At 33.4% G+C, this 128,761-nt stretch overlaps 5 protein-coding genes and 1 long non-coding RNA gene across 6 annotated transcripts; 5 read left to right on the top strand and 1 right to left on the bottom strand.

Moving 5' to 3' along the window:
- Window positions 1-3,186: 3,186 nt before the first annotated feature.
- Window positions 3,187-4,033, bottom strand: LOC128988625 (cuticle protein 5-like). Its single transcript, XM_054410130.1, has 2 exons — window positions 4,004-4,033; window positions 3,187-3,786 (listed from the first exon to the last, which is right to left on the bottom strand). Exons 1-2 carry the CDS (start codon window positions 4,013-4,015, stop codon window positions 3,226-3,228), a joined length of 573 nt encoding a protein of 190 aa, XP_054266105.1. The 5' UTR covers window positions 4,016-4,033; the 3' UTR covers window positions 3,187-3,225.
- An 18,056-nt stretch (window positions 4,034-22,089) lies between these two features.
- On the top strand, window positions 22,090-23,436 carry LOC128990715 (cuticle protein 5-like). Its single transcript, XM_054413286.1, has 2 exons — window positions 22,090-22,109; window positions 22,789-23,436. Exons 1-2 carry the CDS (start codon window positions 22,098-22,100, stop codon window positions 23,347-23,349), a joined length of 573 nt encoding a protein of 190 aa, XP_054269261.1. The 5' UTR covers window positions 22,090-22,097; the 3' UTR covers window positions 23,350-23,436.
- A 9,174-nt stretch (window positions 23,437-32,610) lies between these two features.
- Window positions 32,611-90,253, top strand: LOC129002315 (protein kinase C-binding protein NELL2-like). The gene is made up of 6 exons (XM_054430023.1): window positions 32,611-32,736; window positions 34,347-34,526; window positions 37,934-38,119; window positions 87,885-88,073; window positions 88,876-88,949; window positions 90,137-90,253. Exons 1-6 carry the CDS (start codon window positions 32,634-32,636, stop codon window positions 90,251-90,253), a joined length of 849 nt encoding a protein of 282 aa, XP_054285998.1. The 5' UTR covers window positions 32,611-32,633.
- On the top strand, window positions 50,718-57,335 carry LOC128983114 (uncharacterized). The gene is made up of 3 exons (XR_008489796.1): window positions 50,718-50,791; window positions 53,391-53,493; window positions 56,941-57,335. It is a non-coding gene; the product is annotated as an uncharacterized LOC128983114 (long non-coding RNA).
- Window positions 90,254-97,802: 7,549 nt separating the features above from the next.
- LOC129002309 (uncharacterized) lies at window positions 97,803-103,256 on the top strand. The gene has a single exon (XM_054430011.1). The coding sequence runs from the start codon at window positions 97,803-97,805 to the stop codon at window positions 103,254-103,256; it is 5,454 nt and encodes a 1,817-aa protein (XP_054285986.1).
- Window positions 103,257-109,947: 6,691 nt separating this feature from the next.
- On the top strand, window positions 109,948-111,436 carry LOC129002302 (cuticle protein 5-like). The gene is made up of 2 exons (XM_054430001.1): window positions 109,948-109,968; window positions 110,876-111,436. Exons 1-2 carry the CDS (start codon window positions 109,957-109,959, stop codon window positions 111,434-111,436), a joined length of 573 nt encoding a protein of 190 aa, XP_054285976.1. The 5' UTR covers window positions 109,948-109,956.
- The last annotated feature ends 17,325 nt before the right edge of the window (window positions 111,437-128,761 follow it).

Raw genomic sequence — 128,761 nt, 5'->3', positions numbered from 1 at the left:
GATATCCCCTCTATATGGAACAGCTGTAGCCAATTTTTGTTTTACAATAAAGTAGTTGTGTGAGGAAGTCACAGAATGCACTAGTGACTAAAACCCTATTTTCTACCTTACCTTTTGTTGCTAGCCAAGTTGGTGGCTAAAGAGTTCATCATAAAGAGTTGCTATAATTCACAATAAATCATTCCATTAGTTTGAAATGGTAAAACAAATTGTGTATTCGACAGAAATCAGTAATTTAGATCAGCACAATCTGTCGGTGGCTCACATAAACTACAATTTTGGTTAAAAAAACTGGCTACAAATTTAACATAGGGGATGGAATGATGTACTTAAAAATAGCAACTTAACTTTCCACAAAAGAGTTGATCAACAAACCCTTAATTTAAACTGTCACGAACCCTTCCCTAGCTATACATGGACTGATGGGGCAATGTTGGAGCGTATTTGGCCAAGGGCTAAGGGCAGTTTCCCAACCATTCAGCTGCGTATTATACATACTGAGTGACGTCCATTATACTACGGATCCAAGTAGATTGGCTGAAAAGGTTCAAATTGCAACATGGAGGCAGAGGGTCAAGTTGCGAAATGTAAACTTCTCCGGGGGAAGGGAACGTGTCCTTTGAATAGTTTAAAGATAAATCTGGTCACATCTAACGACCTGATTTTACGGGCCTCACTGACAACCTTCACTTTAACATTTCCTATGAGGTGTTCGTAGAAAACTTAAATATTTAACACATACATGATTTGGCCCCTGAACTGAATTGATGACTATAACATAATAATACAGTTACCTCGTCACAAACTTCAGAGCTGTGACGAGGTAATTGTATTACTATACCATAAATATTTAACATTAAAAGCGAGGGGTTTTACTGTCAGGTAATACAGATTAATACAATTTTTAGATTACAGTTTTATGTTGAAATAATATACTACGGATGTAATTTCTCAATGATAGCTGCAATTCTCAACTCGACACTTGGCAGACATTCTCAACGCACATGTTCGTTGAACATTTGTACGCTAAACTAGAATGAAATGTTCGCTAAAAGCTGTTAGACAAACAATGTGATGTTCCATGTACGCTCTCAACTCAATATTTAGGTTTTTAAATGAATATGGATGCGCGTAGGCTTCGGAATTTACTTGCGTGTACTGGTTTTTTTTTACGGCATCGTAGGTAATGGCACAGACTGTTTTAAACATTACGATACGAATATAGTGAGCAGCACTTCAGAACGGACTTGCTGGTTGCCTGTTTTCCAACTTTACTCAGATGTCGAACACTCATTTTGAATTGCTGGTAACATTAGGTCCTGAAAATTTCAAAACAGAATACGTTTGTTCGTGTTACAGTAGTATGGAAGATAGATTAACAGTTACCTTGAGGTGGGACCCAGAAGTGGTATTTATTCATTTTAAAACCACACAGAATCACTACGGTACACAAACACTAACACCACACACACTTTTACTTTTAACGCAAAGAAATACGAACACGCTGCTAGGGGCTACAACACAAAGGGCTGCTCTCTCCGAACTGGACAAAAGTTCGCTCGTAGAGCGAACATTTTGGATGAAAAAATTGCGACGCACTACCCCCACCGTCGCTCCCCGAACGTTCGCCGGCGAACAGCCATTCAAGCGAACATTGTTCGTAAAGTTTTTAAGAATAGATTTCTGATCATGACAAAAAAATTTAAATACCCCCGTAAAAACAATACTATAAACTTCTAACTGCCCTAATGTTTTTTTTTATCATTCAAACTATTCAAACTGGTTGCTTTAAGTACAAAGCGTCTGCTTTGGCCAAATTTTGAAAGACCGCAATAAATAAACAGAAATGTAAAATATATCCAGAAACCAGGAAACCAGCAAATTAGTTTATCATTCAAGAGGGCAACAAGCACACTTTGTAAAATGGTAATACTAATTATTAAATTTATTTTTTCATATTTAAAACTAATTTCTTTTACTCACCTTAAAAACTGCGGGATATGAAATAGCCCTAAGGGTATTGGGTAGATTTCCAAAATGTATTTGTAATCAACAATGTGTACAGATGTCAGAGTATTGCGTATAAAGAAATTCAGATTTTTACTATTCGAAATACAGATTTATTGAATTTAATAAACTAATTCAGGCTTTAACCAAATTAATCTTAACCTTGCTTACCTAAATGAACTCCAAGTACTGTATTTTATCCCATTATTTAGTGTAGTATTATAAGTAAACTAGAAGTTTCAAACCATGATATTATAATGTGTCTATTATGATAATATTAATAACATTACCTATTAGCTATGGCAAATATGTCATTCAATGTCCCTCAATACAATACGAGGTCATTTTATTGTTTGCTGTCACAGTGTTTATACTCGATTTTCTGGACTGAACTATTCCGAAAATAACTCTTTTGAAAGTTTTAAATCGATTGTTCAATTCCTAAAAAAAAATGTAAATCGTAATATCAGATCACTTTTCCAAGCATTCTTAAACAAGCCCTAAATTTGATAATTTTTAATATAACTGTGCAGTATGTAATTCAATAGGCTTGTTTAAATATTTTTCTAAATATTTATTACTGTAATTAAGTATGACAATGCCTTATTTTCATTCTAGACCTTCGTTACCCTGTTCATTTGTGTTAGCTAATGTAAAGTACAAGATTTTAAACTGTAAATGTTATACTTTGTACGCATTTTTAATTACATTTAAACATTTTTAGTGATAGGCCAGAATTTGTTGTATTTAGTTTCAAATTTATACTTAATTTTTTAATCCACTGAAATTGGATCTAGATGATGTAGTATTTAAATATAACATAGGCCTATTGTATTTGTGTTGTCCATCAATGATCAAATTGATATAATGGCCAGTATTCATTTTGAACAGGACACATAGAGGAAACGTCATAGAAAGGCAATTTTTACTAGCAATACAAAAAAAACCCGTTACAGAGGATTCTATGGAAAATGTTCAGATGTAGCAAACATTAATGCAATCAAATAATCTAATAATATTAATCATTTGTGTCATCATTTAAGAATGTGTATTCATAATTTATGAAGTAAAAACGCGAATAGATCTCAAATTGTCGGTACAGAATGTTTTTGTGTATATTTATTTTTTTTTAATTATATTTTTACAAGGTAGTTAGTATACATAAAACATTTATTTGGTGAGGTTGATAATTTATTTCAGTTGACATTAATATTTAATTCAGTTATAGTGTCCATGTTGGTGCAAAGTCTGCAGATGATGTTCCCTGGCAGCAGCGACCTCGTGAGTGTCTGCCAGGTATCCGGACTTGAGCACCACGGGCTTGGCTAGGGATCCGTGGTAAGGCGCCACATGATGGGAGTGTCCATGGTCGGCACCGTAGTCTGAGGCGTATCTGCCACTGTAGTGGTCACCATAGCCTCCGTGAGCCTTGGCCTTGGCTACGGCGGCGAAATGCTCAGCCTTAGCAGCGGCCACCTCGTGAGTGTCTGCGATGTGTCCGTCATGCAGGACGTGTGGGATGGCGGTGGGTCCGTGGTACCTGATGTCTCCATGATGATTGTCATAAGAACCACTGTATTCCTGGCCGTGACTGTATCCGTAGTCTCCTCCGTAGTGAGATTCCTTGGCTAGAGCGGCGAGATGAGCGTTCTTGGCTGCTGCTACCTCATGGGTGTCTGCCAGGTAGCCGTTGTGGAGGACGACCGGCTTGGCGGTGGGTCCTTTGTAGTAGCTGCAGTATACACTCTGAGTGTACAGTACAGAGAGCAGGGCAAACCTCTTTAATAAAAAAAAACAATTATTATGGTACTTGGATTGGAGAAGATTAAACGATTATATAATATTCTGAACGCCTTATAAATTACAGTAGCCTAAACTTATTTTATAAGTTCAATCAATATATAACTTTAATTAATTAATTTATTGATAAGTCACTAATAAATTCATACAGTTTTGTACGCTTTATGTATGTAAATATACAGCTATTCAGACTCACCAGAGCGGCCATGTTGTCTGATGTGATGAGTTGATGCTTGTGACTGTGAACAGCTTGGCACGCATCTTATATACACTGGCCAATGTGAGGAAACATCCTGTGATCCTGCACTAAGGAAAGAGGAATTCAGGTCAATTACGTTATGTTGATTTGGTCAGTAACTCTGTCATAATCTTTTCCAATCAGAAAAGAACTTGTGTATTTTTTTCAAAAAGATGTTTAAATAATTCCGTTTTAAATCCAGCACCTGTTATCATTATTAGTCAAAGCTTTTATTTAGCATTGTAGTTGTAAAATAAACTATGTAGATATCTTGGTGAATTTTTATGCATGATGTACTTTAGCATATTATATGTGTTTGTATTACAATATGGTATAAAGACAACTTTGAAAGATAATTAAAAAAATATTACCCTACCCATCAGATGAAAGTCATATGAAGTGATAATCAATTTATTGTTGTTCGCATTATTAAAGTAAATTGAAATAAAAACAATTTTATCTTTAATCAAAGAAATTATTAGGGCTCAATAATATGACACGTTTTTAGAAGAATATTTAAGATAATTACAGTGTGAATATTATGTACTGATATTTATAAAGCGTAAAAAATTATTCTACAAGTTTTGGTAATTTTTGACGAAAACTGTTTACTACTTTTTAAATTCGAATAGCAAAATAAATAGCATCACTATTTACTACTACAGGTAAACTGCCAACCATATTCTAGGATTGTAGATAAATAACGCACTCTACTCACATTGTTATACTATCGATTTGGTAAAACGGAATAAACTATAAATAAAGAGTTATTCTGTACTAAAGACAGTCGTAAATTAGGATTAATAGAAGAAAAATAACTAATATTTCACTCTGATGTGTGTCTTCCTCAGACAGGATATATTAAATGTTATTACGAATCGCCCAACATCTGGCCTGAGCCGAACAGCTGGCGTGTGTGTTTGTAATATAGTATGCATCTATATAAACTCATCAGAGGCACTCGTCTTGCAAACTGACCGCTATCCACTGTCTGGGCAGTTGGGAAACACTGTGTAGCTACACAAGACCCCACAAACGAAAATTACTGATATTCAGTAGGTATTTGTAGCTATGCTGATGTCACTACACGTGGTAACGTTGTTTGTACCTCAAGTGATGCAGTTAGGACCAGGTCTCGGGACTTGACTCTCCTAACACACTTACACACACTCACTGACTTGTCTAATACTGCTGATATTCAGTAGTCGTAGCTATGCTGACGTCACTACACGTGGTAACGATGTTTGTACCTCAAGTGATGCAGTTAGGACCAGGTCTCGGGACTTGACTCTCCTAACACACTTACACACACTCACTGACTTGTCTAATACTGCTGATATTCAGTAGTCGTAGCTATGCTGATGTCACTACACGTGGTAACGATGTTTGTACCTCAAGTGATGCAGTTAGGACCAGGTCTCGGGACTTGACTCTCCTAACACACTTACACACACTCACTGACTTGTCTAATACTGCTGATATTCAGTAGTCGTAGCTATGCTGATGTCACTACACGTGGTAACGATGTTTGTACCTCAAGTGATGCAGTTAGGACCAGGTCTCGGGACTTGACTCTCCTAACACACTTACACACACTCACTGACTTGTCTAATACTGCTGATATTCAGTAGTCGTAGCTATGCTGATGTCACTACACGTGGTAACGATGTTTGTACCTCAAGTGATGCAGTTAGGACCAGGTCTCGGGACTTGACTCTCCTAACACACTTACACACACTCACTGACTTGTCTACCAGTTTTAAAGTTACAGTTCTTTAACCACAGTTCCTCTTTTATGAAATGGAAATTGTTATATCGTTTGATATTTTTATTAGCTAATTTATTCTATAAGAAAATCTTATTAAAAAAATTGTTTAATAATTACGTAGCTACATAATCCTGGTAGCAAAGATCTAATAAACAGTGGCATTTCTATCCCTGCTTATATAAAATATAAGAAAAGGTTTTATAACTAATATTTAAATTCATTCTTTTATATATTACGTTCGGAGAGATTTTGCAACTTTCTTTATTTTAAAGGTATGTTTGCAAAGTTAAAGTTATGTTTACAAAGTTCAAGCCTTGAATGTAATTTTTGTATATGATTGAATATGAAATATTATCCTTTTTCTACACAAATTATGATACTAGACCTCAAAACTGGTATGTTATTTCAGATTGCTTTGTATTAAAATTAATAAACAAAAGTTAAGTTACAAATTGAATTTAAAACCATGTTTATAATTCACAACCAAGCTTTAAAGAATTTTTGTTATTATTTGTTTGTGATTTACTGAATGGAAACTAGGTACGTAGTAAAAATAATTTATGTTCTAGGCTCATAAAATAAGAGTAACTAACGCTGTTACGCATTATTTGCACCTCTCTTTATTAGAAAGACTTTTCATAAATTAATCGATAAATAACCACTCTAAAAACTGTTTGATTAGTTTAGCTTTCAACGTACATTTCAGATGATCCTATTAAAAGCTGTGTAAATGATTCCCTTAATATTTAGAAATAACGGATTCCTTATCCGAAATTCAGAGGATTATCCAGCTTTGGAACAATATGGCGGAGGTAATGGACTTTCAAAAGTGGATTTCTTTTTCTCTTCCAATAAGCCGAAATCCTGCTGAAAGAAATCAGATTTTCTCAGCCCTGAATAATACGGCAACAGTATTAAGGTTGTTTTAGGCTGGAATAAAAAAGTAAAATGTAGCACATTATAAGAGGGTAATTATTAGTATACCATTTATTATATGCAGTACTATGTTTAGTTGCCTACTATTATAGGCTAAAGCAAGCTTTTACGTGCTGTGTTACCCATATAAATTGGTTTTGGATGTATATTAACAAAAAATATACAGTACTCATAATACTTCTTACAAAAATATAGCATCTGAAGTGAACTTTTTGTATGTTAAGCATATAAATACTACTCTAACCCACTTTAGTAAGAATCGATTGAAATATCGTCAGTTGGATAAATCTATATCACAATTGTTACACTTGAACGATCTGCGCCTGGTAAAGTGCCGTATGCAATACCTGCAGCACGCCGTTGTACCTATATTGCCGGTAGCGCCGCACCGCGTTGTAGACGCTACACTAACAATACCACACACGCCTGGCTGCAGCCACGAGACGCGCTCACAGATATTAAAACTGAGTAATATCCTACACGGCAAGTCGAGCGAAGCAAATATAAACGAGACACGTGAAAGTGGTTTTCTTATAACAGTGATCTGAGGTTAAGTAATGGTTTTCATATAAAAATATTGTCTTTTTAAGATTGTATAGAGTTTACTCACTGTGCCAATATATTTTATAGCTTCGTTATTGTCTACGGATAGGAAGGACCTGTGGATTTTGATTGAAGAACGACTCATCAAGGACATGTTTTGAAATACCTTAGAAATTGCTAAGTATGTTTTTAAACTAGTAAAAAGAAACATATCCAGGATCCGAAGAATTCTGATTTGATCATGGATTATGTTACATGGTAAACTTTATTACACTCAAAATAAATCGAACAGAACAGAAAATATAACTTATCGGTCAAGAAAAAACGCTAAATTATACGGTGGAAATGCTGGAACACCAGAGTTGGAAGATCTATAGATAGATGTTTCATATGTTTATAGTCAGTTTTAGAGCAATTAATTTTGCAACAAGCTTCAGCAATGGTCACTTTTGTTCACTCTAATAGGGGATTTATTTTTTCAACCTTGAAATTAATTTGTAGCGTATCTAAAAACCTATCTACGAATTATTTAGCCTTCTTACCATTCAAACCGGGAACTCTCGTACCAATTACGATGATTCCGTTACTGACATTGTAAAAAGTACAAATTACAGTACACACAGTTGCGATTGAATATGTCCTTGATGGGCGGATATTTTAAAGATACAGTGTTGAATAAACAGATATAATTTGTACAAAGTACAGTAATGTTTTAAACTGTATACAAACAAGCTTTTAAAAGGCGTCGAAGCGGAGGTGGAAATGTGGTGGATGTGATGGGAGGGTGGGTGTTGGAAATTATGCGTGAGATTGTCAGTGCCGTCACAGCCACCGGCCAGATAGGCTGCAAACGCCACTCTTAACACAAATAAAATCACGAAAATCCCCCTTATCAATAAAAAAGTAAAATCATTGAATTTAGATGATAAATAGATATCCATAAACTATTTTTGAACGGAACACTGTTGAATAAAACAGACTTATATATAGTGTCATCCTTTTAGAGTTTCATCGGTATACGGTATACAGTATATAACACAAAATGAAGTTGTTAACACTTTTTCAGCTTTGGATAGTGAAAAACTCAAAAGCCATACAAAAGGGGCTAAATACACTTCTTGCATATAAATAGATGTGGCATAATCAATCTTACAGGGTGTCCCAGGTTTACACGTTTTATTTTATACGGTATAATTTATTCAACGAAGATTTAAAAATTCACGCTATTGATAAAATTTGTAAAATATGCTGTGAAATTTCCAGCTTCAGCACATTTTTAGTGGAAACAAAATGTTGGCAATTCACCAGATTTGCTAACTACACTACAGCTTTTACACTTGTTGAACAACTGTTGAAATGTGAAAATATTCAGAGAATTGCAAAAAGTAATGTTGTTAGTATAATGGTAACAACATTATAAATATTTTTATAAATATTTGTTAATAGTATCACAATTTTGACTCACGTAGTTATTTTACTCAATTACGTTTAGTTTTACATAAATGATACATCCTCTAAGTAAATCGAATCTTTACATTTTAACTCACACTTTTGATCGAGTATATTTAATTTTAATGAGGTATAGTAAAGTATAGAGTTTGTTAAAGACGCCTTTTGTTAATGTACCTGATGTTTTTCAGATTCAGCACTTTCCTTACTTATATAATCAGAAGGTAAGTGCGCTGGAAGCCAGGCCTAGGTAATCGATGGCCCTTGAGAAGGAATATTTTGTGCAGGAAACGTAATGGAAATGCGCCAATCAGGTCCAGGCTGTGGTACTGGAGTGGATCAGAGCGAGTGGTGGAGTGGAGTAGAGCGAGTGGTGGTTTCAACCTGCTTAGTTATCATACAAATTGTGCTTTCGGCCCAGTAAGCCTGGATCTTATTTCAATAGCAATATCGGATATAAGTAACCAAATAATAGAGAGAACTTGAGTTTTCCCCAGACCAGGATAGATAGGGTGCATTAGGTAATAAGAAAAAAATAAATATTTCGCATGATAGTGAATTGTAAGTATAAAACATTAATGTCGGCAGTAGACCAGTTGGGTATTGGTGAGAGTAAGTGTTTTAAAATAACGTGATATTTTTTAAATCTCTAAGTTGTATTAGGAATTTATTATATACATAATAAATAATAGTCCCTATTTGATCCGTTACCGCTTTAGTCTCAATCCTTTTGATAATATTCCCATACACTTACCGCTTACATGTGTTCTATCTATTATTTCACATTGGCAATGAACATTGAAATTGCCGATATAAAATAAAATTAAAAGACAACACGTATTTTACTTGAGTTTAAAAGCCATGATATCTTTCATTTTATGCCTTGAATCTTTTTTTTTTGGGGGGGGGGGCGAGCTTGTTTAGTGGATGGAGCTTGTGACTTCGGTGCCCGAGGTCCCGGGTTCAAATCCCGCCAAATCACCAATGGATTTTATCTAAGTGATAATGCCACAACCCCTATACTCCGCGCCAAAGCTGGTGGCGGCTGAAGGATTAGGACCGCCAGGTAGGACTACATAGGTCGGACCTGCTCACCGACCTGGCCGTCCTAATCCCTCAGCCGCCACCAGCTTTGGCGCGGGGTATAGGTCTAGCCTGAAGCAATGTGAAAAACAATCCCGGACTAGTGCCTAGCGTGTTAGGAAAAAAGTTGAATGTTTTTGGTATTACAAAGAGACTTCTAATAATTAGACATACACAAAAAAAATATACAAATGGTCTAAAACTCCTAGGCCTAAATGCTTGAGGGTCACTGATTTTCCATGAAGCAGCTTAAGCCAAATTATTAAGTTAAACCATAATCAGAAATGTCAAACCTGTATTTCGTAATCAAAACTACTTAATATATCACAGTTTTACGTTAAATTTAAAGTATAATTATTCGTCATCGTTTTACTTTTTGTTTTATCCTAATGTTGTTCAATCCTTGGAAAATGTCTGGGACGATTTTTCAATAACATTGACCAATATCCACCCAAAACCAAACCTTTGTTAGAGTGTACAGTATAACGCCTACTCTTATTTGAAGCTAACATTAATATTTTTGAACTAAAAATCATTTTAAAAGTCTTAGAGTATTTGTGTTGTTTTAATAATTAAGTACAACGAAAGGGGTCCTAACCTACAATGGTATCCAAAGTAAATATTAGTTGAAAAAGGTTTTCTCATTGGTTTCAATCAACTAATTGAGGAATTATTGTCAACATACAGAAATAGGTTTACGTCATATCAGTACAAGTTTGTTGAGCCTTATGACGTCATATTTGCTACGAGTTTCTTCAGTCTTGAGTCAGCATCAGTCACCTGTGTCGCAGTGCGTCTCATCTGTCAAACTTGACTTCCCCCCCCCCCCAACAATCTTGACTGTCTGTCTGTCTGTCTGTCTGTGTGTCTGTTTGTCTGAGGCTTGGTGATAGCATCGTGTTGTATTGTGTATAAGTATTGCCGTGTCTAAGTCCATGGTTTTACCTAGACAATGCGAGTTATTTTCCATTATTCTAATATTATGACGTTTTGTCAACCTTCGCAGCAATATCGAGATAACCAAAATTTGCTTAAATTTAAGACAGGGTTAATTTGATATTTGGAGTGAATGCTTGTTGAAAATACACATTTTTTTTCAAATTGTCTAGCAAAATTAATTTTCAATATATGCAGCCATAATAAACAGCCATTAGTATATAATCTTTCCAAAATGTGAAGCAGTCCATAGAGAAGGTGTTCTGTTTAAGCCCGAGAAAGTTCTTAGCTTTTTGATAGCTCGAAACGAAACCATTTATGTTAGGCTTTTATAATAGACGATCCTGGCCAAAAACCTAGTTTAAAGACAAAACTAGGCATATAAATTAATTTTAAATTCCATACATTATTTTTTCAGAATAAAATACACAATAGTGGCGATGTATCAATTTAATTGGGCTTTGCTGTTTGATGTAACGTATCAATATGCAGCGTATTGTTTTCTGTTTGATCAAATATTTGTCAATGTATTTCTGTTCATTTCTGTTCTGATGTCATTTTTTATGTCAGCATCTTAGCAATCAATTTTATTGCCAAACAAGATGAATCTGATTAGTTATGTTTGTACTCTAACAGTAGAAAAGTGTTTTCATCTCTTTGTTCATGTTAACATTCCAGTATTTATTATTTAAATCTACACTCATATATTTAATGTAAAAATGGTCTTTACCGTGTAAAAAAATAAATAAAACACAACTGTAATACATTACACAGTGTAATAAATTCCACCGTACAAACTTTCGGGAAAGAATTGTTTTGGAAATGCATTTCAATCGGTGTTGAATTGCACAAAGCGGCCGTGCGCTTCACCGAGTCAAGAGCTGTACTTCATGTTGCACGGTTTGATTCAAACGAACATTGTAATTCAATAAGCAATGTTATTGCAGTCTGTACAATCATCTGACCATATACGAGAGTGTACTGTGGCCAAAGTGTAATTGTACATTGATGTCAAGAGAAATAGGCAATAAAACGAAAATATTGTTTACAGTAGTAAGTTTAAGCTATGCATGTTTCTATTTGTATGATCAATAAGTTTTATTAGTTCTTTTGACAAAAAGTGAGACGATCAGACACTCAAAGAAAAATAATACCCCCGCCGCAGCAAACCTGCCGATTCAGCGAATTTCCATTTGTCTTAATTGATGTTCAATAAAATCTATTGAAAAGACCTTAGGTTTAACGAGTAACTAGTTTTTTCTGCTACAAGGAAGCTAAGAAGTCTGTGTTTTTTGTAACGTGTTAATAGCTTAGTATAAAATAAATAAATATGCCAAGTTTTATAAAAATATATCCATAAACAAGCAAGCTATGACAGTTAACTGATTCTCCATAGCAATAACATAGGAATTTTAAATTTACAATTTATTGAATTTTCTCCGTAACCAATAACCGTAAAAAATACTTCATACAAGATATTTTGAAGCTCTCTGTTTTGAGGTTCAAATTTGAGAAAACCCAATTTTTATCCCATAAAACCCCGTTCTCATAGTCCGATCATGCTGCTTCGCGAATTCAAGTCTATCCCAGCAAACACCTTCAAGCAAAATTTCATCAAAATCGGTCAAAAATTGCGCAAAAAACTCATTGAAATAAAAGAAAACAAATATATATTTTGGTTATTTATCCTAGGTTGGATTTTATATCACTATGGCCAAGATATTTTGGTCACACTAAAAGAAGGTAAGTACAGTAAACAATTACCAAATATGTGTGCGCACGTGTAACGACAGTTTTTAATTTAATTATTAAGCTATTTACGCTAAAATGTTATTTTAAAAGTCATAACTCCTAGGGTTTCTCAACTACCAGTACTTGATCTATTTATACAGAACACATAATAATTGTGAAACAGACTAAAATCCTTCCCATGTTGTCATCAGAACGGTGACTCGCTAAGAGGAGATTTAAGCGCCAATAAATAATGACGTGACATGTCAACAGTGACGTGAGACGTGACGTCACAAAATGGCGTCGTCACGCGTCGGATTGTAACTGACAGAGCGTAAATGTTACAAACACTTTCTCCTGTAATAAAAGCTGTCTTCGTTCCGGCTTTTAAGGACTTCTGTGTAGTTATGAATATTCTCTACCGGTAACAAAGGATTACAGTGAGAAAGAGCAAATTGGGTAAATAAAGTCGTGGCCGAGTGATAAACTTAAAAAAGAATATAATTAATATTTATAAGTACAATTGACTTTGGCTATTTCAACTCTTGATTATCCAACTCTCTTGGTAATTTAACACTGTGATAAATAAGTCATCGGACGATATCCATGCAATTGTAGAATTCGATTCGTTTTGTGATATGAGTTCCGCATTTAAATCCAATTCCTAAGTTCTTAACTGTAAATAGTAGTACTACTAATTGGATAGACAAAGTATATCTTGGTTGTTCGATTATTATTTTTCAATTGAAAATGGGTACGTGACTGTTTTATTATTTAAAATTAGGTGATAAACAGGTCAAATTAATTTATAATAGTCTTCATTATGTATCATTGCTTTTGTCAATGGTTATACGCAGTGAGAGGTAGTGCTACTATTGTTATATTAAACAGTAGTTGTATGCTATTTAACACAAGGCCACGACGTGATGGTGTGGCAACGTCGCGCCGGCCTGTCTATTGGCATGGTAATAACTAACGTGTAAACATAAACATCGCACACAAGTCCCATAACGAATTAGTGCATCAGCTGTTTCGGTAGGCCGGTGCTGCGGCGTTGCCAATTTTGTCTCCCCCCCTTAAATTAGAGAAGGTTAATATTCAAAGGGTCTATAATACGGTTTTATCAGTTAACCTTTCTTATACAGGGTGTTCATTTGAAAACTTTCCATATCTGTAGTGTGCAAAGGTAAGGCTTTTTACACTTGTTTGTTCTCATTTCCCCCTAATTTGGACATGTCAAATCCAATAAAATTATTTTCAATTTCGAAAAATGCCCCAAAAGGGCCCAATTTGGGGGGTAGGGGTGCTTTTTGAGAAATTTTCAAATGTAAACATGGGTTGTGTGATACATCAATTTAAAGGTCTAATCACCCTGACTATTTTGGTGCAATAAAAATGTAATTATCTTTAACCGTATTTACAGGGTGGGTCAAAACGTTTTAAAAAAGGACTTTGAAGTTAAGTACCGTATTACCCAAACTACTCAACGGAACAGCGCCAAATTTCTTTCCAAGCTTATTCTTGATCTACTCTTTAAGATAACTTGTAATAAGGGCATTTTCCATGTTATTTTCTAATTTTTAAAAAATCTCAAATTTTAAGAATAAAAGAAAGCTGAAAACTCAAAATTTTTAAATAGCAAGGTATGACAAATTTCATTCCACGTGAAAGGTCCTTTTTTAACAAACATTTTACGTATTTAAGTTTTCTTTCTATCTCTTACCGTTTAAAAATCGCAGTAGAAAAACTGAATTTTCCATAGTAATATTGTAACTAGTTTTCTAATAAAACAGCCAAAATTCGTCTCTAGACGCACATTTAATGGTGCATTAACTGAAGGAAACAATTCATAATTATTGATACCCTGATTAACAAACAAGTCATTACGTTTTACTTTGTGAAAAACAGGTCTTATAGCTGATGAGGACAACCTACATGTGGCATTCTGTAGTACCATTGACTAGTCAATGGTAGTACTAATTTCAAAAAGTACTATTTTCTGTAGTATCTAATCGAATATGGTGTACACTTAAAAAATAGAATTTATTTTTACTTATTGGGCAGAACAAAAGTGTTTCAGGATAACTGCAAAGTGCTTATCAATAAATATCCAGGTAAGACCTTAAGTCATAAAGCTGTAAATGATTTAGTTAAGAAATTTCTGAAACTGGCTCAGTTACCAATGAGAAAAGAACAGGATGAAGGGTCCAAGATGAACTGACACAAGTAAAAGTAGTTGAACAATTTGTAATTAATCATAATACATCGTTGAGCAAAGTGCAATGTTTTATGTTAGAAAACTAGTTATAATTTTACCATAGAAAATTCAGTTTTTCTACTGCAATTTTTAAACGGTAAGAGATAGAAAGAAAACTTAAATACGTAAAATGTTTGTTAAAAAAGGACCTTTCACGTGGTATGAAATTTGTCATACCTTGCTATTTAAAAATTTTGAGTTTTCAGCTTTCTTTTATTCTTAAAATTTGAGATTTTTTAAAAATTAGAAAATAACATGGAAAATGCCCTTATTACAAGTTATTTTAAAGAGTAGATCAAGAATAAGCTTGGAAAGAAATTTGGCGCTGTTCCGTTGAGTAGTTTGGGTAATACGGTACTTAACTTCAAAGTCCTTTTTTAAAACGTTTTGACCCACCCTGTAAATACGGTTAAAGATAATTACATTTTTATTGCACCAAAATAGTCGGGGTGATTAGACCTTTAAATTGATGTATCACACAACCCATGTTTACATTTGAAAATTTCTCAAAAAGCACCCCTACCCCCCAAATTGGGCCCTTTTGGGGCATTTTTCGAAATTGAAAATAATTTTATTGGATTTAGCATGTCCAAATTAGGGGGAAATGAGAACAAACAAGTGTAAAAAGCCTTATCTTTCCACACTACAGATATGGAAAGTTTTCAAATGAACACCCTGTATTATAGGTTAAGGTATTATGACACCTTTTCAGTCGCATAGTGCCGTATTATTGAAAGTCCACTGTATATATTTGACACATCGCAGGTGATGATAATAGTGATAGTTGGAGGGGGGCGACAGCTGTGGCGATAGTTGGCGGTCAGCAGTGCTCCCCTAGACAAGGCATGGCAGTATCATACATCATTAATGATAGTTTGAAATTGCGTTCACTATATTAGAAGAGAATGGTCCACGGCCTGTGATCAGCCCTAAATCTTATAACCCATCACTGTGAAATTTATTAACCCGTGATTCCTATAATTAAATCCAGCCCTCTGCTAGCTTTCATTTGATATATTTGACATGTTTCCAACTTTTTTAATAACCCCTTTATAAAAATACTTACTGTACTTCACCAACCTAACTTATGAATTTAAACTCTAACTATGAGCGGAATCAGAAGAATCATTCGATGTCCATGTTTAAAGGGTTTTTTACAGTGATAGATTATTTTTTAATACATAACCGCTTATTAACGATGCCAAAATGATACGAAATGTTTTTGTAAACCATAACAAACATCAAGAAAACTGTTACAGGAAGCAAAAATAAAAGATAAAATTAGATTTTTTTTTTGTAAATTAGTGAGTCACGCATTTAACTAGATGTTTTCTATTTTAAATAAAAATTTCTACAGTCGGTCTATATAGGCTTAGTATCTACTTCAATATTTAAAAGATAATCAATCAAATTAAAAGTGCAATATAAAAGTGCATCTCAAAACATGCATAATATTCATTAAAATATATGAATCCAACTAAAAAAAGAAAAAAAACATGTTAACAACACACCCATATTTGGTAAACATAATTAAAATTGCATAACACTATTTTTAATTGTTGTTAAAAAAACTACACGATACGTAGTCTAAGTCGCGTGGTTAAGAAACCTCACACCCACTTTTTTCAGTTGAGTCCTTACAACTCGGAATTAGAAATGCTACTTAATGTTAAATGGCTTCCGGATTTGTCAAAGATACTTTGTCAGGGGCTTAGTTAAAATCGCTGAGTTGAATTTAATTTTACTCTCATTTAACTTTTTCTCTAAATGTCAAAGTCCAGAAGCCGTAAAATGATAAAGTATTTCAGACGTCCCCTTTTGATAAAATGGGGATGTCTTATACTTTAGGAATATCTTTGAATCATTTTCCAAATTGCAATACACTAGCTCTTGTATATTTGACCACAGGTTTTTAATTATTTATAAAAATGCTGTCTTGTTGATACGTGTCTGTATTCATTAATCTATATCTATAAAAGAGGAAGTATGTATATACATACCCTATGGACTCCAAAACAGCCCGACAGATTGTAATGAAACTTTCAGGCTTTATTGAGCTTTATTCAAGGATGGTTTTTGTGAAGTTTGGTGTGGATCCGTCCAAATGGCTCTGCCCCTGTGCCTCTGGAGTTTCCCATGTTAACCTTATTCGTATTCATATTGAAATGGAATTAAAGAATCTTAAGAGCTGTTTCAAACGATTATCACTACTAATATTAGCAGTCTAATCTCTGCACTTACTGGGTTGTATAAATGTTTAATATGTTCGTGTACCACCATGTTATGAGCATCTTATTGTAGAACAATGTCAACATTGTTTCGAATATGACAAAACATTTCTCTAACAACCTGAAGATGGCTCTAATGTATGGGCTTAAATGCTCTGTTGCCATTTTATTTGAACTACTAACAAACTAGTATGTTACTTCGAGTTCTTTGGAAACTGAATATTCTAACCTCTTTGAGTATATCACGAACAGCAACTATCATGACTGATATAAGATAAAACTTAGAAATTCTATTGTAGTCTAGGTCCCTTAAATTTCTGCTTACAATTCCACCACAGTAACTCAAAAATCACAACAAGCCTCTCCAGGGGAAGACCTTGTTACCAATCAGAGATTGATAGACGAGGGAGAGACAACTTCCAGACGTCACAGCCGTCACAGCTGATTGACCTCTCCATGCGTTGACTGTTAACTCTATCGAAATATCCAAAATTGTAAAAATAAAGAAAATCAACCTTCAATCAACGAAAGTTTACAGTGTCCATTTCGTAAAAACGGTTATCATCTGTCAATTTAATCGTATCAGCATTTGAAGCAATTATTCAAACAAAACTGAGTCTGTATAACGTTGGTATTGTTATAAAGTACTAAGTGGAAACTGATGTAATACTTAGTAGGATCAGAAAAATATTGTTTTTTTAACCGCTTTTTACTCCAAATAAATTTCTAGGCCACGATAGCTTGAATTGTCGAATATAATTTACATTAAATGTAGAAATAAAGACTATGATTATACATTTTAAAGTTTGCATTTCATTGTAAATGGAAAGGATATGAAAACAAGTTCAAAAAGCTCATGTTTATAATTTAATTCCCACATTTAACCAATCCTTTTGTTAAGTGAGCCTAAAATTAGTAAAAAGTAATTTGAAAATGTTTAAACTTTTTTCGCTATGAAATGTTAAAGGGTGTGTGACAATTTCGTCATCTACGTATGAAAATGCAAAAATTGAGGTAGAAAATCTAAACTTCTTACATGATCAGCTGTAGTGAGGTGTCAGCACGAACTTCCTTACTTCCCCTCACACAAAGACAGACACCTACACACACTCACACACACATACTTACAACTACGGAGTAACCCCCTCCCTGCATACAATGGACTTCTTTAAATTTAAATTTTGTATGGCGAAAGCTGCAACAAAATATTTTGTTAACACATACAGTATTTGAACTTCCATTAGGGTTTTTTTTTTACTAAGGGAATTAAAACAGAAACATACCTATACATAAACATAAATATACCTAATGATAAATTGACAATGTTTTTTTAGTAAATATTACAATCTATTATATCTTTAGTAGGCTACTGTATTATAAGACAATTAACTATTGATGATTAGTAATTAATATTGATAGAAATTAAGTATTGATTTTTCAAATAATATATAGCGTTCGTTTGAACCATGCTCCATTTAATGGCGGTAGAATAGTCATTCATCACGAGATTTCAATGCACAAAAACATAACATAAGAATTTGTTTTCCTACATGATAATTGACTTTGTATATTAAATGAAAAAGAAATCCATTGAGAACTCAGCCCTGACTAAGATGGCAAATTGCATTATTTTACAATCCTCTTAAGCTCTCACATTATTCGGGCTTAATTTCGAAGACGCCAGAGTCCTGATAAGTGCTTTAAGATCCCGCAACCGGATTAAACAGGGCTTAAAGTTTACGGGATTCAATTCCAATACGTTAGTTCTAATTATCTGGATTTTATTCGAATCTTGCTTATAAGGCAGCAAACTGTAGTAAAATATTATTTATCATCATTTAGTAGATGTTTACTATTTTAGTCATAATATTATTTAGAAGTCGGACCTTTTCCGTTAATTCACTACCACTAGTTTTTAGAGCAATAGATTTATAATATTTATAATATATCAATAGCAATAGAAGTGTTGGTAGATTTAAACTTTTGTTAGGTTAGGCTAGTATAAAGTTAATATTTTGAAGTTATCTTAAAACTGTAACAACAATTTAGGAATTTGATTAATTTTATCAACCTAAGAATTAGCTCATCAACTGAAACTTTTTTCACTATTTTGATTGTAAATAATGGAATGTATCAAGAGTGCTCCTCAATTGCTGTTGTCCATTTTAGTTCATCTGTGCACTGTTGTTTGTTTAGTTATAGTCAGTGTAATGAACGAAAAATGATCGTGATGGATAAATAGCAAGGGCTCTTGGCAACAACTCTTTATTTTTAATAGCAATACGGAACGAAATACACCTTTGAGCTAATCCAAAATGTAAGCAGAATACATAATTTTCATTTTGTGAATTAGTTAGTAGAAAAAAAACTAAGAAATCCAGTTTATAACAATAGTCCTTGCTCGGTCATAAAACTTTATCTCGCGTCAAAAAGAGTTACTTTATGCTTTTGTGAAGTAATAAACAGTTAAACTCTAAAAAACCACTAGGCTCTTATAGTTAAAAAGCATAGTGCTCTTTTAATGTGACAATGTGGTTTCCAGTTTCAGTTTTAACAATGTTGTTGCGTCTCTTTATGTAGATTCCTTCAAAAGCATTCGTATCACATACCTTTTAATATATACAGTAATAAGCTATAACATAATTTGTTAGTCTCAGTTTTAAACTTACCCTTGAGACAAAATATAAGATTACTGAAACCTCAGTCGTTACACGTTCTTACGACAACTAACAAAATGCACGAAGAACTCTTATATTATTCATGTTTCTTAAAAAGTGTAATATTAGTATTTGTAATATTTGATAATAGTCTAAATATTTGATTTACCTACGTAATGTCCTATCAGTGATTTAACTAGACCATAGACAAATATAATTAAATATATACCATCAGCAGTGCTGCGGTTAGCATAGCTTCTGGCATCCACCGTTGCGAGCGCCATGTAGTTAGGTATTTCGTGCGCCGCAACAACATAGCGCCCCAAGCGGTGGACGCCAGAACTTATGCTAACTGCAGTACTGCTGATGGTATATATTTAATTCTTTTTGTCTATGACTAGACATAAATATGAGGTATACTTAGTCATACTTTTTAATTCCAACTCATGTAAAAATAATTAAGAATATAATACAGTTCTGACAATTGTTTTGTAATGTTAAGTTAAAATCGCATATTAAGCATTTAGAGATCCAGTTATATACGCTATTTCCCCTTTTACCAAAGAAGCCAACAGTATTATTTTTAAATCCTCTTAATCCTCCACATTATTCGGTCTTAACTTGGGCAACTCCAGAGCCCTGATAAGTGCCTTGAGATTCCGCAGTCGGATTTAACAGAGCTTTGACTTTACGAGGTTCACTTCCGATACGTTTAAATTCCTTACAATGCTTCTTAGTTCATCCTAATTAGTTACATAGAATTTTAGGTCGGAACAGATAATATTGTGGAATATCAGGGGCATCAATTGGGGTGGCAGGGGGGGCATCTGCCCCCCCTGGTTCCTGGGCTAGAGAAAAAAATATGCTGTACTAGCTAATATATAAATATTTTCTCCTGTCAAATCCTTAAAAGCACGGCAGACAAAAATCTTGCCTATTCTTCTACAGCAATTTGAAACAAAAATATTATTTTTTAGTGTCTCAGTAGCACATTCAAATTAATTGTGTCAAATTATTTTATTGATAATAAAATTTGATTTGCTTTTATGTACTTAAATACATATGTTTTGTTTAAAAACCAAATTAAACTGTTATGAGCTATAGGCTATGAACACAACCGTATTCATTGCTATATAGGTCTTAGGTCTAAATGTTGTACAAGAGAATTTGGTCATAAATATAATATGTAACAAAAATAATATTAATACACCACGAAACTTTTGATCACGTTTTTAATACTAACTTACCAACATATTATTATGTTTCTGTCTGTTATCAATTGTTATTTTTATTAAGTTTCTGCCTAAATTCAAATAAATTTATCGACTCATAATTTTGTTTTTATTTGAAGTGCTTTTGACAAATTAAATAAGCTTAAACCCCTCTTTTTTTGTTTAAAAACTGCAAAATTTTCCATGGGAGGACCCCTGAACCCCCCCCCCTCGTTTGCTGGGGGGTATTCCGTACCCCACAGTGCTTGCCCCCCCCCCCCCCAAGGATTTGGGGAAATGACGCCACTGTGGAATATATTATTCTAATGATGCTGACTTGAAGATGTTTTTACAAATTTATCTTAATTCATATTAGTCTGGACTCTCTATGATGTATGTCGCTGCCGTAAGAATCCAATATAACTTGGAAGTCACACTTTTCTCTTGTATATACACTATAAAATATATTATTATAAACCAGTTATAAATTTTTAACGTCATCTTTTTAATGAGTGATCGATTTTCATTCACATTCCTTTAGCTATACACTCTGTTATGTCATAATCATTGTGTATCGCCTTATGAAAAAATTGTAAGACTAAATTACTTTCGTAATCCCGACACTGCTTAACAAATCTTGTCATATTAGTAGAACATTAATTAGTAGAACATATTATGTCAGTGTAAAAACACTATCGTCAGCTTCAGGTAACAGTAAATGTAGGGGGAAGAACGGAAACTAGCCAGTATGTAAAAAGCAAACGGATATAGTACTGTATCTATTGTATAAAACATGTTTGGTAGATGAAATATGAACAATGGACAGCGATGCTTAGTATGAAACCAATCCTGTTCACATGATTTAACCACTAACATAGCAAAGAGCAAAGGTTGCATATTCTTAAAAACTAGTTAAAACTTTCTAGAACCTAGTAACTTCTTGTCAACAGTTTTCTCAATCCAAAGAACACAGTTTTTTTACTCCTACAGCTAATTAGGTCTAAATGGTTAATAAAACTAATAAAATAGAAACACAACTGATGAGATAATTTACTATTCATAAAGGTTTTAGTCGTATAATATACAGCATGATAGTATATTTAATTAAAAGTACAGTTACAGCGAAGCATTCCAAAGCTGTTGCTGAATCTCGGGATATTGCGTTACACACAGAGACTACAGTCATTGACCAATGGTTTAGTATAAATACAGCAGCGTGCTCTCACCAACACAGAACATTCTTACACTCCAACATGGACACTTTGGTGAGTATGTTCACTCATTACTACTTCATTGAAGACAATGTCATATTTTGTGCTACTGCTGTGTTTAAGTTTTATTTGTTAATAATACAGTATAAATTAGTACCGTAACTACTGTTACAACAAGCATTTTTATAATTACTTATGAAATCAAAAATAAAACATAAACGTGTTAATTATAAAAAAGGTTTGTTAAATTATAAATTTTTTGCATATGCAAAGTCATTATTATATTACAAACTAGTTATATTATATTATATTATTATTATATTATAAACCTAATGCATTCAAGAATCTATAGACATATAGGTTACCAGCAAATAACATCTAATTTTTAAAGCTATTGGAACATATTAAATTTACTAGTAGTATGCATGCACCTATAACAGATAAATGTCTTTTAAATAACTTTTGATTTTCAAAGAAAATCAAGAAACGTGTTCCTATTATAAATTGGCCCTTTCCAACGTTTCTTGTGTTTAAAACTACACAACGTTTCTGGAGGTGAATCAACATCTCCCATTTTCAAGTTGAAATTATATTATACAATAATGGGACATGCCATTTAATAATATACACAGATTAAATTGATGTTGACTTTATTAATTTGTTCTGTATTGCTCTCATCTTATTTCTTATGTAAATTCTCAAATCTTGAATTAACACAATCCTTATTTTTCAGTATTTGGTACTTTTTGCTGCCTCGTACACCCAGAGTGTGTACTGCAGCTACTACCACGGACCCACCGCCAAGCCTGTCGTCCTCCACAACGGCTACCTGGCAGACACCCATGAGGTAGCAGCAGCCAAGAACGCTCATCTCGCCGCTCTAGCCAAGGAATCTCACTACGGAGGAGACTACGAATACGGTCACGGTCAGGAATACAGTGGCTCTTATGACGACCATCATGGAGACATCAGGTACCACGGACCCACCGCCATCCCACACGTCCTGCATGACGGACACATCGCAGACACTCACGAGGTGGCCGCTGCTAAGGCAGAGCATTTCGCCGCCGTAGCCAAGGCCAAGGGTCACGGAGGCTACGGTGACCACTACAGTGGCAGATACGCCTCAGGCTACGGCGCCGACCATGGACAGTCCCATCATGTGGCGCCTTACCACGGACCCCTCACCAAGCCCGTGGTGCTCAAGTCCGGATACCTTGCAGACACTCATGAGGTCGCCGCCGCCAAGAAACATCATCTGCAGGCTTTGCACCAAAATGATTACTATTACTAAGTTAAATGTTTACAATAAAATTACGTCTACCATACCAATACCTTGTTAGTAATATCTAAGTCTACCATTTTATATAAATAAAACTAAACCAATTAAAAATGATAAAGGCAGTCTGTGTCTGTATCTGCAATGCACGCAAGGTTAATAGTATTTATTGCTGCCTGGTAATTTTTTGCCTTGTTAGCAGTAACTTTAATTTCCTCATGCTAAATGAATATTATACAGGGTGGTTAACTTAAGGTGTCTCAAATTTATTTCAGACGAACCGTTGGTCCTACAATGATTAACTAAAACAATTTCCCACTAAATATTCCCCAAGGAATAAGGTAAATAATATATTTTTAATAGTTTTTGAATGCCGGGTGTTAAATCAATCAAAATATTTAACACATAATTACATTACATAATTATAAAGCCCTATTATAAAGAAGCATTTTGAAGGAAATAGAAATATGTGCTGTCTAACATATCAATCTTGTTGATGTTTTTTAGTTTTGGCTAATGGCTGTGTAAATATAAAAAAATGTTTTAATTTCTTTGTTCTAAAGATAATATTACAATATCGGATACCATAATAAAGATTAGCTCATAAGGAATGCGATATTTGAATCATCGTAAAGATATCTGCAATTTCAAGAAAAATGCAGGTTATTCCGTAAAAATCAAACTTTTCGAAAAAGTGGCCGCTATTTTGAAACGGCTTAAGATAATTTAATTAATTATAATAATTATGTGTTCACCAAAACTTTTCTTTTTAATAGGGATTTAAAATTATGTTCAATACAATGCATGTTTGTGTTTGATAATTCCGAGATTCGGACCAGTGACCCTCTAGTTTTTGAACACCCTGTATTCTGTAATTGTGGGACTAACGCTACATCTGAAATCAATTTGAGACTCCTTTTCTTACGTGAACCATTCTGTATAATCTTTTCTGGTAACTGAATAATATTTACCTACATAAAAAAGTTATAGTTTTGAATAAAATGAGCCCCCACGACGGATAATGACCATTCAGCATAGCACCATAATGGCAAATATGGTATAACTTAAGTCACTACGATTTGACTAAGCTATTGAATTACCATAATAGTTTTACACAGTTGTTGGTTTCAACATATCCGACGGATCTTACACTAGTGTTGGACACAGCGAGGGCCAGGTGTTGTGTAGTAGCGTCATCTGTCGCAAATAGTTTGTGGTGTAGCCGACAATGCACACTACACTATAACTATTTAATTACCATAATAAATTTATAGTTGGGGTCTTACAGCTAAGTACAGCTGTGTTGTCATATTTATGGGAACGATAATTGAGCGATAAATATCGTTGACCTCTTTGCTTAATTGTTAGCAGCTAACGTTTATTATTTCATATTTTATATAGCACTAGACACGAAAAGTGAATCCTATCATTAAAATCTCCATCTATTGGATTACTTTCATTATATGCATTGACTGCTGTCAATTTTTTTTAAATATTGTATTTATTAGATGATATAAATCCAATTTTCGGTTATGTCTGCCAATTTACTTTACTATTTTTAAAGTTTACATTCTTATAAAATATTTAGATACACAGTATTTCAATCATACAGAGTAAGAATTAAAATTGGAAGTAAAAGAAGTACAGAAACGTTTTCCTTTCTTTTAATTTCCACATAATGTTACAACTGTATCATTATGATAATTGTGCTTCAAGCTTTATTTAAAACTTGTATGGTAAAACCAATACAAAGTTTAAAAAATGTACAGTAGATGGTGACATGATAACGCATCAAAGTTCGCTTATGGCATTTTAACGCTATTAGATTGTTATCTGCGTTAGTTTTTTCTGTGTTGTTATTTTATACACAAATCAAATCAAATCAAATCAAATCAAAATCATTTTTATTTCAGTAAGTAATACATTGTTACAATACTTTGTCAGTATCAATTTTATAGTTATGCAATGGTTATAATAATATACTGATTTAGTAATTAAATATGAAATGCCTCTCACATAGGCTACTGCCCGTGCGTGAGAGATTTCCGCTATCAGGAAATAAATATTAGAAATTGAAAAAAATAGATATTTATGAAACATGACATGACAGTTAATTGGTAATAATTTAGTTGAAAGAAAAAGCCAATTCGAGAATAACTACAATAAAAAAATATATTTAAAAATGCTAAGCAACATTTGATTGACTGCGCAGTGATCGAAGATTTCGAACATGAACATTTAGTTTGGTCATAAGCATGATCTATAAGACGATCTGTCATTGCTGCTTAGTTGTACGTTTGGATTAATTAGTTGATGCTTAAACCTTCAAAACTGATTAAATCAAAGAGACGATTGACATATCTCATATCCCTTAATCTAAATATGATATAGGAATATTTATCTATACCTTTAAAATGATAATAAAAATATACCTTGGATACTGCAAGTGAACTTCTTATTTAGTTTTAAATCTTAAGTTTTGACTTTAGAGTCGGCTTCTTAGGGTAGGATTTAAATACTTTAGTTTAAATCGACAACGTAGCAAAAACTTGAAAAAAATCTAATCAAACATAATTTTTCGAATTGATGATCGATTAGGATAATAAACTGTTAAGGTTGTTCATGTTTGATGTGTTAAAAAAGACAAACTATTTTTTATTGACTATAAGTCTCTGTTTATTTAGTTACAGGTTATTTAGAGCTGTTGTGTTGTCTCTAAAACATCACTTTTATTTACCTGGTGTTAAAAATGAATTGTTATTTGATTTTTTTTAAGCTATACCTAATATTTGAATGTGTATGATATGCTTATAATGAAACGAAGCTAGAAATATATAGCTTACTTGATGTAGCCTTTTTCATGCAGTTCTTTTACCACCCAAGATTCCTGAATATCATAAATTTCTTATTTCAACTTACATTTATTTAAGATTAATTGTTTGCTATATAAGAGTACATTTAAAGTTTAAATACCAATATATGCTCTTCTAATTATAATAAAATCTTAACCATGTTCAATTATTTGTCAGATAACACTAAACTAACTTCAAATTGAAATAAACTAAAAACCATATACAACACACCGTAAACCATGTGAAATACTGTACTTACAGTTCAGATTTTCACAGAGGAGTGTGAAATATAAAACATGTTCCGATAAAGATTTGAGTTTATGCGTGATGCATCTAGGTGACGCCAGTTCGTGCTGACAACACATAGAGGCTTATATCGTCAACCTCGGTCTTTACACTTCAATCTTCGACATTCATATGTTAATGACAGGTTTGAAGGGGAGCTGAACACCTTCACGAAAATACATATTTTCTCCTTCTACATTGAATATTGAATAACATATTTTTCCAACCAGGTATGATGTAGTTACAATTTGATGCAGGGTTAAATATATGTATGTGCAGCATAATATATACAGATTCATTTTATACCAATACTGTTTAAACCATTAATCACATTAGCCACAATATGTGTTTAACCTACAAAATATGAGATCTTGTATATGCAATTGATGTACAGGATGGTCATACATTTTTGGACACATTTTAAGATTATATAAACAAATAACTAAGAAACTTATAAACATGTAATTTGTTTCTTTAAATAGAAAATTTTAAACTGTTTTATACAGTTACTGTAAAACAATAATTTTATAAATGTCAGTTATTATAAAAAGTTGTTAAATAAGTGTGCAAAAATTACTCAAACAGTTAGTGTAAGCTATGTTTTTTCCTCAATGACTTGTGTTGTGGCGTAGTCAGCTATCAGCATGGATAGCATGGCATAGTTAGCATGGCAAAACCAACAATGGACCTCTCTACACCAGCTGTGTATGACATTTGGTGAATCAAACTGACTTAAGTAAAAACATACTAGGGTGCAATAAAAAGCAAAGTCTTTGGTTTCATGAAAGCAAATCAGTAATAACTGTTTGAAGAAGGCTTCGTTTAGAGTATGGTCGTAATTTTCCGTGTGTTGATTAAATGGTGGTACAGACAATTTGAACAACATGTAGTCTAAAGGGTCTCACCTCAGAAGATAACAGAAGGTAAGTATAGGTATGTAGAAGGTAGTATCAGAAGATAACATACAATAACAGTTTAGGTGTTTTTACATAATTACATAATTTTCACAATTGCTGGCATTTTAATTTTTGTCAGTTACTGTATAAAACTGTTTTAAATTTGCAATTTAATGAAACAATTCCCATGTTTCTATGTTGCTTGATTAATTATCTACTTTATCATAAAATGTGTACACTAATTTATGACCACCCTATTGAATCTTAAAGTAGAGTATTTTAAATTTACATTTAGGCCTACATCAAATTATATGTACAAAAGTAACATGTATAAGGACAATAGATTCAACATTCATATATAAAATGCTGATTCTGATTATTGTACGAATGGTTGAATTAATCGGAACAACACACCAACAACTCGATTCAATAAGTTCGTTTAAGTGCACTGCAATACTATTTATTATGCAGAATAAAGGATATCAGTATAAAACATTTTATTAGTTCTTTCAGTGGCCCCGATGTAATTTAACGTAGAACCTGTCCACTGCCAAGTCTTATTGAGATTTAAGACTTAGATCAAAAAGAAAGAATGATTTTGAACTTTTTAAGAGTAAAATTTATAGCTATTCCAATTCACCTTGTGATTTTGCAAAAGCCGCATCATTAATTCTGGTTGAACGGGTGTCGGAGCCGTGGTGTTTAAGGTTGTGTCATTAATCATGATTGGAATCTGTTGGCGAACCTCTCCATTAGTTTTTATTTCCCTAGAGAACTGACCTATTGACTTCTCTCAATTCAGTTCAAATAAAGTTTTTCGTATTTTTCCAATAATAACTCTTAGCCAAACGGTATTCATATTTTTTTTTAATTTTACGTGGTTAAAAACCTATCTACTTATGATGAAAAGTCCTTAACATAGTTGCAAAAAATTTTTAATAACAATAATAAAAACAAATATTAGCTTTTCAATGTTTGAATTTGGATTCCATTCGAATTAACTATATAGATTTCAATTAATAATTCTAATTCAACAATCACATTTTCTTAGTAAAATAAAATCTATAATACAATCCACACCTTGGCGTACATTCTACTCAGTTCACAAAACTTAGGCTTCCTAGCTGAATAAATCCACCTTTCCACTTGACCCTACCTTTAAAGCAATAGCTCCACAGCTGAGGTTTGCCAGAACGTCAATCAGCTGCGAAATTATGTTTTAAGAAAAAAAAAAGTATGGGGACAACTTCTCCTCAAACCACCCAAATTCTTTAAACCTACTATAGTAATAGATACACACTTCAATTGGGCTGTTTTAAAACTTAATCCTAGCGATTTGCTAGTGCCATGTCACAGAGATTATTTCTCTAACAAACAAAATAAGAACACGACATTGAAACGAATTCTGCATATTTTTTACAAGGCTGTTATTGTCAATACATATGACTTTTATACTCAAAGATTGACCTCTAAAACAACGGCTTTACAGTCAAGTCAAGCCTGAGGGAGCCAACCAGCCGCAAGAAGCATCTACTGATTGTAACAGGGAACCTCTTTAGATGACGACAGATTCGAGACATCCAGGTACATCAGAAGTAACAAACAAAATCAACATCAGATCCTCCCCTACAACAAATACCGCACTGCATCTAGCATGACAAATCCTCATACACAATAACATGGGGAAAATAACCGACAGTATTTAAATACAGTGTGCGAATTAAGTGCTAAACAAATCTGTATTTTTAAAAACCAAATAGATAGAAATATTCTGTTTGTTGTATTGATTCATAACAAAGTTTCCGCTAAATTCTACACCAAAAAATATTTATAACCCCCCTAACAGGGTAGAGGGTAGGCGGTGACATTTTTTTCAAATAGCAACCCTTATTGAGTAACCCATGATTTTGAAGGGCTCGTCAAAAGAAATACAGTGATGCAAATCCGAGGTAAATATCTATCCCCTAGACAAAATGGCGGGTATTCCAAAATGGGTGCTTTTTCACATAAATAAAATTTTAGAATACCCGCCATTTAGGCTAGGGATGAAATATCTACCTCAGGTTTGCGTCATTGTATTTCTTTTGACAAACATGAGGGGTCACTCAATAGGGGTTATTATTAAAAAATAAATTACCCCAATCCTTTACCCTGTTAAGAAGGTTAAAAGATATTGTTGATTTACAAAATTGATGAGCATATGTTAACAATCAATTCCACAAACAGAATATTTCTAATTATTACGGGTTTAAAAATACAGATTTGTTTCCTTGCTGCTTTTCCACATACAGTAAATCAAATTTTGGAATACCTGTCGTTTTGTCTAGGGATGAGATATCCTTGGGTTTGAGTCTTGTTTTTATTTTGTTAAATCCTTCAAAAAAAGGAGTCACTCAATAGGGGTTGCTATTTGAAAAAAGCAAGTCACTCCCTACCCAGTACCCTGTTAGGGGGGTTGAAAATATTTTTGATGTAAAAATTATGGAACCTTTGTTAACAGTTAACGCTACAAAAAGAATATTTCTACCTATTTCGGTTTAAAAATAATATTTGTTTCAAGACTTAATTTACACACTGTATATCTTTTACACAATTAATAAAAATATAGAACTCATTAAAAATGAAATAAGTAATGATTCGCGGATTGATATGGCTTTTAAAATGTGCGTTATGAAATTTATGTGTTTTATGCATTTTACAGGATTTAAAACTCACTCTCACCACAGAAAACCTACAGACTAAATAAATTTTAAATTGCCAGATTGTATTTCCAAATATTTAAATACCATTAGTTTTAACGAGTTCTTAGGCCTTCTGCTACAGGGAGGGTATTAAAGTGAGTTTTTTGGCAAATTAATAAAAGTCTAGTAAAAAATAAATAAATTGGTTAAGTTTGATCAAAATATCCATTAACAAGCAAACTACAACAAATTAACTTATTCTCCTGAAGAATAACAAGGGAATTTCGAATTTACAATGTTTTGAATTTCGTCCGTGACCAATAAGCATACAAAACAATAACACTTCAATATAGTAAATTATTTGTTCTTTTAAGTTTATTTAAATGGCTAAATATATATTGAACATTTTTATTTTTTCACGATCAAAAATGAGAAAACCTAATTTTTACTCCATAAACCCCGTTCAATGGTCCGATCATTTGCGAACTCATTCAAGTTACGCCACCCTACACCTTCAAGTTTATATCATCAAAATCGGACAACAATTACTCAAGTTATCGTGTTTGCGGACACACTCATAAATATATACATAAATACAACTTTGAACGAATAGTGTTTTTAGCCTCTGGGGACATCAAAATGGTAAAGTAAACGTCGTGAATGGCCCCAGGTCTGTGTCTTACCGTGCACCCATGGTAATAGCTACTTAACTATAGGGATAATTGCTAAAATTAATGAGGTATGAAAGAACATTCACATTTTGTTATATTAAAAAAAAAAAATCAAAAATAGTAGTGCATATATAATTGTATAAAAAAATTACATTTTTTAATTTACCTAAGAACTAAAAATGGAGCCATATTATTTACATAGATTGCCTAAAATACAAAAGAACTTCGTTTCTAATTTTTTTACCAATACAGTAATTTTTCGGGTAGACAGAAAAATTAGTGGGGTTTTCCGGAATATGGGATTTAAAAAAAAGCCTAAACATAATTACTGGCATAAAATGTACCACTCAAAACACTTGTCATAGAAATAAGTTGAACATGAATTAATAAATAATGGGATAAATAAATATGCAAGTAAGTCTGGGAGGCCATGAGATCTTCGTCCCCGCAGTGCTACCGTATACATTTTGTTACAGCACTTTTGGGAGTAGCATCTCAAAAACTCATTCCGCGCTGACACAAACTGCAAATGCATTCAAACGATGACGATTTTCTGTTTTATAACGCTAACAAAATAGCTTCAGATTTCATTACTCTTGTATCTACGAAAATTATGTTTGTATTATTTTTAGTAACACAGTAAATTTAAAACGTGTTATAATATCGTATTAATCTACGCTTATATTGGACGTGTTATATTTCTGAAGAACTGTAGTAATGTATTATGCTAATGTTCAGAAATTATACTATAAGATATCTTACATAAAGCTAGCTAAACTGTTTCGTTAAATTTAAATCTGTCTGAAAATAAATACTCACTCAAAATTAAATTGTCTGTGTTGTAATGATAAAAATGCTGCCGGCGTGAAGCACCACCGTTAACAACGCTCATTTAATAACTAACTATACAAAAGAGTTTAACATAGAGAACTACAGATTCGAGTCATCCAGGTACATCAGAAGTAGCAAACAAAGGCTAGTTAAAGGATAATGTTAAAGTTAAGAAAAAATAGTGCTCAATAAGAACAATTAAATGGTACTGATTTGTGGGCGTGAGGTATCTCATTTAATAGGTAGGGTATCTTCACGTTTTGCCCCACCCACAACATTGAGAAATAAAATATTTTCACTACCAGAAAAAATAGTGCTAAATTAATGCTGTAAAACGGTATAAATATAAAATTTAATCTTCATCTTATGAGACTGAGAAATGGGTCTCTTTTTAGGTCAAGAGGTCAACCTGCCTCTCCCACATAAAATATTACCTTTAGAGTTTTGTAAAACATTAGTGCTGTCAAATGGTATGAATATAAATATAATTTGCTCATCATTACGTCAGTTTGATGTAATTAGGTGAGTAGATCAATCTTCTGTAAAATCCTGGAATGCAATAGCTTATGATCCTTCAAACAATAGCCCATTTTATGCTTAATAATAAAAAATTAACGGTATCAGCATTCTGACACATACTTTCTCCCATAAGTTTGTCAACAACCTTTATCATGTGTAAGCGGTGAGAGTAAACGAAAACGTGAGAGTATACGGAAATGGGATTTGTACAATTTTGTTCAGAATTTAAGGACTATTATCATACTACATTTTTATAAAAAATGTTCGGGCCATTTTTGGGAAAATCCGATTTTCCGTTATTTTATGGGGTTTTTATGGGGAAAACTAAAATTTTCAAGTTTTTTTTTTAAATCTTAAAACCCACTCCAACTACATTCACCACTTACAGTTGAGTTGAATGCTTTTCATTCTACAAACTCAGTACGATGTTTGGTATTAGTCTAAAACAAATCATCAGCAAAGGCTTTATCAGAAGGTCAATGTTATAAAATGCTATCTGGGTGACCAAGTACTATCAAAGTTTAACACAAATACTCTTCAGTTCATGAGGTATAGAAGAACACGATGGATTTGAGAATTTTGTGGTTGTGTCTCTTGATCTCATTTGTAGATAAGTCAAGGTCTGGACCGATGATTTTTTCGGATGAACAAGGAGACTTTTCTATAGGTAAGTATTTAAGTTGTTTTACCACTGTCAACATGTTACAGAAAAAGTCATACTAAGCCAAATATGAGCCAACAACAGAAAATGCTGATTTCAGTTACTTATATCTAAATGTTGAACTTGGGTCACATGTATATCTATACTACTTGAAACGGGGTTTTTAACCACTAATCCATTTGACTAATAATTTCAACATTTGAAGTGTCAAAAGTTCGTCTTATTTTGTAGTTTTGTAGATTTTAGAATATAAAAGTTCTTTCTCTTAAGGGCACGAGGCGCTATTAAAGTTAGATTTTCCCCATAAAACTACATAGAACAAATTTAAAAACAAAACTCGGCTGTAATTTTGCATAGTGGTTTTCATTTTTTGTAATTTTTATTTGTTTGGACAGGGTCTTCCGCCAAAGTCGGGGTTTCTCCCATATGGTTGGTTAATTTGGGGGGATAATGTTTTTTCTATTTTGTTTATTATTGATTCACAGTTTCAATACAGCAACTGATCAGATAGTCTGTTTTTATTTTAAGTAATTTCAAAGCTAAAACAATATATTAATATGTGATGGTTCCTATAATGCGCACGAACATGTTTGGTTTGCTAGTGAATGGACTTAATGGTTTTAATCTGATATAACTAGGGAATATTCACATCATATTACAGCATTAAATGACTGAAAAAGGTTATGTCGATTTCAGTACACTGCAAGAAGTCAAACTTGAAACAAAAGCCTGATATTTTACGAAGTATTGCTGATACTTAGTAAATGAGGTTATGATAAGCTGTGCTGTTTTTTATTTTACCCATCTGATAGAAAATAAAATATTATACACTTTTGAAGACAATAAACAAATTCACCATGGGAAAACGTATCCAAAGGTGTGCCTAATCAAAGCCCATTTTCTCTCTTATTTTCATTGTAGATATTCTAGCTAATAATAAAGAATTTATTGTTTTGCCAAAGATGCTTTGAAGAAACAAATTATAGTTCAACTGAGATGTTTTCTTATCTCAAAGGTTTGATAAACGTATAGAGCTTTAGTTTGAAAACACTTATTGTTACTTTATACACATATTGCCAAAACCTGTTGTTTATTTTTAATTACATATTTTATTTTATTTTATTAAAGCACATAAACTGTAAAAAAAGTTTAGAGTTTACGTAGTTTATGCTGTTAAATTTAAATTATAATATTCATACCAAAATTATGCCCGCTTTACATTCAACTTAAGAGTAAAAATGGATATTCGTACTTTTACTAAATCTAATCTGCACAGCTGTTGTACGAAATATATTATTGAAATTGGTTGTAATAAAGATCTTATTGTTTTTAGTAGACCTACTATTGCAATTAACTGCAATTAAACAATAAATTACTTATTATAAGCTAGAAGATGTTAATATTGGACATTAACAAGAATACCTAAATCGCAATAATTTAATTACAAACGATTTATCAAAAATCTATGTTTAATTTCTTAGTTTTTGTGTAAAATTTATATGTACTGTTTACAATCCAATATAAGTTTAATAATGCATTTAAATAATGTATTATGCATGCCAATATATTTACTAAACGTTATATGCTTTATATCATCTTCCATATTTATGTTTCAGAAAAAGAGTGTCTCACAAACGATGAGTGTATTTCAGGGAAGACATGCATAGCTAAGAAATGCACAGATCCTTGTGACAGCGTGTGTGGACTGAACACAATATGTGTGGTACACGAAGGAGCTCCTGTGTGTTCCTGTAAAACTGGCTACGAAGGAGACCCGTTTACGGAATGCAAACCACGTATGTAGGCCTAGATTCACAAGCTTAACCATTAAAATATATTTATTTTGGATAGTTTCTTTTGATAGCTTGATAACTCGATACAGCATTATCCAATTATGATTAAATTTGGTAAACATGTACACCTGAGTTTATTGAAATGAGTTCGCGAACCAGCATGATTGGACTATGGGAACGGGGGTTTATGGGAGGTTTTATGGGGTAAAATTTTTTCCCCGTTTTTGGCCCTAAAAGCATAACATTTGGCAATTTATTTCCAAACTATTTTGAAGAACTTAAAAAACAATTAAATTATTACTAGTGTACCTGTTGCTCGAATTCGAGCAATTGCGAAGCACTACAGGCGACTCAAAAATTATGGAAATACTCACGATCTACACAACAGTTAGATATAATCAAAATCTTTTGTAAATATCTTATCTTTTTTCAAAAGGGTGATCTTGATTTTTGAGCGTTTTTAGTGTAAAAAAAAAACATTATTTCTATTTCTTCTACTTAGTTGTGTTCTATGACTTTTTCTATGTTTCCATTGTTTGCAAATCGGTTATTTCAATGATTGCTCAAGAAATGTAGCACAGTGTTAATTGAGTTTAATTTTTAGCCTATATCAAATTGTCCAGGATTTCTAGCTCTTTTCCATTGTAATAATTACAAATCAAATCATCTTTATTTTTGCACAGAAAAAAAAACTGTATAATAGCGTCACAAGAATATATAATAAAACTAAATTATAAATGCTGTTAGAACTAAAACGTAACTGAACAGTATCTTAATTCGATCGGTAACTTAAAAAATCTTTCACAGTGTAGGGAGCTTGTTCCAAGAGTATGCGTTTGACCGCTCTCCCAAATTTGTCTTTGTCTTGCTCCACTTTCAGGGGTTCAGGCAACACATTGAAAAACCTGATACTATTATAAAATAGGTGTCTCTCAAAGAAACTTGTCCTGTGCTTAGGTAGCTTAATATTGTTTTTTTGTCTGAGAGTGTACTGCATTGAATGGAACTGCGGTTGATACAGATGATAATTTCTTTTTAAAAACGATAGACAACTGAGTATGTATATGGATGGAAATGTGAGAATATTGTATTCCTTGAAGAGAGGCTTGCAAGAAGTACGACGGGATATTCTGAAGGCTGCTCTTAGGGTTTTTTTCTGAAGACGGAAGACAAACTTTGTTCGTACGCTCTCACAGCCCCAAACTGCCACCAAATACAACAATAATGGGTAAATCAGTCCATAATAGGCACTCAAGGTTACACGAGAATCGGTAAACCTCGAAAGACCTCTGATCACAAAAATTCCTGTGCTAATTCTTCTGGATATGAGCTCTATATGGTCATGAAAGTTGAGCTGTCTGTCTAAAACCAAACCAAGAAACTTAGTATTGTTGCAAGAAGAGATCTCTTCGTCACCTATCAAAACAGTCAGTGGGACTTGCTTTTTTGAGCTGTTAATATGGTATTGGAGCATTTTTGTTTTCTTGCAGTTTAGAAGAAGTTTGTTGTTTAGGAACCATTGCAAAGCTCTATTGGAACTCTCAAATGCTGTTGTCTCTAGATGAGCCACGTCTTTAGCTGAGACGCAAAGTGAGGTGTCGTCGGCATATAAACAAACATCTACATTTGAACTTGGATTATTTGATACAAAAGAAGGCAGGTCATTAATGAAGAGCAAAAACAGGATTGGGCCGATGATAGAACCCTGGGACAACAGACGAAGCAGAGGTAGCATGATTACAAATTCCTTGGGAGTCAACAAAGGGTATCCGGACTGATTGAGTTCTTCCTTGAAGAAAGGATGACACCCATTCGTGAGCTAAGCCCCGTACTCCAAGACGGTAAAGCTTTTCCAGAAGAGTAGGGTGATCAACCATATCAAATGCTTTAGTCAGGTCAAAATTTATTCCCAGTGCAGCGTCTCCAGAATCTAGGGCTCCTGACAAGAATGATACAACATGATTGACTGCGTCGAGGGTCGATTTTCCCTTTATAAACCCAAACTGGTGGGAAGACAAGATATTATTTTCCTCCAAAAATGACAAAGGCTTCTGTGGCAGAGCCCCAAGGGAATTTACCTCTTTCCTCTTTTGATGGCTCATCTACAGACCAAGACATTTCTTTAGAGACCCCTACCAAGTTTCTAAGCCCAGTCGTTCTCTAAAATTAGCTGTGACAAAAACCCCGTTTCCCTCCATAAGAATAACATGGGATGGGAATTTAAAGGCCACGGGGGCAGAGCCCCAAGGGAATTCAACTTGTTTCTCTTTTGATGGCTCATCTACAGACCAAGACTTTTCTTTAGACACCTCTACCGAGTTTCTACGCCCAGCCGTTCTCTCAAAATAGCTGTGACAAAGAAAAACAGTTTCAAATTAATATATAGATATTAAAGCGTTATTATTCGTCTAATGGTTACGGATAAAATTCAGAAAAAATTTAAATTAAAAATGTCTATGTTATTATTATGTAAAATAACTATGCACGTATTTTGATTATTTTTGGAAAATGTATTTATTTAATAGTAAGCTATTAACATTTCCCACTAAAAAACTCTTTTTAAATTCCCTATTGCAGCAAACCTTAGTACTCGTTAAACCAAAGCCATTTTAATAGGGAATAAATGTATTATTTTTAAGGAGATATTATAGAGTAAATCCAATCAGGCAAATGGAAATTCGCTTACTGCAGGTTTTCTGTGGTGGGGGTTTTTTATATTACCCTTCTAAAGTATCACCATACGGACAAATAAAAAATATAAATAAAAAATTGGGTACTTGTGTTTAAACCATCGGGTGTGGCAGTGTAGCCACGCATTGGTGATTATTTGTGAATTGACTGGCAATCAGGACATAATCGTTGATGTTGGAAGTGTATACTGAACCCTTAAATTTAATCAGAGGAGACAACCAACCACGAAACACAGGCCCAATGAGCCAGCTTTGATGATTACTAATGTTAATTTAAGCATTTTTTACTACACATTAGAATGAACTTTGAACCAATAAAATAATTACAGATCAAATGATTCGACACAACGTGAACTATTAATGGAAGTAATAATATAAATATTGATATTAAATGGTGACACTGGAAATTACATTAAAGTTATTGATAGCTGAAAAGTGCAAGGAATAAGTTTATTGTAATTAAATTAATTAACCTCTAACACCATACCTACAAGGGGCCTTACCCCCATGACCCATTAGTCTACGAAGCCTTCTCGCTCGTTTCAAGGATGCGGCACACCAACCAGTGGTTCCATACACACTCCAATGATGTGGTCGCTGCGCATGCGTGACCATATTGTCCTGTGTTTAATCCTGGGGGTCACTGTGTTTAATATATTGTTTATGTAGTTGTATATATTGTTTATGTAGTTGTATATATTGTTTATGTTTGTGTTATAGAAAACGCAGAATGCACAGACGACTCCATGTGTACAACAGACAAGGCCTGTATTAGGCACAAGTGTGTAGACCCTTGTCTGGACTATTGTGGGCTCAATACTGTGTGTAGAGTGGTCAACAATCGACCAGTGTGTGCCTGCCTGAATGGATTCTTTTACAAACTAGACAAAGGCTGCCTTCCTGAGTGTAAGAACATTTTTGAACTGCTAAAATTGAACTTTAACTAATGTGCTGGATTTAAGATGTAGGATATTGGATATACTAGATTTTTGGGGGGAAGTGTTAAGAGTAAGCTTGATGAGTTGTAAAATAATTATTTAATATGCAAACTGCACAACGCATTTGCTTTAGTAGAGTAGACCTATGTTAGATGAGAGACATACTCAGTGGTATTGACAAGATAGGTTTGAGTATAGTGAGCTTTAGCTACGTTGAGCATCTCTTTTTGCTGTCATATACAGGATGCTGGTATATTTGTCCAACTTGTTAAATGGCTCCAATATATTATTGGATTCATCTTATGTTATTTATTTATTTATTTATTTTACCTTCCAACGGTCAAGAACCAATTTACAATGTGTTGTATAGATGACTTAATCTAACTTAAACATATACATACAAAATAACACAACCTACCAACGTACGTATGTTGTCACGTTGATAGGATGTCAGAGCAAAAAGTGTTGGAAGGCTTAACACCCCCCAACAGTTCTAGTAATGTATTTTTCTTTTGTCGTCACTAGGATCTAAAGGCGACCTAATGCATGCTGGATGGTTTCATATTTGTAATCTTCTTGTGTCACAGGGATTCCGGAATGCCAGACTCACTCTCATTGCCCGGAGGACCGCTCATGTCGTCTGCAGAGGTGTGTAGATCCTTGTGAGGACGGAGTGTGTGGCAATAACACAGAATGTCACGTCAATAACCACTATCCTGTGTGTTCATGTAAAGTTGGTTACATAGGAGATGCCTACAATGAATGTGTAACTTACTAAGTATAAAAGAATTGTTACGATAAAAGGATTGTTCATGTATTTCACGGGGAAAGCTCGTGAAATAGTTTTACTATGTCAGTGTTACAAGATCAGTTATTTTTTTGACCAGGTTACGGGGAAATGTAGCAAGCTACTAGCAATGAATGTCACCTGTATCTATAATCTAAACTTCCCCTCTACACTCACTGAACAGCTTATATACCAGCCTATGTTGATGGCATCACACCACCCAACCATCTATTTTTATAAAATTTCTAATAAGGCACTTACAACTATAATAAGTACTGTACAATTGTGGTACCGGTACTATGATGATGCCAGTGAAAATGATCTGTAATTGTGAGGCGAGTGCGTTTATTGCCTAAGGACCTTCTCAAAGGTTTGTATTCGTCATGAACATGTAAACATTGAAAACCATCATAAGAATAAAATATTCTGTCATTGGCTGTGTGCTGTGTGCACTTCATTCAAAATTCACTGTCATCTTAGCTGTCTCCTTCCAGGGTTAATTATTACCACATATGTACAATATATTTTAATGGTACAGTTTTAATATAATTGTCATTAAACTTTCTACAACTGGACTTTTGAGACAATTTAGTTGTGAATCCAATCATTGCAATTTTACAGACAGTTCAATTAATTATAGCAGTTTCAATGATCCAGAAGTCAGTGCAGTTTTCAAGGATCCATTCAAAGCAAGAGTTGCAGTCAATTTAGTAGTTTTAGATCAAAATTAATTAAATTTAAAATGGGTGACACTGTTGCAGGTTCAATTGACAATGAGGAAAACATCCAAAAGCCAATTCAAACGAAAAAAACCTTCGTACTTGTCAAAGAAATGGTCAGTATGATAAACCCTAAACATAAAAAGCCCTTTCTTAATGTTTTTGAGCTTTTTTCCCTAATACATTAACAATTTTGTACATTTTTAGACGGGTATTTCTTAGTTTGATTTCTTTTAAAAGCTTATAATTTCCACGCAATCATTAAAATATGTGGATTTAGCATAAATATTTTTCTTTGTACTGTATTACACAACACAATTTGAAATAAAGAAAGAAATATGTTGTAGATTTTTGATGGCACTGTAATTTTAAGACTTAGATATAGAACCTTTAAATCTGTATTAGGGCCTAAGTATATATTCACCCCTTTTCTGTGTAGACGGAAAAAGTTAAATTAAAAAAATACTTTATTTGATTTGCATTTTATGTATTTACAGAAATATAAGAATGATTTATGAAAATACTATATTTTGAAGCCAACAATCTGTAAATAGATTATTCACCATTTATGTGTTACAGAACACATGGTCGGACGCCCTGAGTGACTGCATTGATCGTGGAATGAATCTGGCGTCAATCGAAAATGATGAGGAGTGGAACACTTTTCTTGAAACCACCAGGGGTGAGTAGTTTTTTTCAAAATACAATGGTTTCACAATGGTTGACAGTATACCAGTATTAAATTATCCATGGAGTTGTTAAAATTTATTTTCTTAATTTAATGTAATTCATTCTGAACTAAGTTGACATAAATTATAACCAGTTTGAAACCCCTGTTATGGCCTTGTGAATGATCTATTCATAGATTGGACTACACGTTTATAGTAAGAACATCAGTGTGTGGACTTTTCTTCTACAAATACCTTAAGAAAATCCAATACCATTTACAAATCTGCACATTTAGCCGCCTCTTTTAATGTGTAATTTTATATATGTGGTAGTAAGTCTGAAAAAAATAAAAATTATTGATAACAATTTTTTATGTAGTAAGACAGAAAATAAAGGATGCATGGATAAGTCAAAACAAAGGAAAAAGTTCTATCAGCCGAATAGGATAACAAATCCACCCATCCCCCTTCTTCACCATCACTGGGGTCTTCAGTCGGCGTTAGGCATTCAAAACGTTTTCGTGAGAGAAGTAGGGTAACCTTGAAAACACCACACTATGACATAAGTGCAGCGAAATGTCGTAAACAGAGAATTTAAGTCTGTAATTTTATTTCAGTATTTTTAATTTTTTTTTATTTGTGTTTGTGTGTAAAATGGAGGAGTGGTGACAAGGACTACGTTCTCTCTATTGCAACGAGGTATTTAATGCCCAAAAATAATATCTAACAAAATAATGAACTAAAAATAATATCGTTTATGTTGTCCAGACAATCATGTATGGCTTGGTGGTCATGACTTGGGTAACTATCCGTATTTCCTATGGATATCCACTGGAAGACAACTTTCATATACCCATTGGACAGCTGGTGAGCCAAGATACAGTTCTTACCACTGCTTGTTGGCTAATCAACGGGGATTTTCAAACACAGTTTGCTCCAACACTTATTATTATTTATGTGAACAAAGAAAAAACTATAGCTGAGAAGCTTACTCCTATATTTAGATCATAGGCATACAATTTGATCGATAATTTTATGTATAGTTATTATTCCAAGCTGCATTTGCATTTCCTTAAGTTATGCTTCTATCTTCTTATTTATACAGCCATTGGAATTAATATTAATTTTCCAATCGAATAAAGAGAAATGTCAATCGTATAGTATAATGCATCTTTTTTAATTTCCCCCATATCCAGGATATATTTAGAAAGTCTTATTTTCAACATTTTTCAGTTTTAGTTTTGCTAAATATTAGTTTGGGACCCCCAAAATTACCCCCGCAGCAGCAAACCTCCAGGCTCAGAAAATTAGTAATAAAGAGTTTTTTTGGAATTTTCTCCATAACGTACTAAATTATACTAGTATTCTAAATTGCTTTGATGTACTAAATTATTTGTTTAATTAGGTTCTACATAATAGTTTGGAAAGAAACTGTATAAATAGAAATAATCACGAAAATAGTTGATTTATGTTCTTCCCACTGAATATGTAATTTATATTGGATAGAGAGAGTGTACAATCTCTGCTACGGGTAAAATACCGTCCCTTATCACTCTACCATCAGTGGTGACCCTCACAGCAGATGAACTAATGCCTAGTGTAATCTAAAAACCACATTTTACAACATGAAACACAGGTCTAGTATCAGTAAAGATGACTACTGTATTTCAAATTATGGTCTCTTACACAAGGACCTGGTTTATCTTTTTAATGCTTTTCGTTCTATATCATTATATAGAGTTAATCAGGTGTAATAAGTTGAGTAGATTCGTAAGGCATTTACTAGCATTGTCTATTTGATGCTTTGTGACAAAGGGACATAACCGTTTAGAAGGCGACTACGGTGGAGGTGTGAGCTCACCGTTATATCTCACCCTGTGTGACGCAGTGCGGTGGTTAATTTGTCAACATTTTCCCCGAGCGAATCTTCGCTCCACTTAACCAGTGCTAACTAACCACAGTTCACACCATGTGTGGTTAAAATATTACTGTTTTGTTTATTTGAAAATTTGGCAATACAATATTTATGATTAATTGCAATGTTTGATAAAATAAAATCAGTTCATGTGTTTTGAAAATAATTTTAGTTACTCACTATTCATGCTGTACTATAAATTTGATTTTTGAATCATATTTTTAATATACCGAACAAAATGCTTCACAAGATACTAGAAAACTAACATACAGATACTATAACAAGATACTATAACGTACATACATATAATTTAAAGTACTGAAGTATGTTTGCCTATAGACAAGTTTTGTATAACATTGTCTATTAAATAAAGTGTCAGATGAAGTTTTAACAAAATATGATTTTAAGGTAGTTAATTAGATTGTAACCTAACAATTGAGTATAAACTCTTATATTTTAAATGTGGCATCTAGTATGGTGATTTCGTTTTTTTTTACTTGGCCAAATAGCGCTGTAAGGCCTGTAATTATTTAAATTTTAATAACAGTAAAAATATAAATTTTTCGTTAATTAGTCTCCTCAATTCTCTTGGGGATATAATTTTGTTTCCAGCCAAGTTCGTACAAAAACTCAAACTATTTTCACCTTTACTCTATCATAAAAATGTAAGACACAAATTCTAGTTATATTTTAGGCCCTGACATACTATTTTTATAAATATATAAATTTGTCTACATTTATAACGTTAAATCATAGAAAGACTTGTAAAACACGTCTTCATGAACAGAAAATCTTGTTCAAGTAAGTCTAATGCAAAAAAGGTGTGTATCTATATAACACTAATCATCATATAATTTTAGTTATGTACATTAATAACAATTATTCAGTGGACTGGAATTCATCTAGTCTGGTAATTAAGTACTCTCACTACAAAGCCAAACGTGATATTTGTTTAGCTTTGATGAGCTTTGGACTGTGAAATTGTAATATAAACGCGTATGCATTTGATATTGCACGATGAGGAATTTTTTTACACCAACAACGAGTTTTGAGTTATTATGTTGGTGAACCGAAATACTGTGGTATACAAGTAATTGTGAAGTAGTCTTAAACTAGAGTACAGTTCAGGAGTACACCATCAAAATCAACATATAAAGTATAAACATTGCTATTTCAGATTTATAAAGTTGCATTAGATTCGGTTCTTCTTTACTGATCTATGGCTGTTTTAAATAATCCAACTATTTGTGTTTTAATACTGTATCTTAAATCACACACATATTTCAAACTTACACCCCAGTTTCAAGCTTTATTGAGAAAACTAAATCCCCTTTAACAATTTTATTTCACATTTCAGTGTAGGCTACTAAGAATTTATTCTTTAAAGTGTTACTTGTTTGTCACATAAAGGAACGCTATATTCATTGCCCAATGCCCCACCCCATTTGGAAGTGGACCAAGGACTGAAGGGGTTTGTCACAATAGGACGCAATAAGAACATTAGATTTAACGGCTAGGGCAGATATTGCAGGGTCGTTAATATCTGATGTGTAGGCAGTATTTGGCGAGTAGCAAACCTAGTAGCCTCACATTAGGGTGTGCTTCTTGTAAAAGGTGTTGTTTTGACGACCAAGGCAATGGTTTGCTGCATAACATAGATGTTACTATAGTAATACCAGAAACAAAAGAACCCTGGGCCGTTTCGAGCCGCGCAGGTTTGAATGGTACGCCACACCTACCGGCGCGAACCACGTGATCTTTTCGTTTCTGCGCAGGTTGTTTTGTTAGTGGTATGTCTATAGTGCACCTGTTGCTCGAATTCGAGCAATTGCAAAGTATTACAGGCGTGATTTCAGAACGAATAACAGTCCTTTTGTTTTTACGCTCTAAAAAATGGCTTGGAAAGAAATTGTGAAATTTTGTGTTTTTAGGGTTAAAATGGGAAACAACTATGAAATGAAATGAAATGAAATGAATGAAATGAAAAAGTGCTTTATTAACACAAAAATAAACTGCATAAATACATATGAACTTATAACTAAACATAATCTTCTGCATAACAACAACAAAATTACTAAAAACAGCACATTACAGCAATGGTCATAAGACCGTCTGCCGGGTTGACAACATTTTATTTTATACTAATTTCACATGTTTATTTTATAACTAAACATGTGAAATATTTGTAATAAGCTATAATATGTTTATTGTTTTGCTGCTTATCAGAGTAGACAATGAATAGGGAAACAACTATAAAACCCCCCATAAACCCCCGTTCCCATGGTCCGATTATGCTGGTTTGCGAACTCGTTCGAATAAACGTAGGATTATACCAAATTTTATCAAAATCTGATAACTTATGCTCGAGCTACCGCACTAACGGACATATATATGGATTTGAACGGATGGTGTTTTTAGCCTCTAGGGACCTCAAAACGAAAAATTAAATCGGCCAAGGGTGCAGGACTTACCACAAGTACTACGGTAATAGCTTATTCCCTATATGTTAAATTCGCTAAAAGAAATGTAAAATCCAATCCCCCCTCTGGACACCTCACCGATGACAAACTACAATCTGTCCAAGCATGTAAAGTTAAAAGTTTAACTAGAATTTTCAACAAGTGTTTTGTCTTGAAATTATTTAAACAAAAATCACAACCTACAGTTGAGGCGAATGCTTCTTACTCTACAAACTCAGTATGATGATTGGTTTTAGTCAATAACAAACAGTCCAATGTCTCTCAGTCTTACTTGTAAATAAGATGAGAACATACAAAGTTTTTATCATAAAGTCAATAATGTAATATAATTCTATCTTGGGGACGAAGTACCATCAAAGTTAAACACGAACACATTTCAGTTGATGAGGTACAGGGCAACATGATGGAATTGAGAATTGTGTGGTTGTGTTTCTTTATTTCATTTGTGGATAAGTCGAGGACTCAGCCTACTCCTGTAAACAACACTACTACAGGTAAGTGTTTAAATTATTTAAATAAATCAATGTATAACATAAAGTGCTATTTAGCCAAATATGAGCCACCAACGGATGATGCTAATTTTAGTTACTAATATCTGTCGAATACACAATTTTCTTTAGCCAAGCCAAACTGAAAGTACAATATATTGTAAACTAGGGTATATTTTGTGTAACATCAGCTATCTCCGTAACTGAAATCAAGGGAGGAAATATAATTTTTGTTACCTCAATTATGTTTCAACTATCCATAAAAGTAGCCAATTTGAACATTGATTTTCATAAAATTGTTTTTGCTATTGTAAGGGTTTACCTAAACAATCCTAAAATTGTTGATCCAATATTAATTTCGAACCCAAAGGTTTATCTTCAGTCTTCAGTCGGATTAAGTCAACTAAACTTCTATATTAGTATCCACCCGATGAGTACCCTATTAGTAGAAAATATAAAATTTATCACAATAAAGATCATACACGACACGAAAATGGTAACAAACTTAGGGATAACTACCATGGTCTTTTACAGTTGCCGGCACCGTGTTCACAAACTAAAGTGAGGTTAAAACCTAACCTTCAAAACCATGGTTTTTATCCCTAATTTTATCACTATTTTCGTGTCATCTGTGATCTGTACTACAAGGAGTCAAACTTGAAAACAAAAGCCTGGATTTTACAACGTATTGCAATGTACTTAGTAAATGTGGCTATTATGTTGTACGTCATACGTTGTTTTTCTATCTCACCTTTCTGAGATAAAATAAATAATTAAAAAAAATTAATAAAAAATGTGGACATTTAAAGTATAGGCCTATATTATAGAATATCTAATTTGCGATAATTTAGTTGTGTAGAAACTACCAGAAAAAATACATTTTAACAACAGGTACCGTACGCCATTGTATGTTGGCTGAGATTGTACATTGTACATTCATGCTACAAGTTATTGAGTGAAAATCGAGAAAAAAGCAACTTACTCGTTGACAAAGCATTTTATTTAGTTAAATATTTGCCAAAACTTGAATTTAGTATTAAATTCCTCTTATTGATTTACAATTGTTTATTTTTTTGTTTAGTTTCATAGTTTTTATGTGATTTTTTCACATCCCAATATGAGTTTAATAATACACATATTATTAATTAAATGTATTGAATGTTTTATGCAATAAATAATCTTCTATATCTATGTTTCAGAGGAGTGTCTCACGAACGATGAGTGTATTTCAGGGAAGATATGCAGAGCTAAGAAATGCACAGATCCTTGTGATGGCGTGTGTGGGCTTAACACAATATGTGTGGTAAAAGAAGGACTTCCGTTATGTTCCTGTAAAACTGGCTACAAAGGAGACCCGTTTACGGAATGCAAACCACGTATGTAGGCCTAGATTTACAAGGCTATTCTATTTGGGGATCAATATCAAGTGATTTATCTTATTGCTACACTTAGGTAGGTATGTTGTTAGTTTCGTTTGGATCTATTGCCATAAATAATATTAGTAGGGGCTTGAAAATAACTAGGCCTACCTTTTTAAATAAGTTCATGTTATAAAATTAAATCATAAAGATACAGTTTTTTAGACACACTTCAGCACCACTTATACACTATAACGGCTGCCTAGGAAATTTATAGCCCTTATCTAAAAATATAAAGATTATAATTTAACATCACTAGGTGGGAAACTTTAGTTATTTATTCTAAAATTAAATCAGACGTATAAATATCTTATTTAGCAGATCTAAAAAGATACGCCTGCCGCAGCAAATCTGCTGGTCATGCGAATTTCCATTTGCCTGATTAGATTTTCAAATTAAAAGTTATATGCAAATAACATTAGGTTTAACAAGTACCTAGGTTTGCTGCTACAGGGAGGGTACTAAAGTGTTTTTAGTAAAATATTAGTAATCTTAGTATAAAACAAATAAATTGTCCAAGTTTAATCAGATTATATCTATAAACAAGGAAACTGGAACGTTTTACTGTGTTCTCCATAACAATAACATGGGGATTTAAAATTTTATTTTTTTAACTTCCTCCGTAACCAATAACCATACAGAAACACTTTGATATAACAAATTTGTTTTGAATTTTTTATAAAATGTCTTAGAGATTTTTTGTACTTTTGAGGGTCAAAAATGAGAAAACGCAATTTTTGCCTCACAAGCCTTCCCGTAAAACCCCGTTCCCATGGTCCGATTATGCTGGTGCACGAACCCATTAAAATTTATCTCGCCTTACAAATTCAAACCAAATTTTATCAATATCGGACTCAGATTACTCAAGTTATCACTTTCACGGACACATACTTACATATATAACATTTAGAACGGATGGTGTTTTTGGTCTTTAGTGACGTCAAAATAAAAAAGTAAATCGGTCCCGGGCCTAGCTCTTACAATGAGAAGGTTTCATATAAAAGGGTAATAGCTATAGGTAAATTCGCTAACAGCATTATTACCTACTGCGTTCTCTTCCTGTTGTGAGACAAGAGTATTGCAGCTCGTAACATATTATATTTGATTAGTTTGTGTTGTTTTTGTGTAAATCATATTTTTTGAGAATTTTTAATAGTTGTATGTAAAAGCCATTATTAAAAATTAAAATTTACAAGGAGTCGAAAAAAATTGGAGGCAAAATGGATTAGTACAGTAGCCTACTCACATGCCAAATTTAATCAAAATCAGACCACAGTTTTAGTGGGTGGCTCTATAGGAATCCACATGCACACACATTACTTAAATAAACAAACGCTTATTTGAAACCTCAATCTCGTAATTTATTTGAAAATCAATACTTCCTCCTTATACTATGTATATAGGAGGACAAAGTGAAGGAATATGGGAGGTTTAAGATATAATGAGAATAACAAAAACTTTTTGTTATGTCGTGGCTGTTGTCTTTTAATGCATTTGGCAAAAGGTTTTGCTACAAACAACAATTCAACATTACAATTTAATAGTATATTTCGTACCTAGGGCCGAAAATGAGGTTTTGCCGGCTCGAGATAGTTTTTAAGTTCGAGACGAAGTCGAGAACTTAAATCGATCGAGAGCTGCAAAACCATTTCGGTCCATGGTACGAACGCTATTTTTCACCACACTATACCCTATTACCACTATTCACCACTATAATAATGTACACTGATAGTCAACACAACTACAACTTTAAGGTTATGTGAAGAAATAATTTGAGGAATCAGCAAAAATAAAATAAATAGTTGCTAGGAAACGGTGACAATAACACAATTCTATTGCAAAGCTATGGATTTTGATTGTGTATTTAAAATGCATTCATGTTTTAAGTAAGTAAGCGGACAGCTGATTTTGCGGCCCCGGCCTGTAAAAACCTGCTCGGTCCCCAAATTACGTTGACAGCTGGCATGGCCAGCAAAACGTAACTTTCAGCCACCAATTAACGTATGTAATACACCCAAAAACATCATAGTGTGGTGAAAAATACATACTGTGTTTAAAATATTGTTTATGTTTATAGAAAATGCAGAATGCACAGACGACTCCATGTGTACAACAGACAAGGCCTGTATTAGTCACAAGTGTGTAGATCCTTGTCTGGACAATAATTGTGGCCTCAACACTGAGTGTAGAGTGGTCAACCATCAACCAATGTGTGCTTGCCTCAAAGGATTCTTCTACACTCTAGAAAAAGGCTGCCTTCCTGAGTGTAAGAAAATATTTGAACTGCTAAAATTGAACTTTAACAATTGTGCTGGATCTAAGATGTAAGATATTGGATATACTAGATTGTAAGGGGAAAGTGTTAAGGAATGTTTATTGAGTAAGCTTAAGGAGAGTGGTACCAATAACTTAATATGCAAACTGCACAAAGCATTTGCTTTAGGTAGAGTAGACCTATGTTAGATGAGAGACATAATCAGCGGTAGTGATGAGATAGGCTTGAGTATAGTGAGCTTTAGCTACGTTGAGCATCTCTTTTTGCTGCCATATACAGGATGCTGGTATATTTGTGGCTCCAATATATTATTGGATTGAGCTTATGCTGACACGTTGATAGTAGTATGTCAGAACAGAAAGTGTTCGAAGGCTTCCATCCCCAATAGTTCTAGTAGCGTATTTTTCTTATGTCGTCACTGGGATCTAAAGACGACCTAATGCATGCTGGATGGTTTCAATAGTTATACAGTTTATTTGTAATGTTCTTGTGTTGCAGGGATTCCGGAATGTCAGACTAACTTTCATTGTCCAGAGGACCGCTCATGTCGTCTGCAGAAGTGTGTAGATCCTTGTGAGGACGGAGTGTGTGGCAATAACACAGAATGTCACGTCAAGAACCATTATCCTGTGTGTTCGTGTAAAGTTGGTTACATTGGAGATGCCTACAATGAATGTGTAACTTACTGTAAGTATAAAAGAATTGTTACGACTCATCACAATTCTCATTGAAGCTATACAGAGATTCATGTATTTCACAGGGGGTGAAATAGTTTTACTATGTCAGTGTTACAAGATCAGTTATTTTTTCGGACCAGGTTACGGGGTAATGTAGCAAGCTACTAATAATAAATATCACCTGTGTCTATAATCTAAACTTCCCCTCTACACTCACTGAACAGCTTATATACCAGCCTATGTTGATGGCATCACACCACCCAACCATCTATTTTTATAAAATTCCTAATAAGGCACTTAAAACTATAAAAAGTATTGTACAAGTGTGGTACCGGTACTATGTGAGTACTATACTATCATTATGTAATATTTTGTGAGAACTATGTATTAGAACAGAACCGATGGGGAAGTGGGTACCTTTTCTCTATTGTGGACTCATAATGTTTCCCTGAAATCCACGTGTAATGCCAGTGAAAAATATCTGTAATCGTAAGTTGAGTGTGTTTATGGCCTTAAGATTTTTACAAAAGTTTGTGTTCGCCACGAACATGTAAACATAGGATAACTATTTTAAGAATGAAATATCCTGTCATGGGCTGTGTGCACTTTGAATAACGAGTTGTTACCTATTTTTCATTATCAACTGCTTCATTTAAATTGAATAGAGTAAAATGCTCACAAAGGCAATACCCACAAAATCTTGCCTATGTGATATCATTACATCCCAGCTAAGGATACACTATATATGAGGCTGTAATGGACCTGGGAAAATAACATTCACCGTCAGTTAAGCTGTCAACTTCTAGGTTTAATAATGTTATAGATGTACAGATATATTTTATTTGCAAAGCTTTAATATTATTTTGAGAGTTACAATTGGTGCAGTTGTTGCTGGTTTAATTGACAATAAATTTCAGTTTCAGGTTCATGAAAGCCAATTAAGTCATAGCACTTCCTCAAACCGTAGACTTTTTAACAGTACGCTGTGGGTCCCATCATCACGATTTTACAGATGTGCAGTTATAGCAGTTTTAATGACCCCTGTGACAGTTCAGCTTTTGAGGATCCAATCAAAGCAATAGAAGCAGTTAATTTCAGATCAAAATAAATTAAATTTACAATGTTTAAAGTTGTTGCAGGTGCAAGTGACAATGAGGAAAACATACAAAACCCAATTCAAAGTGAAAAAACCTTCTTACTTGTTAAAGAACCGGTCAGTATGCTAAGTCTACATTGGATATCCTTACAAATTAAAAAGGCACTATGTTAATTTTATTTAACTTATAACTGTAATCTTATAGCATTAAAAATTTTGTTCATTTTAATCGGGTATTTCTTAGTTTAATTTCTTCAAAAACCTTATAACTGACACACAATTTTTCAAATATGTGGATTTAGCTAAATACTTTTATTTTTAATACATATGGCTACACGCAACAATTAGAAATATGGAATGTAATATGTTGTAGATTATTGATGGAACTGTAGTTTTAACTTAAGTCTTAGATTTAGAATCTTTAACCCTTAATTTGGCAAACAAATCTTTTTTTTGAAAACTACTTTTTCCTTGCAATATTTCGATCAAAAAGGTCCAAAGGAACTTCAAAAAAATAATTTTAAAATTCTTATAAGTATTTTTCACAATTTTTTCATGTGTGCCATTTTTGGCACTTTGCCAAAGATGCGGAGATTTCTCTAGGAATCTCATGTTGAATTAAATACAACAAGTTTATCTGTATAGCACTTAAAAATAAATTTTAGTGGTTGAATAAGTCGACATTATCACATATTGGATATCAAAATTGTATAACTATAATTATATGTAAGATATAAAAAATCAATTTCTCCACAAAAGCTATCAAACCAATATAAAATTTTATAAACGTCATTATAATAAATGAACTAAAATGTATACACATATAAAACCTCTACAAAACTATGTGATTACAATAAAAAAATACATTATTATATAATTTATTGATATTTCATTAGTCATGTCCATCAGGAAAATCGTTTGAAATTTCATTAGAGTATGTCCATCAAGAAACGCCATCTACTTTTGGTGAAACCCCACAAAACAATTGCTATTTTCATTCAGTTACAGCCTCGCATTGCACTTTGAACACTCTATCGACGATTTTTTATTGTTGCAAAATCTGGATCGACCTCTCTTGATGTATACAAAGAAAGGGTAGTGTCCAACACCATCAAAGTGTACATCTTCAAAATACATCAGAACAGCTGGTGTGAGAAGAAGTAAATCCTTGTCTTTTAGATCTTGTCTTTTACTCCTTTCTTTGGTTAGCGATTTAAAAATCCCATAACTAAAATTTTTTAGTGACATATTGTCTTGTTGGTTTTCAGTTTAATTATGTTCAACGTGGCAGCAATGCGTTATTCCACGTTATGTTGATACGGTGAGCAAATATTTGTAAATACCAAAGTCTTTATCGGAATGCACAATAAACTTTCATATAAGAAGATTCAATTTCAGGAAAACTCTTTTTGGTAGATGTTTGTTGCATGGATGGTCGGGATTTTTTGTAAAGCCAAAGTCTTTTCTAAACAGCCTAGTGCAAAATCTTTCCTCACAAAAACATTTTTATTTTACAATTTGTCGAAATAAGAGACATACATTTACAAATATAAATACCTTTCACTGTTTTATAAACAGTGTGCCACTTTAGGCGTGCTCGATAAACTAAAAAGAAAATAACTGCATCTTTGGTAATGTGCCATTTTTGGCACGCCCAAACATTTTCATTGTTCCCTGGTTCTTTGGCAATGTGCCATTTTTGTCACACTCAAATTGTTTGGTTTATAAAAAAATTAATATTCATATTTAAGCTAATTACTGACCTGGGTTATGTTTTCTCATCTTTAATCTGTGCAAATCACTTAGATATATAAGTAAACAGCCTAAAATATTGAAATAAGAAGTAATTTACTAACCTTCTACACTAAGCCTCCATACTTCCTTTTCTATATGTTGGTCTAAAGTGATAGTAATTTCCAAAACATCCACTTTAGTGCACTAAACCATAATAGCAATAGGCAAAGAACCTTTGGACGCCGTTTGTTGGAATTAAAAAGTTAACAGGCGGACGTGACATTTTTTTGAATTCTCATGTGCCAATAATGGCACGCTGTCAAATTAAGGGTTAAACTTGCTTTACGTAAATATTTACCCCTTTTCTTTGTAGACGGACAAAGTTAAATTAAAATAGCAGTTTACGCAACGATTGCGTAAAGATAGTGTTAATGACACGAGTAGAAAATGTAAGGTACGAACCTTAATAACTTCTACGAGCGTCATTAACACTATATACCCGAGTTGAGTACACTACTTTACCTACGACAGTGTTTTAATGACTAAAATTCACTAATCATAACTTCTAAGAGAGGTTATGTTTTCGATTATAACCTCTCATTGCCACTGACAGTGATGCAACTAAACATTGTACTAAAAACGTATTGCACCAATCAACAATTAAATTGGCCTGAACAGCTGATTAGTTGCAGTTCGAATCATTACAGTTTTACTTCTCTCTCAATCCTTGAACCGCATTGGTCCGTTACCCGTGTTGTTAAGTAAAACTATGCTGATATGTAAGCAAACAATGCTGTTATGAGAAAATGTTCAATTCCAAGAACTGAACTGAAACGGCTACTTTAAAAAACGGTCGTAGGTAAAATAACATTATTTGCTTTAATATGTAAGTATTTATAGAAATATGAGAATGATTGATGAAAATGCAATATTTTGAAGCCATCGACCTGTAAATAGACGATTGACCATTTATGTGTTACAGAAAAAATGGTCGGACGCTCTTTTTGACTGCATGGGTCGTGGAATGAATCTGGCGTCAATCGAAAATGATGATGAGTGGAACGCTTTTCTTGGAACCATAAGGCGTAAGTAGTTTTTTAACACATTACACTCAATTGTTGCACAAACCAGTATACCAGTTAAAATTATCCAAATATTTGATAAAACAATTTTTATATTAATTAAGTGTAGTTTTTCCAAACCCCGTTTACATAAATTGTACAAAGGTTAAAATACATTTTACATTCTTGTAATTCCTCTGTTCCGAGACTGGACTACACGTTTGGAAAAAAAGCCCAGGGTTTGGACCGTTCTTCTACACAATACATTAAAAAACTCTAATCTATCTATATAAATAAATAATTTATAAATAAAACACTTTTTTAAAACAAAACGTTTTTAAACACACTAAAAAGTAGAAAATGATTTATAAATATGTGGAGAGTATAAATACTTTTAAGATTTAAAACAAAAAACGTGGGGTGCATGCAATAGATAACTTACAATTGCCTTCACCTATTGAACTAATGTATTATTATCAATTGCATGCACCCCACGTTTTTTGTTTTAAATCTTAAAAGTATTTATACTCTCCATATATTTAAAAATTATTTTCTACATTTTAGTGCGTTTAAACACGTTTTGTTTTAAAAAAAGTGTTTTTTATTTATAAATTATTTTCTACTTTTTAGTTTTTAATGTGTGTGGATGTTAAATCTATTTCAAGCATCAATATCAGATGAAGACAGAGCATGTGGAAATCTAAGGTTTATTTGAGTTTCTTTTCGTATAATTATGTATGGGATTGAATGTATGGCCTACCTACTAACTATAAATATATCAATTTATTTAATTTATTATTTACTTTATACAATACTGAATAAATAACAATTGACATTGTAACAATTCAATATTTTCACTAATATTTTTTTAATAGAATAATTTAATTTCCACCATATGTTTTTCATTTTATCTAAATGTCAATTCCTTTTCAAACCATATATAGTAATTAATTGTCCATGCAGACCAATAGGTAATACAATATAATATAGAAATTTTCAAATAACATAATTTTATGTAAATATATAATAGCCTATAACTTTTGTAACAAAATTGCTTCAAATTCAATATAATTTTATTTAAATAACTTTTCAAAATTATAATATAGCTCTATAGCAAATGAAATTTGTTATAATATATATGTGTAAACAGTGGCCTACAATTTTATGTGATGAAGTCAGCATTGACATATGTGAGTGCAACAATGCATCAGACCTTCATCACTTCCAATAGAGCCAAGATAGTATGAAGATGTAAATTGGACACTACATATTTAATATCAAAATTTTATAAAAAAAAGTACATTATTCGGACAAAATTAGTGGAATTTGTTGAAAGAAGACCCATCCTTGTTACGAACATTAATCATTTATAACATCAAGAATTTTGCTGCAAAGAAGACATCAATTTTGGTGAGATCACTCCAATAGACATTTTCCCCTTTGGAAGCCATTAAATTTGTTTTTTAGGCCTAACCTGTAGACTCAAATTCAAAGTCAAGAACTAATAGAAGCTTAACTTATTCAGAACTATTATTAATTCAACCAATCTATAATTCGAACATACTTTATATTTTAAAACAAAATTTAATTAGGCTTATATCACAAGATTAAATTCAAATGCCGCTTGATCACCCCACCTGAGATAAAGATCCTTGCAGTAAGTTATAACACTTGAACCTAAATTAAAACCATTGTAATAGGCCTAGCCTAAAGATTTTAAAGTAAATTCATTTCCCACTGTTTGTACAATTTATTGTGAACCCTTTTCTTTTCTTTTACTATCAGTTTTGTATTAAATTAATAAACTTAAGTTTCGATACTATACATGGAGTTTCCATTGTAGACCTAAGTTAAAGGTTGATTACAACATTATTAACAAACACCTTTATATATGGAATCAGATTGTTTATCTTTATTTTTAAATTTTTGTTTGTATAAAGAATCTCTTGGGATCATAACCTGTACCTTTTAACCTCTGCTCTTCGAATTGTCAAATTTAAGTATTTACACCTTTAATTGATATATTTACATTCTTTCAAAATGTAAACATGGAAAACTTGGAAGCCCGTGGAGCGTAGCCAAAGGGTAATATTAAAATTAAATGATATAATATTGCATTGTCATCCACTTGTGAGCTATGTTTCAAATTTCAAGCCTCTAGCTCATCAGGAACTTCGTTTGAAATTAATATCAAAATTATAAGGAAAGTGAGCTAATAAAAACAAGCCCATGGGGTGTAGCCCAAGGGAAATATGAAAATTTAGCATTGTCATCCATTTGTGAGCTATGTTTCAAGTTTCAAGTCTCTAGCTCATTGGGAAGTTAGTATCAAATTGATTGCAAAATTTGTAACGGACAAGAAAGCGAGCTAATAAAAACGTTTTAAAATTAATCCATTTTTGATGGTATTCTATAACTCGGGAACGAGTGCACCGAATTGGACGATTCTTCTTTGTTGTGTTCCTTAGTGCCGATTTTAGGTTTTTTTTTTAAATATTTAAATCAAATTCTAAATAATGGTTGGATGGATTATAAATTTTCATACATAAAAACCTTGCCCTGGCACTAAGGAACACAACAAAAAAGAATACCATTGGAGGGAAATGTTTTCATTAAACTGTGGAATACAATAACACGTGTTTAAAAAACATGTGTTAATTTTTCACCTAAAGGTGAGTGAGTTTAGCTAACGAACTTCAACCTGAAAGTGAGTGAGCGTAGGGAACGAACTTCAACCAGGACGTGATTGAGCGATGCGAACGAGCTCATATTGAAAATCAACGAGCATTTGACAAAAAACCACATTAGGACAGGACGACGTTTGTTGGGCCAGCTAGTAGTGTATAAAAATAAAGAACATTCTAAGCCCGCTTTTCTGAATAAAAAAAAGTCAACCGAATACTTGATTCCCGTACGTAGGACGAGCTTACAGCTAGTTTGTTATAATTTTATTACAACCTAATTACAACCATAAGGCTAAGGCTCGTATTTTGAGTTTTATGACTGATTCGATAATCTAAAGCCAGCTTGGTAATCTGTATATTTGGCAAAGTTTTTTAATGTGTAATTTAATGTTAAATGTGTGGATGTAAGTCTGATAAACAAATTTTGAAGTTTGCATTAGCAATACAGAGATTAAGTGATGCATGCAGAAGTCAAAACAAAGGAAGATAGTGCTATCATCTAAACAGGCTAACAAATCCTACCTTCCCTCTTCTCCAACACCGGGGTCGTCAGTCGTCGTTAGGCTCTCACAACGGTTAAGTAAGGTTTGAAAATGCCACACGTTGGCGTTGGTGCGGCGAAACGTCAGAAACAGAAAACTTTAGTCTGTTATTTTATTTCTGTATTTATTTTTGTATTTTTAATGTGTGTTTGTGGGTGAAATGGAAGTTTGGTGGTTCTCCCTATTTCAACAAGTTGAGTTATGCCCAAATATATTCTCTAACTGAATGCCGTTTATGTTGACAGATGTAGAAGAATATGTATGGATTGGTGGTCATGATTTGGGTAACTATCCGAATTTTATATGGATATCCACTGGACAACGACTTTCATATACCCGCTGGGAAGTTGGTGAGCCAAATTCGTCTAATTGTCACTGCTTGTTAGCTACCAATGAGGGATTTATGAACCAAGATTGTTCCTTTGCTCGTAAATATGTATGTGAGCAAAGAAAAACTATAGCTGAGAAGCCAACTCCTAAATATAGATCATAGGCATACAATTTGATCGATAATTAAATATAAAGTTATTTTTTCAAGTTGCATTTGTATTTCCCGCAGTTTTGCGTCCACCTTTTTACATATACAGCCATTGTAATTAGTATTTAATTCCAATTCAAATAAAGAAAAATGTCAAATAAATATTGTTATACATCGTTTTGCTTTCTCCCCCTACCCAGAGTATATAAATAAAGTATTGTTTTCATCAAAACCTTTAAGATTGAGTATTGGGATATGTCCGTTTTGGGATCACCTGAATCCCAAAAACACTCCCACCACAGCAAACCTCCAGGCTAAGCTAATTTCCATTTAACTGGTTGGATTAAACACAAAAATATTCCCTTCATATTGTCAGATTTATTTTCTATCTAAATTACATTACTATTAATGATTACTTGGACTTTCTGCTACAGAGAAGGTAATAAAATGTGCCATGAATAAATAATTAGAAATATTTCCCTAAACAAGCAAACCACGACAACAATTATTTATACTCTGTAAAAAATAACATGGAATCAAATAATAAGAGTTTTTTATTGTTTTCTCCAAAAAAATTAGGCATACAACAATGCCTTAATATACCAAATATTTTGTATTTTAGGTTCTACAAAATTATTTGGAAAAAAACTGTAAAATTTTGTTTTGATAATATGAGGAATGATTTGATTATGCTGGTTCACGAGCTCATTTGAATTGACTTAGATTTACACGTTTGTACAAAATTCCATTAAGACCGTAAGCGTTTTCCTTGAGTTATAGATAAGGGACACTCTGCTTAAATACTCTCTTCGAATAAAAGAGTTAATGAGTTATAGTTATCATGTTAACGGATAAATATAGGGTGAATCACGTAAGGTGTCCACTATAGGAGTAGTGGTGAACCCACAATATGAAGGCACTTGGGGCGTTTTTCCCCATAAGAATAACATGGTGGGCATTTTTTAGCCACTTTTTTAAAAATCCAGCCCATGGTCTATACAAGCCTCTATTAATGTTCAATACCATTGTATAACTTCATTACTATTTCAAATCCACATCCATTCACATGTATATTCTCAAAATCATCAACTTGACAATGCGAGGTTTGTACGCGAACTCGGTCCAAAGTTAGTAGGGAGACTAACCTTTCTCTACTAACCTTGAACTCGGGCATGCTGCTGGCCTTGAGTGCGACCGGTCTTCTCACTATGAACAGCAACACTGACATCACATCAAGGCTACTTCGGGTACCTCCGCCAAGGTTCGGTGAACCCACACGAGCAAGTGAAGAAGCGTCCATACCACTGCAATTAATTATGCAAACAGACCAGTCTCGGGTGTTCTATTCAATGTCGAGAGGGGGGGTATTGCAAGAGAGAGAACGCGGCGCGGGAGAGAGTGGCGACACATGTCTAGACAGGTCCCTGGCGCCAGACACACTGACCTGATTGATGTGATGACAGGTGACAGGTGTCAAATTAAATTTGTACTTTCATATTTTAATTTTCTCCAGAAATTGTTAAAATAAATTTTACAAATACACTGCAATTGTTAAAAATTATTTTATGAATTGTAGAGAATTCACTCGCTGGGAATTATATAAAAAGGCGGGGAAAACCGGTTCCTTCAGTCAGTCCCCTTCCGTCGCAGCCAGCGCAGCCATCTTGATCTCTAGCTCCTCCTCCTCTGGTAAGTTTTTTTTGCACATGTGGGGCTGGGCTAGTGGAAGGCGTCGGCACCGTGGACCTGTCAAGACATCTGGCGCCACGCCCCTGTCCTGGCATCCAATAGAACACCTGAGACTGGTCTGTCTGTATAATTAATTTCAGTGGTATGGAAGCTTCTTCACTTGCTCGTGTGGAAATGACACTTAGTTAAGTGACTGCCTGTTTGTGTATTTATTATTTGAAACTTAGAGTTTTTCTCAATATAATTGTGACAGTCAAACTTAAACTTTTAAGTCCCAATTTTTGAACTTAGAAAAATTTTTACAAAGTTTTTTCTTTAACACTTAGATTATTTTTCTCCAATTACACTTAGTCGTTTTTTTATGTGACTTCTACTATACAAAAATTTACTAAGTCCTGATTTTTAAAACTTAGCCAAATCTCACTCTCAGAGTTAACATAGGTAGTCTTTCCTATTGTAAACACACTGTATAAATGTAAACTCAACATTCTGAGTTGCTAAAAAGTATTTTTTAATTAACAAATTTAACTTTTAAGATTTAGTTTTGACTTTGAAAATTGCAATTGTTAAATCTTATTGTATAAAATTGTTTTGAATATTAAAACATATATTTAAATTTAGAATTCTGATTTAAATTATTATTTCTCATTAATTGAAATTTTCAAAATGTATTTTCTTCTAAAGAGTTTTTCTCAATATAATTGTGACAGTCAAACTTAAACATTAAAGTCCCAATTTTTGAACTTAGAAAAATTTTACAAAGTTTTTTCTTTAACACTTAGATTATTTTTCTCCAATTACACTTAGTCGTTTTTCATGTGACTTCTACTAAACAAAAATGTACTAAGTCCTGATTTTTAAAACTTAGCCAAATCTCACTCTCAGAGTTAACATAGGTAGTCTTTCCTATAGTACACACACTGTATAAATGTAAACTCAACATTCTGAATTGCTAAAAAGTATTTTTTAATTAACAAATTTAACTTTTAAGATTTAGTTTTGATTTTGAAAATTACAATTGTTAAATCTTATTGTATAAAATTGTTTTGAATATTAAAACATATATTTAAATTTAGAATTCTGATTTAAATTATTATTTCTCATTAATTGAAATTTTCAAAATGTAATTTCTACTATATAGAAGATGCCAACCTAGGTTTTTAGTTACATATATAAAATGAAGACTACATGTCAACATTGCTCTGCGTCGCTCTCCAAGAGCACTTGATACGCCACTACAAGTTAAAACATCAAATGAAGGTAAAACTGTGTAAAGTTTGTAATTTAATCTGTGATAGTAACATAGCTCTAAAATCTCATATATTACAAACTCACAAGACTTGTAGTTTCTGTAAAAGAAATGTTGTTGGTCATTTTAAAAGACATGTAAATTCTTGCAACAAATGTCCATATACAATGATTCAATTTGTTGGTGAATCGATTAAAACTAAACTTAAAAATACTCTTCAGTCTTGTCCTCTGCCAATAAAATGGACTTTAATAAGGAGAATCAAATTTATTAAATATACAATAGATCAAAATGGAAAATTTATTAATGAAAAAGAATGTATTGCAGATTTTAGAAGCCTTACCATCCTAACCATTGAGAAGAGAGATTTAAAGTCTCAAATAGAAAATGTACTTTTAAAGATTGACGCGTCGATTCATAAATATCAAGTGCAAGGCAGTGGATGGATATATGACCATACTAAATATTGGCAGTTACATGTTTACAAATATAAGCCCCTAACTCCAAAGTCATATATTCCAACACCAAAAAGTATTCAATTGACAAAAGCAGTTCTAAATATAAGAAATTTTGACAATAAATGCTTCCTTTGGTCAATTTTTGCAGCTTTATATCCAAGGAATTGTATCAATGAAAGTGCTAACAGGGTCTCTAACTATACACCCTATGAAACACAGTTAAATATGACAAATATAAAATATCCCGTAAAAATATCTGATATAGATAAATTCGAAAGACAGAATAATATAAGTGTCAATGTATTTGGAGTTGAAGACCATAAATGTGTATATCCATTAAGAACAACCAAACTAAATAGTAATATTCATATAGATTTATTATTATTACAAGAAGGTCGTAAATCACATTATTGTTTGATTCGTGATTTTAATAGGTTAATGCTGCGGTCTACAAAAGATGACCATAAGAAGCATTTTTGCAAGTTTTGTTTACAACATTTTTACACTAATGATATATTAGAACGTCATACAACAATTGTAAGAACTTTGATGCTCAAAGAGTGGAAATGTCTAAACAAGATACATTACAATTTAAAAATTTTAAATATCAAATTAAAGCCCCATTTGTAATTTACGCTGATTTTGAATGCTTTATAAACTCTAACAACCATACTCTATCTGGATTTGCATTTGTCGTAGTAAAAGATTTAAAAATTATTTCTGAAGAGTTGTACAGTGGCACAAATGTTATAGATGTGTTTTTTCAAAGATTATTTCAGACTTATGATTATATTAAAAATCAAATGGTAATATATATTCCCTAGTAATGACTCCTGAGCAAGAGGTATCTTTCCAAAACTCAACACACTGTCACATTTGTGAAAAACCCCTATATTTTGATAGGGTACGTGATCACTGTCATTAATCTGGCCGATACCGTGGAGCTGCCTACAATGATTGTAATTTAAACTATAAAGTAACAAAGAAAATACCAGTATTCTTACATAACTTGAAAAATTATGACGGACATTTAATAATGCAACACTTGGGAAAGTTTAATAATTGTAAATTAAATTGCATAGCCAAGGATATGGAAAAGTACATTTCATTCTCAGTTGATGATTTAGTATTTTTAGATTCCTATAACTTTCTGTCCCTTCCATTATACAAATTAGCTTCCAATTTAAATACATTTAGATTCATAGACAATCCACTACTACAACGTAAAGGCGTATTTCCCTATGAATACATGACGGGACCAGATAAGTTTACAGAGTCTCTACCCCCAATTGAAGCATTCTATAGTACTCTAACTAAAGAACATATCTCTTCCAACGAATACGAACATGCTAAAAATGTCTGGACCCATTTGAATATAAATAATTTACAAGAGTATCATGATTTATATCTTAAAACAGATGTATTGCTACTGGCTGATGTCTTTGAAACATTTAGAGACCTGTGTTTAAAAGATTACAAACTTGACCCCGTACATATGTATTCACTCCCTGGACTAACATGGGAGGCCTGTCTTAGAATGACCGGTATAAAATTACAATTATTTCAAGATATTGACATGCATTTGTTCATAGAAAGTGCAATCAGAGGAGGAGTCAGTATGATTTCTACACGTTACGCTAAAGCCAATAATAGATATATGGGCGAACATTATGATCCCAATCAAGAGAGTGTGTATTTAATATATTTAGATTGTAACTCGCTATAATCTACAGCTATGTGTGAGGCACTACCTGTGGATGGATTTCGTTGGACTAATGATATAGACTACAAATATCATCAAAATGATGAGTTTGGATACATTTTAGAAGTTGATTTAAAATATGATAAAAGCTTACATGATTTACATAATGACTATCCATTAGCACCAGAGAAAATGAATAACAAATTAATACCTAATTTAAATAACAAAACTAAATATATTTTACATTACAAAGCATTACAAAAATATGAGCAATTGGGTTTGATTGTTACAAAATACCACAGAATTTTAAAATTTAGACAGTCAAAGTGGCTTGCGCCCTATATTAATTTTAATATTGAAAAACGAAAATGGGCTAAAAATGATTTCGAAAAAGACTTTTACAAATTGTTAAATAATAGTCTCTTTGGTCGAACAATTATGAATCAACGAAAGTTTCATGATATATATCTCAAGGATGAGTCACTATTAACAAAATATGTCACTAATCCAAGGTTTGATTGTAGCAAAAAGTTTGATAACAATTTACATGCTATACATTTAAATAAATTAGTTGTAAAGTTTAATAAACCAATATATTTAGGAATGACCATTTTGGATATTAGTAAAGTAATAATGTATGATTTCCACTATAATTATATGTCAAAATTTAAGAATAAAAGATTTCTAATGACAGATACAGATTCTTTAATGTATGCTATAGTTACAGAGGAGTTTTACAAGGAAATAGAATGTGACTTGCACTATTTTGATACCTCTGGATATAGTAAAGGCCATTTCTTATACTCTGATAAAAATAAAAAAGTCACTGGAAAGTTTAAAGACGAATTGGATGGTCATATTATGTATGAATATTGTGGTTTAAGACCAAAGTTATACTCTTACATTCCTCTAAAATGGTTATATGAAGAAGACAAGCAAGCTTTAGAGGTGAAGAAAGCTAAAGGAGCTGATGGTGCTACAGTTAAACATCTCCTTAGACATCAACATTATTTGAACTGTCTTGCAACTGGGCAAGACTACTATGAGAATGTGACAAGAATTAAATCTACAAATCATCACCTTCAAACCTTGACCATGAATAAGAAAGTACTATCGTTTGACGATGACAAGAGGTTTATTCTAGAAGATGGCATCAACACCCTTGCTCTTGGTCATTATAAAATTGATCATACATAAATCTATATTTGCCATTATTCTTTGACCTTTCTTTGTCTATTACAAAAAAGCCATATTTAGTTTTATCCCAACATTGGTGGCAGAGATTTCTAAATTGGTTAAATGAAAAGTCATTACCAACATGATTGTTATATACATGTTTTAAATTTAAATCATCTTGTTTAAATAATATTAGGAAATTTACATTATCACGTAAATGTTTGTGTACTTTGCTGTAAGATTGACACAAGTAAAAACAGTTAATATTTTTATGTCGACCCATTGAGAAAAATTGTGTAATATTTTGACTATTTATGTCATCAAATACAACAACTGACTGTGATTTTACATCATTTGGTGTGATTTCACAGTCAGTAAACGTGTGTAATTTCACTTCGTCACACAAACTAAATATTTCAATTATTTTTTTATATTTTTCTTGTTCTAAAGATTTAGATATTAAATATAAGTTTGTAAATTTTAATCCTTCCTTTCTTACAATTAAATTGTAAATTACAACCGTCTTCCAACTTCCACTTGGACCACAAATAACACATCGAATATTGGTAGGAAATAGACCCAACTTCTTTGGTATATACTCCTTAGTATGTGATATTTTAAATTTATGTTTTTGTTGAATAAAAGACATTTTTTATATAATAAAAATGGTAAAAAATGATAATAAGAAAACATGTAAAAAGGGCAAAGGTTTATTCCTAAAGCCTTACAGGGGTCGAGGGTTATTGAATACTCTTATAAATAACCTTCCATTTCCACTTCACATACCATCATATCAATACTGTGGACCTGGGACGAATGTACGTGAGAATTTAGCTAAAAATGTACCTCCAAAAAATAAACTAGACTCTTATTGTAAAGAGCATGACATATTCTACATGAATAATCCCGATACCGCTGCTCGAAACAAAGCAGACATGAGATTAGCAGACTTAGCTTGGACTAGAGTAACGGCCAAAGACGCAAGTCTTGCTGAAAGAGCTGCTGCTTATGCCGTGACAAATTTGATGAAGGCAAAAGCAAAAATGGGAATGGGATTAAAATTTAATAAAAAAGATGGACAACTACCAGCTGTTAGAGGCCGCAAAAGACGTGCCTCACTTCAGAGGGGTGTACCTAAAAAACGAGCTAAAAAATCTAACACCAAGAGTAAAAGAGTGCGGAATAGTTAATTTAGACAGTTCATCTGGCACACATTGGACAGCATATCGTAAAAATAAAGATATTGTAATTTATTTTGACCCATTTGGAATCCAACCTCCAAAAGAAGTAATTAAATATTTTGAGGGATATAAAATATTCTATACAACTGATCAAATACAAGATTTAAATAGTTCTATTTGTGGAATTTTATGTTTATCATTCATAAAAAATTTTTGTTTATAAAAATGGATTCATTTACTATAACATTTTCGGGTACAGAGTCAGAGCTAAAGTCAGTGTTCTTTCCTCCCATAGAATTAAATGATGATTATGTAATTGGATTAGTAGTTTTTCAAAGTTATAATTCTATATTTAATGTTAAAAAACCTCTAAATACTTTAACATATTACAAAGTAGAGAAAATGACATTACCAAAAGGAGAGATCTCTGTCGATGATTTAAACCAGTTATTAAATGGTAAACTTAAAGTTATAATAGATAAAAATGGAGAAGCATTTATTAATACTAAATCCAAACTTTTATTTAAATTGCTTATTCCAAAATTAAATCAACTTAAGGGCAACAAATTAACCATTAGAGAAGGTGATGATGTTTTCTATTATGACCACAATGCTCCAGTTACAATAGAAATTTCTGAAGGAACATATGAGGTGGTTGAGCTTGCAAAGGAAATTCAAAAGCAAATCCCAGACTTTTTCCTTACAGCTAATAATAAAACTATGAAAGCGACACTACTTTCTAGCCACGTGTTTGATTTTACAAAACCATGTTTAGGGTCTGTTTTATTGGGATTTAAAGGTGTTTCTACTCCTGGTGTTCAGTTTGAATCTACAAATAAAATAAACATTAATAATGTAAATGTGATTAGAGTAAAATGTAATATTGCAAATGGGTCCTATTTAAATGGCAACAAATCACACACCATACATAGCTTTTATCCAGAAGCTCCTCCCGGCTACAAAATTATAGAAGTTCCAAGAAATATTATATATTTTCCTGTAAATAAGAGAAGTTTAGATGTTGTCAGTATTACATTTGCCGATCAGCACGACAAGGCAATTGACTTTAACGGAGAAGAAACTACAATTACTTGTCATATAAAAAAGATATGAGAATTTATAAGAGTGGGCAGCTATCTATAAGTGTACTAAATGCTAGGTTCCTAAAGTCAATAGGACTAAAGTTAAAATTTTCTATTAATAAAAATGGAAGATTTTCTAGATGTTACAGGGAAATCCCAATTCGACGATAGTGTGGTTAAAATTACAAATCACTCCTATGTTCCCCACAACACTTTGGCAATAAATAATTCTGATAAAATTCGAATATGTATTAATAATCAAGATTTGCTAACTCTCCCATGTAGGAGTTATCTGTATATTAAGGGAGAAATTGAAAATCATGATAAAGGTCATTTTATAAATAATGCATTTGCGTTCTTATTTGATGAAATTAGATACGAAGTTGCAGGTAAAGAAATATACATTGTAAGAAACCCAGGAATTTCTAGTCTTATGAAAATATTGAGCTCTTACAATAAAACTACTAAATTGTCAAATGTGGCATTTGAATCTGACACAAATTTAAAAGAGTTCCATAAAGGTGGTAAGCTTAGTACATGTTTGCCATTAGAGCTGTTAATGGGTGTATTTGAGGATTTTAATAAGGTATTAGTAAATGTCAAACAAGAATTGGTGTTGAAAAGATCCAAAAATGATTTGAATTGTATATTAACAACCGCTAGTGCTCCAGCCAGTGGCACTGCTGATATGATTCCCAAAATTACACTTAACTCAATTTAATGGGTGATGCCACATGTGACACCATCAGATGGGGAGAAGTTACAATTACAAAAGATGTTATTGCAAAATAAAAATTTGCAAATTGCATTTAGAAGCTTAGAGCTGCATGAACTTCCATCATATCCCAATACCACAAGACATACATGGTCAGTAAAGACTTCTTCAAGTTTGGAGAAGCCTAGGTATATTATATTTGGTTTTCAAACAGCTAGGGATAATAGTGCACGAAAAAGAACTGATGAATTTGATCACTGTAAGTTAAAAAATCTCAAAGTATTTCTAAACTCTGAATATTATCCTTATAGTGATTTAAATCTCGATTTTGAAAATGGAGATGTCTCTAAAGCTTATGAGATGTTTATGAGGTTTAGAGAGACTTACTACAATACTATCCCAGATCCTATGATTAGTAGGGCTGAGTTTATGAAGAAATATCTACTAATTGTAATAGATTGTTCTAGACAGAACGAAACAGTGAAGGAAGGAATTGTTGATATTAAATTAGAGATTGAAACTGCAGAAAATGTACCAGCAAATACATCTGCATATTGTTTGATAATACATGATAAAGTGTTTGAGTACAATCCTTTGTCAAATGAGATAAATAAAATTTAAATAAAAGATGAAAAACATTCAACAAGAATTGGTTGACTCTGCAAATCAAATACGAGAGAAATATAGAGCTTTAAAAAAGTGGCAAGTTTCTAGAGGCTGAAGAGAGGTTCCAAACATTCCAACCTTTAATAGAGCCATTAAAAGAATTAAAAAAATCGCCAAAACAGAGAGGCCTCGAATGGAGATACTCCCAATGACTCCATCTAGAATATCAATGATACCAAGATTACAACAATCCACCCCACAGAAATTAGATTTTGGTCTTTTAGCATCAGACTATTTAGGAAATTACCTCAGTAAAAGTAGTATGACAGACACTACATATGGTATTAGACGGGAAGCAAATAAATTTTTTATTGGAAATAAGGAAGTTGATATTTCCAATGATGATGTTACAGTTGCGAATAAAACTTACAAGGGGACAAAAGGCTTGTGGCAGTTGTTAACTTTAAAAGAACCTGAGGATTATACTCCGGCTGATTTGCAAAATTATAAAGAAATTTTGGAAGCTACAAATGGGCATTTAAAGAGTTACAAAGATGGTGCACCAATTTCAAGTAATAGACATACTAAATATCTTAATATAATTAAACCTCTATTTAAATCTGTTGGTGAAGGTTTGAGACAAGTGACTGGTAATAAAATAGACTAAATTTATTGGGCTGATCCTAATGAGCTTGTAGATAGGTTAAGACTTCTTTGGCTAAGTCGCCAAGCCGGTAACTCAGGAGTGGATAATGAAACAGATTCCATTATTGAGGAATTGAGAGAAAGTGGTATTATTTATTAAATAAAAATATGTTTATAGATAAATTTTATCGTTTATACAATCCATATAATAAGCCTGCAGAACCCAGGGCTAGTCATGAACCTACTTTAAATTTACAAGATGATAGTTGGAATTGTTTAAACCGTAAAATTGGTAATGTTAAAGATGGGGAGTTTGTAGATGATGTATCAACTTTGGGACAGACATTAACTAGAAAAGGTGATGTCTTTTTACAAGGTAAAACTAAATATGAGTTTTTAGAATCTAAGAATAAAGATTGGAATGCTAAAAAACAGAAAATTACTAATGTGGAAAAGGGTGAAAGTTTAGATGATGTGCCCACTTTACAACAGACTTTAATACGTAAAGACGGTGGTACATTTGTACAAGACAATAATAATTATGAATTTTTAGAATCAGAGAATGGTGTTTGGAATGCTAAAAAACGGAAAATTACTAATGTGGAAAAGGGTGAAAGTTTAAATGATGTGCCCACTTTACAACAGACTTTAATACGAAAAGAAGATGGTAAATTTGTACAAGACGATAATAATTAATTATGAATTTTTAGAATCTGAGAATGGTGTTTGGAATGCTAAGAAACAGAAACTTAGCAATTTGATTGAAGGTACAGATAGTAAAGATGCTGTGAATGTTTCACAAGTTCCAAAAATGGAAGCAGGCTATTGAGATTTTAATAATAAAAGGTTAGTACGTGTTAAACCTGCCATTGATGACACTGACTGTGTTACAAAAGAACAGACTATAACTTTTGATAAAAAAGAAAAATGTTGGGATGCCAAAAAACAATATATAAGAAATCTACCATTGGGAGAATATTTAGATGATATTTGTTTAATGTCACAAGCTATGTATTATGATGGATCAAAATTTGTATATGGAGGAAGAAAATTTAATTTGATGGAATACAATCCTGATTTATTAGTTGCCGACCCTACATCTTTGAGCGGATTTAAGTATATAGATAATAGACCATATATACCAGAAAACTATGTATTTAAAAGAATGGAAGATAATCTATTGATTGGGGCTAATGGTAATATATTTACAGTACAAGGAAAGAGTGATGTTATAAAAAATGAATGAAATTGCATACGAACTTCATAAGCCTGCAAGAAAGAATTTCATTAGAAAGTCTTTTAAAGTATTGGGTATAAACGAAACCGTACAAATAGATTTAATTGATATGCAAAACTATGCTAGAGAGAATTCTGGCAATAAATATATTTTAACTTTAATAGATACATTTTCTAAAAAAGCTTATGCTGCTCCACTAAAGAATAAGACAGGGTTAGTGGTTACAGAAGCCATTAAAACCATTCTACCAAAGGGGGTTAAAAACATTCAATCTGACAATGGAAAATAATTTTTTAATCAATATTTTAGCAAACTAATGAAAAACTTAAATATTAATCACTATCACACTTTTTCTACAACTAAGGCTGCAATTGTGGAGAGGTTTCAGAGAACTTTAAAGAATTGGTTATATAGGGAATTTAGTGGCCAGGGGAGTTATAAATGGTTGGATTTACTTCCAAAGTTAATTCGAAAATATAATAATAAGGTGCATAGATCTATAGGTATGAAGCCTAACCAAGTGAGTATTAAGAATAGTAAATATGTGCATGAGAGGTTGACTTCTAAAGTAGTGCAAGTTAAGAAGCCAAGATATAAGGTGGGTGATAGCGTGAGAATGTCCAAGTATAAACATGTTTTTAGTAAAGGTTATACCCCAAATTGGACAGGTGAGCTATATACAATAGCAGAAGTTAAGAATACAAAGCCTGTGACTTATATCTTGAAAGATGAAAATGGCAATATAATCAGGGGAGGCTTCTATACAGAGGAGTTGTTAAAGACCAAATACAAAGACATGTATTTAATAGAAAAGGTAATTAGGAGGAAGGGTGATTTATTGTATGTCAAATGGCTTGGATTCCCAAGTAGTCAGAATTCATGGATTTCCACTAAGGATGTCCAAGGGAGCGCGCCGTGAGCCGGGAGCGCGCCCGAGTTCGCGCACAAACCTCACACTATCAAGTTGATGATTTTGAGAATATACATGTGAATGCATGTGGATTTGAAATAGTAATGAAGTTATACAATGGTATTGAACATTAATAGAGGCTTGTATAGACCGTGGGCTGGATTTTTTTAAAAGTGGCTGAAAAATGCCCACCATGTTATTCTTATGGGGAAAAACGTCCCAAGCGCCTTCATATTGTGGGTTCACCACTACTTATAGGTAATAATTTCTAACTTCTTAATACAAATATTTTGGTGAAATCAGAATTTTATTATTATATTAGTTAAAACTGGTGACTCTTTATATAAAAGTATTTGTAATATTTTTGAACATCCTTTTTTAATGCAGGTATCTCTACTCTTAGTGAAGAACTGGTATATTTTTATCAATAAATAGTTTTTAAATGAACACTTTACGAATATTTTAGTAGTTATATTAGCATGTTTAGCCTCTGAATCACGTAATTTACTAATAAAAGGTTAAATACCTGTAGTACTTGTCCGTGATCCTGTGTTTTAGGTCAGCGACCCAGGTTTCGAACCTAAAGGTTCATTTTCAAGCTGATACCATGGTTAAACTCCTTCTAAACACATAAATCCTCTTCATAACTGTGAAGAGTCGTTGAAGACACGAACACGAACACGAAAACACAAACATTTAACAAAATTGGCCAATTGAAATAATACTGGTACGGTAGCGTGCGTGGTGTAGCCGGCAAAAGATGAGTCATGACTGGGCACGCGTACGCGTCGATGTCGGAGCGTGACGTATGCGCCCCCTACCACTCCCGTTGTCGTCAGATCCTCGCATCACATTGACACTGCCATCTATCATATCTATTGCTGTATTGTAGATTAAATTTGACTCGAAGGATAATAATAGGTGTTCTACTTCGATTTTGTTTAAAAACAACTCAGTTAGTACACTGGACAAAGGTGATCCCATGGCCATGCCTTCATTCTGGATGTAATATTCATTATCAAACATAAAATAATTCTGTTTTAATACTGCTTCGGTTAAGATTAACAATTCATCTTTAGCGTGATCTGATAATGTGGAGTTTTTATCAAGATTATTCCTTAGAATATTTATTGTTTCGTTGATTGGGACATTAGTGAACAGGTTAACGATGTCAAAGGAGGCCATATTGTATCGTGGGTTGTAATTGATTTTTGACAACTTGTCGACTAACTCTATAGTGTTTTTAATGGAATGGCTATTCTCTAACTTAGTTTCTTTACGAATGATTTTGTCGAGAGTCTTAGCTATTTTATAAGCGGGCGAAGGGGTGAAGTTAACTAAAGGTCTGATCGGGATATTAGTCTTATGGATCTTCGGCAAACCACGTAATATTGGTGCTTGTGGTTTTGTCACTTTTAAGTATTTTATTTCATCTGCAGTTAAAAGGTTGGTGCTGAGAGAAATGATTTTGTTTATGTCCTTTGAAAACGAGGAAGGGGTCATGGCTTAAAAGTTCGATGTTGTTATCGTTGATGAAATTGTGGACTTTGTTGACATAATCATCCTTGGTTAAAATAACAATACAATTCCCTTTATCCGCTTTGGTGATAACTGCGTTGTTTTCTTGTAGTTTATTTTTGATTGAAGCAGCCGTAAACGACAAGTTCTTATATTTTGCGGTATATTTATTTCTTGGAACAGGGTTTTTTAAAACGTTCTTAATTTTATTTGAAATGCCAACTCGTGAAATGTCACGGGCCTCAGTGGATTTAAGGTGTTTTATTGTTGTTTCAGCATTAATGAGCTCAGTTATTAAACTATTTTTCCTGCTGTCCAGGAAGTTGAAATTCAAACCTTTGTTTAATAGGCTCATTTCTGAATCATTGAAACTGATGTTGGTATGGTTTACGACCCTAGGATGAAATTTATGGTTGCATTGTATAATTTTGGTCTGTATCTGGGCTGAAATAAGTGCATCTATTTTTTTGGCTTGAGTTTTCTTTTTAGCTTGTACCTGTCTGTTAATTTGCGTATCTAAATGATTAAAAACAGTTAGCTGGATTGATGGATGTAGATTATGCATGAGTTCCAAGTGCTTATTGAGTAGTAGTTTATTAAGCATGGTTTTTTTACTGTATAAATATTTTATCTCAGTTTTAATCCAAACTTTCTCAGCGGTTCTTTTAGCCATTTTAGCAGCCACGGTATTTGCTTTGGTCTTAAATGCTACATATTTTGGCACTAGTCCGTAATCCAAACATCTTTTGTTAAAGTTAATGTTTTCAATAGTCTTGAAGAGTTTTAACTTGGTATTCTTGTAGTTGTAGGGTAGTTTAGCTTGACAAGCTTCTAATTTCAACATGTTTAGCCTCTGAATCACGTAATTTACTAATAAAAGGTTAAAGCAGTATTAAAACAGAACTATTTTTTGTTTGATAATGAATATTACATCCAGAATGAAGGCATGGCCATGGGATCACCTTTGTCCAGTGTACTAACTGAGTTATTTTTAAACAAAATCGAAGTAGAACACCTATGGTCTGATAAGAACCGCCAGAAAGATAAGATAATATTCTATTGCCGCTACGTTGATGACACGTTCCTTCTCTTCAATGGTAACATAAGACAGCTCAACATCCTCAACTCATATCTTAATTCCATCCATAAGAATTTAAAGTTTACCTTAGAGGAAGAGAACAACAACAAGCTAAATTTCCTGGACGTAACAATAACAAAACATCCCAACAATTTCACTTTCAATATCTACAGGAATCCAACCACGACTGACCAAACGATACATTCTTCATCCCATCATCCGTACAGTCAAAAAATGGCTGCATATAATAGCTTTGTTCATCGACTTATTTCTCTACCACTTAATGAAGACAGTTATAACGAGGAACTTAACATCATAAAACACATAGCAGTATCTAATGGATATAAAAGCTCCATCATAGACAAGATAGTAACTAAACATAAAAATGAAAGTAGGCCTAAGTTGTTAAAAGATAAACAGAAATACGTTTCCACTGAGTATGGTACAGTTTTGAACAATAGCCTTAAATCTGAAATGACCAAAAACTATTTTAAAATGTCATTTAAAACGTCAAATAAACTATCTTATCTCTTAAAACCCCGAATTGTACAAAAAACTGCTAATTTTGATAAGATAGGAATTTATAAAATTAAATGCAATGACTGTCCGTGTTACTACATTGGACAAACAGCTCGTTCGTTTAAGCAAAGATTTAAAGAACACCTGCCTAAAAAATCTACTAAATCTGCCTTCGCAAATCATTTGATAGACACAAACCATAATTACACCGACATTAATACCAATCTGGACATATTGCATTATTGCAGAAAAGGCAAACATATGAACACCACCGAAGAGTTCGAAATATACCGATCATCTAAAAACAGTCCTACCCATTTGCTCAATGAAAAATTATCCTTCGAGTCAAATTTAATCTACAATACAGCAATAGATATGATAGATGGCAGTGTCAATGTGATGCGAGGATCTGACGACAACGGGAGTGGTAGGGGGCGCATACGTCACGCTCCGACATCGACGCGTACGCGTGCCCAGTCATGACTCATCTTTTGCCGGCTACACCACGCACGCTACCGTACCAGTATTATTTTAATTGGCCAATTTTGTTAAATGTTTGTGTTTTCGTGTTCGTGTTCGTGTCTTCAACGACTCTTCACAGTTATGAAGAGGATTTATGTGTTTAGAAGGAGTTTAACCATGGTATCAGCTTGAAAATGAACCTTTAGGTTCGAAACCTGGGTCGCTGACCTAAAACACAGGATCACGGACAAGTACTACAGGTATTTAACCTTTTATTAGTTATATTAGGTCTTTTGCCGGTAATGGTGGCCATAGTCAGACACCTCACAAAAATTATGTTTATGATTGCAATAATAAATTAGAAAGTTTTCCCCATGGGTACAGTTCTCGCAGCTAGTCTGGGCGCGCGGCCGCGCTAGGGCAGGGGGTGTAGAGGGGAGTGTTTATTGCTCATTTCCAAAAACATTCGGCCCACCCGGCACACTGGGGTTGTTCAGCGCCTCACTGCTGTCTTCATGGCTTTGGCGTGGGGGACGGTTAGTACACAAGGGTTCGCGCGCCCAGACTAGCTGCGAGAACTGTATTTAAATATGGTTCTTACAAGTACAATATTACGTAAAATTAAATAAAAAAATATATAATTATGTATGTATAAAAATAAATTCTGACATAGGTATCTATTATATTATTAAAGTGATACAATCAAATTTTATGTAAACGGTTAAGGTCATTTACCAAATAAAAATATAGGCATATGGCACATCAAAATGAAGCGTAGAGTGTGTAGATTTGCCGTAAAGTATTGATATGGACGAATTTCGTAAGGGCTCTGCCCCAAAGGCTGGTTTCCAAGGGGTTACGCCTGGCATGCTTCCAATGTTTAAATGATTTAATTTAATTTAGTTAATGAAACAGCTGGTCAGTACAATTAATTAACTGGTATTTGTTTATTTACTCGAAAAAGATGTTTGAGACGCTTTATGTAGATTGAGGAGGGTTATGTTTGGTTCTAAGTGAGGTTGTGTGCGTTTTGTATTGGTCAAAGTTTCTTTTTTTTTATTTATATAGTAAGCTACATGTGAAGAGGCTTGACTAAAATTGAAGAATTTTGGTAAAAAATGTCATTTATGAAGCATCAATATGAAGAAATTAATGATATTGCTACACTAAGGTATGTTGTCATATTCTTATGGATCTATTAACATCAAAAGTAGGGGTTTGAAAGTATGTAGGTGTACGCTTTTCAATCAATTATATTTTCAAACTAAATCATAGAGTTGCTGTATTTTAAAACACACATCAGTACCACTTTACATTTTCTTCCCGTTGAAAAGCACGGGTATAGCAGCTTGTAACTTATAATTTAAGTAATAATTATAGGTTTTAAATTTAGTAGTGTTACATGTAGATTTGGCCATCATCATTTTTTACTAGTCCTTTTTATTAATCAAGATCCCTCCCTAACCCTCCCTTAATATTCCTTCCTTTTTGTCCTTTTTGTTAATCTTTTTGGGAATCAAGATTACCATGCAGTGAGTTGGTTGGGCTTGGTTACATTTCTTAGAAATTTGGTATTTTCTAATTGAAATTTTGTGGTCCTTTTTTAAACAGTGTTTTGCTATTGCAGATTTTTCTGGTCTTTTGTGTGTTATGTGAGAAGTGTGTTTTTAAAATCTAGTTTTAGCAAATTACCCATATAGGGAATGAGCTATAACTGTAGGTATCATGGTAAGACTTGGACCCAGGACCGATTTACTTTTTAGGTTTGAGATACCCATGGCCAAGTACAACTACCTTTTAAATTCATATATATTAGTAAATGAATTAAATAATTACACAGTTAGTACCACTTAAGTTATTAATTTATTAAATAATGAATGTTTATTCGAACTAGCATGATACTCCCTGGTGGTTTATGGGGTAAAAATGGGTATTCACCTTTTTGACCCTCAAAACGTAAACATTTTTCATTGCTATTATGCAGGGCTTGAAAAAAATATTAAAGCATTGAAAAGTTAGTGCATTGAAGCGTTGTTCAATTTCTACTAATGGTTACGGAGAAAAAGAAATTAAATTTAAAATTACCAGAGGTATCAATTATCATACCTAATTTAATAATCGCCTTTTATTGGGAAAAAATACATAATACAATCTATATCCTTGGCACTGGTACTAGTAATTTTAAAAATATACTTTATTTGGACCACTGTATAGTAGCTGATTCTGATGATTAACATGCTACAGCCATTTCAAGGAAATAGCTACTGCGTCAAACTAAAGAACACGGTAATGTAACGGATTATGCATTATTCATGTACCCAGTGTCAAAACGTGCCCAAGGATACAGTTGCACATTCATATTTTCATTTCATATTCATATTCATTTATATACATAGATTTATCTCTTAAGCAACGGCTTTACAGTCAATTTAGGCCTGAGCCAATCAGCAGTGAGGAGGCAGCTACTGATTGTAACAAGGAACCTCTGGAGGACAACAGATTCGAGACATCCAGGTACGTCAGAAATAACAAACAAATACAACTTGAGGGCGATCCTCCACAGCAAAATGCTACCGCACTGCTAGAATCACAAATCCACCTCCACAATAATATGGGGAAAATAACCGACATTATTTTAATAATAAAATATAAAATAAAGATTCACGGTTTTAAATGGTTTTAAAACATTGTGTTGATATTAATCATTACTTACTTATTTAACAAAATTTAAAATGAAAACCCAATTAGGCATTACTTATTGAAACATATCAGCTGACAACAGTTGTTTATAGTAGTTACTACGATAAATAAATATTGTTCAGAATCGACAAACAAAAATGTAAAAAAATATTAAAATAAAACTGTTCTAAACTAACCTAACAAAACTAACCAAACTTGCTGTAACATTTCAAAACTCCATTTAATATTCTCCACTCGCCTTCTCTGTTATCAAACGAAATTTTTAAATGGTACAGCAAGTTTGGTTGGTTATGTTATTTAAGCTTAGAACAGATTCATTTCTTTCCATATAACAGACTACATTTTAGCCTGAATATCAGCTGTAAATTTGTAATATATCGTAAAGGGAAAAATTGATATATCGAAAAAAATCATCGATAATAATGAATGTTTCCTTTAACAGGAAAGAACCCATAAAAGTAACAAAATGTGAACAACCGACGGAGGATGCTAATTTTAGTTACTAATATCTGTCGAATATATAAACCTTTTAGCCAAGCCAAACTGAAAGTTCAATTTATGTAAGCTAGGGTATATTCTGTAGCTGAAATCAACGAAGGAAATATAATTTTCGTTACCTCAATTGTGTTTTAACAATTAATAAAACTAGCTCATTTAAACGCAGATTTTATTAAAATTGTTTTCGCTCAAGATCTTCTTGCTAATGATAAAGAATTTATCGATTTTGTCAATGACACTAATGCTTTGAAAAAAATAATGTAACAACAGAGATGTTTTCTTCTCTCAAAGGTTCGATAAAACTAAAGAGCTGTAGTTTAAAACACATGTTTTTACTTTTTCTGCTAGACCCGAAACTTGAATGTTGTTTCTAAATTTGGCTAAAGCACATAAACTTAATAATTGTTAAGAGTTATTGTTTAGGCAGTTAAATAACATACCTATTTGAATTATAATAATCATATTAAAATTAGGTCCGTATCAAATTCAACTTAAGAGACTGTGTTTCAATTGTGACATTTTAAGCTGTTCAACATGCTAATCTGGAGTTAATATTAAGATATTACATAGTGTTCTGGGTCAACATACCTGTATTAAATTTATATTCTGGTTACATAAATGAATACTAGTACTTGAATATTATTAAAATACCCCCGCCGCAGCAAACCTGCAGACTAAGCGAATTTCCATTTGACTGATTGGATTTACACTGAAATGTCTACTTAAAAATATAACATCTATTCCCTATTTAAATAGAATTAGTTTAACAAGTACTTAGGTTTGCTGCATCAGGGAGGGTAAAACTGTTCTTTTTTTGTAAAATGTTAATAGTTAGTAAGAAATAAAAATATTTTTCAAATTTGATCAAAATATGGTCATAAACAAGCAAACTACAACAGTTTACTTATTCTCCATAAGAATAACATTGGAATTTTAAATTTACAATTTTTTGGAATTTTCTCCGTAACCATTAGGCGCATAATAACGCTTCAATATACTAAATTATTTGTTTTTTTAAGCTCTACAAAATGGTTTGAAAAGAAATTGCTAAATTTTATGTTTTTTGGGTAAAAAATAGGAAAAACCTATTTTTACCCCATAACAGATTTTGGCATTTAAAGTATATATTATAGAATATCTAATTTGCGATAATTTAGTTGTGTAGAAACTACCAGAAAAAGGATACATTTTAACAAACCGTACACCATTGTATGTTTGGCTGAGATTGTACAATGTGATTCCCTCATGATCCATGTTATTAAGGGAAAATTGAGACACAAAGAAAACGTACTCATTAACAAAGCATTGTATTTAGTTAAATATTTTCCAAAGATTGAATATAGAATTTATGTCCTCTTATTGATTTGCAATTGCTTATTTTTCTATTTAGTTTCATAGTTACTACGCGAGTTTTTCACAGTCCAAAATAAGTTTAATAATGCACATATTATTAATTATATGTACTTAATGTTTTGTGCAATAAATCATCTACGTTTCAGTAAAGGAGTGTCTCACGAACGATGAGTGCATTTCAGGGAAGATATGCATAGCTAAGAAATGCACAGATCCTTGTGATGGCGTGTGTGGGCTGAACACAATATGTGTGGTAAAAGAAGGACTTCCGTTGTGTTCCTGTAAAACTGGCTACAAAGGAGACCCGTTTACGGAATGCAAACCACGTATGTAGGACTAGAAATACAAGGTTAAATCTATTTGAGATTCAATATCAAGTGATTTATCTTATTGCTACACTTAGGTATGTTGTTAGTTTCGTTTGGATCAATTGACATAAATCATATAAGTAGGGGTTTGAAAATAACTAGGTCTACCTTCTTAAATAAGTTCATGTTATAAAATTAAATCATAGAGTTACAGTTTTTCAGACAACCTTCAGCACCACTTATACACTATAATGGATGCCTAGGAAATTTTAAGCCCTTATCTAAAAATATAAAGAAAATAATTTAACATCACTGGGTGGGAAACTTCAATCGTCTAAAATGAAAAACAGACGTGTTTTATTTGTAATATTATACAGCAGATCTAAAAAAAAAAATACCCGTGCTGCAGCAAATCTGCTGACTAAGCGAATTTCCATCTGCCTGATTAGATTTTTAAATTAAAAGTTCTATGCAAATAAAATATAGGTTTAACCTTGGTTTGCTACTAAAGGGAGGGTACTTAAGTGTTGTTTTAGTAAAATATCAATAAGCTAAGTATAAAATAAATACATTTGCCCAGTTTAATCAAAGTATATCCATAAACAAGCAAACTACAACGTTTTACTGTGTTTTCCATAAAAAATTAACATAGGTATTTAAAATTAAAAATCTTTTAATTTTCTCCGTAACCAATAACCATACAAAAACACTTAAAAATACTAAATTTGGTTTTTAACGTTTTTAAAATGTTGTGTTTTTGAGGGTCATCATGAGAAAAACCAATTTTCGCCCCATAAACCTTCCCGTAAAACTCCGTTCCCATGGTCCGATCATGCTGGTTCACGAACCCATTCAAGTTTGTCCTGCCTTACACCTTCAAATCAAATTTTATCAATATCAGACTCAGATTACTCAAGTTATCGCGTTCACGGACACATACATATACATATATAGCATTTAGAACGGATTGTTTTTTGGCCTTTAGCGACATCAAAATGTAAAAGTAAATCGGTCCAGGACCTTGATCTTACAATGAGATGGTCTCATATAAAAGGGTAATAGCTACTTCCCTTTAGAGAAATTCCTGTGCCTTGTCTTCCTGTTGCGAGTCAAGGGTATTGCAGCTCGTAACATATTAATTTTCAATAGTGTGGGTTGTTTTTGTAAAAATCATATTTATGAGAATTTTCAATGGTCGTATGTAAAATCCGTTATTACAAATAAATACCCCACACCGTAGCAAACCTGCAGACTAAGCGAATTTCCATTAGCCTGATATGATTTACAATTAAATGCCTCCTTAAAAATATCATATTTATTCCCTACTAGCTGTTATATCCGTGCTTTGCAACGGAAAGAGGACACACAATTGAAACATTTTAATCTTTACATCTTATGCATATAATAGTTACACATCCGCAAACGCTTTTAGAAACCAAATTAAACTTTTATGGCCTTAATAGAAACGTTTAAGTTATGACGTTTAAGTCTGGTAAGTAGTGGATACCACCATTTTGGTTTTGATTAATTTTAAATCTTGTGTAGGCTGATATGAGAAAAACTTACCAAACCTTCGAATAAAATTTTGTCATACATGATTTACCTTCATCTCCCTCAATTACATATCTTTTAATTTATTATTGACATTTTGAATTTCAATTTTGAAGTTGCAAAAATACTAATTATTATTAAATTTAAATGAACATTTTTTTATTTCACTCTTATTTTTATTAAATCTCAAATCCTTCCATCTTCAGTTTCTTCACTCACAATAAATCATTGGCAAAACTAAGTCAGCTGTTATAAACTTTAGAAATATTGCTGTGCCTTATCAATCCAGTCTTTTGAAATATTAAAGAAACTATATCTATAGGTACTATAAAATATTTTAAACAAATAATCTAGCATTAAAGACATTAGACAAAACTAATATGATTATCAAAGCATCAAGGACTAAAAAATGTAATAGCAAATACAGTATATATTGCATCTCTGATTCTACTCTACAAAAATATCAACAAACAACTTAATATACAAATCAGTTCTTTTAATCAGTTCCATTTTCCATGGCCTTTACATTTTCACACTTACCATTAAGTAAACATAGTAACAGATATTTCATTGATTTTAGAAAGAAAAGAACACTGTGTACTGCTTAGTTTTATGATATTTTCCTTCGTTTAATTAATTTAATCAGTGGTGTAGCAATACACAAATAATAAATGTATCAAATAAAGTAAATGTGAACTGAAAGCTATGTTAAGATAAAATAAGAGTATTTTGTATTACCATTTGATAATTAAAAATATAGTTACACATATACAACATATTTTAGAAAACAAAAATCAACGACGTAGGCCTACAATTTAGTTATTGATAATATTCTTTAGTTTAATTTAAGTATAGGTTTAGCAAAACCCAATAACTTAATTTACCTAAATAAACATATAAAAAAACAATGTGATGTGCAAGTTATGTTAAGTTAATCTAACACATGTTAAGCAGTTAGACTCTATTTAAAGTAGCCTCCAAATTCATACAAAACATCTATACATTGTAATTTTCATACTGTTTCCATGAAAACATATCAATAACATCTATACTATTATATAAAAATCTAATGGCGTATGTCTGTATGTGTGTTACTATTAGGTGCAAAAACTATATATTTTTAGAATAAATAATCTATCTATCCATCTATCTATCTATCTATCTATCTATCTATCTATCTATCTATCTATCCATCTATCGATACCATAATAAAGAAGAGGTGGTGTCTGTGTGTGTTTGTGTTTGTATGAGATAATCTCAAAAACTACTGAACCGACTGGGCTCAAATTGCACACAAATGAAGCTACAGCTCTGAGGATATATATAGAACTATTCCCGCTTCGATATTGTCCTAGGGCTCTGCCCCGTGGGCTTTCATAAATTTGAGGTGAGAGATTTAAAAGTAAATATTGATTGATGGTAACCATGGTAACAAAGAACAAACCTACAAAGTTTAAAAATGTAAACAAGCAGAACTAACTGTCAACTGAATTTTGACTTCACAATTCCACACCGCTGGTTCAAACATGTATTTAAATACTGCACGAATATTAGAACAAAGAGGGTAAGGATCATATTTAAAATAATGACGTCACTAGCCTAAATGTAAACATTATTTAACATTACTTAAATAGAGCTGTCAAACCATGTGTTAATGTCATTTCATTGTAATAGGATTCTTTCAGTTACATAATTTATTTATGTTTATAATAAATTATACTGAGTCTGTTCTAATATTTGTGATATGCTGTAATAATATTTTACAGTGAATATTTCATTGTAAAAATAAATTATTCATAGATATATGAAATAATTAAGATTCTACAATCATTGCCGTATCAACCTGGGCCCTTATGTTGTTGTATGAGAATTATGTTTTAGATTTATTTTTGTGTAAACAGTAATTTAATATACCTGCTGCAGCAAACCTATAGACTAAGCAAATTTCCATTTGCCTGATTGTCATTTCCCTAAAATAAGTTAGAAAACTACACTATTGACAGGTTTGGAACTATTGTGATAGCTTTTCGTTTACAGTCCAAACCATTAAACAGGTTCTTTTATTATACCTTAAAATATATCATCGGTTTTGTATCCTAGGTAGCCTAAAGGAGTATTCACAGTATGAGTTAACAAAAAAAGTACTAGACCTATTACTATTATCAAGTTTAGTAGGCTAATACAGTTCAATTCCGTTTCTAAAATAAATGGTGGGGAGTGAAACCATTTGGAATTTTCAAAGAACCAGCATTAACTCTTTTGCATACTGTCCCCGTTGCAAGGCACGGGTATAGCAGCTAGCGAATACGAATAGTAGTGCTGGTTGCAGTAGCGCCAGTCAAATTTTTAAGCGACCGACACTGCTAATTGGGACCGACGGGATGGATTTTTTTAGTATCTTATATAGAGTTAATCATGTACTACCACAAAGTCTTCTTTCTACATCTACTGTATTATAATTCCATAATACTATTTTCAATTAAATCTAATTCAATATCATTAGGTTTAGTTCCACAGTAGTAGTTCCACATCCCGGTATTACCACTCTTCTAAAAGTCGCACAATCACAAATAGCCATTTTTTAGGGGAGGCACGCAGACCAGTGGGCGTCCCCTGGGGTCACTTCCTAAGGGGGATTTTGAGTGTGTAGGCATTCACTCTCAAAAAATTATCCACCAGAACATTAGAGGTCTCTTCAGTAAAGTAGATGAGTTGGAAATATTTATTGAAGATGAACAGCCAGACATTCTGTGTCTAACAGAACACGCCCTGAAGACATTCCAGATAGAGGATCTGCGCATTCATAACTTCGTCCATATTGCATCATTCTGTAGATCTAACATGAATGGAGGTGGAGTTGGTATATGGAGCAGAGGAAATGTAGAATGTAAAGCTCTCAGCTGCGAACAGTTTTGTGTAGAAGGCATCTGTGAGTTTGCAGCTACCTCGGTTATCCTTAATCCCTCTGAGAAATATCTGATTGTCGCAGTGTACAGACCACCTTGTACTCATTATGATGAATTCTTTGATCGCATATCAGATTTACTGGATACACTAGAGGGAGGTCACGATACAGTTATAGTCATGGGTGATATGAACATTGACCTGGCAAAGGAGTCCTTCCTTGTTCGGAAGTACTTAGCTATCATGACTTCACATGGTTTATCCAACATAGTCAGAAGCTTCACCAGAGAAGCACTTCATTCCAAAACTTTAATCGATCACATTTTCACAAACTGTATTAGCCTTGAAAGTGAGGTAGTCATCTCGACACTATCGGATCACTACGCGCAAACTGTTAAAATACCTTTTCCTAAACGTAGGAAACCTCCAGGTGGGAAAACTATAGTCTACAGGCAATTTAATGACTGTAATAAGATGGTCTTCAGGCACCTTCTTTCTAAGGAGACTTGGACAGATATGCTGGCTACAGATGATCTTGATGAAAAATTTGAGGGCTTCTACGATCAACTAAAATACCTTTTTGATATATCCTTTCAAAAAATAACAAAAAAGATAAAAGAACCTTGTCAAAAGAAACTTTCCTTGAGCAACGATTTGATGATGATCAAGGACAAACTCTTTGATCTGTACAATACGACAAAGAATTTCGATTCTGAACATCCTCTGAGGCAATATTATAATAACCTAAAAAAATATTATCGCAAGGCTATAAAAGATCGAAAATCCTGTGAGATTCTGAAGAAAATTAATTCTTCGGGAAATAAGTCAAAGGCAATATGGGATATAATCAATAGTAATAAAGCACCTAATAAGGGAATGCCAAACGACATTAGCTTGGTAAAAAACGATGGCAAAATTGCCAGACAGCCTCAGGAGATTTCGGAATTGTTCAACTCTTACTTTACCCTTGCGCTCCGCGATCAACTGTTCAATTCCCAAACATTCCACGTCCTTTTTTAATTGTTCAACTCTTACTTTATCGAAATCACACAAACCTCTGGTACTTCAACCGATTCCATGCGTTCTGATCCGATGCAGTTACCAGTAGTTAGAGACTCGCTGTTCCTCTATCCAACATCTGACACTGAGATAAAGGGAATTATCCAAGAACTGGCAAACAAGAAGACATCGGGGGAAGATGAAATCTCACCTGTTCTCTTAAAGGAGGTTTCCGATCTACTGGCAAGTCCTTTGTCCATCCTTATCAACCATTCTTTTGTTCACGGACATTTCCCAAGTGCTCTAAAATTAGCAGTTGTTAGGCCAGTCTTCAAATCAGGAAGCCGTAAGGAATGTAGCAACTATAGGCCAATTTCAATCTTATCCTCTTTGTCAAAAATCTATGAGAAAGCAGTTTTGACCAGGCTGTGGAACTTTTTGTTGGTCAACAAAACCCTCTTCGAAGATCAGCATGGATTTGTAAAGAGCAGAAGCACCTCAAGTGCAATTTTCTCCTTGGTCAACAACATAGTCATGCAACTGGACGCCAAAAACCATTCTTCGGGCGTGTTCTTCGACCTAAGTAAAGCTTTTGACTTGGTTGACCATGACCTGCTGCTGAATAAACTCGAAGCATTGGGCGTCAGAGGTGTGACCTTGGATTGGTTTTCAACCTTTCTTAAAGGAAGGAAACAGGTCGTTGAGATACCAGCTACCGATAGTGATGGATGTGTGAGGCATTTCAGGTCCTCCGTGGCTACCTCAGGTACCTCAGGGGTCTGTCCTCGGTCCAATTCTGTTTCTTCTGTTTATCAACGACCTTCCCTCATGCACAAACGCCAAGGTCTGCTTGTTTGCAGACGACACCTCTTTGACACTCGCTAGTCCTTCTTTAGCTGAACTTGAACAAAGAACCTACATTGAAGCCAACAAGCTCATTCAGTGGTTTGACGTCAACAGGTTGAAAATAAATACATCAAAAACCCAGTTTTTAAATTTCCGTATCTCGAACCGTTCAATCCATGACTCTTCTTTATCAATTCTCTTGAATCAAACGTTGGTTCAGCCAACAGAATCAGTGAAATTTCTTGGGTTGTACCTAGATCAACATCTAAAGTTTTATCAACATGTTGACTACGTCATGGGCAGGGTTAGTAGAGGCCTCTTCGTCCTGCGTACTTTATCCAGAACTGCTAATACTGATGTCCTTCTTTCAGCCTACTATGGGTTGATATATCCTTTTCTTTCATATGCTCTGCCGATTTGGGGTGCTGAAAATCAAAGAACACTTTTCTTGTTTAGGCTTCAGAAGAACGCAGTAAGAACCATTTTCTCTCTCCCACGTCGCCATTCTTGCAAGGAGGTTTTCAGCTCATCTGGAATTTTAACCTTTCCCTCCATCTATATTCTTGAGACGCTGTCATTTGTCAGGCAAAACCTTTCCAGGTTTCAAGTCGACTCTCACTCCTTCATTTATCCCTTGCGCTCCGCGATCAACTGTTCAATTCCCAAACATTCCACGTCCTTTTTTAAACGTCACCTCTTGTACAACGGAATTAAACTTTTCAATAGCCTACCCATTGATCTCAAGTTGGAGAAAGACCACCTTCGATTCAAGAGAAAAATTAAGTCCTTGTTGCTTTCCAAATGCTGCTACAGCGTCCGTGAATTTCTGGCTGGTGGTTAAAGATTTATTTTCCTTTAATTTTATTTATTGTATAAGGGTATGCATTTTAAGTTGCTGATTTGTATTCAGTATATTGTATTGAATTATATTGACATAGCTAATGCAAATTGTATTTGTTAATTTGGCAAATAAATGACTTATTGACTTATTATTTAACGAGTATCTAGGTTATGCTGCTACAGGGAGGGTTACGAAGTGTGATTTTAGGAAAATACCTTATATTTTAGCTTATTATAGAAAAAATAAATCTGCCAAATTTGATAAAAATATATCCAAAAGGAATTACAGAATTTTGTCAGCTGTTTTTTACTGCACAAGTTAATTCTCTGATATTAAATAGCATTAACAGGTTTTAAGGTTTACCTAAGTTACCGGGTGCAGCACTATTATTTTTTGCATTTATGACAACAGCTAATTTGAACCAACTAGCAACAGAAAGCTGTGGTACACAATGAGACCTTTACTTGTTTCTATGGTTCAAGGGGCAGTGGTAGAACAAAAGAAACAAACTTTCTTAAACCATGTCCTCACCCATAACTGCAATAAGCATTTTATACTTATATGCCAACCCCGTACGAAGGACGGGTACTCTGCTAGTCCATGATAAAAGGAAGGTTAGATAAAAATAAACCTACCTCATAGTTATGGAAAATATTGAATTTAATTTCTTTGTATCAGCTGTCTGAAATTGTGAAATATAGTTTAACGAGTACTTAGGTTTGTTGCAACAGGAAGGGTAAAAAGGTGGTTTTTTTATGTTAATAGTTTAGTAAGAAATGAATGTATTTTCCAAATTCGATCAAAATATGTTCATAAACAAGCAAACTACAACAGTTGACTTATTCTCCGTAAGAATAACATATGGATTTTAAATTTACAGTTTTTTTTTTTATTTTCTCCGTAACCATTAACGCACAATAACGCTTCAATATACTAAATTGTTTGTTTTTTATGCTCTACAAAATGGTTGGAAAAGAAATTGTAAAATTTTGTGTTTTTAGGGTCAAAATAGGGAAAACCTATATTTACCCCATAAAACCCCCCATAAACCCCCGTTCCCATAGTCCGATCATGCTGGGTCGCGAACTCGTTTGTATAAATGTAGGTTTACACGTTCATACCAAATTTTATCAAAATCGGATCATTGCTCGAGTTATCGTGCTAACGGACACACACACACACACACACACACACACATATATATATATATACATAAATATATATATAAATGTATAGATATGCTAGAAGCTGTTGAGAGTGCAAAATTTATACACATATATATATACAAATATATATATATGAATTTGAACGGATGGTGTTTTTGGCCCAAAACGAACAAATAAATCGGTCGAGGGTCCAGGTCTTATCATGAGTACTACGGTAATAGCTTATTCCCTATATGGGAAATTCGCTAAATCTTACAAAGGGTCGAAAGAACTGGAAATAAATTAGTGTAGTAGCCTACTCACATTCCAAATTTAATCAAAATCAGACCACAGTTTTAGTGGGTCTATAGAAGTCCACATGCACACACATTAATTAAATAATCAAACGTTTATTTCAATTGCAACCTCAATCTCGTAATTTATTTCAAAATCGATGCTTCCTCCTTATACTTTGTATAGGAGGACAAAGTGAAAGAAGATGGGAGGTTTAAGATATAATGAGAATAACCAGAACTTTTTGTTCCGTCGTAGATGTTGTCTTTTAATGCATTTGGCTTCATACAACAATTTAACATTACAATTCCTAATATATACTGTGTTTAAGATGTTGTTTGTGTTTGTGGAAAATGCAGAATGCACAGACGACTCCATGTGTACAACAGACAAGGCCTGTATTAGTCACAAGTGTGTAGATCCTTGTCTGGACAATAATTGTGGCCTCAATACTGTGTGTAGAGTGGTCAACCATCAACCAATGTGTGCTTGCCTCAAAGGATTCTTCTACACTCTAGAAAAAGGCTGCCTTCCTGAGTGTAAGAAAATATTTGAACTGCTAAAATAGAACTTTAACAATTGTGCTCGATTTAAGATGTAGGATAATGTATATACTAGATTTTAAGGGGAAAGTGTTAAGGAATGTTTATTGAGTAAGCTTAAGGAGTGTTAAATAATAACTTAATATGCAAACTGCACAAGGCATTTGCTTTAGGTAGAGTAGACCTATGTTAGATGAGAGACATAATTGGCGGTAGTGATGAGGTAGGTTTGAGTATAGTGAGCTTTAGCTACGTTGAACATATCTCTTTTTGCTGTCACATACAGGATGCTGGTATATTTATCTAACTTGTTAAATGGCTCCAATATATTATTGGATTCATCTTATGTTGTCACGTTGATAGGATGTCAGAGCAGAAAGTGTCGGAAGGCTTCCATCCCCCAACAGTTCTAGTAGCGTATTTTTCTTATGTCGTAACTAGGATCTAAAGGCGACCTAATGCATGCTGGATGGTTTCATATTTGTAATCTTCTTGTGTCACAGGGATTCCAGAATGCCAGAGTCACGCTCATTGCCCGGAGGACCGCTCATGTCGTCTGCAGAGGTGTGTAGATCCTTGTGAAGACGGCGTGTGTGGCAATAACACAGAATGTCACGTCAAGAACCATTATCCTGTGTGTTCACGTAAAGTTGGTTACATAGGAGATGCCTACAATGAATGTGTAACTCACTGTGAGTATAATAGAGTTGTTACGACTCATCAAAATTCTCATTGAAGCTATACAGAGGTTCGTGTATTTCACAGGGGGTGAAATAGTTTTACTATGTCAGTGTTACAAGATCAGTTATTTTTTTGGACCGGGTTACGGGGTAATGTAGCAAGCTACTAGCAATGAATGTCACCTGTATCTATAATCTAAACTTCCCCTCTACACTCACTGAACAGTACTATGTGAGTACTATACTATCGTTATGTAATATTTTGTGAGAACTATGTTTTAGAACAGAACCGATGGTGAAGTAAGTATTTTTCTATAGTTTGGTCTGCCCCATGACCATAATGTTTCCCGAAATCAACGGATGGTGCCAGTGAAAATGATCTGTAATTGTGAGGCGAGTGTGTTTATTGCCTATGGACTTTCTCAAAGGTTTGTGTTCGTCATGAACATGTAAACATAGAAAACCATCATAAGAATAAAACATTCTGTTATTGGCTGTGTGCTGTGTGCACTTCATTCAAAACTCACTGTCATCTTAGCTGTCTCCTTCCAGGTTAATTATTACCACAGATGTACAATATATTTTAATGGTACAGTTTTAATATAATTGTCATTAAACTTTCTACAACTGGACTTTTGAGACAATTTAGTTGTGAATCCAATCATTGCAATTTTACAGACAGTTCAATTATAGCAGTTTCAATGATCCAGAAGTCAGTGTAGTTTTCAAGGATCCATTCAAAGCAAGAGTTGCAGTCAATTTAGTAGTTTTAGATCAAAATTAATTAAATTTAAAATGGGTGACACTGTTGCAGGTTCAATTGACAATGAGGAAAACATCCAAAAGCCAATTCAAACGAAAAAAACCTTCTTACTTGTCGAAGAAAAGGTCAGTGTGATAAACCTTAAAAATAAATACCCCCGCCCTAGCAAACCTGCCGTCTAAGCGAATTTCCATTTGGCTGAATTGATTTTCAATTGATCTATTTAAATAAGGTTTAACGAGTACCTAGGTTTACTGCTACAAGGAAACTAATAAAGTGTGTGTTTTAAGTAAAATAATTATTGCTTAGTATAAAATAAATATATATTTGCAAAGTTTGTTCAAAAGATATCCATAAACAAGCAAACTACAACATTTTACAATATTCTCCATAAGAATAACATGGGAATTTTAAATTTACCATTTTTTTAGTTTTCTCCGTAATCAATAACCGTACAAAAACACTTTGATATACTGAATTGTTTGTTTTTTAAAGCTCTATAAGAAGGTTTAGAGAAAAATTGGGAAATTTTGTGTTTTGAAGGTCAAAAGTGAGAAAAACCTATTTTTACCCCATAAAACCCCCCATAAAACCCTGTTCCCATGGTCCGATCATGCTGGATCGCAAACTCATTCAAGTTTATCCAGCCTTACACCTTTATACCAAATTTCATCAAAATCGGATAAAGATTACTCAAGTTATCGTGTTCACGGACATATATATATATATACATATATAAAAATTTGAACGAATGGTGTTTTTGGCCTCTGGGGACACCAAAATGAAAAAGTAAATCGGTCCCGGGCCTAAGTCTTACCATAAGACCTACGGTAATAGCTACTTCCCTATAGGGAAATTCGCTAAAAGCCCTTTCTTAATGTTTTTGAGATTTTATCCCTAATGCATTAACAATTTTGTACATTTTTAGACGGGTATTTCTTCGTTTGATTTCTTTTAAAAGCTTATTATAATTTCCACGCAATCATTAAAATATGTGGATTTAGCTTTAACATTTTTCTTTTTACTGTATTACACAAAACAATTTAAAATATAGAAAGACATATGTTGTGAATTTTTGATGGAACTGTAATTTTAAGACTTAGTTAGAACCTTTAAATCTGTATTAGGGCCTAAGTATATATTCACCCCTTTTATGTGTAGACGGAAAAAGTTAAATTAAAAAAAATACTTTATTTAATTTGAATTTTATGTATTTACAGAAATTTACAGAAATATAAGAATGACTTTTGAAAATACTCTATTTTGAAGCCAACAATCTGTAAATAGATTATTGATCATTTATGTGTTACAGAAAACATGGTTGGACGCCCTTAGTGACTGCAATGATCGTGGAATGAATCTGGCGACAATCGAAAATGATGATGAGTGGAACACTTTTATTGAAACCATGAGGAGTATGAGTAAGTAGCTTTTTCAAAACATTACACTCAATGGTTGCACAAACTTGACAGTAGACCAGTATCACATTATCTATGGAGTTGTTAAAATTTATTTTCTTAATTTACTGTTGTTTATTCTGAAATACGTTGACATAAGTTATTACCAGTTTAAAACCTCTGTTATGGCCTCGTGAATTCTCTGTTCAGAGATTGGACTACACGTTTATAATAAGAACACCAGGGTGTTGACCGTTCTTCTACACATACCTTAAGAAAATCCAATAGCGTTTACAAATCTGCACATCTAGCCGCGTGTTTTAATGTGTAATATTATATATGTGGTAGTAAGTCTGAAAAAATAAATGTATTGCAAAGTTTTTATGTAGTAAGACAGAAAATTAATGGATGCATGGAGAAGTCAAAACAAAGGGTAAAAGTGCCATCAGCTGAATAGGATAACAAATCCACCCATCCCCCTTCTTCACCAACAATGAAGTCGTCAGTCGTCGTTAGGCACTCAAAACGTTTATGTGAGAGAAATAGGGTAACCTTGAAAACGCCGCACGATGACACTAGTGCAGTGAAATGTCGGAAACAGACAACTTTAGTATTTCATTTTATTTCAGTATTCTTTTTTTGTGTTTGTGTGTAAAATGGAGGTATGGTGATAAGGACAGAGTTCTCTCTATTTCAACAAGGTATGTGATGCCCAAAAATAATATCTTACTAAATAATCAACTAAAAATAATATCGTTTATGTTGACAGATCCAGAAAATTATGTATATCTTGGTGGTCATGACTTGGGTGACTATCCACATTTCCTATGGATATCCACTGGAAAACAACTTTCATATACCCATTGGAGAATTGGTGAGCCAAGGGGCAATTCTTACCACTGCTTGTTAGCTAATCAACACGGATTTGTAAACGAAAATTGTTCCGCGACTCGTTATTATTTATGTGAACAAAGAAAAACCATAGCTGAGAAGCTTACTCCTATATTTAGATCATAGGCATACAATTTGATCGATAATTTTATGTATAGTTATTATTCCAAGCTGCATTTGCATTTCCTTAAGTTATGCTTCTATCTTCTAATTTATACAACCATTGTAATTAGTATTAATTTTCCAATCGAATAAAGAGAAATGTCAATCGTATAGTATAATGCATCTTTTTTAATTTCCCCCATATCCAGGATATATTTAGAAAGTATTATTTTCAACATTTTTCAGTTTTAGTTTTGCTAAATATTAGTTTGGGACCCCCAAAATTACCCCCGCAGCAGCAAACCTCCAGGCTCAGAAAATTAGTAATAAAGAGTTTTTTTTGGAATTTTCTCCATAACGTACTAAATTATACTAGTATTCTAAATTGCTTTGATGTACTAAATTATTTGTTTAATTAGGTTCTACATAATAGTTTGGAAAGAAACTGTATAAATAGAAATAATCACGAAAATAGTTGATTTATGTTCTTCCCACTGAATATGTAATTTATATTGGATAGAGAGAGTGTACAATCTCTGCTACGGGTAAAATACCGTCCCTTATCACTCTACCATCAGTGGTGACCCTCACAGCAGATGAACTAATGCCTAGTGTAATCTAAAAACCACATTTTACAACATGAAACACAGGTCTAGTATCAGTAAAGATGACTACTGTATTTCAAATTATGGTCTCTTACACAAGGACCTGGTTTATCTTTTTAATGCTTTTCGTTCTATATCATTATATAGAGTTAATCAGGTGTAATAAGTTGAGTAGATTCGTAAGGCATTTACTAGCATTGTCTATTTGATGCTTTGTGACAAAGGTACACAACCGTTTAGAAGGCGACTACGGTGGAGGTGTACGCTCACCGTTATATCTCACCCTGTGTGACGCAGTGCGGTGGTTAATTTGTCAACATTTTCCCCCAAAGTAGCCCGAGCGAATCTTCGCTCCACTTAACCAGTGCTAACTAACCACAGTTCACACCATGTGTGGTTAAAATATTACTGTTTTATTTATACAGTTACTGTTTATGATTAATTGCAAAGCTTGCTCAAATAAAATCAGTTCATGTGTTTTGAAAATAAATTTAGTTACTCACTATTCACGCTGTACAATAAATTTGATTTTTGAATCATATTTTTAATATACCGAACAAAATGCTTCACAAGACTCTGGAAAAGTAATTATAACTGGATATACGTACCATTTATAGTACTGAAGCATGTTTACCTATAGACAAGTTTTGTATAACATTGTCTATTAAATAAAGTGTCAGATACATTTTAACAAAATATGATCTTAAGGTAGTAAATACGATTGTCCTATTAATATTATAAATGAGAAAGTTTGGATGTATGTGTGTATATTTGTGACAAGTAAACGCGAAAATGTCTGGTCTGATTGGGCTGAAATTAGGGGGGATAATAGCTTACATTCCCGATTAACATATAAGCATATTGTTATCTCAATACTCCTTTCAGGCTCCCCCAGTGGCTCTGGAGTTTCCCATGTTAATCTTATGGGTATTCACATTTCAAAGGAATTAAATAATTTTGTCCGCTGATTCGACCAAACGAGTTGATACTATCATGATATTCAATAGAATTAAAAAGTTATAAGGTTTACCAACAGGGTGCAGCACTATAATATTTTTTGCAATTATGATAGGGTAACAGCTAAGAAGTAAGCAGCATCAAAACGCTGTGATACTCAATGAGAACTGTCAAGGTAGGATTGTTTACAGTAATGTTTATGTTTTCAATTTAATACATAATTTGTGATATCGTGTGAATGTTTGATAATTTACTTTTTTATATTGTTTAAAGGCAGTGGTAGAACAGAATGTCTATGGTAGATGTGTAATACTATATTGTATATACTATACTAAATCTATAATACTATAGCATACTGTAAATATAAAGAACCAAATTCTCTCAAGTCTTAAACTCCAACATTGCAAACTCAATGCTAGAGTATACCTGCAATAATTATTTCATACGTATATGACAACCCCGTACGAAGAACGGGTACTCTGCTAGTAATTTGTAAAATGAATATTCACTACAGAGAGAGATGTAGAATATTTAAAAAGCAGTTTATTGGTTTGGTCGTATCTGTTTAAATTTATTGGCCTCTGTGGTGCGTAAAACCTACGTTAGTATTTTTTTTCCAACGTAAGTTTAACCTTTGAATATTGATAACTAAATAAGATTAACAAACAACAGAATAAAACTTATCAATGCCATAAATTACCTACATGTATTTTTTATCATGACTTAGTTCTTACTGAAACTTAGTGAAAGTTATTTTCATCACTGCAAGATTCCCTAATGCTTTACAATATATGGCATCAGCTCACAGGGTAGGAGATTAATCACCTCTTGGTTCTAGGCTGAGTCAGCTACTCACACTTAATGCAGTTAACTGTTTTGTAACCAGACTTTTCTCCATAAAGTATAATGAATTCATCAATCGAACAGTCGTATATCGAATATCTCGAGGTTCCAAAAAGCAAATAAAGCACGACTTTTCACTTTTCAGGTTTATCACATTCTCTCCCTGTTGTCTGACCTTGCAGTATTGTTCAGCTGACATCATGAAATCTAATAAACCACTTGGCCGCACTTCACGCCCTTAAGTCTCTTCGACTCTTGCGTCAAAAAAGCGTTATATTGCTACATTCGCAGCACATATACACTAAAATTATTGTACTTAATAATCGATGATTTGTGAAAGCTATAATCGATTAGTGCTGTGGATTTTATTTCTTCATTACAATATGCATATCCTTTCTGCCGGTAAAATATAATATCTTGCTTTTTTGGTTACAACTCTTTACAGATTTTTTTATGTGTTATTCCTGGACCATAGACAAGTCAAAATATATTCAAACTTTCAAAAACACAAATCTACTCGTATGGCCGCCATATTGTTTTTTTTTCACAAAAACGTTATAAATTCAAGAATATTTTTTGAATGTTTATTTAAAAAATGGTGGCCGCTTAAAACATTAAAACGTAAATATCTCAAAAGCTTCATAAGAAAAAATATTCAACTGGTATATTTTTCAAAGAGAATTCAATTAAAAACCTTATGATACCAAAGTTAAGAAAGTTGGTTAATAAAAGTGAGAAATAGCTATTTACATTACAAGTGTAGTAAGAGCGTTTTTACTTCACGCAGGTGAATGTTGTGCAACGAGCGGAAGCGAGTTGCATAATTCACCTAAGTGATGTAAACACGCTCTTGCGTAACGTGTAACGTACAAGACTTTACCTGACCCGGCAATATACATGGGTTTACGTACAATATTTTTCATTATCCAATTCACTCATCTTCTATCAGTAACGTTCTTTTACTAACAAAAGCTAGGTTAGGTAGGAAAATACTTTAAAGCATAACAATAACATTCAAGCGCACAGCTGATTTCTAGCATTGAACGTCGTTGGCTCCATAGAGTTATATTTTTTAAGTTAAGCACTCAATGTTATTTAAATGGGTTTCTTTACATCACCGAGTGAGTTTTTGATACTTTACATCACTCGAGAAGTAAGGAAGTTGTATACATCACGCTTGGGATAGGGAAGTTTAACATGGCGGGTTAGGTAAACTCATTTTTACATGTGATTATGTCCATACCAACTTTAAATATGCAAAAACACTACTCAGCACGTCAATCAGCTGTTTAATGCTTATTTACACTGATCAGCTGTTTAAAACAATACATTAATAAAATATGACATTTTCCTGTCTGTTGCTTATTGTTAATCATTGTCCTGCTTTATTACTAGTGCGTTTTAAAAAGTTTAAAAAATATTATTTATGGACTAATACAGATTTTAAAATCTAGAGGATAAAAAGCGGAAGTGTGAAATTCACAAATTGCATTGATAATTGGCACTGCATAACAAGGGCGGCGGTGCTTCACTAACAAGCCTGCATGTGGTGGCATCATTTGATTGGGCATTGCCACAAAAGCCAGGTAATTGGCAGCATCGACTGTACGTATGTCATAAAAATTGTCGGGAGAGTGGAATGTATTAAATTAGAAACAAATATTTTCCTGACCAGCTTCGCAGCAAGTTTTACCTGAGTTGCACGTACAACGAAACTAGTCAGCACTATTCTCTGTTCTGAGGTCAGCACCATTTTGCTAACGAAAATTTGTGTTACAGGCCTCTAATGGGTAAGGAAGCCCGTTTTGTCATAAATTGAGTCTGTCTTAATTAAGGCCTGTAAAATGGATTGTAATAATGTTATTACTATACTTAACTTAAAAACTTAAATGCCTAAAGACGAAATTGGCTTTATAAAAATAAATAGCAACATTTAATCAACCAGGAATCAACATTTTGGGACTACCTTATGGATTTAAAGGCTTAATTCTGTTGTGCTAGGTTTCGGTCTAATGTATAGCAGTCAAGCTGTTTCAAATATTGAGGTGATGTTAAGGACCTCTTTTTTATCATTATTCTTTTTGACAGGCTATAAAATTAGGTAGAATTTGGTAAAGATTCATATTTGCAATCTTAGGCTGGTCTTAATATAAAAAGATATATATAACGAATTTTCCAAAAAGAAAAATAACAATGTTTCAAAATATGTCATAATTCATATACCGGTAGCTTTAAAAGTGTATTTCCTTTTTTAAATGACAACTTACCAGATTATGACTCTTTTCACATAATGTAACCATACATAAAACATTCATTCAAAAACTTCTTTGATATTTGCAGTAGTTGTTAGAATATTAATATTCTTAATCCAACCAAGTCTCCATTGTGCTTAATAAGCGTACTATTGATGTCAGACCATTTGTCTTCCCGAACGTCAAGCTGTAATTGTTTCTTTATTTATATCGCGAGTTGGCATCGCAAATATATTAATCTTTCCTAAGGGATGACTTATTCTCTTCTCTTTTAAATCTAACGAATCCAGTATTTTATTTTCTTACTTAAACTCGAAATACAACAATTTACGAATATTTTTGAGTAAAACTGTAGTTGGTGGCTGAGATAATGTTAATCTAATTATTAAATATTTTTAGTAAACATATGGTAGGCCTAATTCTTAAACATTAAAACTTATTCAGTTGGTTCTCTGCAATGGTTAGTCTGCAAACTCTACAAATAAATCGTGTATTATACTTACACTAGCTCTTGAACATTGTAACCTCCAAAATGAACATATACAACATAAATAACTTTTACATAAATAGATAAAATCAACCATTAGTTTTTACTTGTACTAAGTAGTACAATGGAATATTTGTAGACATATTTGGATATTTGAAATCTTTACAACCAATAAAATGCAAATAATCGTAGATTTGGGAACAATAATGGTAACAATTTAAAAGAATGTTGGTGACATAATTGTCAAACCTTTTAATATTAATTAGCAATGAAGAAAAGTCACAAAAATGTAATAATTGTCAAATATCTATATCTATATAAATAAAATTAGAGTTTTGTCTGTACATTGCTTAGAATAATGAACTTTTTGGTTATTTTTACATTTCATAGGTCAGAGAAACCGAATCAAACCTTATCTCAATTTCTGTCTGTCTGTCTGTCTGTCTGTCTGTCTGTCTATCTGTCATTCTCTTGGTAACGCTAAAATACGCACTTTATTACAACTACTCCTCAATAACTATAGCACTGTCCCGCCTGAAACTTATTTTCCAAATACTATACATATATGAGATGGTTTTAGACGTATTTCATCGAATATGAGACAGTTAGATATTTAACAGTAAACCCTTGAAAATCAAGTTTTTGTCGATTTTTGACGTGGAATTTCTGGAAGAATGTTGCTTTGTTTACAACTAATCATATGCACATGGTTTTAATTGAAATACAATCTTAATTTTGACATTGGCATACAGCTGTGATTAGAAAACGTTAGCCTATTTGAACTCAAGGTTAACCATAGCCTTATCGATTCACACAACTTAAAAACCATACGAAATGTATACTATATTATATAACTGAACACCAGTTCTGCTAATTATAACAATGGGTTTTGTACATTTCATCCATTACCGTACAAATAATTAAAATAATAATACATTAATTGGTTAGAAGTAAATTTAATTCAAATTACAGATTCAATACAAAGTATTCAATATAAAAGTTAAACATTTTAGATAACAAAATTACGATCAGCTGATTGTTATTCTTTAATATCTGTGCGCTACTAACCAGCAAACAAACTTGACCAGTTTATTATTGTTCATTACTCTTTACACCAAAATAAAAGTTATAATAGTTAATAATGTCCTAAATTATTTCACGTTTATAAATAAAAGAAAATTTACTCTTCTTTTAATTTATTTTTTTTTGAGGTAATGTTTTTAAAAAAGTTCATATTCCCATATGAATTTGCATCAATCAGATGTTTCATACTGTACAGTAGAGATATTCGTTGACATAGTGTCAAACACAAATTAAATTTGTTTACAACTAAACATATGGACAATATTTTTGTTGCTTTAGTTGAGAGGTTACAAGTTAATCTTTAATACATTATTTGTTGAAATATTTTCTATTGTTTCTAAATAAATATGTCCTGAAGAGTATGCCTCGCAAGAGAAAAAGCAATTTGGGTAGAAAAACAAATAATGCCAAGAGACAAAAATTGTGTGTATCCACGGAATCAGTTGATTATGATGATTCGGACTCTGATGATGGTGTACATAGCAATAATGAGTCGACAATTTTAAGTTCCGTTGTGGTTGAAGATTATGCACGACCTTCAACCAGTCGAGAGCGTGTCGCCCTATTTAGGTCTCAGCAGAATGAAAAAGAACGTGAAAGCAGGCGAGACACTGAACGTTTAAGATTTAGCCAAAGAATACAAAATGAGACGGAAGAGGAGCGAGAAGCTCGACGGAACAGGGACCGAATACGGCACGTCCAGAGAAAAGAAAATGAGACAGAAGAGGAGCGAGATGCACGTCGGTGCAGCAACCGAATACAGCAAGTTCAGAAGAGGGGAAACGAGACAGAGGTTGAGCGAGAAGCACGTCGGAACAGTGACCGAATACTACACGTTCGGGGGAGGGAAAACGAAACAGAGGAGGAGCAAGAAGCACGTCGGGAGAGTGACCGAATACTACATGTTCAGAGGAGGGAAAACGAGACAGATGAGAAGCGAGAAGCACGTCGGAACAGTGACCGAATAATACACGTAAGGAAGAGGGAAAATGAAACAGAGGAGGAGCAAGAAGCACGTCGGGAGAGTGACCGAAAACTACATGTTCAGAGGAGGGAAAACGAGACAGATGAGGAGCGAGAAGCACGTCGGAACAGTGACCGAATACGACACGTACGGAAGAGGGAAAACGAAACAGAGGAGGAGCAAGAAGCACGTCGGAACAATGACCGAATATTACACGTCCAGAGAAGGGAAAACGAAACAGAGGAGGAGCAAGAAGCACGTCGGGAGAGTGACCGAATACTACATGTTCAAAGGAGGGAAAACGAGACAGTGGAGGAGGGAGGAGCACGTCGAAACAGTGACCGAATCCTACACGTTCGCAGGAGGGAAAATGAAACAAGAGAAGAGAGAGAAAGTAGGCAAGAACGAGATAGAGTTCGGCAAAACCAACGTAGGAATAATGAAACTCCTGAAGAGCGGGAAGCTAGACATATAATCGACAATGATAGGTACCGTCGCACTGTTGAAGAGCAAACTCTACTTTTGCATGACGAGGCGACCCGAGTGGAGGAACTTCGAGCAAGCCAGGACATTGCTGACAGAAATGCCCGTGTTGCCGCTGATTCTGAAAGACATAGGGTGAACAGAGTCGTTGAGAGCGACGCAGAAAGACAAACTAGGATCGCGCGGGAAAGAACTCGGCATGTCGAAAGAAATTTAACAGAATGGCGAGACACACACAACAGTGGATTCCAATATGATCCTTTTACACGTTACAGTGAAGCTGCCAATATTGGAGATTTTGATAAAGTTTGTAGGTTTTGTCACGCTTTGAGTTGGTCAAAGGAACCACGTGGAATATGTTGTGCTTCTGGTAAAGTGTCCATACCGTCTATTTTGGAAGCACCTGAGCCGCTACGTACATGGATATCGGACGAATCACCTCAATCGCGAAATTTTCTTAGACATATCAGGGCCTACAATAGTGCGTTCCAAATGACTTCTTTTGGAGGTAATGAAATCCGTGAAGGACCATATATGCCTACATTTAAGGTTCAAGGACAAGTGTACCATTTGATCGGCTCTCTTTTGCCACCCCCTGGACTTCCGCCGTCTTACCTTCAGATTTACTTTGTTGGGGATGACCAAGTCCAGCTTCAAAGAAGGCAAAGTTTATTTCAAGACCTTGATCATGACATGTTGGCCGCTTTGCAAAACATGCTTCAGAATAATAACGCCTACTTGCTCAGCTTCAAAACTACTTTAGAAACATTTCCTGTAGATTCACCTGATTTCAAAATTGTTATTAGAGCCGACAGACGCCCTGCAGGGGACCACCCAGGTAGATACAATGAACCAACAGTCAATGAGGTTGCTATTTTGATGATTGGGGATCCAAGTGACCATCGAGACATCATTTTAAATTCAAGAGAACAGGGTTTGAAACGAATATATGAAACCCACCGATCTTATGATGCCCTACAATATCCCCTTATGTTTTGTAGAGGCGAAGATGGATATAGTTTCAATTTATATCATGTAAACCCGGTTACTAAACAACCAACCACAAAGAAAACTAGCTCACGAGAGTTTTACGCCTATCGCATTATGGTTAGAGAAGGTGAAGCAAATCACATTCATAAATTCAAACAGCTTTTGAACCAGTACTTGGTGGACATGTACGCTAAAGTTGAGAGTGAAAGGCTGCTGTATCTTCGTACGCACCAAAAGGAACTGAGAGCAGAGAATTACATACACCTTCAAGACGCTTTAAGACGAGACGACAACGTAGAAGAAATGGGGCAAAAGATAATTTTACCTGCCACCTTCACTGGAGGTCCTAGATATATGCATTCTCGCACACAGGACGCCTTTTGCTATGTTCGGAAGTTTGGTCGTCCAGAACTTTTCATAACAATGACAACAAATCCAAAATGGATAGAAATCACGAGTGTAATTGGAGAAAGGCAGTCTGCTCACGACCGGTATGATGTGGTATCACGAGTTTTTCATTTGAAGCTTAACTGTATGATTGCTGTTCTTATGAAAGGCCAGATTTATGGCTCAGTTCGCTGCTACATGTACTCTGTTGAATGGCAGAAACGTGGTCTTCCACACGCTCATATCCTGATTTGGCTTGAAGAATCCATTCCTCCAAATAGAATAGATCAAGTCATTTCTGCAGAGCTTCCAAATCCTGAAACTGATCCTGAACTTGCAGATATAGTCAAGACTCACATGCTGCACGGACCATGCGGAGCTTTTAATGTGCGACAGCGCAAGCTTCCCTGTATGAAGGATGGTCACTGTAGCAAAAGATACCCTAGACCATTTGTCAATGAAACGGCAACAGGAGACAATGGATACCCAACATACAGAAGGCGCTCCCCAGATGATGGAGGCCATCATGTCCTAATCAGAGTAGGTAACGATGAAATCCCTATGGACAACCGATGGGTAGTACCTTACTCGCCTGTATTGTCCCGAACATTTCTAACACATGTTAACGTTGAGTACTGTAGCAGTGTAAAATCTATAAAGTACATCTGCAAGTACATAAACAAGGGCAGTGACCAGGCCACATTTGCAGTAAGTAATGACACAGACGAAATTAAAATGTACCAAAGTGGTCGGTATATATGCACATCTGAGGCGGTATGGAGAATTTTATCATTTCCTATACATGAGAGGTTTCCCGCTGTGTTGCATTTAGAGGTCCACCTTCCAAATGAGCAAAGAGTATATTTCCAGCCAGGCAATGTTCGGGAAAGAATGGACCAAAGTACAACTCTTTTGGCCTTCTTCAATCTCTGCCAGACGGACGCCTTTTCAAGAACCCTCCTCTACAACGAGTTGCCCTATTATTACACATACTCTAAACAAAGAGGTTGGTCCAGGAGGCGGAGAGGACAACCAGTACCAGGACATCCTGACGTGAGACAAGATCCGTGCATCGGTAGGGTGTACACTGTCCATCCAAGCTGCAGTGAGCGTTACCATCTCCGACTCCTCCTACACACTGTTCGAGGTCCAACATCTTTTGAGGATCTCAAGACTGTTGATGGTGTGCTCCATCCAAATTTCCAATCCGCATGCCGTGCCCTTGGTTTACTAGAGGATGATGCGTGCTGGGAGGGCACTCTTGCAGAAGCTGCTGTTTCTGACAGTCCCACCAAGTTGAGGGATCTCTTCAGTGTCTTATTAGTATTTTGCAATGTGAGCAACCCTCTTGAGCTCTGGATCAGATTCAGAGATTCCCTCTCAGAGGACTTTTTGAGATCTGCACATCAAGTCGACATTAACACCACCTTTGAAAACAATCCTATCATATATGACCAGTGCCTAGCAAGCATTCAAGAGACAATCACTCGCATGGGAGGACTTGGGCTCGAAAGCTACAACTTACCAGTACCAGCCATAGATGTCAATCAGTTAAACCATGATTATATCAGAGAGACAAGTTACGACCATCCCGAACTCATTAGGTTTATTGAACAGTGTACGCCAACTCTCAACGAGGAGCAGCGCCAAGTGTATGAGCAAGTTTTGACGAGCATAAATGGACAAAGAAACAAGATGTTTTTTCTTGATGCTCCTGGAGGTACTGGAAAGACCTACCTCATAAAGCTGATTCTCGCAAAGGTTAGATCAAACAGTAAGATTGCTCTTGCTGTGGCCTCTTCTGGCATTGCAGCAACCCTTCTGCCAGGTGGAAGAACTGCCCATTCCATGTTCAAAATCCCAATAAATGTAGAGCATATGGACATCCCGATTTGTTCTATATCGAAGAGCGCTCCCATGGCACGAGTTCTACAAGCAGCCTCCTTAATAGTCTGGGACGAGTGTACGATGTCCAATAAACTGACAATCGAGGCCCTCGACAGAACACTCAAAGATATGAGGAACAGTAATAAGATCATGGGTGGAGTGACGGTATTGTTCTCTGGTGACTTCCGCCAAACTCTGCCAGTTGTAGTGAGAGGCACAAGGGCGGATGAAATTAACGCCTCTATGAAAAGATCTACCCTATGGCCAATAATGAACAAACTGGCGTTAACAAAGAACATGCGGGCCAATATTGGAAATGAGGTGGAAGAATTCTCCAATGTTCTGTTAAAGTTGGGAGATGGAAAGCTGGGTAACGTTGATGGAACTATCGATATACCACCTTCTCTTGGTGTTATTGTTCAAACCCAAGATGAACTCATCGAGAAAGTCTATCCAGGAATTGAAGACCTCCCAAACAAGAGCAGTGCCTGGTTATGCAATAGGGCTATTCTCACTCCAAAAAATGAAGTTTCAACAAAGATAAATAAGAAAGTGATGTCCCTATTCCTAAGCGAGGACAAGACATATTTGTCGGTGAACACAGTTCTAAGAAATGATGACGCAGTGCACTACCCGGCAGAGTTTCTTGACTCGGTGACAGCACCTGGACTACCCGCCCACGAACTTAATCTTAAAATTGGTATTCCCGTTATGCTTCTAAGAAATTTAAACCCTCCTAAATTATGCAATGGGACTCGGCTTCGAATTCGAAGTCTCCAGCGAAATGTCATAGAAGCCGAAATTCTAACAGGCTGTGGTGCGGGAGAAGTGGTGTTTGTCCCCCGGATCCCCCTCATCCCAAGCAACTATCCCTTTGAGTTTAAGCGCCTGCAATTTCCCTTAAATCCATGTTTTTCCATGACGATCAACAAATCGCAAGGTCAGACACTGTCAACAGCAGGGATTGAACTAGGTGACGCGCAATGTTTTTCACACGGACAGCTGTACGTGGCGTGCAGCCGAGTGCGATCGCCAACCAACCTTTACATACATGCCCCAGGCGGTCGAACCACTAATATAGTATATGAAGAGGCATTAAGTTAGGCAACCTTTTAATTTTTTGTGTTTTTTGTTTTTCTTCACTATTTAATATTTATTTTCAATGTATGTCATTTGTTGTTTTTGAAATTTTGATATTGTAATTTCGCTGTGACAAATGTTAAGCGCTTCAACTCTGCTATCTTTGCCAACTTTGTTATTTAAAACTTTCGAATATTTTTTAAGATTTAAGTTTTTTAATGTATTTTTATGTACTAAATTATGTTAAAATAAATTAATCATTGTTATTACAAAAAGTTTGTAACCTTATTCTTGAATAAACCCGTACGAAGAACGGGTACTCACAGCTAGTGAGAAATAAAATTAATGAATCTTAACCGCTGTTTCAATTAAATAAGTTGGTTCTGTTCTATGATGTTCAATAGCATTAAAGTTACAAGGATTACCAACAGGGTGCAGCACTATTATTTCTTTTACATTTATGGCAACAGCTAATTTGCAATTTGAAGGCAAGTGAGCGTAGCGAACGAGCTAATCTGAAGGCAAGTGAGCGCAGCGAACGAGCTCCAACCTAAAGGTGAGTGAGCGTAGCGAACGAACTTCAACCAGGACGTGATTGAGCCATGCGAACGAGATCATCTTGAAAATTAAGAAGTTAAACGGGGCAAAGCCCGCGGGTTACAGCTAGTCGTTGTATAAAATTAAACAATTTAACCCCAAACCATGTTGTAAACGTTAACTTAGCGATGAGGAAAGAAGTTGCAAGGTGTATTAAGATTAAACACTTATTCAAGCACACGAATACAAGTCGAAATACGGGTATACAAGCTATAATATAGCATCTGTACAAAAGATAGAGCCCGTGTATTGTATAGGCCTTCGCTTTGTGCTTACAATACAGAATACAAACACGTGTATGCTTGTGGCCTTTGAGCGAAGGCCAGGGACAGACTTACCGGCGAAACCGCCAGACGCCGGATCCGGCGGCGCCGGAGCAAGTTGAGATACACAGTAGTTTTGTTTTGCTATTTATTTAATTTAGTTTTAATTTTTAGTCTGTTTAGTTTTCTATATCATCATGGTAGATGTTGATATGGATTAGTTTGGTTCATGAGAAACCAGAACTTTTGGATAGGTCTTTGGAAATATACAAAGACAAAAACAAAACGAGGGACAGCTGGCGACGAATTTGTGCTGCAATGAATCCAGCCTTTCCAGCGTCCCATGTATATGTCTTGTCCTTAAACTTGCACTATAATCACATTCGAAAATAATAAAAAAAACTTATTTTCTTCATTTCTCAACTGTAAAAATAGGGTGTAAAAAGCTCCATGTACTGTAGCTGTCTGTTCTCCAGAATACGTAGGATGCACCCAAACAGTTCGGTGGTGTTTTCTCTTCCTTCTGTGGTAGATCAATCACAGCAAGGCCAACTTTTGTGGTCTTGACAGCATCATTTCTAAGACTAAACTGTACTAGAACTGTACTAGTCTAAGACAAAACTGATTCAGAGTTCATTGCACTATATTTATTGTAGCCGTTCAATATTTATTGAATTGGAATAAGCACTCTGGCATAATGTTTATATTCTTTCGTTTTATCTTAAACGACAAAACAAAGCCAAATGTTTACTGTTATTTTTTATTTGTTGTTACCGTGAAGCTATATTACCTAATTATGAGCCAACCAGACATTGATATTGTATCCTCTGATTTAATTTTACCCTGAACACTTTTATTCGGAGCAAATGCACAGTTTCGGTGGCATATAGTATAAAATAATAAAGTTAACAGGATGTAAAGCTCAAACGTGTAAGCTTAAGATACCGTACATATGAAATGGCTACTCCATTGAATCGTGTGAAGTAGAAATACGAACAGTTATTTGTGTTTATAAACTCTTATATTTTAAATGTGGCGTCCAGTAGTGATTTAAATCTATATAATTAATACGCTACATGAAACTTTGTCGGTTGAACTCCTCCGCCATTTCTTAACCGATTTGATCCATTGACGTCTCATTGGAAAGAGCGTGTCGCGTAGATTTGCAAACTGACATTTTTGAAAAAGTCCCTTGGACTCTGTCCCAGTGGCTGTTAAAGTTCTCATGTTATCCTTATGAAGAACAAAATTGTTTACATTTTGATCAGCTGTATAATTTAATTGCTGTTATTTATTTTCAATTCAAAGTCTTTTAAACTCATCGGAAATCATGATGACTTTTATTTGTTTTTAAAATAACTACATTACTTCTTGCAATATTAATTATATATATTGCTCGATTTTGAGCAACGTGTTTACTAGTTATTATTACTTTACCAAATAGCAATGTATTTAATTATTGAACTTTTAATAACAATAGTTATATGTCCAGTCATTAAGTATCCTCAAATCTCTCGAAGATATCATGTTGTTTCCAGCCAAGTACGTACACTAACTTCTATTTTCACCTTTACTCTACCATAAAAATGTAAGACACAAATTCTAGTTATAGCTTAGGCCCTCACATACTTTTTTATAAATAAAAAGGTGTGTATCGATATAACACTAATCATCATATAATTTTAGTTATGTACATTAATATCAATTATTCAGTGAACTATAATTCATCTAGTCTGGTAATTAAGTACTCTCTCTACAAAGCCAAATGTGATCATATATTGTTTCGCTTTGATGAGCTTTGGACTGTGAAATTGTAATATAAACGCGTATGCATTTGATATTGCACAATGAGGAATACCATTTTTAATACCAACAACGAGCTTTGAGCTTATATGTTGGTGATCCGAAATACTGTGATATAGATGTAATCGTGAAGTAGTCTTAAAGTAGAGTACAGATCAGAAGTACACCCTCAAACTCAACATACAAAGTATAAAACATTGCTATTTCAGATTTATGAAGATGCATTAGAATTGATATCCTTTACTGATATATGGCTGTTTTAAATAATCCAAATATTTGTGTTATAATATGTTACAGCACACACATATTTCAAACTTACAACCCGTTTTTTGGTATACTAAATTCCCTTTTAACAAGAGTTTTTTTTTTAGATTTCAGAGTAGGCTACTAAGAATTTATTCTTTAAAGTGTTACTTATTTGCCACATAAAGGAGCGCTATATTCATTGCCCAATGCCCCACCCCATTTGGAAGTGGACCAAGGACTGAAGGGGTTTGTCACAATAGGACGCAATAAGAACATTAGATTTAACGGCTAGGGCAGATATTGCAGGGTCGTTAATGTCTGATGTGTAGGCAGTACTTGGCTGGTAGCAAACCTAGTAACCTTACATTAGGGTGTGCGTCTTGTAAAAGGTGTTGTTTTGACCACCCATGCAATGGTTTGCTGCATAACATAGATATTACTAGTGCACCTGTTGCTCGAATTCGAGCAATTGCAAAATATTACAGGCGTGATTTCAAAACGAATAACAGTCCTAATTCCCGTCGACTTAAAAGAGTCAACCCAAAGATAATGTATTCAATCACTCCACTCCAGTTATCGAATCTGAAAACGAACTCATTTTGTAAATGAACTGAGATTACTATGAACAGCTGTTTAGGTATACAATTAATACAATCTTTTTTTTCTGTTTAAGTAAACAATATTTTTTCTTCTTAAGAAATACATTGAGATTTTGATGTCCTATGGGGAAAAGCCCGAGGACTTTTATTACAGGAATTGGTGAAAGGGGGCGTCTACACAAAGAATGCTTAATTTTGACTCATCGTTTGTAAAAATCCGTCCATTATTATCGGAGGAGTAGTGTTTCGTAGAAATCGCCTTCAAGTATTATATAAAAGGATTGAATAGTTATGTCCTCGGCCAGAAAATTAAGTGGCGTTGTCTAGTTCAAGTAATTTAAACTATCTGATAAACAATAATGTGATTTGGTGAGTCAAAAAAGGTAAATAAAATTCATATAACCCATCACAGGTTACATAGATCCAAACCAAACTTATATTGACATTTTCTAGGGTTTTGATAGTACATTGTAAAACCTGCATGGTAGATAGTACTCTGTAAGGTAATTTAATGGTCACGCTTCATGTACCCCCTGTGAAGACTGAGCTCAGTCAATACAGTTACAGTAGTAAACTACAAGATAAATGTGAAAATAAGGAACCTACACTCAGTATACAAAGTTATAATATTTCAAAGTATCCACTTTTTAATAGACCACGTTGCATGCTAACTTAATTTTAAAACCACTCTAATTGATTGAATGTTTTTTTTAGATTATTAACAGGAAATTGAACTAAACTAATGCTTTAACTCAAGAATCTTTCTCATATATGAATAGCCAAACTCAGTAAAATATTAAGATCAAAAGAGATTTGCAATGACTGAGCTAGGAGTTCAACCTGTATTCATCACAGTAACACTCAAATACCACAAGATTACACGTGGTTGTATTCTTACTAGAAGCTATGTAAAAGTGTTAAAACTCACATTTCACGCTGAATTAGGTGTACTGCTTCACATATGGTCCACATATGACTATTATGTATTTTTAATATCATTATTCGAACTACAACCAACATTAAATTACCATTATTGCTGCATTGATATTCACGTGTTTTAAAAACATTTTACAAGTTTATGTTCAATGCACATGCTAAATAGTTGTATATAAGGAAAACTTATTAAAATCTACATAACAAAACGGATAACATTACTTCTTATTTTTTAGTTCAATATAAATCACCACCCAGAGATGAGCAATATGAAATACACGTAATGTCCGAATACAATGGACAAGATGTGTCATTATTGAAGTCCGATGAAGGAAACTGACAATAGAGCAATCAGCCGAGCTATAAACGGTCCACAGCAGTTGCTAGGCTTCATGGCATTGAAAATTATCAACTGCCTATCTACATCATCACAATCATGAGGAATTGATACATTTATGAGAACTGATACAAAATCGGCACATTGAATGGTCAATAAATCTATAGGCGTTCGTTTTTAAATCAAAGCTAAAGGTTGCCAAGTATATTATTGGAGTAAAGATATTTTTAAGTACTTAAAATGAGCATATAATTTAAATTTTAAATATTACATGCAAGCACTGTGTTACAAGCCATAAATACATTACAATAGTCCTAAAATGTTTTGGATAAAAATATCTGACCATTTACAAATATTAATTAGGTCGTGTAGTGTCATGATGCAAAATATATTAAACACGCTGTAAGTTACATAATCATTAATAAATAAGCTATGTACTTAAAGTAGGTTCATTTTGTAAATCATATGTAAGTCCATAAATAGATTTATAAATTTTGAAAATGACTAGAAGCACTCAAAGGTGTTAAAAACATTTTTACGATTTAATTTAAATCGTACATGGTAAATCACAAACGAATAAGATACACTAATTGACCCTGCTCACTAATAATAGTACAGTACGTGTCATCTTTGGGACATTATTTCTTACATTTATATTTACGCTATTTATATGAACACGATTGCTGGATTATGTGGGTTCCAAGGTTATAAAGCTCGACATTTCGTTTGAGGGGAACCTAATGTTTACTGCCTACCATAAGATTGCCGTTAGAGGGATATGTTTGATAACTCATAATCCAATAACACATGAAAATAAAGTATGACCAACTAACATGTCACTTGACTCATCTCAAGGTTGAAGATGGCTACTTTGAGTGTTGTAGCATTGCAATTGTTTTAAAATTCTAAAAGATAATTGTAAGGAATTTCCAGTGTTGCTGATGTGTCTATAGAGGTAACAACAGTTGCAATATGGATAGTCCTGCAATTATTAAAATTTTAACTACAGATCTAAACAATATTTTGATAATTTAATCTTAAACGACAGAACAAAGCCAAATGTTTACTGTTATTTTTAACTTATGGTTACCGAAAAAAACAATGTAACCTTTATATCAGCCAATTAGACATTGATATTTTATATCCTGTCATTTAATTTTACACTGAACACTTTTATTTGGAGCAAAGCACAGTTTTGGTGTCCAATAGTATAAAACAATAAAGTGAACAGGATGTAAAACTCAAACGTACAAGCTTAAGATATCGTACATATTAAATGGCTACTCCATTGAGTCATAAGATGTAGAAATACGAACGGTTAATTGTCTTTATAAAATCTTATATTTTATATGTGGCTCTATTATTTTGATAAAGTCCTACTTAACACTAAAACAAATGAGAAAGAGAAAGAAAAACACAAAGTTAACTATCAAATAACAAAATACGACTATTATTATTTTTGGATTTGATCGCAACAAAGGTTTGAACCAATTATTAGAAATTGTCTATAAATTTGTTCTTATAATAAGGTTATAATACGGGTTCAAAGTGTAACTACAAATTGATTACTTCTCAATCTAAAAGTAAATATTTTATTACAATAGAAACTTTTAAGAATTTTTTTTAAACCGGTTGATAATTCTCAAATTTAGGTTATAATGACGAGATAAAACTTTGTTAGAATTGATCCTACCATTGACTTTTAACTATTAGATGAAATCCAGTTATTGACTATAAATAATCAACCAATCAAAGGAAAGTAGAGCAGGAAAGTGCTCGTGTTCACATCTGAATTCTTACGAATTCAGCTTACTGAATTCTTTCTGAATGTATGTGCAAATATCCTGTAATAACAGGATATTTGCACATACATTCAGTTATTTGTAGTATAAATAAGGAGAGAACTGAGATCCATACATTCACAATCCGCACTCTACTTCTACAACATGAACAATCTGGTGAGTCTATCTGCACTTTATATATGTTTAAGACACTTGTAGCTCATTTAATAGAAGGCGGTTCTCTTATTTCTAAATATTAGATGTGATATTATATATTTTACTCTTGAAAATCTCTGGTCTTATTTGTGAGAGCATGTTTAGTTTACTCACAGTCCTTAAAACTGGTGCTGCACAAGTATTAACTTGTGCAGTAAGTTAATACTTTAACTTAAAGTTAAAGTATTAACTTTAAGTTTTAGTAGACAAATATTTTCATGGGTAGATTAAATGGATGACATAGACTGGAGAATATTTAGAAACTCAATATCCAACTAATTGATCAATGAATGTATCTATTTCACTGCACGTAAAAATAGCTACACACAAGAGAGATATCATAATTAAAGTTTTATTTAATACACAAGGTATTTCAAGTAAGGTCGCAAAACAAAGTTACAATGTTATGAGCGAAAGTAAATTTTAAGTGAAAATTCTACTTGCAATTTTTTTCTATTCAACAATAAGTTTTAAAACTGCAACACAGTTAACAAACGGGTATAGCTTAGTATCGGAAAAGTAACAAGTTAGTACTGTATTATAAAAAATTACAAATTGTAATTCCTCTAATTGACTAAATAGGTTAGATTAAATTATTATTGTGGGATTTATTTTGTAACTGTCATTGAATTTATCAATCATAATCTTTTATTATTACATTTATTTGAAAAAGGTGTATAAGCATAAGAGTTTGCGTACTTCGATGTCACTAAACAAACGAGACACAGATTTGTCATTAAAAATCAATACGCTGATGTGAAACTACGGAACATTATAACATAAACTCACAATAATTTAATATCAGAGTAATAATTCATAATTTATGTATTACTTTGAGATTTATCTAACAAAAAGCATTGCTTTGCAGTATTTGGTACTTTTTGCTGCCCTATACACCCAGAGTGTGTACTGCAGTTACTACCACGGACCCACCGCCAAGCCTGTCGTCCTCCACAACGGCTACCTGGCAGACACCCATGAGGTAGCAGCAGCCAAGAACGCTCATCTCGCCGCTCTAGCCAAGGAATCTCACTACGGAGGAGACTACGGATACGGTCACGACCAGGAATACAGTGGCTCTTATGACGGCCATCGTGGAGACATAAGGTACCACGGTCCCACCGCCATCCCACACGTCCTGCATGACGGGCACATCGCAGACACTCACGAGGTAGCCGCTGCTAAGGCTGAGCATTTCGCCGCCGTAGCCAAGGCCAAGGCTCACGGAGGCTACGGTGACCACTACAGTGGCAGATACGTCTCAGACTACGGCGCCGACCATGGACACTTCCATCATGTGGCGCCTTACCACGGACCCCTCGCCAAGCCCGTGGTGCTCAAGTCCGGATACCTGGCAGACACTCACGAGGTCGCTGCCGCCAGGGAACATCATCTGCAAACTTTGCACCAACATGGTCCCTATTACTAAAATAAATAAATGTTTACCATAGTTTAAATAATTTATAAACATTACCCCATCACAAGCCTAATAATTCAACCAACAAATCCCTTTCCAATTGAAACAAACACCCCAAATAATGAAAGAATTAAAATACTTATTTTAATCTTTATTTATACCAAATTTAAGTTTTGTATCTCTAGTAGACACTCTTGAAGTATTTTCCACCAAGGATCATTTTCTCACATTATAACGCAAATTTAGCAATCTTTAATATAGCAAAAATATTCCGTAAAAAATTAAATATCAGTACCAAGAAGGAAACAAAAATTAAGATTTATAGAATATTATTAAATTATATAATTTAATGTATAATATTGGTTGAATATGGGTTGAATCATTATAGAATATGGTGGTATTTCCTATTCTTTCAAGTTATCCAGGTTTCCAGCTATACACCTAGACAGACCTGTTCTATCAGGCCATAAATTGATATCAAAATGGTTTTAAACCAAACCCAGAGACCATTAAAAGTTTACTTCTCTGGCCGGATGTAAACAAATATTTGAAAATAAATTTATTGTTCTTGTAATGAATTGACGTACGCCAATTGAAATGTGTTGATGCCAAGATATTCCTCACTATATTGCGTTTTTCTAGCAACAAGGATGATCTTACCTGCTTAGAATTCAACATAAGGAAAAGGGAAGGGTTATATTTAACGCTATTTAAACAATGAAAGGCCAAGGCCTAACGAAGAATATAAATGATGTTTTAATAATTCCGCCCCATTGAATTCCACCTAGCATGCCTGTAGCTGATCTGAATTTTTAATTAACTAAAAGAATTTATTAAAAAGAATTCTCAGAACACAATGTCTCTTTTTACTTAGTGTCGCAGAAGGCCCTCCCGAAGGGTTGCTCACGAGAAATGCTAATTGAGTAATTAGTTTTACTGGGACCAAATGATTTGTAATCTCCGAAAACTGTTTAATTTATTACGTTATAAAAATTATATTTTCAAACGATTCTCATCAACTATTAATAAATTTTTCTACTAGCCATTAAAAAAGTTTACAAATAACTGTTTTGCATTATTTTAATTTGTTTTTTAACATGGAACACTATTTAACATATAACAAATTAATTTCATATTTTGCATAGCGTATTGATGATGTTATAATATTCTTGCCTATCCACGTAATTTAGTTTTTAATGTCATTGCAATCTCCAAATTGTTCATTCTAAGATGGATTGATAAATATTGTAATGTTTTAAACATTTCAGACGGATAAAACGTCTTCAATAACAATAATTATATCTACACCTGCATATTTTACCGTATTACGACCGAGTATTTGGTAGATAGACAATTTGGAAGATTTACATAAACTGACTTGTCTATTCCTCAAAGTCAGTGGGACAGCCTATTAGGCGAAAATAACAAATTATAGTGACATTTCAGAAATATTAATGAAAATAATTGGAGTGGTCCAAGATTAGCCTGCGCTGTTAAGGAGTGCACTAAAAATGTGTGTAGTGAATTTCTCGTAATTTTACTTTATTCCTTATAACATATACATTTTGCATGGTCCGAAATATATACATTTGTACACTATAATTTTTTATTTCCTTATTTGGTGTTGACCAATTTGATACTTTGCATCTTCAGCTAAATATTACGTACAAATGGAATGGCTAAAACGACGGAAAATCCAAACTTTTGCCATTAAAAGGTGTCGCAAAGAGCGTTTATTCGCCCCGAAGGAGGCCTTTAAAAGTTTCCGTGAAGAGGAAAAGACATTAAATTAATTGGCTGCAAATGTGTGAGCCCCTAAACAGCTTTTAGCGTTTAAAAACTTAAAATTGAATGTACCTTTAGAAGACCAACATAGTTAGTCTCAATTAAGAAAATTCTATATATATCTATATAGAAGATCTCAGATAAATAGAATATATATATATAAGATGATCTCATATAATATTAAGTATTGTAAAGATTATTAAAACTTAATTTGGATTTTTTAGATTATTTAAATTTACATTTAATTTACATTTATTTTATTATGTACTGTTTTTTTTATGTCTGGATAAAATGTTACTGCAGTATTTCCAGTAGCTTTGTTGGATTTATAGTGATATAGACAAAAAATAAGCAATATGAGGTTTTGGACTTTTGAACCTTCTAAATTTTACATTAAACTACAGGCATATATAGATCGTCATTACAATTTGTGCATTGTATAAAAATGCCTAGTAATTAAAAAAATCCTTTTATGAGGTTCTTTTATACTTGTTAATATAAAACCAATAACACGTACGTTCTGATTAGTAATGTATTCATTACTCTAAAAGAAACAATTTTTTCACTAGAATTTCGTCTAGAAAAAGTGAGAATTAATTTTAAATAAAATCTTTTCACTTTTTAGAAACACAAAACACAATTTCCACACGTAATTAAAAAATGAATAAGGTTTCAGTGTCCCTTACACGTGTATTTCACATGTAAACTTGGAAATACTGGGAACGCCATAAATAAAATGCAACAATTAGTTGGAGTAATTGGGTCCTATCAGAGGTGATTGATGTCTGGATGCATAGGTGTGAAATTACATGCAACGTCCATTGTACAGTGTGAGTGACCACGTGGGCGAGAATTGATTGTCATACACCGTGCATGCGTCACACGGAATATAAAATTAATTGAATTCAATCGCAGCTGAACAGTTAATAACGTGTTTGAGAGATGTTGGACTAAAATATTTGTGAATTTCGTTTATTCAACTTGTTTTAGACTCTTAGTTGCTAGTGTTTTTATGGATATTTATAAGACTATATTTAAATACTCATGATGTATTTACTTTGGAGATATTCAATTAAAATTTCAATCAATCTTCAAGAGCTTATATTATATTAAATTTACCTTTGTTGTTGTTGCTTGAGTTCTTGCAGGTACAGTTGGATTTTTTTAGCTAGAAGTGGTTAAGGTGTGGTGGGAACCTATTTGGCTGTAAGGCGATCATGTGTTCATACGTGTCAAATTTTGAGGTTAAATCAAAAACAAAGAAACTGGCATGTTGTCAATAATTATTGGCCGTGTTTTATTACTCACAAAAGTATGCTCAATTAGGAAAAATAAAATAATTTAGTATATTTAATTGTCCGATTTATTTTTCTGTACGTAAAAGTAAATCATTATTACTGTACGTCCCAACAGTTATTTTATGTGTATCCCAGTCACAGCAACCACATTATTCCATTAATACAATGATCGAAATGAATTAACTTATGCAAAAATAATCAATATTTTAATATTTGCTCATATAATAAACTACTTTCAAAGCAACCATCACCTATAATTTTCAGACAATAAGTAAGTAACAACTTATTCATTAGTTGATTTGGAATCAGGAATCACGTCTCTATTTCACAGGAAATATTCTCTAAATGGCCAAGTACTTGTATAAAAATAGGCTAGAGTAAAATTAAAGTATATTATAACTATTGTCAATTCCAAGAATATATGCCAGTTTGTTTGTTTTCATTTAACCTCAAAACTTGACAGGTATGAACACATGATCGCACTACTGCACTCGCACTACTTAAGTTTCGCATAAGCCTGTGTTTTTTTCCTTTTCAAGAATAACTATTGGCATACAATCCCGTTCGTAGATAGTGCTCACACTCCGTATAAACAAATGCATTACTTGATCTGAAAGTTTATTTGCACATCATTTTTAGACATTTTATAAAACATTTTTTTTTTTTTTGCGATGAAGTGTATATCGCATCACAGCCAGGGCTAATATTGCACATATTAAGCCTGTGACATTTTCTCCCTTTAACATGGTGAAAGAATAACTTAATCACAAAAGATAGGAGAACACATTAAACAGATAAATTCCAACCTAACCTTAGTGTAATGTTTCTGCCGTAGAAAACTATATCGCAATTTTTTTACATCATATTCATGTTTCGACAAGAAAGTACAAGTAGTAAGTAGTGTGAAGTACCAGTAAGCTAATACGATGATGACACCTGTCTCAGAAAAACTGTTAGCGTTGATCTTTATCAAAAGGATCCATGGAGCAGCCATAAAAACCATGAGCTCCACAGCCTTTGAGAGCATCAGGCGTGTAAAGGCTTGTCCTGCTCATGTAAGGCACAGCAGGAGATGTCATTGCCATATTCTCTTGTCACTTGGAAGGGATTTTTCTGACACCTGTTTGTCTTTTCATCGGTTATGTACTAAAAAGCGCATTTTCGTCTCTTTTATACCGTTCTTGCACAAAGATCATTATTTTGATCACAGGGGGGACCGAACAATACTATATGACCCCCGCTTGCTCTTAAACGATTTTATTGTGTAAACAAATTAAGATGAATGAATAAAATAACGAACTTTACTGAGATGCGAGATACTTTACATGTATTTCTTAGTATCAAAAGGTGCTAGAAGATTATTATAGGTAGTGAAAGCTTCGCTAACCAATTTATAACATTGTTATACTACGTGCGATTGAAATTATAATAGGTACGGACCAGGATAATTTTGACAATATTTGAGGTGTAGAGTAAATAATGATCGACCATAGTTCTGAAAGTAGAAGAGAATTTTCTGAAACCTTCATTTTAATTTACTGAATCCCTATCACGGAATACAGTCATAAATCATCAGGATACATTCAGTTAGAAGTTTTTCTCTAATAAAACACCACTTTCCTATCACATGTGGTAAAAATTTAGTTAAACCTATTATCATTTTACACAATGGCATCTTTAACTAATAATAACAATTTTACCAATAAATACCAAGCCATAAAACATTCCCACTCCATCTATAGCTTGTACATCTAAAATGTATTATTTGTTTCAGTTGGGTCTATTATATCTATCAGCATATACCGGTACGGTAACATCCATCTAAATACTTTTTCATCATACTGCAACAAAAACGGCCGTTTTTAATTATGCGTAGAATACATAATGCATTGACTACATATAGTGTTTATAAAGTCAATGGTCGTGGGTCTAAAGTGGCTCTTTTACTTCCTAGGGAGTAACACGTCTATTTTTAGTCTCTAGGGAGTAAAGGTCAACTGCTTTAAACTTCAATGTAAGCAATCGCATGTATCGAAATTAATTCAGAACTATCGATTGATTTAGTTGAAGTTTATTGTCGGATTCTTGTTAATAGTTCGACAAATCGATGGTATAATGTACGCTTTAACAATCGCCATAGACGAAATTATTTAATCACCTACTGAACAATTGTTTGTTTGAATTAGAAAAATTGAAAAAAGTTGAAAGTCGTTTCGAGTGGATATTTTTTACAAGAAAAGTATTTTTGTTTTCTAACTTAGTTTTCCACAATAATGTTGCAATAAGACAAAATATATAGTTCACAACACGAGCAAAAAGAGTATTTTCACTCTTTTCAGTATTTACAGGGTGAAAAGAGTCGATTCCCGCCCTAGTGATGAAAAATGCTATTTCATGTTCAAAATAGACGTCAGCAAAGTCATGTCTAATCTTTTAATATTAACTGCAACTTAAATCCATTCGATAAAACGGTATTTTTGTTTTATGCCAGAAACACTACTTAGTATTAAAACGATATACTCCATTAAATGGAAGTCTTGCGTGCAAATCTAATTACCTCACCACTATAATATCATTCTCTATACAAACATACTCAGCCAGCCACTGACAAGCCTCCTTGTACAGTACAATGGAGCTTAACACTATTGACTCCTTTGTCCATCATGGCACAATACTATGGGATGTCAATTAGTTAGCAATAGCTTTTGATCGAACGACATGTGTGCAACAATAGACATTGCAGGTAATATCATGAAACAGTTCTGCAGGAAGTGAAATAAATATTGAAGCACATATTTACATTCAGAACACATTATTATTTATATTAACATTCAGAAACGACAATAATTAATATTATTATTTTATATTATGTAAAACATAATCCAGAAAGTATGTTGCTAATTTTAATGCTAGCGCTATTTCATTCGCAGGTTTTTTTTACTGTTGAAGATCTTTATGTACCAGTATAATAAATGCAAATTCTGCACGATTTGAATAGACAAAATGTTAATAGGAATGCATAAATCTAATGTAAAAATATGGTCAACTAACAAAATCAAAAACTAACATTTATTTGTTAAACATAGTAGACAATAAAAAAAAAACTGTAAATACTGGACTTCTCATATGAGTAGTTAGGTGATGTAAATTGCTTATTTTCTATTATGCATATTGTACTATTATAATTATTACTTATTTTGTTGTATGAGAACGGTCCTATCCCTGTTACTATCTTACTATCCTTATATATAATACGTGAAGGCGATTTCTATGAAACACTACTCCTCCGTTAATAATGAACGGATTTTTACATACGATGTGTCAAAATTTAGTATTTTTTGTGTAGACGCCCCCTTTCACCAATTCCTTTAATAAAAGTCTTCGGGCTTTGCCCTACAGGTCATCAAAATTCCAATGTATTTCTTATGAAGAAAATATTTTGTTTACTTAAACAGACTAAACAGCTGTTCATAGTAAACACATGATATACACAAGAGCGATTGTTTTTAGAGTGAGTTCGTTTTCAGTTTCGATAACTGGAGTGGAGTGATTGATTACATTATCTTTGCGTTGACTCCTTTAAGTTATCTGAAATTATGACTGTTATTCGTTTTGAAATAATGCCTGTAATAGTTAGCAATTGCTCGAATTCGAGCAACAGGTCCACTAGTACTACTATACTACTTGAACTCTTTTTGTCGGGAAACACCGAAAAGACAACACAACTAGTAGTTTATATAGCATATAAAATTGCTCGTTCTACAATTTTTTAACTCCAAATCACTCACAACATTTTTACAGCCACATTGCCACATTACCGTCACACGCACCTTTGTCTCCCGGTCCAAACACTCTCCAGGTTATTTGTTTATAATCCCCGAAACACGAGGTAATAAAAACACAAACAACACACAATAATAGTTACACCCCACCTCCAGCGCAGTAAAACCATAGATATCATCTCATACGTCCGGAACTTTGATTATCGGCATTTCCTCCCCGGTTGTAAACAATATGACTTAATTTTCGTCCTAAAAAATAGAGTACACCTACTATTCGTCACGATTCGGCAATATGTATGAGTTTCTTTGTTGCTAGTCCCATGGTCAAACGTACGCCAATTGGAGATTACACTCGTTTTAGAATTTGTAAAATAGTAAATTCGTCGTTCGAACGCTAATGATATAGGCGATCGAAAATAGATCAAGTCAGTGTTGATGAATTATAAAGGTCGATTCGCACACATCAGTTACACACGTCACAGTCCAGTCACTTCAGACACGTCACAGTTAACAAAAATATCCTTTAATGGTTTTTCTATTGCGCTATCTACGCTCATCCGTTGCAGTCCCGTCAGTCAATTTTTAGATTTCCTTCCACCGATATTTTTGGATTGTTCGGACGCTTGACGGACCTTTTTGAGGTTAAAATATAGTGTTATTGTTGTTTAATTGGTTGTGTTTATATTTTGAGTACTAAACGTAACAGTCAACAAGATGGACAATGAAAACCTGATAAAATACAGATTCATAATTTAAAAATGATGTCTGTAAATTACTGTAAATATTAGAGACGGAAGACTGACTGAAACCTACTGACGGACAGTTGACTGAGAAATTGCGGATGCAACTGAGACTGAACCGTAAGGACTGTAACGGAACTGTGACTGAACTGATATGTGTGAATCGACCTTTCGTGTTTTTTTTTATTGGTGCCATTTGAGTGCACTGGCTCAACTCAGTGTTTTACTATTGTAAATGTAAAACAATGAAAACAGTTTTTATAATTTAAGGGTATATTTTAAATTTTTATGTACAATTTTTTTTGTTTGGATAATTTAGTCAACTGACATTTAGTTGTTTATTGTTTTCATAATAAATTAAATTGCACTGGACCGTAAATAATAAAAGTCAAAATTAGTGGTAAAAAACGTGAGTTTCCTTTGTATTGCTTATACAATCGAAATAAACTGTACCAAGTCATGGCTCGGTCCCCCGGTACTATTCTATTGTAACTTATTTATTTATTAACGGAAAACTCCATTTTTCATATGCATACAAAGATGGCAAAGCGTTACATTTCAGGCTTATACGTGTCATAATGATTTACTTGATTTTGTCATAATGATTAGGTCAAACATTTTTCACTATGGGAATACAAGGGTGTAAACCATAAGTAATTAAATACCCCCAATTCAAAGAGTTGTTGAACTAGTTATAAAATATTGACTAAACACATAAACTAGTCGGAAAATAGGAAATAAGAGAAAGAAACCGTTAAGTATATGAAATGGGTGTTAGATAGTCTTACTGGGAAGGAAACTGCAAATACACTTACACGAAAATAAATACTTGATAGTAAACAAATATATGTACCATTCCAACACCAGAGCTCTCTTTACAACGGTGTTCAATCACATCCATGGCAGCCCAGCAGGCACCGTCAGCGACACATCCTTCACTCACCCGTCACATTTCACTATACACCTTTGTGACTTTTAAATCAAATGCCAAATCGAACAGGATATGGTAGTGGCATGTGATTATATAATTTATAACAGAAAGTATTGAACTGATGTATCCATGTAGCAAATTTAAATTTAACAAATATTAATTTTAATTTTATAAGTGCAATTAGCTATACGCAACCAACGGAATAGATTAATGTTGTAAAGACTTACTCAATGGATTGGTAAAACTAATATAGATTATCAAAAGTACAAAAGTACATATGTAAAAAAAACAAAACAATGTGTGACCAACAGAAGTGAATTAAATATTCAATAGTACTGTATTCGGCATCAAGACGCCGCGCCGTGCCGTAGGTAAGAGCCACTTAATGCTAAGAAATAAGCTGTTAGGCTTCCAAGCAATGTACATTACGTAAAGTTATAAAATAGGTGTATAGTAAAATACAATATAAAAAATAACGGTTCCCTATAATCACATAAAAAACACATGAATATGATTGGTCAATTATAAATTAGAAGGTGCCTCTTTGCACTTTACATTAATATCTGAAAGAAATAAAACTACCAATTTCCATTAAAATAAAAACCCGTTGAAAATAATTAATTTTAGTACCAACTATAATTTGTCAGGTCACTTTACTAGCTATTTCTTATTCCAAATGCATGTAATATATTTCTTCATAAAAATAATCGTAATTATAAATTAATGCTTGGTCATTTAAACTTAAGCAATAAACGAGTGATATACGTGACTTAATTTGCGGCAAGGGAATCGTTTAAGAAGAGAAGGTAATATTACTCATTAACTAAAATTACATAAACAGTCCATTTATTTTAAAAACTAAATGCGTAAAAACAAAGTTTTGTGTTCGCGATTTCATTTTAAGTTACGTGGAACTGAGTCATAGTGAGCCTCTAAAAACTAATGGTTTTGTCCTTTCAACATTCTTAAATTTTGGAATACGTACGTTATAGATAATGAAAATTATTTTGCCAAGTTTTTTTCAAGAATGTTTGATGACAAACATTGAAAATAAATTAATTATGTCCCTTACTGATCCAAACGTCGAGTTTTTAAATTGTGTGTGGTAATTGTGAAACGTAGTATTGAGTACAGGATTAGCTCAAACAATATTTTTGGATAGTGGCTGATCGTAAAAATCGTCTGTAGTCAAAATCTTAAAATCATTCACGAATTCAGCTAAAAGTTAGCCCCATGCCCAAACTTAATGTGACTCCGTAGTTAGAGAACACACTACGCTTACCAATACGTATGGACTACATAGGCGTAAATAGTCTTACGGACAACCTTAAACACATGAGAAAGCAACCTTCGGTCCAGTAGATTTGCTTGATATAAAAGAACAAAATTTGACCAAAATGATTTTTTTAACTTGAGTGTATAGTCGGATGACGAGAAAGTATAATAATGATAATATAAATTTGGTTTTAAAGCCTTTAAGAGCATTTGGAAGCAAACCAAGGGACTGAACGTCCAACACAATAGACGCACAATAAGAACATTACTTCTAACGGCTGGGGCAGTTATTGTCGTGTTAATGTCTCATAAGGGATCATCCCACGGTTCCAAGTCGTTATGTTTCAGAGTTCTGTTATACAAAATATACAATAATTCCAAACAGTCAGGACTCAACCAAACTCCCAAAGATATAAGTCATTGTAGTTGTATTGTTGGTGTAGTTACCTACACCTTTAAATAAGGTTTTTTTTCATGAAAGCTATTTATTAATTTATTACAACAACAAACGAGTCCTACAATGCGTATACTTATCTGTTCCATCGAATTCGATTGTTTTCATGCACTGTTAGATTGTTAGTAAGATACGGCAGCTAAAGCTGTCAGTGTTTTGGATATTGACGATTATTGAAACATGGGATAAAATATAGCCTAAGAAGGTTTTTTTGCTGATCCAAAATCTATTTTCAAGATTCAAGATTCAAGATTTTTTTATTCCAACATATTTTTTACAAAACAATGTTACAAATACAAAATATTACAATGTATTTCTAAATTAACATTAAAAATTTAATTTTAGAACTAGAACTAAATTAAATCATTTACAATAACAAAACAAAAATATAATTCAAACAAATAAGAAAAAATATGTGGTTAGGTATCTCATGAAATTAATCGCGTTGGGATACCATCTCACTCAAAGACAGTAGTGCTGCCACTCCCTAACTAACATAATATGACTATTAGATAAAAAAATTGATTGAATTTTATGAAAACATAGTTGAGTGCTTTGTAATACTCGCTAAATATTTAAATTAAAAAAACGACTAATAAGGGTACCTAATTAGTTAACAAAATTTAAACCTTGAGTTAAATTACAAAAACAAAAACTCCACATCCTCATGGGAAAAGAGCCATACTCTTAAATTAGTTAAAAATTTAGTTAAACTTTTACAAAGGGTTACTTTGAGTGGCAATAGGTTATAAAATTTCAATGAACAAAAAGTAAAAAATCTACGATAAGCTTCGTTATTTGCTTTTAATAGTACAACACGATTTTGCAACCTAAGTCTATTGGAATAAATATTTATATTGCCACATGTATGACCACTTCTTATAAAAAATATCCTTAGAACCCTATATACATACAAATATCTTAAAGGTAAAATATCTAATTGCTTAAAATATAAAAATGTGTGGTCTGTCCTACTAAGTCCAATTATTATTCTTACAACTTTCTTTTGAGCTACTAATAATGAATTAACACTTGAAAAATAGCTTCCTCCCCAACAAGTAATACCGTATTGAAGTTTACTGTGTAAAATTGAAAAATAAATTATTCTCATGACTTTTACTGGACACATATTTCTTAAGTAATAGAAAGTTCGTATAGCTGATATCATGTATTTATTTAGGTGTTTAATATGTTCACTCCAGCTACAGTTTTTATCTATAAAAATACCCAAATACTTAATATTATCTACACGTTCTATATACATACATCTATCACAAGGAAGAGCGACAGACATTAAGCAGGGAACACATTTATAAGAAATGCGATCAAAGCCTACATTTTTGTCCCTTAGCGAAAATATTATGAATTTGGTTTTATTACTTAGTGTTAATTTGTTGTAAGTAAACCAAATCTTCATCAAATCCAAATCATACTGCATATCAAGCTCCAACAAATTTTGAGAAGGTGAGTTATAACATAGTGCTGTGTCATCAGCAAAACTAGTAAGTGAACCCTTAAATGGACCACAACAAAGACTATTGATAAAAACCAAAAAGAGTATTGGACCCAAAACAGATCCTTGTGGAACGCCACAAACTATTGACTTAAAAGAACTATACACATCCTTAATTTTAACACACTGTACTCTATTTTTTAAGTAGCTTCTAAACCAGTGCCAAATTGAACCTCTGAAGCCAGCAAACCACATAATATTTAGTAATAAATCATGATCGACTGCATCAAATGCCTTTGTTATGTCAACAAATACACCACCGACATTTAATTTATTATTTAATCCTTCGTAAACACTTTTCCAAAAATTAGGAGGGCATCTTCAGTCGAAAGTTTTTCTAAAAAACCAAATTGTTTTTTTGAAAAAAAAAATTGTTAACGTTTAGAAAACTTAAACATCGCTTCTTCACTGCTTTTTCTAATATTTTTGAAAATACACTAAGAAGAGATATTGGTCTGTAATTATTTAACTCTTTCATATCCCCCTTTTTAAAGAGAGGAATTACAACAGCAGATTTTAATGAATGTGGAAAAAATACCTTTAATAATATACCTAATATACCTTTAATATATACCTTATTCATACCTTTTTTAATATACCTTTAATATTTTTCGAAAACATTATTTTAATTTTTTCACATGTTACATAACCAATGTACAGTATAGATCCACGTTGTTTTATTAACCGAAATCAATAGAGACATGTTTAAAGAACATGGAATTCGAGCATTTAAATCGTTGATAGCAGCTATGGGAATTTGGTTTTGGCAAACCCAAACAGCAAGTTCCATAGAGCAGTTAAGACGTGTTTCTACAACAAATTAGGCAAAGTCCCAAACGCAGTTTAAAGGAGCAGCGATGTCAAACAATTAATTCCAAACAATATGTATTTTTTTGTAATCGGTGTTGCCTGGTAATTTATGGGAACAGAGATACATTTACAATAATATTATTATTTTCAAATCAGTTAACATAAATGGTCTAACGCATTAGTTATCTTTTAAACTATACTTGGGTAAATAAATTTGAGTGTTTGTGTCCAATAAATATGTTTTTTTTTTTTAGTTTGATTACCTAATTTTACAAAAGAGATTAAGAAAAAGTATACATCTGAAAACTAAACACATTAGGCCTATGTGTATTTTTTTATCTTTTTACTTATACATACTACATTTTCAGCTTTGCATGAAACCTCATCCTAGCTAATTAAATTTAGCTTCTTGTTTTCTATTTATTTTGCAAAATAACAAAGTTCATGGTGAGGCTTTTCAAAATGAACTTAGCCATTATTACAATTGATGATTATAAGGGGGAATTTTAAAGATAGCATCATAATTCACTCTCAGTGAAACTCCGTCGATTAGTAGCATAGTATATTTATACTTAAAGTAGTAAATTGGATGATTAAATGTTTATGAAACTTAGCATTGAGGAAATAGCTATAAAATCACATAATGTTCACACACAAAAATAATCATGGGAATATCCGATTCCACTAAAGTTTTTCGACCTACTCAATATCGCATGCCATATCTGAGCTGATTCATTTTGCTCGATTTCGATCCACATAGCTGTACATGAATTATTTCAACAGCATGGAAAATATATTGTATTGAATTAAAAGCGGAATTTCAATCCTGATAGGGAAAGTTGATTGCGATTTTTATTTAACTGCATCCGACCACGCCAATGCTGCTGTAGACTGCAGAGTAGGTACTAGGGCTAGACAGATGATCACATTTACTTATAACGACCTCTATAATTCCGGTTTGGCGTTCAGGGATTCCATTCGATGCGGAACTCTTAAATTCCACTGTAAAGATTGATCAGATGAGAGCTCTGTTCTCTAAGCTGCTCTAAATCGTTAAACAACTTGACAGACATACATAGCAACATCAATCCTCAGCCTGCATGGTCCGAATTGATATTTTGATTAACAATGCACTTTACCGTGATATCTTCATAAATAATGTCAGCTAAAATATGTGTTCCTAGCTACTAAATAACTATAATCTTTAATTGAGAGCCTACAGGTCGAAGAGAGTGAATAAGAATCAGATATATGCCACCCATGTTCGGTTGTAAACAGCTAAGAAGCACAATCCACAACTCCAAGTTGATGTCCTATAAATGATTGATGTTAAATAAAATTTTTTCTTAGTTTTTCCAAGTGTCAATAGGTTAAGTCTAAGATAGAATTCGTTTCTTAAGATATGAAAATTGCGTCCTTGCCTGAGAGCAACAGCAAACACTTTGTGAATACTTGGGGGGTCAAAACCAATGACTATAAATATGTTTATAGTTTCAGTATTGTGTTTGCTTTTTTCTCGTAGTAGGAAACATTTGTTGTTATAATGAGTTCAATTTTATTTTTGCATTTGACTTGGTTAATGCAATTTTTGTTAATGTGGCCCAATAAACAACTTATTTCCTTATAGTATAATCATTTAAACAGAACGGTGAAAAACCGTCCGAAACGAACAGGGTTTTTAGTAGGTCTATAAAATTCGGGCCAGTGACGTCATGTTCTATAAGTCTATGATATACCGTTTCTGTTCTAATACTCGTGAGCCCTAACATTAAGAATAAGCCCTAACAATAATACTAGTAACTCCTAACAATAGGGATTAAATAAAATGGGCGTATCTTTGTTACTGATTAAGATCAGCTGTTTATTAGTCAGTATTGTTTACTCAAAGCACAATTACATGACCACCTTTTCCAGTTTCATACAACCAAATGTACTGTGAATTTCTGATCATCGAACAGCTGACATTCTGTTTACTAGGCAACTAAAAAATAAGCTAGGCAGCTCTTAGTTTTCATCTTGTAAAAAAATCAATTGTTTTTACAACCAATAATCTTTTGTCTTCAGCCAGCTAGTATATTTCCACCAATCAGGCACATGCCATAACTGGTTGTACTCAAAATAGATGTTGTATCAGTGGGATTTCCTTAATTGTTTTATTATTAATTTTAGGATTGTTACAAACTAAGATAAGCGTAAATAATAACACGTGTGCTGAATATAACATTTCAAACAATATTGTTCTTCATGAAAAAAGCTGACGAGAACAATTCAGAGTTTGATAAAACAAAGTTTTCTGCGGTCATTTCAAATAAATCAACCAGATAACAATATACTCGGAACCGATGCATTTGAGGTGTGTTTGCCAATCAGATTGCACTCGCAAAAACAGTCTCCAATGGAACAATCTGCAATACCGCAGTAACCGTGTGTTTGCACCGAGCGAGTCCAAATAAACTGTGTATCCGAAAATGCTAAATCAAATTTAATAAAACAATATGTCGGTTGTGGCGCAGTTCTCTTGCAGCTTGCCTTTGGGCAGATATTTTTTGCGAGGATAAATTCAAACAAAATTTTAAAAATTACCAATAAAACAAAAGTAATCATATACATGTATGTATTAATTTTAGAGGAAGTCAAACGAAACACAATTGTTCCTAGCTAAACCAACGGTAAAAATTTAGCTTTGGGTAAAAATTGGCAAAACTCGTCTTAAAGTAATCCACCAAAATGTATATAAATCATAATCTAGGCCATAATTTTATATTGTATTCCCTTGTGGAAATTTAAGTTAGGTATCACCACAGGGAAACGCTGTTCAAACCCATAAAATTGTATAAGACATGCTTGGGATTGAACTCGTCCCTTTCAAACCGAACTGTTTATACTGTACTATGAAATGGCGACCATACAAAGTAGGTATTTTAAGCCAAGTATGAATGGGGATGAGTGTAGGATGAGTGGCGCAATCTTGTAGTCTTGTTAGTTACTAAGGCCGACATTCCTTAGGCACAGCTGTTAATTAATAGCCCATACAATGGCAACTAAGGAACCTACAGTTTGTAGTGGAATCCGAAACACATTTTTGCCTTGGTAATTACGAATTGGTCTAATTATCAGGATAGTACTGCGGATAATAGTAGTACTCACCCGTGCGGACGTTAATCCACACTGGGCAGTATCGCATCCACAGTGCATGCCTATAAATATCCACAATTCGTGACCTCCTAGTAGCTGGATTACAGGACGATGCCACCCGTTCCAGTCAAGACCGAGAAGCTACCCCCTCCCCCTGTCGTAGTGTATATATGATTATAAAAATCAACGTAAAATCAATGGTTTGCAATAATGCAACGAATTAATATTTACTGCATGTATGGTGTACCCGAAAATCTCTTGGTTCGTCATTAATTCATTTAAAAAATCTAGATAATTGTAGTCTTATGAAATCGTGCATTGCAGAGTAAATCGTTTTGCAATTTTAAGGATTAAAATACTCAATTGTATCATTGCGACAGTGTGTGTGGAGACCGCCGGCTTGTCGAGGCACGCTTCAGCAAGTGTCTGCAGGAAGTGGGCGGCGCGGAGCGGCGTCAGCTGGGGTAGGAGCTTCCACTGTTGGTGAACATCTTTTGTAAACGATTCTCTAAGTCAATACAAATATTTTAGATTGAGAAAACAGAATCAAACATAAACTTTCTTCGAATTTAGAAACAGTATTTGACCTGTAATTTTCATATATTCGGGAATGAATACGAACAAGTGTGGCAAGCCTCCTTAAAGTTATAAATGTTTATAAAATTTATGTTTATTTATATTTATATTACAATCTTAAACAATGCATTACGTGAATTTAAAAAAGTTAAAAATGGTTTACAATACCTGCAAAAAGTAATATTTGGTTACTGTTGTGCCAACTAGTTTCGGTTCTTGATCAGAACCATCGTCAGGCCTACACTGTAATCAGGTAGACCTAATCACTTCATTTGTAGGTTGACAACAGAGTTCAATAAATAAAACACACACACGAGACACGGGAACATAAAATATAAATACTTGTAAACAAACACGAAACAACCCGGGATCAAGAACCAAAACTAGTTGGGACTAACCAAGTATTACTATATGCAGGTATTGTAAACCATTTTAAGTATAAAACAGTAATCCGGAGCTAAACAACTCTTTGAAAATAAAAAAAGTTAGGAACTGACTTGAACATTGCTCATCCAACAACTTTATTTTTATTGCATAACCTAAAAACGTAGATTGGAGAGGTTAAAATCAAGTTGTTGGATGAGCAATGTTCAAGTCAGTTCCTAACTTTTTTTAAGGGTGAGAGTATAGAGATTAAGGTACAAGTTTTTGGTGAATAGAAGATGGATGTGGCATATTCAGGATGTTTCTTGTTCTGACGTTGTGTAAGAAATAGCGTGCAACATATTGAACAATTATATACGTCTTTGATGTTGAATAACTTAAGATTACTTAAATGAAAAGATTTTACGACATCTTATCCAATTTTTTACCATTCAGATATATAAGTTTTAAACGGTAAGTCGTTACACTTTTTAAGTGAACCTTTCAAATCACTTTTATCACTTCCGACATAATTCTCCTGTCGCTGGAGCTGGACAGTGGACACGCGTCGGTGGACAACAATGGGACAGATGTGTCATTATCAATATCTGTGAAAGGTTGCTGGACAAAAGAGTAATCAACTATATTGAGGAAGCACTTTTGTCACATAGGGGA

The sequence above is a fragment of the Macrosteles quadrilineatus genome, unplaced genomic scaffold (assembly GCF_028750875.1).
Source record: "Macrosteles quadrilineatus isolate MER2022 unplaced genomic scaffold, UCM_ALF_1.0 Scaffold_1__1_contigs__length_201487025, whole genome shotgun sequence".
Classification (NCBI taxonomy): domain Eukaryota; kingdom Metazoa; phylum Arthropoda; class Insecta; order Hemiptera; family Cicadellidae; genus Macrosteles; species Macrosteles quadrilineatus.
Note: the sequence above shows the minus strand (reverse complement) of the source record. Positions and strands in the feature narration are given on the sequence as shown.

Coding starts and splice junctions, on each gene's coding strand:
- LOC129002315 (XM_054430023.1), top strand. CDS start 32,634: ATGGATTTGAGAATTTTGTGGTTGTGTCTCTTGATCTCATTTGTAGAT. Junction 38,120..87,884: donor CAAAGGCTGCCTTCCTGAGT/GTAAGAACATTT, acceptor CTTGTGTCACAG/GGATTCCAGAATGCCAGAGT. Junction 88,074..88,875: donor CAATGAATGTGTAACTCACT/GTGAGTATAATA, acceptor ACACTGTTGCAG/GTTCAATTGACAATGAGGAA.
- LOC129002309 (XM_054430011.1), top strand. CDS start 97,803: ATGCCTCGCAAGAGAAAAAGCAATTTGGGTAGAAAAACAAATAATGCC.